The following is a 144,179-nucleotide window of genomic DNA, read 5'->3' as shown; positions in this document are numbered from 1 at the left end:
ATCATACACAAGACCATTATTCTTATAAAACTCTTTCACTGCTCCCAATAAAAAGATTGTTGTAAGCACAGAAATGTAAAGTGCTTTGACAAGAAAAAGCAACAGCAAGAAGTAGACATTGGCTGACTTCTGTAAACCTGAGAAGAATTAATCTTTTGAAAACAGGAGGCAGATTCTCAGCCGTGGTATAAAAGGGCTCAATTGCACTGTCTTCAACATAATTGTGCTGTCAGAGCCATCTACCACTGTGTCATAGTCACAAGACATTCTTGAGCTATTATCACAGATTCCTCCTTTTTCTAGCATGGGCAAGGAGACTGCAGGGCTGGATATGGTGGGAAGAGAAGTACAAAACAGAGTCGGAGGAGGAAAAAAAAAACTATGGGGAAAGAAAAATGCAATGAAAGAGCCCAGGCAACTGCAGTGTTAGCCACTGTCCAGATGCGATTGCTTTGAGTACACTGGGTTGTCATGAATTTTGGCAGAGCCACACTGCAAGGTCTACCCTCAGACCAGCTTTCTCCAGGGCATTGTGAGTGGGAAGCCAGTCTTCCCAGAATCTCATCTAACACCCTACTGTCAGAGTACACAGAAGGGAGCCAGATAAGCAGAAGACAAGTTCTCAGTCTAGAGGGGACCAGAGATTGCAAGGAAGAGAGAGATGGATGAAACACTGCTTGTTTCATGAGGACTAGCAGGGAAACCAGGCTCAGTTCATACAAGTAGTGGGATTTCAGGAATGAATTAGAGGAAAAGAGCTTGGTCCAGTGGGGTTCAAGGACTGTCTGCAGGAAGGGCCAAAGCAGGGACGTAGCACCAGGAAGAAGGGCACAAAAGGGGCCCAGCTGCAGCCTGGCCCCAGGCTCGGCTCTGAGACCCCAGCAGGGCCTTGCGTCTCCAGTGGGCTTGTGTGGCAGCAGAGGGCACCAGGAGTGGCTGCAGCCACTGTGGCAGGGGCCTTCCCAGTGCTCAGATGTCCCCTGTCCTGAACAGACTTTTTTACCCCTGTCCTTGCTGCCCTTCTCTCCAGCTGGTCCCCTCCCTATCACCAGCTGTCCATATTCAAAGCCTCGCCACAATGCCCACATTCCCCTCATCTCCCTAATTCTACAGCAGGCCTGCCTTTCCCTTTGCTGCCCCTTCTCCTACACTTCCCAGCCGCCCTCACCTAACCATGTGCATTAAGGGGGAGATGCCGGTGGGCTGGCGGTATCTGCAGTGCCTGGGGCACCCGCATTGACCATGCCATGGGCCTGCCCTGTCATTTTGACCACAGGTTTCTTAGGAGCAGGTACTATCATCAGCTGGAGTCCCAGGACATTAGTGTAATGACCCATGTTTTGTATAGCGAGTCAGCACCTGGAAACTGAGTGGTGGGTGCAAGGGGGAGAGGCTTTTTCATGTCTCCGTGGGAGGAGGAAGAGGAGAAGGCAGCCATGAGGCTTGCCACAAGCCTGAAATGGGCAGCAGAGAATTTGTTAGAGAGGGACTGCAACGTCCTGTTGTTGTCAGACCAAGGAAAGCACGGGAGCTGTGGTTCAGAGCAAACCGGTGCTCTCGCTGGCTGCTGAGGATCCATTAGGTGACCTGGCACGGTTGTTCAGCCAAGGAGGACCAGGGGCTGCAGCTTGTTGGCCATCTGTGCCTGCCAGGCTCCAGCCAAAACAGCTCTCCACAGGAACCCACACTGATGCTCGCTCTCATTTTGGCAGGCGAGGAGGGGGAGACAAGGGAGGAGTGGTAATAAGCTCTGTCTTAAGGAGGATTATTAGTGTCAACGAATTTCTGTTTTCCTGTAAGAGCTGTGACTGATTGCACCAAACTCCACTTGCAAACAAAATCTGAAGTGCTGAAGAGTACAGTATAAAAAATGCATGTGTTATGCAGAGCCATACTTGTCTTATCGCTCTCCTACCTGCGGCACATCCTGCGTGCCACTGACTTCATTTAAGCTATATTAGATTGAGGACTTATTTTAAAGAAACACTCACTATCTAACTGAGAAGCATCAATTCATATGGATACCTACACTCAGCATCAAATATTGAACCCCCCATCTACAGAATTCAATGCCTGAGTAAAGGCAAATTTGGATCTGAATAAAAGCCTCTTGCATATTTATCTGAGTCTAACAATTCTCCATGAAATATTAATGTGCCTGTCTAACTATCTACTAGTGCATTAAAACTTCACACTAGCTTTCCTAACACATATGGCTGGACTTTAGGAGCAGCAACTTGTGAGTAGCTCTCAGTGCAGCGAGGCATCAAGTGCCTGTGAGCAGTTTTACTCCCTCAGTGTAACATCCTACACTTCACCCAGCCTACGTATGGTTATTTACTTACTCCCTTCTCTCTGCCTTAAGCATCTGAGACAAAATAAAAGTGGAGAAAGGGGACTGGGTGAAGGGTATCCAGCATCCCTTTGGCTCTCTGCTATGAAACGCTGCATGTGCTGTGGGTTGTATTTTTGACAAGCCTTCAGTTACAGGGGATTTCTCCTGGCATATTCCCACGCTGTGAGCAGTGGACTCTGATCACAGGCACTTCACTTCCCTCATTCAAGGAAACCTTCTGGCCCCTTCAGTGGGAATTTGAGGAAACGCCTCAGGCTTCCCCAGCTGCAGGCTGCAGTGCCATAGCCATGTGGAGTTGCTTGTAGCCATATTTGCTATGTCTGAGTCAGACCAGATGATGTAGTCAGGAGATCATTTTGAATCTGTAGATAATTTTGAAATGAAATTGCATTGAACAAAGCATTAACTTCATCAAAAAGCCGAATTATGCTGGAGTTATCAAACATCACTCAGCTATGAACAAAACTCTGTTACTCCTTCTCTGTGCTTATTTGCTCTTTTCATGTCCTCTGCATTAATTTCCCTTGGGTTTCCTACCCCTAAGTACTGTCTGATGAGGAGAGTCTTGCATTTGGCCCCTGTTACACAATTCTCCAACTGCCTGGTGACAACAGACATAATTAGCCAGAACAGGAGGGAACAGCAAAAGATAATCCTGCGAAACAACAGCTGCAAACATCCTGTTTGAAAGTCTTCAGTGTGTGCTAATGACTGTTTTCAGCACATGCCAGTGAAACACAGTGCAAACATGACTGTGGGGTGGGCACGCACGAGAGCTGAAGAAAGTAATGCAAAATCTTCTACCAAATGATAAATGGGCAAAGAATCATTATAGATAATTCCTTGCTGACATATATGAGCAGACAGATCTTGGTCCATTTCTGCCCTCAATTACATGGTGCAGTGACCAGGCAATTTAAGGGAGATGGCACCTATGTTAGTGATGGCACCCTGGATCCTCCATATATTATAATTACAGGAGGCAGGGCAAGTTTTCAAATATGCCTAAGCACAGCTTACACTTAATTCTGTGAATGAAGCATATTAAGCATGCTGATATTTCTTTATTGTTCTAGTTTTATAGCTAACAGTTATATCTAATAAAATCAACCTAATGATTATGCTATTATTACTAATAAATCAAATACAAAGCACTTAGCGTTTTGTCAGAGAACCATATAATTTTTTTTGAGTTTCACATTCCTTGGAGCACTTACCTTAGTCTAGTGAATCACGTCTTTCATCTCCTCAGCCTTTCAGAGGGTGTATCAGATTAGAAGAAGCTGTAACTTATCTTTACTGTAAAACCATTGAAGTGACTTGGGCTTCCTTGGAGATCAGTTTGTTCAACTACCTGTACTAGCCTTAAGAAAAGAAACAGACTTCTGGAACCAAAAATGTTTTGCATCTTGGAATACATTTATACATAGGTATTTAAAAATGTATGTCTTCATTGTCAGGTAGGACAATGTAAGTAACTGTTAAGTTAAAGTCTGTTGATAATGTTTTCTGCTTACTATCATTAATAACAAAATGTCAAACTAATTCTAAAAGTCAAAACTACATGGAGGGGCAAGATGTGCTGGATTTAATGTGAACAACAAGCAAAAATCAAGTCAGACTATTTTGGGGGCAGCTCAAGTCAGAAGTCTTTCTATGGGATGAGGAAAAGGGAATTTGTTACTTGAGATGACGGTACTTTTATGTTTGTTATGTATATTGACCTACAAGACTTACTGTGAGGCTTGCACAGTCTTTAAGTATTAATTTCCTTGCTTTTAAGTCTTGTTTTGTAAATGCTGTGCTAGGTAATTATCTGTAGTCATTTCACAAGTATGGCTTTTGTAAAGGTGTCTATTTTCTACATTTTCTGGTCCTTCAGATGTATTTTCCAGATTTTACTTCTCTGATAGATAGCTAGACAAAATAATAAAATAAATGGAGTCACCAAGGTCACCAGATAATTAAAAAAGAGCGAAGGTAGCTGTGGCTGGAACTGGATATTGATGTCCCATTGTAATTATACCTGGAAAGCATCGGAGAGCAAAAGTGCACTGTCTGCAGACAATATGAGTTGTCAATGCACTTGCAAAGGCGTGGGGCACCGCAGCTGCTGGGTATCACGCTGGGTGCCAGCAGCACCCCAGCCAGGCTCTCCACTTTGCTCGCAGACAGAGTGGGCAGCACGGACACACAGTGCTGTGCAACTCACACTCTGCTTTGCCCTCAGCTCTGCTGTGGAGGTGTGCTCCCAGTTCTCAAATAAAGGCAATTCCCTTTCCATTGTACTATTTCTCACGTTGAATATTGTGCGATTTATTATCAAAAGCCTATCTATCTATTGGCGTCTCTAAGGCACGTATCTTCACGTTGTGATGCCCTGGCATTAGACATGGAGTAAAATCATTACAGCAAGAATGCTATGGGCAGCTTGTAATGACGGCAAATATTTTCATTTCTGCTACTATTTCTATAGGTAATTTTGAAACAAACGATGCATACTTACTCAGCTTGCTATGAAAAGGTTTGATAATTTTTTTCCATTTCCATTTATCTGTTTCTCCTGAGTTTCTTCCTTCTGCACTTGAATTTCCTTCCATCCTTCTTTCACATTGCCCTTAAAAGAGAGGAGAACAAAGAAGTCAGAACTTTTTAAAAGAACATTTCCAAAAGATTTTCTAAATAAACTACTGTGCTGGCTAAAAGAACGTGAATTGCACCTGCTGTTGCTTAACTCACAGAGAAAACTTATCTATAGGTATTTAAAAATGTATGTCTTCATTGTCAGGTAGGACAATGTAAGTAACTGTTAAGTTAAAGTCTGTTGATAATGTTTTCTGCTTACTATCATTAATAACAAAATGTCAAACTAATTCTAGTTTGACTGGAAGTCAAGTCAAGTCAAGTGCGGGTCCTGCACTTGGCTCACAACAACCCCATGCAGCGCTACAGGATTGGGGCAGAGTGGCTCGAAAGCAGCCCGGCAGAAAAGGACCTGGGGGTGTTGGTTGACAGACGGCTGAATATGAGCCAGCAGTGTGCCCAGGTGGCCAAGAAGGCCAACAGCATCCTAGCCTGTATCAGGAATAGTGTGGTGAGCCGGACTAGGGAAGTGATCATCCCCCTGTACTCGGCACTGGTGAGGCCCCACCTCGAGTACTGCGTTCAGTTTTGGGCCCCTCGCTACAAGAGGGACATTGAGGTGTTGGAGTGTGTCCAGAGAAGGGCTACAAAGCTGGTGAGGGGTCTGGAAGACAAACCTTATGAAGAACGACTGAGGGAGCTGGGGTTGTTTAGCTTGGAGAAGAGGAGGCTGAGGGGAGACCTTATCACCCTCTACAACTACCTGAAAGGAGGTTGTAGAGAGATGGGGGCTGACCTCTTCTCCCTGGTGACAAGTGATAGGACGAGGGGAAACGGGTTCAAGTTACGTCAGGGGAGGTTTAGATTAGATATTAGGAAACATTTTTTCACTGAAAGGGTTATTAAACATTGCAATAGGCTGCCCAGGGAGGTGGTGGATTCACCATCCCTGGAGGTGTTTAAAAAAAGGGTAGATGGGGCACTTAGGGACATGGTTTAGAAGTGACTTTTGTCAGGGTAGGCTAAAGGTTGGACTCGATGATCTTAAAGGTCCCTTCCAACCTCAACAATTCTATGATTCTATGATTCTATGATTCTATTTTAATTTGTAGAAAAGCATAGGACTGGATGAGGCTAAATAGATATGTGAGCTCTTTTGCTGTTTGAGCTTTTATTGTCTAAGGCTTAGTTCCCTCAGCCCATAAACAGACCTGTTTTTACTATGTTACTATTTCTGGTGACAAGATCAAATAAATACCCAAATGCAATTGGGTCTATTTAAAGCAATGATTAGCAGATAGACACTCATATACTTAAACTCTGATCTAAACCTGAGAAAACTATGGGTTTTCATCCTGAGGCAAGTGAGACACGAAACCCCCTGTTTGAGGGACAGCACTCAGATCAGAAAGGACACTCGGACACAGTGATGCAAAGAGGCAATTCCCTGAAATTATAGAAGTCTTATTAGAAAAAAGCTTAAATTATTTAAATTTTTTGAAATAAGTTCCTGTTCTCATGCAGATTACTTCTCAAAAATTTGAAGCATCATTCTATTTGTATACTTTCTACAGACCTTAACTGGAATCAGTTTGCCCCTTAGAGTCAGGTATAGATCCATCCTTTTACTGTATGATTTAATAATCCCCCCAAACCTGCTGGCGTTCTTAAAAGGCCTTTATTAACCTTCAGCAGATAAATAAGTACCATGTGAATAACAGCTTACATTGGTATTTACAATTGAATAACAACCAAAACTGCCAGCCATCTTCCTTCTCCAAGGAAAAAAAATATTCATCAGTGAGATCAACGGGTAAAAAGAGGAAACTTGTAATTTACCCTGAATTCAACAGGACCGAAAAGGGATTCTTAACAAATCATTGCACATCTTCATACATATTGGTAGAAAAGTTTGCTGGGGAGCTTCCTCAGCCTGGGGGCACCAGATGGGGCCACAGGGAGGACCCTGGGGGAGATCAGGGGGGCTGGCAGCAGGGAGCAGACCCAGAGCTGTGGGCACCCAGGGAACAGCAGGATTCCCCAGGAAACCGGGAGAGCTCCATGGGCTTGCTCAGCCTAAAAAGCCACTGAAAATCATGGGATGGGAAAGCCAGGGATGTACCCTGCAGGGAGATGGGGGAGGAGGGAGGTTGATTTCCAGACCTTGTGCTCTGTTTTGGGCCAGAAAGACGAGTTTATCTATTGAAAAAGGTTATCCTGGCTTAGTTTAATATTATAGCACGTGAATAAGACAAAGCTCTAAGGGCTGGACAGTGCTGGTGTCTTTTCACATGCTCACTTTGAAGAAAGAGGGGGATGTGCCTGGCTCAGGGTTGCATCACGGGTAAGCACTAGTTCCCAAAGTGCTGCTCTGCATGGAGAGGAGAGACTCAGGCTTCTGGTGGAGTAAGAACAAAAATGCAAAGCAGAGACAACTGCATAAAATTTACTTTTCTTTTTTTTTTTCTTTATCCTTCACGTCGTTACATTCTTAATGCATGCAGCATTCAGCAACAATTCCATTTTTAATAGAGGGAAATTTCAGATTCTCAGCCATTGATATAAACCAAGGACAGGTCTCTGTCTTTGAGCAAGCATTATTTTTTTTTTTATCATGACAGATGGTAAAGGATTTCCAGGGATCTTGAGATCAGCTCAGTCTATCAAAATTCTGCCCTGCAAATGAAATAACGCACCACGTTCCACTTCCCAGAGCCCAACAGCTAGATACGCTTGTAACTGGCAGCATCTTGGCAAATTCTGCTTTATGTCTTAAGCAGAAAGGGGGTAGAAGAAAGTTTCTGAATAGCAGGTGCCAAGCTCTGCTTTCAGAAAGTCAGGGGCGCCGGGGAGAGCAGTCTGTGGGTTTCCATCGGCTCAGCAGTGCAGCAAACAAGAGCATCATCGCATCCCCCTCACTTCCTTCCCATTCCAGGGAGCATTCGAGCGCTATCAAGGCAGTCAGACATCTATCTCCTTCACTAAGCACCTCACTTCAAACAGCAAAATTTTCAGAACGTTGAGCAGCCACAGCTCCCACTGAGATCATTGAGGGTTGTAGCAACTTAGCATGTGCGAAAGATTGGGGGATTTTAATTCCCACATTAAAATATCAACTTTGGTGTCTAACTTCAGGTGTCCAACACTTTCAATAGGAGCCAAAGCAAATAAGCATGTCTGCTCCTGACTAATACTTTTTGGAAAGCTGAGCACATCAGAAAATAATCCTGGGAATTAAGGCTTCTTTCAGTAAAATTGTTTTCACATGAAGATTATCAGAACCAAGCAATAATTTTTTTTTCTTATTTAAGTATTTCTTAACGTATTTACTCACACAAAATAACAGTCATTTCTAATATAGGACCATGTGTCCAGAGCAAATAATAGAGCAGACTGGAGTTTTCTCCAGCACGTCTTTTCATATCCTCACTTCTGCTTCTGATTAGGTTGGAAGCACAGTGCTGGGATGGAGTAATGAACATCTACCCAGTAATTTATGTGACAGGAAATTGAACAACCAGCTCCTCGGCCATTATTTCTGTGAATTTCCCAAGCTGTAAATGCATCAAACAGTAACAGAAAAACATAAATTCTGTTAAGCAAAGGTCTCCTTTTTCTAGATTTTCTAGGTTTGTCTACAGGCTTTATGGGAAAACCCCCTCAAAATTAACCTGTTGACAGAAAACCTGTAAGACCAATGTTTACTCATTTGATAATGCATTACCATCATGGCCTAAATTGTCTGAAAATGTTAATGATTTTAGATTCCCCATAATAAAAAGCCACACATCTGCCACCCAAACCTCAGACCTTTTATTACGTGTTTTAAATTGGGAGTCCAAACTGCTGGACACTCAAAACAGCTCCGTGTTTTTACCCAAATGTTATCCAGTGGACTTGGAAATGGAGAAGGGGGAGGTTGCCTGTGAGGAGCATTACTCTGACAAGTCCACAACCAGATGCTAAAGTACCATCTTCCAGATGTGCTACAAATATAGGACTTGATTTTACTTATCCAAAATTAATACCACTAAGAGTTTATAGAACTAGTTTTGAAAAACTGAAAGGACTAACTTTTTGAACCTGCCAGCCATAAATTTATAATCTGATAAAATATATTTGAACAAGGAAAACTCTGCTGTTCCTTTGTAACCAAACCTTCAGTGAAGTTTAGCGCTTAGGTGTGTTTCAGTTGTCTGAAATATACTACATCAAAACCCTCAGCAGCAGCAAAGAGCAAGGTGCCTGTGTCCATTGAGTAATACAAGGATAAAATTCAATTCTATTTTTTCACTTTGACTGCCAATTTTATGGCACTTCATTTAAGCCTGAATCTCCAAAGAATCAATTCAAATTAGCTTTATAATTTTCCCCAAAGAATCTGCTTTAAAATAAATTGAATTGGAACATAAGACTTAGTAAATGAGTATAAAATTCAACTGAACTTCTCCAAAGGAAAACCTCTTTTAATCAGAAGACAAATAAAGCTCAGGTGCAATAATATATGACAGCTCTAAAAATAGTTTGTCCTTGCTGGTGGTTTAACATCGGACAAACCATACTTCGCGTAGTTGCGATGTCTAAGAGTTTCGTGCCATGTTACTGGGAATATGAGTTGTTATATAAGATTGTGTTTTAAGGCAGACATATGAATCCTTTTTTTTTTTCTCAAGAACTGTCATTTCATCAAATCTTATTGATATTGTGGCAGAGCACCAGTGCTTTTTGACTTGTTTTCATACAGTTGTGGTTCACAGTAAGATTTATTCAGTTTTCTGTCACTGACAGTGGCATTATTTGTTACAACTTTGGATGTTTTCCAGCACAGCTGGTAAAGTTTATCCTCCCTAAGCAGCAACTAGGAAGTCGGGGGACTGCATACCTGTGATCAGCTATCTTGACCACTGACAACGGACACAGGCTCCCAGGGCCAGAGCAAGGAGGTGGGATAGTTGCAGCAGTCATCTGCCAATTCAGTTCAGCCTTATCCCCAAAGGGAAGGAAAAGGATATGTCTTGCACCGGGCTGGAAATGAAGGCACTAAAGCATAGCTAGCAGCCAGTGGTGTTGTCAGAGAAAAGCTAAGGACGCTCACCTAAGGTGATATTAACAGATTTTAACCAATGACGGGGTGTTCAGCAGAGCACTGAACCCAGATGTCAACAGCACTTCTGAGTCCCATCCCATCATTAATTTTCACTGTCTCCTTGGCAATTCATTTAGCTTCCCTTTACAGTTCTGAAGAGCAAATGCTGAGAAGGTGCTAAGTTTAATTATCATATCACATATACATAAAAATCACTTTGCATTCTACTTATACTCAGCTACGTTCAAGGTGGAAAGCTGAAATTGAGACAATATTAATTCCAGCCATAGCTTCCAGCTGCCCCATTATCAGGTTTCCCCAGTAATTCACCTAAAGAAGGACAGTCAGGAGTCGGGGATGCTCTCCTGTGGACTCCTGCGGCTCTTGCCCTGTTGTAGTCTTCGGAAAGTTCACTTGAAATTGGGCAAGGGAGGTGCCTCCTGTTTTCTCATCATGGTGGCAGAAATCTGGATCTCAGCTTGCACAGCTCTAACCACAAATATGTTAATAAAATGTTCAAAGGAAAAACATCATGCCTTCACTTTGTCTGATGCCACACATTTACAGAGGTAGTGAGTAGTCACTTATGTTGTCACCTTCCTTTTTCTATAACATTTCCTACCACCATCCATTGCAAAATCTGGCCACTCATTACATATGGAAGATGGCATCTACATCCAACATGCTGCCAAGTCTTGGTGTTTTGGGAGGAAGGAATGGTGGCATTACCTCAGGAGTACTGAAAACGTGAAGATGGGGACTTGAATTTTTCTGCCCCAGAGGAGCCTGGCGTTGTTTTGGGCGGCACAGAGGGACTGTGTGGCTGCTCAGGGCTGCACATGGTGACCTGGTGCGGGAGACCGTCTGCATCCAGGAGGTGAACAGACCCTTGGGGCTGTCCCCATGGCAATAAAACAAAAATACTCCAGCAATTTACACGACTCCGCTTTGTATCAGGACAAACCATACAACACCTCCAATGTAGCTCTTCTACATTTCTTCTGAACTTAAAAGAAACCACCTCACAAGCTGTTGAGGAAGCATGGACTGGTGGCTCCCTGAGGGCCATGGGGGCTCCCTGGGGCGGCAGGGCAGGGCCTGGCGGCCCAGGCCTAGCCCAGGGAGGCAGGGCAGGCTGGGGGGCAGCGGCAGCAGCCCCAGCCCCGGGCATCGGGCACTTCCCTGAGGACAAGGACAGGACAGGATGGGATGTGGGCCTGCAAGTGAGCCCAACTCGGTGGGGCCCATGGCCAGGCAGGGCTGTGTGGAGCTGGAGACCAGCCCCGCTGTGGCATTGCTGAGGCCCCGGGGGGCTGACATGGGGTCCTGGCCCGTGGGCAGGGTGGGGGAGGCCCTGGGGAGGCTGTCCGGGGCAGTCAGGCCTGCCAGTGCCCTCAGGGCCCCGGCACAAATTCTACAAACTCTTGTGTTGTACCCTCTATATACACAGACAGATACAGAGGGGCAAAAGCCTCTCTGCTGTATCTGTCAACCTTCAGTAATGTTCTTTCTGGCTTCTATTGGAAAAATATATTGCCAATATCCATATGGGCAATGAGACGCCCAAGATGCCCAACAGAGAACAAATGACAGGAGTACAAAAGCTCCATAGATACAGTCAGAGAAGTCTTCATTCAGGACACTTCATTATTCACTTAATTATTCATTTTGTTTATTTACAGAAGAGATATTACACATAATATGGTGTAAATCCCCAGCATCCTCAAACACCAGATGCTGGTTTTTCTCTCCAGTCCCAAAAGGAAAAACCAAAGCATCACTGTGAGAATTAACAAAAAAGCCCAATTAAATTCCTTGCCAGAATGTTAATTTCCCAAAGATAAAAGCAGCAAATTAATAATACGCTTCTAGTCACCTCCCTTATCACTTTTGTGCACATTTGAAATTACAATAATCTGTGTTTAAAAACGGCCATTACCAGGTAGAAAAGCAAATTTTAAAACTGACTTAAAAAAACAAATATATAATGCCTTACTCTTTTTTCATCTTAAATACAGGTGATAGGGAAGAATTGCTAAGGGCATTGCTGCATTGAATGACAAGTTATGCACAAATCTTGGTATGGAGGCATGGAAGATGGGAAGTCTTCACGCAGAATACAGAAGACCACAGCAGGGGCTGGAAGGATCTCAGAGATTGTTCTTTCATCTTCTTGCCCCATGGCGGAATGGACTATACCTAAGCTTTTCTTGGCAGGTGTACGTTCAGCCTGTTCTTAGAGCCTCCCTGTTAATGGGCATTTGACAACAGCTCCAGGCAATAGATCCCTGCCAGTCACTCCCTGATCATTGAAGAGTTTTTCTTGCTTTAAAGTAAATCTCACTTGCTACAGTTTAATCACATTACTTTTTGTACTATCAATGGACGTGAAGGAAAGGATTATTTTTTTTTTTCATATCTGCAAGTCTTTTGTGCATTTGAATAATGTTACCGTGTCCTTGCTCAGTTTTTACTTCTTCCTGGGATTTTTTCCCAGTTGCTGTGACACCACCCCCTGTTTTGGGGGGACAAGGGCGATGCCATACACACTTGTGTCAAAGGGAGTTTTTCCATTTACTGCAGCAGAAGCTGGCCTGAGCCCCAGCCATCTTTGAACCCTGCTCTTGCCTGCTGTTTCCCTGGTGCCAGGGAAGCCCTAGCAGTGTGTGATAAAATGGGCTGAAGGCTTCACGCTGCCACTCCATGCTCACAGTAAAAATGAAATTTTTCAAGCCCAAAACAATCAGGTATCTTTCAGACATATTTTCATTCCATTTAGAAAAATTACTATTAAATGCACATTTCTTAAAATGTTTTGACAAGGCACTGCTCTTTTTTTATATCAGGGTCCTACAAAATCATGCAGGCTCATATTAAACACACTTCTGTTTGATGTGTGGGACCAAATCAGCGCTTTCATTATCAATGAGCAACACATCTTAAGTTGCAACCAGACGGCACTTGAGCAATTATGCACATATATTATCTGACACAGGGAGGAGAAACATCAAACATAGCTTGCCAAACTACCGTTGCCCATGTGATTTTTATGATAATACCAGAGACTATTTCACAGAGGTGAAATATTTAGGTTTTCTGTTGATTGATTCAGGAAGGGGCATTAACAGGTTTTGCAAAACAGGCAAAAAATGCAGTATTCACATAGCTGGAGATAAGTAAAATTGGTTAGAAAACAGTGAGATCAGGACGTTATCTCAGCAGGAAGAAAGATGAACTGTGTATGTACCCTGTTCTTAGAGGCAGAGACCCTTCTAGACACGTTTGTGGAGTACTTTGTCTACTGGGATGCTGTGCAAGGACAGATGCTGCTACAGTAAATATTCCTGAAATAGCAATCAAGAATATTTAAAGGAAAGAAAAGATTTTATACAGGATTACATGCAGTTCCAGCATGGAGGATTTAAAAGTCATAAAAATACCAAGTTTAAGATAACCCTAGCCCTATAGTGCAGGTAAGTGAACATCACAGATATTTTGTAATATACAGTAACAGTGTAACTATAGAGTTAGATTAACTGCTATGCTGAGAAGTGACTACAATTATTGTTTCTTGTTTACTGGGCACCAATAATTATTGAATCAAATCTAAGTTGTAAGTAAAAAGATGCTTCATGTAGTTGCAAATCTTCCAATAAAACTTCTAATAGAACTGACCTGTTTTCTTGCTGTTTTCTTGCACTATCATCAGAATTCAAGGTTGTGCAGAAAACATAAAATCTTCACTGACACCTCTGATTCCACTGACTATGTATAGGATATTGAAAAATGTCCAAGGGTATTTCTCTGCTGTGGTGCACAAAACAGACACATCTACTGTTAGCAATAGATGAACTACCTCAGATATTGAAAGCAGCTTAGTCTCAGCTACTTTTCACTGACATAAATTAGCTCATGCTTTTCTTTATGTGTCAAGCCCTAAGGTATTCAGCAACGTGTTGTACGTAACTTCAGTGAGGCATGCCACTAATTTTCATAGATACTTCTGAAAATCTCATTTTTACCTTGACTGGTGCCACTGGTGCCACTTCACTGTAGTCCTGCCAGTGTTGGATTTGCATCAGGTGAAGTGGATTACAAATCAGCAGCTACAATGAATATTGCTATTACAGTGATGCCTATGGAACAAAAATATATCAAAGAAAAAAAGTTTTAAGTTAATATAACTGCTTTTGTATGAAAACCTCTTCTGCTTCATTTGTTTTTCACTTTTTTTTTTTTTTATCTTCCTCGGTACTTTAAGTGACTTTCTAGTGTCATTTTCCAAGGTTTTCTTAGTTCTCCTGATATGCTCTGCTCAGCCCGATGTGACACTGACAGGCTTCGTCTAGTTTTTTTCTGGACCCTTTTCACTTCTATTCTTGTAAAGAGTATCCTTAGTAAGTCTCTATCAGCATTTCTGCGATACAATCAGCAGGACTGTTTAAAGACAGTAACATATTTAAACCTTCTCTTCGTGTGTAACAACTTTACCAACACAAGTCTAAATTTTCTTTAAACTGGTGTAAACTAAATTCATGCTGTTGAAAAGTAAATAGAAAAGAAAACAGAAAGGAATTTTAAGTCATTCATGTTAAGAGTGTGAAGATTCAGACTACCTCTGGAAAACACCAAAATACAATCTGTTTAACATTTGTCTTGGCTTCAGATTCTCCTTCAGAAGAATTTTTTGGGTAGAATTCTGAGGTATATATGCTCAAAGGCTCCTTGTATTAATTGAGATTTTATCTCCTGGAAATCTCCACTTTTTCTTGTAATAACAGGATGTCACGTCCATAACCATTGTGTAACAGAAAGAGTGAAGAAAACCTCTAAAGTGAGAGATGAAAGATAGGTACTTCAATTATTGCCATCCACTTGAGAAGATGTAATATTTCCTGGAATCTGAGATGTTCTGTACAAGCTCCCAGGGAAACCCACAACTTTAAACATACGCAAAGTTACATAAAAAATATCCACGCCTATGATCTCCATTTGTTCATTTTATACAATTTTAGGATTATAAATGGATGTTTGAAAGAGTATTAACTACTCATTCTGACACCCCTTTGCGGTGTGAAAATGGCATAAAAAGACCTAAATATAAATAAGAATTGCAGATAGTGCATGATATAATACAATACCCAGTCAATAAGAAGACACAGAATGATACTATACTTACGTCAATCAACACATTTTTAAAAATCAGATCTTGTTAAATAAACTTGATATGGCTTCCCTATGAAATTACAAGCCTGGCATATTAACGTTTTGACATGACAGCCTCTGGGAGGCATTTGACTCAGTGCTATACAACATTTGGATTTTGAAATTACCGAAAAAAGGAATGCAGCATACACTAAAGGGATTCAAGTGTCAACCTCCCCCTTCCTCCATTTATGAGTTTATGAGGAATCTTTCCTGAATTATTTTCCAGAAGACTCGTTTTGTGATCTTTCTTTATTAATATGTTATTCTTTACTGTTTGCATTAGTTTGTAGATTAATGAAGACTTGTAAATAATGAAGTAGGCAGGTCATTTTTTACCACATTCAAACACTTGCTGCAATAAACAAACCACATTGGGCACATCTTCGTGAAATACGGGAATATGTCATCAAGAAAAAATATTTTTTTTTCTTTTCAGCCCAACTAGATAAAGGTTTTGAAGTAAAATATAACTGAAGGATTTTTTGGCCTCTTCTGTGTGCAAGTCCATCTTTGGATCTTTCTATCTTTGATACCAAGGTCCCCGTTAAGAGCTATAGCTTTGCCAAAAGCACTATACAAGTCATTTAAAAGAAAGTAGGCATAAGGGAGAGCAAAGCTGCCACCGAAGAATTCCCTCTGTTGTCAGAAGGCTGTGGAGCACTATTAATTAGCAGTTAAAATCTTATCTCATTTGTATACTTCCAAGAAAAAAGGAGCATGCTGTAAAAGAACAGTGAATGACATATCTATATAAAAGATCATAAATATACTTTGAAAGCCTTTGACTGTTTACATTTTCTTCTGACAGAGTCTAGGTTTTGTTTTTTCAACGATGATAGGAAGGGTCCAAGCAATTTCAAGTTTAGCTTAGCCTGTGTTTAGCAGTTCCTGTAAAAGTAAATGCATTTTTTTCCCCGTCAGTCTTTAAGACTTGCAGTGTGCCCTGCAACTTTCTTAATCCAGTGACTATGGATGCTGGGGCAGTATGGGGCGACTGAATCGCAGGTATCATCCAAGCTTGTGTGCTCTTTCTACATTGCGTTTCCTATGGGCACAGTTGGAGACTGGCTATTGAACTAGACAGACCACGAACCTGACCCCATAGTGCACTTCTTAAGTTCTTATGACTTCAGTAGGACAAAGGTGCCTGAACTTCTTTATGAACCTTGGCCTGTGTACACCATTTCTAAATTTTTTGTTCTGTACTATAGTTAGAGAACAGAGAACTGCAATGATGAATCACCGCAATGGAGAACTGATACACATTAGAGAGCTACAAATATTTTCTTTATGATCCTACTGTTCTTTTTGCCATGACTGGCTCTCAACTATAGATCCAACATGATTTCTTACCCTTGACTTACAGTCCTCAGTTCTATATGTCTAAGAATTGGTCTTTTCCTGATCTAAATTTCGATATATTGTACAAACTTGTAGATTGTTGCTCCTAATCACAATTAGGAGCAAAATATTATAATCATTACAACAACGTAAATGTAGTTTCTGACCAGTCTTTGTCAAAGGTACCTAATAAGTTTCAGTATTAAATGATCTTTTAATAAATCTGGATGACTCACTTTTCCTAAGCTCCAGTAAGTGTAGGTGATTTGCTAAGTTTAGAAATCCTCAGCCGTTCTCATGGATTGCTCTGAACAGAGAAAATCTCTCTAAGAAGTGGTCTCTGGCTGATCATAATTCATCCAGGTTGTGGCACTGCATAAAGATTTGAATGCTACTTGCCTCATAAGGCAGATGAAGCACAGGGGAGCATTGCAGGGGGTTCTCGGGAGATACCGAGGAGGACAGAGCAGAGCACACAACCCAAACCTTGCTTCTGGGCAGCATTTCACCCAATATTGCCCTGCAGCGTATAAATGCACCAGTGGTCAAGCGCCAGTCTGAGGATCTACCTCATGTTCTCAGTGAACTGCAGGAGTGAGGCTGTCTATTATGTGTTGCTGATTTTTAAAATTCTTCTTTTTCTATTTATTCATATGAAGTGTCTAATTTTAAAAATGCGGGCTGATTCCTGCAGGATTTTCAAGGCTATGTATGTCGTTAGTGCATCAACTATTAGATTCCAGCAGAAGCTAGCACATAGCTGCCTCAATTGTTTTGCAGATTGCTAGAGCCATCTTCCTATTCATTTAGGTGCTTAAATATTGTATTAATCTGACATCTAATTTATATTTCTTATTTATGATATATATATGTATTTTTATTTATGATAAAAAGTTATAAAATGTATGAAAGAAGACCATAGCAAAAATAAAGAGAAATCTAACTGCTTCCTAACATTGTTTCTGAATTAACTGTACTTCCATTTCACTACCGAATCTTCAAATTATTATTATTATGAAAGCTATAGAACTCAAAATGGGAAACATTATTATGCCGCAATATAAAGCCACAGTTATTTCCACAACTTCAGTAGTGAGTACAGTTCTGATGGTCTCAAAAAGACTGCAGCAGGACTGACAAAAAACCACAGGGAAAGGAGCAAGTGTGGTTCAAGAAAGAATCACTTCTTTAGTACAGGACACAATAGAAGGGAGTGGTAAACCTCTGGCTGCCGGACACACAGAACGTGCTAGGGAAGCATCACGCTTCTACAGCCCTACTGCTATATGGCTAATCGTCACCACCGCCAAATGTCAGACTGGATGTTGGAAGATGTGGATCTTACGTCTGTCCTGTACAACAGTTACAATTTTTTGGCATTTAGCTTACGTTTCAGGACTCTGCTTTTCATCTTTTATGTGGTGCAATTCTGTCTCTCTCCAGACAAGACTTTTGGGCTCCACCATCTGCACTATTCTGCGGTTGTCCCTATAGGTCTGACTTCAGGGCAGTATTAAAATCTCCAGTAAAATCTGTTCATTTCACAAAGCTAACTGAAAAAAAACCCGAAGCAATAAAACCCCCAATTTTCAGATACAGAGCCTATTAGAAAAAAGAAAGCTTAATACATGTTGCTAATATATTTACTAGTTTATCAGGCAGTGACCTATTTTCCAAATGGGGACTTGGAAAATCTGGGATATTTGGGGTCCTTCTTCAGGGCTATTCTCTCTGGGCACAGCATATCAGTTCTGATACAGGGCTTCCCTCTTCCAAAACAAGGCTCTCAAATTCAGGATTTCATGTTCTTCATCTTCTGAGGCCTTTTGAGACAGTTAGATGCATCTGTGTGCTGCTTCCCCAACAGAGCGGGTAAGTAGAACTTCAAATAACTTGTTATTTGTACTCTTTTATCACTAGAATTTCATATTACTAACTCTCAAGATTGCCCTTAGCCAGGAATAGGAATGCTAACAAATGTATGACACTTACAAAATTAGTACAATGTTTGACTATGACATGATTCCATAGCATCTGTTACATCTCAATATGTCACTGAATATTTCACAATTATTTAACATCTATCACAGCTTTCTTCTCCAAGAAAGATTAAGTATTTCAAAGTTCTTTCCATTCTAGCATAAATGTTCTGCAGCTACTAGGATTTTCCCAGTAGACCTATCTCAGGTCTTTTAGCGCAGCAACTCATCCTAAGATGTACTATTGTAGGCGTCTTATTTTTCATAGCTAGTTTGTAACCCATCCTTATCTACATTCTTCAACATTTTCTTGTATTTAGTAAAGTCAATGATAAAAGAAACAAAATTTTCAGCTTACGTGTTAAATTTATTTAAATTAGAATGAATCTAACAGAATTATATATCTAAATGCAAACTTGACTGGAGTGCACATAGAAGTACTTCTCCTTGGTGTCAGCGAGAGATTTCATCTGGCTAAGGCTGAGGTTTTCACCACAGCATAGGTATCAAAGCAATTTTAAACACCAGACTTCCTGGCTAACTCTGCATTAGCAAATACTTCAGTGCAAAAGCAGTAGTTCAGTATTATGTTGCCATTGGTGCTGATTCACTCCATGAAACATTCACAGCACGCATTTTGTTCAAAGTTGTCTGAAGAGAAGCTATGCCACAGAACTGTTGCCTTCTTGTCCACAGGATCCTCCACCTTAGGGAACTCCATGCCATCCTTTTGTCTGTCTCATGCAGAAGACCGTAGCATGTCACTGCCCTGTCTCCTTACAGTCTCAAATTAAAAAATAGCATTATTTCTGTTCCTGCTCATTCCTGGCTGACACCATGATGCTGGTTGCCAAACTCAGCCCCCAATCTAACTTTGATCAACATCCAAAGGTCCTATTGAAGGGCTAATGAAGGACTGGAGCTATGGAAACAAATCCAAGAGGACACTGTGACGGCAGTGACACTGGCTTTTCTTTCAAATGAAAAACCAGACATAGACAATGGGATATCTTGCTGCCGTGACTGTTTTGCTGATGGTCAGCCAGACCGCTTGATATATGCTGGAGGACTTGGAGAACTTCATGGTGGTGCAAGCTAGTCGTCATTGAGACTCATGTCTCCATTAGGTATCGAACCATGTTTCATGTGGGCCCAGAGTGATCTTCTAGTTTACTTTCCTCCAAAATGAATCTTGATGAACCATAATGACTCTGAAAACTGAATGAATACACAGAAAGTGGGGAAGATCAGCAGATTTACTTCATCACCACACTATGTTTTGAGACAAAACGGTAATGCATGTGCAGCCTCTCGGCTCTTTCAAAATTCATCACTCATTTTTTATTTATTGCAAATAAGAGGCTCAGATATGGATCTTGAAAGAACTATGATTAAAAACTCTACTTGTTATTCCTGTTTCTTATGGACAATGGTGCAATGTATTTTCCCAAATCACTATTGGCAATCACTACAGAAAAAGTTATACAAACAGGTCTAACTCTTTTTTACATTTGGGCAGCCTTCCCAAAGAACAGTGTTAAGGAATCAAAGCAGGGATGCAGCTGTAATTCCTACTAATTTTAAGACTGCATTTCATTGCCAGAGAAGTGTAAAGCTGATATGTTATAGTAAATGAGAGTCATGCCAAAGCTTTTCTTTGAACTGTGACATTTTGTGTGTCATCTAGTTACTGGGTTTGACTTGTCAGCCACCACCCACCCAGCTGATTAAAGATAGAAGACATGGTAACACTGCCACAAACCCAAGCTACTATCTTTACACTAAGTTATATTTTGGGAACCTTTATAGGGACATAATGTTATGACGTGCTGCACTTATTTATTTTTAAATTCTTCTGGTTATTGAATAAATGGATGAAATACTCATTATTTGTTACACCAGGGGGAAAAAGAAAGTAAACAAAATATTTCAATGAGGACAATCTTGATATTTGGCTTAATTGTCTGAATTCTTTTTCAGTCAAAGCTCTCCCAGATTTCAGTATACTATACTATGCAGGCCACCAGGAACGTCATGTTGCCCAAAGACCATAGTTTAAAAACTGCTCATTCAATTGATAAAATAATGGAATTTTCTTCTGATTCCATATATAAGAACCGGCAGGTCCCAACCCCCCTGCCATGGGAAGGGACATCTTTCACCAGGTTGCTCAAAGCCCTGTCCAATCTGACCCTGAACACTTCCAATGAACTTCTCTGAGCAACTTGTCCAGTCTAAATCTACCCTCTTTCAGTTTAGAACTATTGCCCCTTGTGCTGTCACTATAGACCTTCGTACAATGTCTAAATCACCCAAATCCTTCAAAAGCAAATTACAGATTACTAAAGTTCAACAGCTATATTGAGTTACAGAAGCCTCAGGGGAATAAATCAAATATATATGTGCAACAAATATATATCCAAACAATATCCATTTGCAAATAATTTAAACAAATGATTCCTCACTTGAAAATCTAAGAAAATAAAATATAATTTTTATGGATATTTTAAACAAGAAAATCCCACTTGTTAAGTAACTGAGGTGTCAGAAAACAACAAAAAGTCTACATAATAAGAAAGTCAATGTGCTCATAAACTTAGAAAAGATAGTATAATATTCAGGTAAGTAAATACTGAAGATCCACCTCTGTGTTGTTTCATAGGGTACATGAATAATTATTCGCTAAAGAGCTACAGCTCTTTAGCTACTGCAACTCTCTTTTTTCAGTGCTGGAGGTTCAGCCACATTTCCATTGCCAGGGTTCTGCCAAAGATGGTAGCTATCAAACAAAAGAAAACTTATCTGGGTTTATATCAATGATGTCCTTACGTGCTTGGAAATGTTTCAGATAAGAGTGTAACCTGCTAATGAGTGCATAGTTCCATTTTATGTCACTCTAGAGTTGACATGAATTGTCAGAGTTGCAGCTTGTAAGCTAAGGCTGATCATAGCTCTGAGTTCTGCTGGTCCTTTCATGTCGACCTTTCATGTTGAGCTGTTACATCAGCAACAGAAAACAAAGAAAAATGAAGAGCATGTGGACTCTTTCATCCAATAGCTGGGAAGCTACTGCTTTTACTGTTTCCCAAACCATTACTGAGAATAGGCCACCGCCTAACCCACCTAATAAATGTCATTCCTAATTTTATCAATTTGTAGTGATAGCTGAAGTGTTTCTGCAGTTTGCTAGCCAAACCCAGATAAGCACTAGCTAGTAATTAATTTTTATTCAACTATTCAGTAGGAAGAGTGTCACCAGGGCCTACTCAGTTCCACTCAGCTGTGGTCATCTGCAGTTTCTTTCTATCAGTCCCCACAGGAGGAGGAACAAGAATGCTTATGATCCTTTAATACAGTTCTAGTCTACTCTAAAAGAATTTTCCAACATGGTAAAACAATTTCATTGGCCTCTCCTGGAATTTATGTTCTCAGTAATTCAAGTTCACAGCAACTTATCAAGTCCTTGAGAAAATGAGGATTGAGAGCATATGGAAATAAAGGAGATAGATAGAGAACACTGCCCTCTCTAGAGTTCCTCGCCATATATACAAGACATGTATATTTCTTTAAATGAAAAGCGTACAAAGACCTTTCTGTATCTTATAATATTTAACAGAAGACTATAGTTATACAATATAGTAGATACTTTCTAGTTATTTAGACAACAAACCACAGCTGGGCTAGAAATACAAACAAGAGGCCATAGACTTTTTAACTGATAAATTAAAGCTAGTACTACAAATAAGAATTCCAGCAGTTGGAAACCTCTGAGATCAGCTACTCCTTATGAGCTAAATAATTATTTTTTAAATAATGAAAATAATAATTAATAATAAAATAATATATCATAATAAAATAACGCTGCATGGATTCAGTGTTTAGGAAGGGTACAGGGTCTGAGCAACATAAAAACTGAAGTCTACTGACCAAAAAAATACAATGCAAGTAATATCACAGCAAACCATCACACATTTTTTCATTAATGTGTCTAGGCCTGTAGCGACTATCCCTGTGGGATAATAATTCAATCTCCTGCATCTCAGAAGAGGCTGTGATGATATTGCTAATTAACATCCATGGTGATGATTCTCTTATGAAAATATTCATCTCTTGGGAAATGGCATTTCTAAGGCAAAACCTCCAATCTATTAGCATGTCTTGCCATCACCTTTCAAAGGTAACACCAGTTCGCTCCCACTGATTAGCACGTAAAGCACGCTATTTGAGATACGGCTCATTTCATCTAATGGATATCTTATATATATAAGTTCTTATATATAGAATCAGATATATCTGCTGATATATTCAGTATCTCAAACTTACTCCCATTATTTATATACTATCTGCCTTGGAATTAAAGAAAATAAAGATTTCACTTTACATGTAGTAGTGAGATACATACATGTAATGGGAACAGAAAACATAGATGTCATTTTATAAATTCTTCATCTGTAAATTGGAATGCCTCCCTAAAATGTAAAAGAAATTGGAGACTCTCTTGACTTAAGAGTAGAACTGATAATCTCTTCCATTTACTGATCATTATTATTTGCTATTTCTTTACAGCAATATTAAGTATGTGCTAGTCTGTAAGCTCACTTGAAGAGGAGATTGCTACTGGACAGTTTCCAAAGAAATCGCTAATCCAAGCAACGTGACAACTGGCAGGTAAACACAAATGAAGCAATAGAGTGGACCATATGATCAGAGACAGAGCCCATAACAAAATCTCTATTATCTATTACTATTAATATGAACACACAAAGACAGCAGGAAAGAAACGATAACAGATAAAATAAATTGAATAAGAAAGATTTATCTCACTATAGCACAGCTTGGATGGATGTATATAAAGTTACAGCAGGCAAGAACATCTCCCAGTTACTGAATAAGAGAGAAAGAGAAGGGATGACAGCTTTGTGGACAATGACAGATTCTACCTTATACTTCCCATCAACTCTTGGAAAATTCTCTGATCTAGCTAAAGTACATATATCCAAATTCTTCCTAAAAGTCAGCTGAGAGTTTGAATACACACTGTTTTCAGCCTGCCAGACTGAGGTCCATGATGTACACTTTAAAGCTTTGTTCTTATCTCCGTTTAAAAAAAAAAAAGCTTAGTATTTATGCTTACTTTACTTCCTTACATACACAGTTCTTGATAATTGTTCAGAATTAAATCATGTAACTAATTAACCAATACCTGCTAAATTAAAAATAATGCGTAATACATAAAAAAGAACAATATATGAAAGTGAAACAATAAAGGAAAATTATTGTTTCAAATATACTACCAATTTGAAAAAAAACAGGCATTATCTGCCATAAATTTAATCACTTTCTATACATGTGAGATATTTTGGTCTGTCAACAAAGGACTGTTGAAAAAGTGAACAAATAAATTTCACAGTAACTGGAAATAAGAATTGCTTCTTTTTCATCTATTAAGTCAAGAAGTACACAATTGCAGTTCCTAACTAGGGTGATTGGGAATCAATTGAGATTTCAAATATTTTAAGTATTCTACACACACATACACATGTAAATTAATACACCCAACTTGTCAACAGTAAAGCTTCAAAGGCTGTTCTTCAGAGCTACACTTACAGTCAAAGTTCTTAAAATGCTGGCTGAAACAAATGAAGTTTCATTGATGTTTAAGTATCTTGAGATCTGAAGTTTTCACTTTGTCTTTCCACCAGAGAATATTCTGTAGGCAAAGTACACTGGTGATACTTCATCTTGTCCATACTTCATTGCAGATTCAAACTCTTTGAAGCTGATGCGGCCATCAGAATCCTGATCGACTTCTCTGTAAAAGAAAAGAGAATTGGTATTTAAAACCCAAAAGACATTATGTAAAACAGACATTATACTTAGTTGTAGATATCCAACACCAATATTGTTTTTGAAGAGCTTCTGTCCTAAAATTCAAACTCCATACAAAGAATTAATGAACTAAAAAAGGCTTTTTTGTGTAGTACATCTCATACAAGGATCTCAAAGCTCTTTAAAAAGAAGGACAAGTACCAATATGTGTATTCAACGGGAGCTAAAATTTAATTGCAATATGACTTGTGCAAATACAGCACATTTAGCACAGATTTAGTTCTTACACCTCATCCCTAATTCTCCAAATTCAGTCACCTGTGACAGAGATCTTCAAAGTTCCATGACACAACATGCAACCCGAAACACTGCAAACTTATATTTAAAAGTTCCTGAATTGCCCATGCTGCAAGCAGATTATTTTGAAACAAAGATTATGTTAACAGAAGACCTATTCTTTGTGGTTGTAAGAAAAAAGTGCTAATTTGTATGTTAGTATATGCTGAAGTGGATATTCCAATACTCTTAATATTTGTTTCCACGATATAAGCTGATAGAAGATGGCAATTCAATTAATGCCATTAACACACAGGGCTAGGTTTTATCAAATACACTTTGCAAAATTATTTGATGCAATTATAAATTAGGCTGACAAAATAGTATTCTATAAAGTATTTGTCTTAGTTCTGCCTAGCTTTCTAACTAGAAATACAACACATACAAAAGTTAAAATTAAATAATTCAAAAATTGATTCATTGTTGGATCTCAACATTCACTCATCATCTAGGAAAACATTTGATTGGTTTATACCAATGTACAGTCCATAATTTTATTAATAATCTGGAATAAAATTTATGATTGTTACTGATAAAATTTACAGATGACACAAAGACTGGTATGATTGTAGTGCTTCAAACTTTGCCATCACCATCAGTGTTCAATGGTAGTCTCCCTACCATCTTGCAGCATGCAAAATGGGATGCATCCTCTACATAGATGAAACTGAAAATTTTAAAATAATCCATCCTACCATAATCCACCTCTTATCATCCTTTGAAATGCGTTGGAAATTTCAGAGAATCTATACCCTGAAGAACTAGTAAAGTAATTCAGTTCTAAAGAAAGCCTTACACAAAGGGATAGGATGTCCTGTTTGACACTTATTCTAAACGCACTCTTCAGAAAAGCCTGGTAAAGGTAAAAGAAAATAATTTATTTACAACAGCTTCAAATACAGAAACACATTACAAAGGTTACAAAGGCTGATAAAAGAAAAAAAATGCTTACATCTGCCTATTCCTACCTTAGTTGCAAGCAGCTTCTCTAGTTTATCCAGCTTTCAAGACATCAATGACTATGAAATCATGGGACCAAAGAAAGATTTCTTCTGAAAAAAATACTACATCTTTAAGTTTGCCTTCACAGAAGAGGATCTTGATTTGGAATATGCGCTTCCCCTTTCCCTGAAGAAGAACTATTTAGATTAAAATGTGATTATTCTCCCCTTCAATAAAAATTATTAATCTTCATCTTTTTCAAGAATCCCTTAGACTACCAACTTCCCACCTCTTCGGAACTTTTAGTGTCATTTGGTAGGATTCCTCTTATCTCTTGGCAATAAACAATCTGTACTAGTGCTTAACTGTGCTATAAATGAACTACTAACCTCTTGTGAAGTAGACTTGGTCAGACAAAGTTCAGTTCTCATCGTGCAATGATTGAACCTTACATGGCCATAAACATACAAAATGACAGCCTGTCCTTATGGAAATATTTAAATGAAATTAATTCCTTCAGCTCATTGTTGGCTCGAGATTAAGACTAGAACATGATGATATTCTATTGCTTCTCAGGTACGGACAAATTTAAGAGGATGGTCACCCTTAATCAAGTCTTTAGGGACAACATGATAGCTGGAGATGGACCAGTCACTCGGTTTCTGGGTGAGAGGGAGCCTTTCAAACAGTGCATGTTATAATACAAAGAAATGCAAACTTATTCACCAGTGAAGGATGAATGCAGGTCATAATTACAAAATGGAGATGCTGTCCTGGAAAGCAGTGACTGAAAAGGACTGAGAAGTCATAGAAAGTAATCAAATGAAGATTATCTCTTACTGTGGTACTTTACATAAGAAGGTGAATATGATCCTTGAATGTATAAGCAGGATAATATCTAAAACAAATACAAGACTGATTATATTTCTGAATACAGTGTTAGGAAAATTATGAAAGAAATAGTATGTCTACTTTCTGGTGCCCACACATCAAAAAGGATACTGAGGAACTTAAAAGAATTGAGAAAATAACTAATTATCAGTAATTATAAGAGTTCTGTAAAATATGCCTTGTAACTATACATTAAAATACTATGTTCAAGAAAAGACTGGAGAACTGATCCAAACAAATCAAGACCATAAGTATCTCTCTACAGAAAATATTGTGGATAGTAAATATCTCTGTAAGCTTACAAGGAAAGACATGATGATTGGCACAAGTTGAGGCCAAAGCTAGAAAAACATATAACTTAAATAAGGTGGTTTGTTTGTTTGTTTGTTTAAGTGAGGTTGATGAGCTACTGAGGTAACTTACCCAGGGACATCGGAAGTGAGACTTCCTTGGTTTCCCCTCCCTTGGTGTATTCTCTCTATGTTCAGGAGTTTCCTAAACTGCACATGTGTGTCTGCATGTAATTATTCGTGATGTATATTTCTTGCATGGATTTTTTAACAGCTTTTTGAACCAACGTGAAGCCCGTGGCTTGAACACCTGCTCTATGATTAAGTACTGCATCTTATTGGTTTTGAAACTGCAAGTCATTTGGTACTCCCTACAATGTAAGAACCCTTCTCAGTTACTGTATGTATCAAAAGGTGCATAAAAAGGATCTTTTTTTAAAGACCAACCATTGAAGTATTTTCTAACAAAAAGCTTATTTTAATGACAGTAATTATTATTATAACCTGTGCTACTTGCAAGTACATTAGTTCATTCAAAATAAATGTACAGATTTAAATACCTGAGAGAATGTATAATAATCAAATAACAAAATCTATTTTTTTAATATTCTGATGTATTCTCGGAAGTTAATTCTGGAAGATCACTTCATGAATGTTTTAGAAGTTAGTGCTGACAACGTGGCTAAACTGAAGTTAATGGAAGTTTTGCCATTAATTTGCAGGAGGCAAGGATTTCACCCAAAGTATCTGAGTTAGGGGCATAAATCACACCTTTAATGTTTATATTCACTACGTGTGCCTGTTTGGAAGCTGCTCTTGAAAAATGGCCCTCAACTTTACATGGTGTTTGTTCAACGCCCTGAAAGCCTCTAAATGACTCTTTGAATTAAGGATCATTTTCTGAACAACCTTTCAGCAGACACTAGCAAGATACATTGGGGGATAAATAAACGACAAATAAACTGGTAAGTAGTTAGCTGCTGTAATCTGAAGAAACACTACATTTATTTAAATGTTACAGATTTTTGGAACCTTGCCAAAAGTAATCTGAAAGCAAGAATGGCCTTGGAGTGTTAAATTTTCATTTTCATCTAGCTGAAGCAAATGATATATTCATCCTTGTGATTATGAAAATACTATGTCACAGCATATTGATCTTTATTTCACAGGTCAGTGTTCATTTAACGCTGTTAGTAAAATATATATAGGTATTTCAGGGTATGTAGTGCCTCAGGTAGATTGTCTGATCTTCCACTGAAAACTGAGTAATAATCAGCATCACAAGTTACTGACTGTGAGATATAAATTATTCTCTTATACAATTAGGTAATTGAAGACTCCCAAAATCACGTAAGTGTATTTTCATAGGAAACTGGATTAGATAAATGGCACTTTCCTTCTGACAGGAATATTTTAACCGTAAGTCTGAGTAGAGTAAATGAATAACCTAAAAGACTAATGTTTAATATAAGTTGCCTCTTGAAGTTTCATGTTTATTAATTCACTGAAATGAGTACCTACCAGAAAACTATCCACATGCAAATACAGCCTAGCCTTTTATTTTATAAATAGCTGTATATATTAATCAGTCACTTAAGCTTTTTCCCAACTAACCCCACAACAATTTACATATGATCGGATCTTGTAATTCCTGAGATAAAAACAAAGATGGAATTTGTCCATAATATTTCTTCTTTTTGTATGGAAAGATTCTCGCATAAGCACTACCTCTTGAAGTAGGCACACAATCTGAAATATACTGTATCTATCTGATTTATACTTTTTTTTTTATTAATCCATCATATCTGTCCAAAGCATGCAAAAATATAGATCAAAGATTTTAATTCTACCCAGTATGTCTCTACATAATTCGGTATCTGTCCTAAGCAGTAAATCAGAGAATTAAGCAATCATTTCTATTACTTAAAAAAAAAGGAGTAGTGAATGCACCGCAGAGCCAGCAGAGACTGCCATTGAGTTGGCTTTCAACCAGTTAGCTCAGTAGGACAAGCCCCCAGAGCTGAATAAGAGCCAGGATAAATTAAGCTCTGCTCAGATCTCTGATGCCAGGGCCATATATCAGATATATGCAAGTGAAGAAGGTGGCTTAAAACTAGCTTAAATTTCTCTACTATGTAAACATCCTTAGAGATCATTAATCATACTACTAAAGACGGATGGTCCTCACTTTGACTTTGAAAGAACTGAAGTTAATGCTTGGGAAGGAAGTTTTCATTTAATCTATTTTATACAGGCAGAAGTTTTCATAGAGATCAGTGAGGAGAAAACACCAGATGTAGCACATAAATGAAATGCAGGAAAAGAAATATAACATATGGGATATGCCACTGAGAATGAAAACTTCAAGGTTCCTTCTCACAGCATTCTACATGAACACGGATTCACTTTGGTTACTGCTCAAACCGCCCCCCCCCCCCCAACCAGTATTTCTTTATCTATACCTATACCTATATCTATATCACTTTTATGATAGAAATGGCTACTTGACTTTCCAAATAATTTATTGTCTAATGTATGACTTAAAAACACTAATGACACATTTAAGTTTGGGTAAAACAGCATTAACAGTTACCGTAACTAAATATAAAAAGACTACTTTCTGTTTACAAATAAACGTAAGTTAGAAATTTGAGTAATTTTAAGTACTTGTTTCCAAAGACTTGTATTTTCCAGTTAACTGAGTTATTATAAGAAACAACAAGTTACAGGGGTCTAGACTTTCCCTACACAGTTGCAATTTATCAAACGCCTACATGTGGAGGCATAATGCATGGCCTTTTATGCATTGCTTTATAGCAACCACTTTCTCAGAGCAGATGATGATGTAATGAGATATACCACATGTATAAGTAACTTATTTCTGTAATAGTCCATGAACTAGAGTGATTTTCTTAATTGTCCATATTTTTTTGTCCACAACAAAAGACTTAGCAATATTATATATATATAATATACTAGTCCTCCTGAATTAGAGACAAAAGCATGCCAGGCACACCAGGCTGGGTCTTCAATCACGATTTCTCTGCAATTTACATTTCCCAAATAGCAGTGGTTTTCCCCTATTTATTGTAGTGATACAAATGAGATTAAGCATTCATACATACTTCTATCTTAAGTCTCCAAAATCTATATATATCAAGTTCCCTGCTATCTCATTATTTAGGTGCATACTGTGAGTAAAGAGAAGTTGTGCATTTTCTTTAAATTATTTCAGAGTAGTGCTAAGGAGTGCAGTTTCCTGAATTACCATGCTAGATTGAATCCAAACTGCTGTTAAGTACTGCGAGCCATTCAGCAGTACTGCCTTGCAACTCTCACAATACATTTATTGTCACATTAAATATTTTCTTCATTTCAAATGCTGTATCTTAGACACCAGAGGCCAGCAGGATTGCTCGCTATGAATGATTTAGGCCCGGAGTCCTTTTTGCGAGTATTTCTGGGCACAGTTCTTTTATGCTTAAGTTCCTGGCAACATTCAGGTCTAAGAATATCTGCCTTACCTTCACTCTTCTGACAATCCACAGCCCATTTTCTATTAAAATAACTTTTCTCATTGTATTATTTATGGAAATCTAATACAAACATCATGGGGAGCCAGCCTATGCAGGAAACCCATGGTGATTTCTTAAGAAGGCACCTAAGAACCCCATTGCCTTTTTCACTAATATCAAATGATGTTAAATTTTGATCTGACTTGTATTTTCAAAGGAGCAAAAGTACTGAAAAAAAGCAACTTGCCTTGTGATCCAGGGATCTTCCTTTACTGCTCTTCTACTATTTCTGACACTATGTTTCCTCTGCCTCAGTCAGAAAATTTGGATTCAATTTCCAAGGGAACCACATTTCCCATTAGAACTTCATCATCCATTGCATGCACCCCAGTGACAAAATTTTCCAAATTATATTTGTCTACTATATGCAAATTCTATTTAACCCTATTACTGACATACTTTTCTTCCACATCCATTTGCTCTGTAGAGACACTTATTACAATGTTCTCCCAACCCTCCTTGATGCACTGAGCTTCAAAGTCATATGGGTAAATGATACTCGGCGCTCATCCTGTTGGCCCTTATTTTAACTTATTCCTTGCAACTTGAACAATGTCAAAAGATCTGTAGGGTAACATGTTGCCTGCCTGCCATAGTCGGGACTGACTGCTTTACTGTCCTTTTCCTCAGATTAAATGTTAAGAACACGGGGCTCAGAATTTTTTTTTTATGTTTTCACTATCCATCTGAGAACTTCAATCCTGACTTCTTTCTTTGGGAGTTACAATACAAATAATAATTAAAACCCCCTAAAAAGAAGACAGTTTACAAATACAGGTCTATTAAACATGTTTTCCTACTATTTGGTCACAGTTTTATAAATTAATATTGACTCCAGTAGGCAACTAGCATATGCTAGAAAAATAAGTCGTATTAACTGGAAAAAGCCTTTCTTTTTATCCCCCATCCAAACTGCTTATGGAAACAGCAATGAAAAGAACAGAACACTTTCTTAGACTTTCCAAAGTACCAGCCTATGAAACAAACAGATTCATATAAATATTCCGTATGATTACAGTGTAATTCCAGAGAGTAAGCAGAAATATCACTGAATATGCATTAAACTATACAATGACCATACAGACCTGTGCATCTACAACAGGTGAAATATTTCATTTCACAGTTTGAATCGCTCCGAGTAAGAAACTCACTACTTGACAATTATTCAGAAAAAAACTACAACCACCAAATAACCTCAAAACAATTGCTAGAAACTGCAGAAATTGATCACATGTATATAATCTCAATAGTTTAAGTTCTCACATCCAGAGTTTAAAATTGATAATATCTTTTATATCCAAATTTTATTGCTATTACATTTATTTCATATTTTTAAATAAACCATCAGGGAATAATTTAAATCAGAGCCAAGACTTTCACTGCATTTAAACAAAAGCTGTCATCTGATTGAGCAGTGAGAGTAAAAATTACACTTCATGGAAGGAGTACCTGCTGAGGACAAAATGACCCACCAATTGAAGATTGAAGGATGACAGCTTCTTCAACAAGCTGCCTTCTCTTCTGATTAACCAGCTGGTTCTTTCTATTCACCCTGCTTGCTTCCTTGTTGACGGGATTCCTGCAGAGCTCCACAGATGTTTTCTTACTAATGTGCATATTAATTTCACTTCTTTAAAAAACCAAGTGTTGAGAAAAGCCATTCTGATCTGTAGTAGATGCAGAAGAGTTATGAATATGCCCCTGGTTATTTTTCCTGAAACAGGACATGCTATTGGAGTACCAGCAGTCAGAAGTTTCAGTTAGGTAGGAGAGCTTAAGGAAGCATTTAAATTGTCATAGAATTATATTACTATGAAGGTAGAAGTGCACTTCACTTTACTTCAATGCTGTTCAGGTTTTTTAAAATTCTTTTTAAAAGTGGAGACCAAATGAATTACTGAGAGGAGAACTGCAACAACAATATACTACCTTCAGTTGTTTCTTCTCTCTCTGAGTGTGCTGCCTGGGTACTGCTGTCAATAACTGTAATATGCTTCCTTCTTGATGCCCCGTTTCCTACCTGCAATATAATGTATGCTTTCCCCAATTTTATTCTCTCTGAACAATGGAGATAGTCTTGGACACCCTAGTCCTGCCAAATTTTGTCCCTTCTTTCTTAACTGGTTCTGTTTTCTGAAGTCTTTATTATTCATGTTGATCCCATTGGGCTAGTAGTGGTACTTGGGTAGAGTAACTCTACAGTTCATTTCTCTGAATGCCTCTCAGCAAGCAAACTACCTCTGACCTTCTCTTCTCACATCTTCTCACTCTCTTTCACTTAGGAAAAATATTTTACTCTTTGAATATAAACAATCCTTGCTTATGTCAATCTTTTCTACTGCTTGTTCTTAAGCTTCTACCCCATAAAAGAAATCTACTGAAATCTACAAGGATCTCCAGGTTTTATAAGTGGATTAAGAAATCTCTTTCGGAGCTCAAGAAAGAACTGCCGTTAGGAATCACTACGAAACGTGTGTGATTCTGGTGGATTTATTTACTGAGCGGTTGTAGGAACAACATCATTAATAAAATTTTCATCCCTGATTTGGAATTAAGTAGAACTTATAATCTATGATATATATTGTAATAATATATAATAATATAATTATATATTATCCTGTTCCTCTACTCCGCTTTGGTGAGACCCCACCTGGAGTACTGCATCCAGCTCTGGAGTCCTCAGTATAGGAAAGACATGGACCTGTTGGAGCGAGTCCAGAGGAGGGCCATGAAGATCATCAGAAGGGTAGAGCACCTTTCCTATGAAGACAGGCTAAGAGAATTGGGGTTGCTCAGCCTGGAGAAGGCTCTGGGAAGACCTTATAGCAGCCTCTCAGTACTTAAAGGGGGCCTACAGGAAAGATGGGGAGGGACTCTTTATCAGGGAGTGTAGCAATAGGATGAGGGGTAACAGTTTTAAACTGAAAGAGCGGAGATTTAGGTTACATATAAGGAAGAAATTCTTTACTGTCAGGGTGGTGAGACACTGGAACAGGTTGCCCATCCCTGAAGTGTTCAAGGCCAGGTTGGATGGGACTTTGAGGAACCTGGTCTAATGGGAGGTGTCCCTGCCCATGGCAGGGGGTTGGAACTAGATGACCTTTAAGGTCCCTTCCAACCCAAACCATTCTATGATTCTATGATTCTATATACCACATAATATGTAATATATGATATAATACATAATAGGTAATATTTAATGTGTAATATAGCACATAATCATTAAATAATGATATAATGTTATGGAATATTATGTTTATAAATAATAATTTATGGGTGATTCAGAGAATGATGCAATAGTATGTAATGTGGAAGACATGGTAACTGAATACAACAGTCTGAATTATGCATTAAGCTTGCCTGTTCAAACAAAATCACTTTTTGCAGAGTCAAAACTGGAAGCCTAGGAAAAAGAAATGCAGATTATATCCCCAATGGGAGGTTTATCATAGAAAGATGATCATAAAGAGCTCTGAAATCTTAGTGGAAAAGCAACCCAGCTTGCACTTTTAAGGAGCAGTCAAGACATAAAGAGTGAACCCATTTTTAGTTACACAAATAAGGGAGAAGTGTTATTTATGCTGCAGATGCACAATGCCATGGATAACACCAATATTGGAATACTGCATTCAACCCTGGTGTCTGTTTTTTGAAAAGAAAACTTAAAACATTATACGATGCAGAAACCTAACCTGTCAAAAAATCCTTTGGAAACAGGAATTGCCCAAAGGAATTCAGATCCTTCACTTCCATCAGATGCTGTTGACATGACCATAGTGTACCTCCATAGAGATAATACTTAATATCAATGGGCTAGTGAACAAGAACAAGTGACAAAGGCTAAGAAGAGACAAACTGAAGAATAAAACAAAAATGTTTAGGCAAAAATGAGTTGAATTATACAGCCTGTAATGTACAAATATTCAAGCTAGCATCTTTAAAAAATCTTAATCACTATACATATGTCAAACATTCAGATAATCCCTCATCTCCTCCTGTTTTACTAAGTGTAACTGCTTTAAAACCATCATACTTGCTAAGGACTAGACACCTAACTTTAGAGCTACTAATTCTGCCTCTAATTACTCGGTAAAAGCACTGAGGCTGACTCAGAGATTGGCTATTGTCTCCATAGTAGTAACTCATCAAATGAGGAAAAAAGGGAGTTTAAAAATCAAGGCTTTAGATATATCTAATATATTCGATATTTTCATCCTTTTATCTCCTCTGAACGGATTTATTTGAAAACATGAAATACCTAACTTTGTGGCTAACATATTTAACTATTCTTTGTCATTAATATTCATTTTTCTGTTACCTAAAAGTCCCAATCAGGCTTGAGGTCTCATTTAACAAGGAAATATAAAATACAGAAGACAAAACCTGGAAAGAATGAGCTTATACCTAAAAAAGAAGACATGAAAAAACTAGTCACAGTAGGTGAGTACTAGCCCATCCAAGTGCTGTCTAAATTGGAACTTAGGTTAAAACTTCCTTAAACTCCAGGTGGCAAATGGTCACCCTGCTTTCCAGAGCTGCTGAATCTTTGAGATGGCTCATGAGACATCACTTTGCTTAGCCAAGGATGCCCTGTGTGACAATTCTTCACCCTTGTTCACCCAGGTTTAGTAGAAGCAGAGGGCAGCATTGTACCCACCTAAAGCTCCAGTTGGAGCAGACGGTCACCTGCAGTCTCCCTGCATTCCCTGGAGCAGTGCAAATAGTTAAACACTATCAAGCAACTCAATTCAATGTAACTAGATGGTGTCTAATTTTTGCCTCCTTCATATCTTAACATTTTTTATTCTAATACTGAAAAAGAATACTACTATTCTCCAGCTAACTTGCAGACTGCAGGGAAAAAAACACACACACACACATATATATATTTCCTGGTTTTCTTACCATTTAAAGCTGCACTCTCAGATCTTGCAAGCTAGGTAGGATCAGACCTGAAAAGTTTCAAATAAAATGCATACATTGGAAAAGTTGGAAAAAAACATTACAATACTCATTCCTCTAAGTCATTCTTGAAACTATGTTCTAGCATGGATAAAGTAGATACTCCGTGATACAGGATGCTATCTTTCCAAAAAGATTGAAAGTTTAGTATTGAAGGTCATGGGCACATGAATAGGCTGAGAAGTGGTAACTTGAGCTCTCCTATTTGTCCAAAACTGCAAACCCATGATGCAAACTTTGAAAGAAGTGGCAAATGTCTTCCTTGATGAACGATGCAATTTTCTAACACTCTTAAATGTTTATCTTTCATGAACAGCCTGCTTATTTCTCATGCTTTCAAATGCACATCTGCTCATCTGTGTGCAGCTGCCATGTTGCAGCAAAGTTTATGCTTTGAGCTTCACAAGCTAAGACAGCACCCTGACGTGGAAGCACTACACACATGTATCTGAATCCAATGTCACATTCAAAAGATGTTCTTGCTAGATCTTGATTATTATATTCTTGTTGCTTACACTTTCAACTGGATACTACCAATCACCTGTCATGATCTGGACTTACTGCAGGACCTGGGATAGAAAGAGCATTACCATCTCTGTCAGACAATCCACACTATGAGCACCGTAGTCATCCCTGCTCCTTTTTTTCAACCTCTCTACAGCATTTGACATAACTAATGAACTATGAACTGTGTGTAAAAGAGGCTGACTGTTTTGAAACAGTTTATTTCAAGAGAACCATAACCAGAGAGGAGCAGGAGAGAAATGTACCTCACTGTTCCCTTTTTTTTCAACCTTATTTAAAATACAGACACAGAGACTGAAAGAACTGGAAAGGTCTCATGAACTCCAGAGAAAACCCTATGTAGGCATTACAAAATTCCACCCTTTTATCATATTGTATTGCTTACTGTAACACAATGTCACCAAACTGCCTCAGTACTTGAGCTCAGGAATAAAAAGCAGAAGGTGGAAGCAGAAACTCAGAAAAAGGTAAGTTACACTTGGTGGCAGAAAGAAACACTTTAAGGAGCTTGTGGCACAGTGAAGTACCTCCTGGCTGATGTTACACGACCCCATTTAGGCAAGTCAGTCTATAATTTAGAACTGATCCTGGGCTTCTCGCTCTGACAATAACTCTAAAAGTGGTACAAGAATGCATCCTGTCTTTACTGTTGATGTTTTGGCCTCTGTAATACATTCCTTTGTCACCTTTCAGCTGGACTACGGCAATGCAATATCCTGGGCACGAAGCCATTAGCCCTTAGGAAACTCAAAATAGTACAGAACACAGCAGCACATTTCCGCTGCAACCCAGGGTACTATAAGCACATCCATCAAATCTGCTTTCATCTTACGCTAGCTTCTGTAAAATACTGAGCGAAGTTTTATGTCTTTGTCATTATCTTTAAGGTGTCCAATAGCGGAGGAACAGAATACCTAAAGTATCAACTGAGAACCTGCAGCGCTGTCCCATTAAGGACAAAGCTTATTTTGTGCTGTAGATAGAGCTTTGACAGAGAATAGTCTGAAGCAGTTGAACAAATGCTCATAACATCTAAAGCATCATCACTTGCTATTGAGTACAAGATGTGCTCTTTGGATCTAAATCTCAATAACTAGTTCTTTTGTAATAATAATACAGCAGTTTGAAACAAATTCACAAAAATCTAACAGGTTTTTGTTTGTTCTAATAGGAGACAATGAAGAAAAACAGAATCACGCTTAAGTGTTACCCCTATTTGTTCTGGAAATGACTCAGCTACAAAGATAATAAAGTATGTATAAATATCTGAGTAGAAGAGCATTTGCAGCTTCTTCCAAATGCAGTGGCAGTGCATATCTTACATGAACCAGGATATTCCATGTCAGTGGCGATTAATCTGATTTCTAAAAGAAATACATCTGAGCAACGTGTTTTAGAAACCTTTAGGAAAAAAGCAAAATATTAAGAGGTAATGTAAAACTTTCCAAAACACTTTAAAAGTTTGAGGACCAAAGTGTAATTTATTTTCAGTGAGACAAAATTGTAAATGCCTAACAGACCCAGAAAGTAATGTGTGTGTTAGGCACTTTTAGTAATTCCATTTAAATTTTATTAGAGAGTAATATTTTAAGGCGATATAAAAAATGAATTTCTTATGACATATCTCACATGCAAAGATTAAATTAAAAAAAGGACTGAAAATTCAGAAACACTCCATTCAGCAAAGGACAAATATAAATGAAAATTTATTCAGGGACATACTAATCTTAGTGTCTCTGTATAAATTATCAAAATGGATGGCATATAGTATTAACTCAAATATAAGTTTTATCAACAAAAACTGTTTTTAATCAATTAACTTTAGGAATACTAACAATTATATAATCATCATGTAATAAAAGCTTTTGAAAACTGATGATTATTCAAGTGAAACGTCCTGTATCCCATTAAGCCTTCCCTGGGGCATCAAGTTCCCATTCTCTACACCTAATTCAGGTACAGAAATATTTCTTAAATTCTTAATTGTATTTATTAGTATCAATGTAAATAAGAGTTTGAAATCTTACCTCTAGCATGTCAGTTCCTGTTAGACCGATTTATACTCTAAATGTCTCTCAAGGCTTCAAGTAAGGGAACAGTTACAAGGAACCATAAATATATTAACATTAATGGAAAAAAATCCATCTGTCTTAAACACTGTGATACCAAAAAGGAGATCAAATAATTTCTATTTCAAATATATAATCACTTCAACTGAGCTATCCAGTACCATCTTGAAGTTGATCATAAGATGAAAGAAATGGGACAGAGATGATAATCATTTAATCCCTTAAGAACAGCTATTCTGAAGAGCTTTTCACTTTGTGCTCAACAGTGTTCTAGTACGTTATGATCCAGCTAGAAAAGAAGTATAATGATGAGGAAAATTATGTTTCCAGTAACAGAGAAATTCACAGTAACAGGAAGTCCTACAAAAGACATAATACAGGAAAACTGACCACTTGAACAGATGGGTCACAGATGAGCGTGCCGATGCAGTCTTCGACAGTGACGAGTTCATATCATCTGATGTGGTGAGGATTTGTAACTTCAGAACTAATGCAGCAGAGATTAATACATATTTGCCAATTCTGGGTGCCGAGGATATATGCACACGGGGCTGGATGGGATGAGAGACAGCATGGTTCTGACTGTACACTCACAGATATATTCCAATGAAATCCTAGTCGTGATTCCCAAACTGAAGGTGCAGACAGATGACACCCAATGACCTGAAAGGTCCCTTCCAACCTAGGCAATTCTATGATTCTATGAATACCCAAACAGCTTCGAGGTGGACTGTGGGAAAAGGAAGCATGGTTGCTCAAGAGGGAGTTCAAGGACCCCTTGAGGACGTTTGACTAAGTACAACCTACCTGTCAACTCGCTGGAGTTCTTTGCTGTGAACACACTGAGATGGAGCCCAAGAGAAAGGCATGGAATGTCTGGGGTGTCCTGAGGAACGGGACATTCAGGAACTGTTAGTGTTGTTCCCATAGGAACATGAACACCACCTTCCCCCAGGGTGAGCAGCAGAACACCACTTCAGAAACAACCCGCTAGTTTCACGGAATCACGGAATCTTCAGAGTTGGAAGGGACCTCTAGAGATCATCTAGTCCAACTCCCCTGCTAAAGCAGGATTGCCTGGAGCACATCTCTCAGGGCTGCATCCAGGCGGGTCTTGAAAATCTCCAGAGAAGGGGACTCCACAACCTCTCTGGTCAGCCTGTTCCAGTGCTCTGTCACCCTCACTGTAAAGAAGTTTTTCCGTGTATTTGAACGGAACTTCCTATGTTCTAGTTTGTGCCCATTGCCCCTTGTCCTGTCGCTGGGAACCATTGAAAAGAGCCTGGCTCCGTCCTCCTTAAACCCACCCTTTAGATACTTGTAAACATTAATCCCGTCCCCCCTCAACCTTCTCTTCTCCAGGCTAAAGAGTCCCAGCTCTTTCAGCCTTTCCTCATAAGGGAGGTGCTCCAGTCCCATAATCATCTTGGTTGCCCTTCGCTGGACTCGCTCCAGTAGTTCCCTGTCCCTCTTGAACTGGGGAGCCCAAAACTGGACACAGTGTTCCAGTTGTGGCCTCACCAGTGCAGAGTAGAGGGGGAGAATGACCTCCCTCGACCTACTGGCCACAGTCTTCCCTATGCAGCCCAGGATGCCATTGGCCTTCTTGGCGACAAGGGCACACTGCTGGCTCATGGATAATTTGCTGTCTACCAGGACCCCCAGGTCCTTCTCCTCAGAGCTGCTTCCCAGCATGTCCGCCCCTAACATATACTGGTGTTTGGCATTCTTCCTTCCCAGGTGCAGGACCCTACACTTGCTTTTGTTGAACCTCATTAGGTTCTTCTCTGCCCAGCTCTCCAGCCTGTCCAGGTCACGCTGGATGGCAGCACGGCCCTCTGGAGTGTCGGCCACCCCTCCCAGCTTGGTATCATCAGCAAACTTGCTGAGGATACACTCTGTCCCCTCATCTAGGTCATTAATGAATATATTGAACAAAATTGGTCCAAGTATTGACCCCTGAGGGACACCACTCGTTACAGGCCTCCAACTGGACTCTGTGCCGCTGATCACAACCCTCTGGGTTCTGTCACTCAGCCAGCTCTCGATCCACCTCACCGTCACCTCGTCTAGCCCATACTTCCTCAGCTTCCTAATGAGGATGTTATGGGAGACAGTGTCAAAAGCCTTGCTAAGGTCAAGGTAGATGACATCTACGGCTCTCCCCTCATCCAGCCAACCCGTTATAACATCATAGAAAGCTATCAGATTGGTCAGGCATGATTTGCCCTTGGTAAATCCATGCTGACCACTTCCAATAACTTCCTGTTCCTCTATGTGTTTGGAGACGACATCCAGAATGAGTCGCTCCATTACCTTCCCAGGGACAGAGGTGAGACTAACCGGCCTGTAGTTCCCTGGGTCCTCCTTCTTGCCTTTTTTGAAGATTGGAGTGATGTCAGCCTTCCTCCAGTCCTCAGGCACCTCTCCTGTTCCCCATGACCTTGCAAAGACAATGGAGAGTGGTCTAGCGATAACATCTGCCAGCTCTCTCAGCACTCGCGGGTGCATCCCGTCAGGGCCCATGGATTTATGAATGTCCAGCTTGGCCAAGTGGTCTCTGACCCGGTCCTCCTCAACTAAGGGAAAATCTTCCTCTCTCCAGACCTTCCCCCTTGCCTCCAGGGTATGGGATGTGTGAGGGACGGCTTTATCAGTGAAGACCGAAGAAAAGAAGGCATTCAGTAACTCTGCCTTCTCTGTGTCTTCCACCACTAGGGCACCCGTCTCATTCATCAGTGGACCTATATTTTCCCTAGTTTTCCTTTTTCTGTTGATATACTGAAAAAATCTCTTCTTGTTGTCTTTAACTGCAGTGGCCAAGCTGAGTTCTGATTGAGCTTTGGCCCTTCTAATCTTCCCCCTGCATAGCTTTGTTATATCTTGATAATCCTCATAAGTTGCTAAGCCCCTTTTCCAGAGAATGTAAGCCTTCCTTTTTTTCCTGAGGTCCAGCCAAAGCTCTCTATTTAGCCAGGCTGGCCTTCTTCCCCGTCGGCTCGTCTTTCGGGACATGGGGATGGCCTTCTCCTGTGCTTTCCTTTCTATGATATATTTAAAAGAGCATGAAAACGACTGTATAACCTTCCTATCAGGTAATTTTTGCTGAGGCCACTTTTACACTTTTACACTTGACTTGTAACACCTGTTTTGCATGCAGGTTACCAAATATTTATGGCTAATTTAATTTCTTTTTATAATGTTGTATGTGGTCTAGGGAGGACAGTATTCAGTATATGTTATCCTTTTCAAACCACAACACAATTTCCTTAAAGAACAAAATAAACCAAAGCCAATGGAAAATAGGAACGAATATCAGTTATTTTGCTACATAAAGGGAACGGTACACATCATAGAGCTCTGGTTCTTAATATTGCCATGTGTTAACAGCAGCTGGAATTAGTATATACCTCAACTTACTGAAGCACAGAGATAGAGTTATAATAGATTTCTATTAATACTTCACTTGGTAGACCTATCACACTGCATCTTCTGCCTTCAGATTTACATAACTGATTTCTTAAACTATGCATGAACTTTAACATTATTTTAAAGATTCCGTTTTTGAGGTCAACTTCAGGTACACAACTTTTCCATAATATTTTATGAAAAAATGTGACCATTTTGCTACATGCACTACTGGAATAAGTAGAATGTCAACAAGACCCCTTTTAAAAACATTGTCATTCATATGAATTTTTCTAATTTGCATGTATTTGGCTTTTAATAACAGTATTTTCTAAAACATTTCTACACTTAGTGAAAAATTAATATCTCTCCATTTTATTTGCATCAGAAAATCTCCTTGTAATCACCTATTCATGCTACTAATTAACCAGAACAGACTTGGTCTTCTGTGTACTTTAAGAAATAGAGGCACTATGGTTTCTGTGACTAGCGTTACATGAAACATAAATCCCTCATGAGACGAATAAGAATTACTGAAGCAGGCAGTCAACCTTATACCTTTGATTATTACATTCTGCCTACCTAAACAACTCTCTGTAATTGCATACGGTAGGCCTTATGTATTGATTCTAACTTGATTCTTGCATTACCATACATTTCTGCCACATTTCTCCTCAGAAGTGCTTTTATTCCAGTGATGGATTAATGAGTTTGCATATGTGATTGTGAAACGTGAAGTGATGCAAAGATGCAAGTTTCTAAGAGTATTTGTATTCTACTCTGTAAATCATAAATTTTCTTCCAGTACTAACGGGACAGATTATATTATTTGTTTTGAGGCATAAATCTCAAGGAACATCAACTGGGAGGTAAGACTAAATCCTGAAAATGGTATCAGGAATTTATACGTTTCACTGATGCTATCTGCACACTTACTAGAATGCATCACGTGACAGACACCTTAAAATATTTATTTTTTTCATTCAAAGATTTGGTATTTTAGTGTTCTGGTTTTTTCCCATATTTTTCCTATGCACATTCATCTCAATTTGAGAACACAGCAAATACATTTTTCTAAATATTAAGAGAGGACTAGCAAACTATTTTAAAAACAAATGAACCTGAAAAAAGTGTTAGTTACAATGAATCTGAAATCCATTTTGTGCTTTGTTGTTTCTATTTCCTAAATATTATTGGGGAAAAAAACATTGTATACGAGGTAAAAATAGCATTAACTGTGTCTCAAATGTTTTTCACTTTGAGGTTTTCAGATATTTATGACTTCTGATTAATTCTTCTCATTTTTCTCCCTATTTAGCAACTGGATTCACCATCTGTTTCAGTATAAAGCATCACATAAGGGCAGCACAGAGCTGGATAACATAAACTGCCTCAAAAGCTGCCTTGATAAAAACAGATGGAATCGTACAAACATAATCTTCAAATGTGCAGTTGCTGAAGTTATAGTTTTTCTTTATAAAAGGGAAATTTTAGTATTTATTTAAAGAAAACCAGGCCAGCTATCTAGACTATTTCAGTAAAAGATATGTTACTACATGCTTTAAACATTGAACTAAACTATCATTCAAACTGCATGCTTCATTAGGTGTGCTCCTATGTAGCAGTATTGTATTCAACAAGAAGTAAAGATATGCATCAAAGCATAAACATATAAATACATGCTAAAAGCAGGTTTAAGAAGATAACAGTAGAGGTAAATAAATCTCTTTTCAGATTTACAAAAATCATAAATTCAGAAGAAATCCTAGGTACTTACTAAACTTAGTAAGTAAATATGTTTTCTAGAATCTATTATTCTACACTGGCCAAACCATATTTTCTTTAAACTGTCTTTTTTACGTTAACAGAAAAAAGACTTTATACAGATATTAAAAAGAATAACCTGGTTTTACCAATATCATATTAAAGTTATTTCAAGATGCACAATACCAGCATATTCTATGCCTCAGAAAGAGAAAAAACACATTTCTATTCAAAATCCTTAAAGGAAATGAAAGCTATTTACCAGTCTATGGAGCTAGGGTATTCTGTTTCTGCAAATTCCCACTACTGGGAAGTACATGCTTTCACTGTTGAAAGCAGAGGAGTGTGAACCAGGTGTATGCTATATCATGAATACAATACTCTATACTGAGTTTCATGAAAAGCTACGTCCCATGCTGTTGTAGGGGATGTCCACAGCTGAATTAACTTAAAAACAGCCCTAAAGAAGTGAGAAACTCAGAGAATTTACACTTAAATTCTTCCGCCGACTGATAAAATTCCTTTTTCTTTCAGGAACCTGTTCTATAGTTTTCTCTCTGCCATTGAGATATGACTGCAATAGATAACAAAGGTAAGTAGTGGGAAAAAGTAAAAACAAGAAGATGATGTTTTCAAAACAAGAATCTGATTACACTCAGACAGTATAATTTTTCACTGGAACTTCACATTTTTTCAAAATTTATACATTCCTTCAGCAATCTATAGAAAGCTACTTCACATTTTATGGGTAAATGTTCTGGTACAACTGCACCCTCTAACACCGTAAGAGGATATAATGCAAAACCTAGTCCATTTGAATAGCATATGAAATGAACTAGCTTTTCCTTTAACCTGATGTTTTCACATTAGAAATAAAGAATATAAACACAAAAATTGCCACACTAGATCAAATCATCAGTTTTATCTTGTAGCCAGCCTTTGTCAGCTATCAATAGGAGATACTTCAGGAAAAAATACAAGTGCTTGCCAATAATCCTAAATTTTAAAACAGGCTTTCACAGAGGAATGTTCTTCCCAGTGCTCATTGATATGTGGCTGCCTTATACTCTAAGTGATCCTATTTTCTCAACCAAATAAAAATCTACTTCATATAGCTTTCTGTATTTTTACTCCTCATAGGAGTAAAAGGCATAAGCTTTTTCTGAATACTATTGAATATTGAGATTTATATAGCGTATTCTGTGTTCATGTAAGCCTCATTGCATTTTTTTCACAGGGTATTTGTACTTTTATTACAATAGAAGATAAGTACTAGTTTGGCGTTCCTTGTCTTTTTTAGCATCCTCTTTTTTGTTTCTTTCAATCATGCACGTTCTTATTCATCTGTTATTCAAGCTAGCTGACCCCAGTCTTTCCAATTTCCTCTCACGCGCAAGTTTGCCCTTATCTATAATACTTTTTGCCCATTTCTGGAGTTTTTCCATCAAAAACAAAGCCCTTCTGAGTCAGAAGGTAGAATTTACGTGTCCTAACTTGCAAACTGTTCTTTTGGCTATATATAATATTAATTCTTTAGGTAATGGTGTTCATCTTCTATTGGGCTACCAATTAACTTTGAATGAAGGTTCCATTAGATATCTTGATAAACTCACACAGTCTCAACCAATAATCTCACATTCTTTATTAACCAGTAACTTCGTTATTCACCCCCTTCTAGTTAAAAAATGTGAAATAAAAATGTAGGATTTAATCAGATGCCATCCCACTATTCAAGTCTCGTTTTTGCAGTTTGCTCTTTACTTAATGCATGTACTTTTCTGTTTTTCAGACACAGACATAGTCCTAATCCTTAAAGAGGCCAAAGCTCTGATCAGCATGGAAGCTTGCATGGAACAAAAGTAAAATGTCCACAGGGGACCTGTAACATCTTTGTGGAAACATATTTTTCCCCACCCTAAACTCTCTTTCTGAAAGTATGCATGCTTTTTCTTCTACTTCCACACCACCAGCCTAGGTAAGAAACAATTTAAATTAAATACATAAAAGCATTTAGGTACACTGGGTCCGCTATACCCATAAGTCACAAGGAAAGCAATGACATCACATTATTTCGCAGTATAGACCATGTAAAAAGATCATGTGGAAAAGGAGACAGCCAACCTGCAATGGTCAATGTTTTAGAAAATTTAGTAAATCTTCTACCACATGATACTATTAATTTTCACATAAATTTACTTATAATTATCTTTACTTATTAGAATTAGGTTTTCTCAATGACAAAAAAATCTCTGTGATCAAATGCAACTGTATTTTATGCTCAGATACTGCAAACAAACTGTAAAGAGCTCTGTAAGCAAAACAAAACCAAATGAAAGCAGAGTAGTAAGTAATGCCTACTTTACTATTTAGATTTAAATACTATATTCTTTCTCATGAAGGCTTGTAGTTGCTCTGTAAATAAGTTACGTTTCTGTTTCTCAAAGGATATCATATATAATTGGAAAGGCACTGCATAAACAGTGGAATATGTCATTCCACTTAAAAAACTGATATATGAATTTAATAACCAATCATAGACAGAATCATAAAGAAGAAATATGGCTGGGAGACAGAGAGTCTAGTCTAGAACTGGAAGCCTGTGTTCAGTTAATGGTGCTTCTATTTGTTCCATGCGTGACACCAGCCAAGCCATTTCATCTACTCTATACTTCAACTTACCTGTTTACAACACAAGAGAGATGCAACCCTTTGCTCCCCACAAACCTCTCATTATACACTTTAAACATGGCTGTAAGATACTCAGATCCTAGTCTGAGGACATAAAAGTTCCTAAGAAACTTACTGCACTCATCACTAAGGTAATTAGTAATTTTATTATGATATCCAACACAAGACGACCTTTTTTCCCCATTTTGTCCAACACATAGATAAAATCACAGCTGCTTAGTAGTTTAACCATGAGCCAACTACAGCTCGTTTCATTCCTACCTGTGCTTCTTTTTCTCTGTTTTCATTCTTTTTTGCTGTTTTTTCATTGCAGATATTGAAAAAGAGTTGAAGTAAGGAATTTGGATTTTGGTCCTGAAGACAAGATCAACTTTCTCTCTTTTGATAAGAGTTTTAAAGCTTCTTCCCTTGCATTGAGGAAACTCAGCTTTGTAGTTTACGATGGATTTAAGAGTTGAAAAGTCATTACTGGAATTTGGGATGCACTATCTATCTCCAGTACCTTTTACCAATACTGTTAAAAGTCTTTAATATGAACACTAAACCACCAAATTCAGCTAAGAATAACAAAAAAAACCATTATTGCTGGGTAGGAAACATCAGACCAATGGTCTTAAACATCTTATCTGAGCACATGGATTGCTACAGCAAAGACTAACAGATTGGAATTGCAGTGAATATCTTCATTAGTTCATGAAGGCAAGCATCACTAGCACAGCTCATGTGTTGTAAGACAGAATGCAATCTTCTGTTTATTTGAATATGCAAAAAAAGAGTATGTTTTTGTAGATTTCTGTCTCACCCAGTAATTCTGTGGATTCTAAAAAGATGTCATTTGCAGTCTGAATGGTGACTTGTCAGCTTGAAGAAAAAGTTCTTCTGATCCACCCTTGAAGTGGAACAAATATAACTGTTAAAGAACTTCTTCCTACTAATACTATTTGCGTACTCCCTTTCTTTTCAGAGGTGTTTTAACCAGGTTAAGTCTCATCCAGGCTATTGTCATTTGGTCTGGGCTGGCCACTGTACAAACGACAGACGGTCTCCTTAACCTTTCTCCCTTCAGAGAAGGGAGAGCAGCTCCCTTCAGAGGACGGGAGAGAAAATGAGAGAGAGAGAACTTATGGGTTGAAAAAGAAACTAAAATAATTTAATGAAATACTAATGAAAAAATAATAAAAAGAAAAGATAATTATATTAATAAGCAAATAAATAATGAAATATATACAATATACATAAAACTAGAATTGAGATCCCAGGATGACAATCACGCATTGGGAAAGTCCCAGACTGGACTCAATGATGAATGGGAAGTGGATTCCAGATCTGGATTCAGGAACACACAGATCGGGATCAAAGGTGGATGAACAGAGTCCTCCTTGGAGGCCAGCCATTGACTGACTGCCTAGGGAAACTAGTCGTAAAGGTATGTCATGTAGATGCCCATGTACCCATGAGTCGGGCCACTGAGGAGCATCAAAACAATCAGCAAGAGGGATCAGGCTGCTAAAATTTTCCAGACAGATTTGGACTGGGAACATAATGGCGAGCTGTTCTTAGCTCGGTGGGCCTATGACACTTCAGGTCATGAAGGAAGGGATGCAACATATAAACGGGCTCATGACCAAAGGGTAGATTTAACTATAGACGCTATTGTGGAGGTTATCCACAACTGTGAAACATGCACCAAAATGAAGCAAGCTAAACGGTTAAAACCTTTGTGGTATGGGGGATGATGGCTGAAAGGTCAGTATGGGGAGGCCTGGCAAAATGTCTGCATCACAGTCCTTCAAACCCGCCAGGATAAGTGCTATGTGCGTACAATGGTAGAAGGAAGCACTGGATGGTAGGAAACCTGTGCCGTGCCCCACGCCACCACCTGGAATACCATTGTGGGCCTTGAAAAGCAACTCTTGTGGCAACATGGCACTCCAGAAAGAATTGAGCTGGACAATGGGACTCATTTTAAAAACAATCTTCTAAGTAACTGGGACAAAGAACAGGCCTCAGTGATCCTTATGGGCTCCTTCAACTTGAGATATGCTACGATTCTATGATATTCATAATATCCTGAGGCTAGGAAGTTTTGTGGTAACCCAAGCCCCAAGGAGGCAGAAAGCTTCCCAAAAAGGCACGTCTGGTTGGCAGAGTAGGGGGATAGTGAATCAATTCTCCGAGACAAACAGCTCCGGTGTTGGCACGTCGGAAGCAGAGCCAGGCGACCGCGGCAAAAAAGGGCTTTTCCCAAGTTTTCCTGAGGCCGGGACAAGCCCGGGCAGCGGCAGCGACCCGCAGCGAGCCCGCAGCTCGCGCGAGGACGACTGACAGGGGTGGGGGGGGGAGCGGGCAGCGGCAGATTTAAACGAGGCGTAACTGCCACCAACGGTCACTCGCCGAGACAAACAGCTCCGGTGCTGGCACATCGGCAGCGGAGCCAGGCGACCGCGGCAAAAAGGGCTTTCTCCCAGGTTTTCCTGAGGCCGGCACAAGCCCGGGCAGCGGCAGCGACCTGTAGCGAGCCCGCACCTCGCGCGAGAGCGGCTGACGAGGGGGGCGCGGAGCGGGCAGCGGCAGATTTAAACGAGGCGTAACCGCCACCAGCGGTCACTCGCCGGGACAAACAGCTCCGGTGCTGGCACGTCGGAAGCGGAGCCAGGCGACCGCGGCAAAAAGGAGCTTTCCCGGGTTTTCCTGAGGCCGGGACAAGCCCAGGCAGCCGCAGGGACCACAGGGAGCTGGCAGCTCGCGCGAGGACGACTGACGAGCGGGGGTCGGAGCGGGCAGCGGCAGATTTAAACGAGGTGTAACTACTACCAACGGTCGCTCGCCGAAACAAACTGCTCCGGTGCTGGCACATCGGCAGTGGAGCCGAGCGACCGCGGCGAAAAGAGGCTTTTCCCGAGTTTTCCTGAGGCAGGACGCTCAGCTCGCGCGAGAGCGGCTGACGAGACGAGGTCGGAGCCTGCAGCAGCCGCGGCAGATTTAAACGAGGCGTAACCGCCACCAACGGTCACTTAAAAGGCGGCCCTAGGGAGCGCGACCCACCAGGGCGTGGTGTGGCAGTTCGGGTGGGAAGGGCGCGAAAAGCTGAGGAGGGGAGCTCAGCCATGGTCTCTACCCGAAAGACGCTGCTTCCAGCATCTTCTACACTTGTCAGAGCAGATGTAGCCATGCAAACAGAGCTCCCGTGGAAGCACCCAGCCACCCAGGTCTCTGGCTGCAGGGAGCGCCTTCACCCCTCGCGGCTAGTGGGTGGTAGAAGGGGTGACAGCTGTGCGAGGTGCGACCACGTGGGTGATCTACTCAGCCTGGTGGCGGAGCTAAAAGAGGAAGTAGAAAGGCCGCGGAGCATCAGGAAGAGTGAGAAAGAAATTGGTTGCTGCAATCAGGCTCTGACCTCCCTAGTATTATTTTTGTAATGTATTCCTTCTCAGCTTGTTTACTGTGTTTTATGTGAGTGTCCTTGTCCCCTTATTATGAACTTCTAGTTCTGGTAATCTCTTTTGGAATCAAATATTTTTAGGGAATGAATGAATTAATAACCCTGGATTTCTTGACAGGTGAAACTTTGATTCATCTTGTCTACTATAACTGACAGTGTCTTTTCCTTTGTCTAATAAATACTAAGCTGTTTGTCTTACATGTCTAAATCACAAACTTGGCAGCAAATTATCTTCTTCCTTCTATTGGTCTTTATCTGCTGGGCTTTTCTCCCATGAGTAACATTAATATGGTATATGTACTACAATGCCGAATGCAATGTTAGTTCTTTACCTAATTTAGTGAATATAAATACATCATGGCATTGTCTTCTGCTTATGCATAAATATACATAATATGCTGTGACTAGAATTATTGAGCATGAGTGTTTATTCCAATTTAAAGATGTAATAATTTTATCCTTATATTAATTCTATAGTGAAAAATAATAATTCTGAAAAAAAGTTAAACATTTTAGTGTAACTTTAAAGGGCATGTCAAGATTTATTTGAAAGAATTATATCAACTATTTACTCTTTTCCTCCTGGCTTATGTTGGAAGGTTAATAAATTCTTCAGCCTAACTTTCATGCTGACAAACTGTGCTTCATAAACAGTTCAAATGGAGTCTTGTCTGGAGTCATCTAGTTAAAACAAGGTCAGGAAGGAGTCACTGATGCATTTAATTAACAAGATTGTAATTAATTTGTTCTCTGGTCCTCACCTTAGTGTTTTTCTTTTTTCTGAAGATTGATTTTAGTAAATGCGCCTTATGCTTATTTTCATATTTTCAAACAGCCATTCTGTTTTACGGACTCATTCTCTGTTTTTCATACTTTTAAAATCCTGACTGTTTGCGACTGGAAGCTTTTCATAGTCAGCCCCTTCTGGTAGTGAATTTCCTTTAGCATTTGTTAATGTCCTTCATTTATAAGGAAGTAAACAATGGTCATATCTCACATATATGCCTAGAAATAACTGAGGAGGGTATGAATTTTAGTGACTATAGCTTCTGAAGTCAAGTGACTAATATTGGTGTTCAGAAATCATTGATTTCCCTCAAGCAATGTCAGTAGTTAGAATCTAATGGGTTTGGAAAATACTGTTCTTACACGTTAACTGTTGTCCATAGTAATGGCTTGTAATAGTTTAGACATTTTTGTCTTTTATGTTGTTTTATACTTTCACTTTTAGGGGTGGAAAACCTAAGTACCTACACAGAAATCAGAAATAACTTCTTTCTATTCTTCAGTTAAAACAGTTTTAGGTAGCAATAAGTGCTAATTTAAGTCCAGAGCTCAATTAATACTGTCAAGAAATCTGGTGACAGTCCCATAAAAATTTATAAAAAGTTTTTAATCTGTTTATTTAACGTGATTACAATTTTTTTCACTGGCGTGAATTGAAATGTTATCTTGCCAAACTGAATGTATAATGTAGCCTACAGAGGCTCATATATACATTTGCTGCTTATTTAGTGCGTATAATGTTATTCCACTTCAAAATCTGTATGACCTTGCAATGGAATAAGATACCATATACAGCCTCCTAGATTCATGTGAACTCTTTCATAGTCTTGTGTCTTGATTGTAGGAGGCCTTTTAGATGTTAAAGTAGCTATTATCTACTACTGCAGCTTTAATGGGGAATGATGAAGCATTCTTTAGGGTCATTCAGGTTACATTGGTTTAACCTTCTAAAACTTCAGGAAAACCCAGCATGGTGGCAGATGTCCAGCCACAATCAGGAACAACTGTGATTTACCTAGACCTGTGATAGTCTGGGAAGTGTTTGTCGGCCAGTATATGCAGGGCCTGCTTTGCAGGGAATAACAATGAAGAAAACTACACGTTTACTTTGGTTTGAGATGTCATCCTCAAATACAGCAGAAGAGAGAAGCTGGCAAAACCCGAAGTGAAACAATGAAAAATTGTATGAACAAGGAGATTCCTGTTTAAACAGATTGCAGAGAAAAAAGTAAAAAAAACCCCTCTTACCTCTGTGCTTTTTTAGTAAGGCCTAACACGTAAGATGGGGAACATAAAATACTTTATTTAAAGTTTGTTGACATAAATTCATTGAAAACTTGTGGAAAGGAAGGCAATCAGTAGAACATGGTCATGGACTAAATCATGCTTGTGTATGAATGAAATCATATATTAAAGAAAATCTTAGGAGAAATTGTTATGTTGGTGGAACTGTTGATTTCTCCTCCCTTCCTCCTCAACCCTTTTAATGTTTCTTAATCCTATAGAAGACATGTCTAAAACGAAACAAGATTTTTGGAGTAAATGGGAAAATTATGTGAAGATAAAGTTCCATGGCAAAGAATAAAGCTTTCTGCTTTGTGTCAAAAGAGTGATTCAACACTGGCATACATAACTGCTGTTTAGGAAACACACATCTTGTGCTGATGGTGCCATTGGCATACTTTCACAGAGGGATACAGAATACTTTTGTCAGTGCGTGAGTATAGTTTTGATTTAAGAGGTAAGTATTGCATAGTTCAGTGCAAAGTTATAGGCCTTCTGAAGGGATCACGTATGTGCTGACATGTAGAAGAAAGGCTTCACAATGGGTAGCTGAAGCAAATTACAACATACTGCCCTACTCTGGAGTAGAAACACACCTTGACTTTTCATTCTGTACAGTGATTTTTGATCAATACTACCTGTATTTTTTTATTTCATCATATACTCTTCTTGTTTTCTAGAGAAGTAAGTCACACTAGAAGTAAGTCACACTTTCTGTCTATCCTGCCTTAATTATTTTTAATACATTGGCCAATTTCAACCAAACTGGAGACAAATAGAAATCTAAACCATCCTAAGTCTCTAGAACTTAGCATTTTAGCAACACGTGTTGTTTTCCAGCAGAGGCAGAAAACATGCTATTTATTCATTCTGAGAAATAGAAGCAGGTTATTTGTTAAGCCTGTATTTACTCTTTTCTTATATACATGTAGTTTATAAACATACGTAAAGCTTCATTCAGTTGTGGCATATACTGCCTCTTACTCAGCCAAACAACAAGGAAAAGGATGAGAAACATGAATTGGAAGTATTCTAAAGTGAGAAGTCACTGAGGAATCAGGTTATTGTGGTAGGTAGATGAAGCAATCTATAGAAGGCTAGATTCATTATTTCTCTACTCATTAAACATCTTGTTTCTGCTCCTCTAAGTAATTTTTTTTCTAAAAGAGAAAATTGATTTGATGCTGACAGCATCTGTTGTTTGGCAAGGCTAATTCCTTAGGACATTATTAACCCCTTTCTACCCTGCCATAACCCTGTCTGGCTTTTTGAAGAGAATTTATTAAAATATTCCATGACTCTGAAAGAATGTAAGAGAACAAAAATTAATAGAGTTAGAGGAGGCTGAAGGATGGCAGGTGGTTGAATTTCTTTTATATTCTATAACAGTTTATAACCAAGCTGTTTTTCAATTTTTAATGTTAATATGAACCCTTAAAAGTAGACACCTGTGATGTCTATATAGTAAGTCTTAAAAGTCTTCCAGAGAAAACTTTACTAAAGTTTACCTGTTTGCTATTCTGCGTAGCTTTCAACAAGCATACAGGAACAAAGCCTGCTTGGGTTTATCCAAGGCATTCTGTGTGTTAAGTCCTACATTTGCTTCTGTGTCCTAACTACATCAAATTTACACTTTTCTCTACCTCCAGGACCCCACCATATTTATGAAGCAAGGTCAATCTTAGATGCTAACTTGTCTTTTGCCCTTCCTGCAGGTCCATTTTTGGTAACCTTTATCTCTCTTTTATTCTTTACTTTGTACCTCTGCCCAAGTTAGCAGATACATTTCTCCATGCAGATTATTTTCTGTATCTTTTTTTTTAATTGAATAGAGATAAAAATGAAAAAAAAGAGCATCAACATTGAGTATTAAAACTATAATGTCTGTTTAGGAATTACTTTTAAAACTGTATAGATATTCTTAGGACAAGTTACTCTGAACAGGGCGTGAAAAAATGTGGAAATGAACAGCAACATTGAATGGGATAAAGTATTGGAAAAGAATGATACAAATGGGAAGTAGAACGTGTTCAAAGATAGATGTATGTATGTTCTAATGTTATGCATGTTGCTTAGTAACAGGCAGTAAAAGTGTGGATGAACAAGTAAGTACCAAATGTAATTAAAGGAAAGAGGCACGTGCGTGGCATGGCACAGTATAATAATCAAGAACCCAAAAAAGATGAGAAAAGCAAAGATGGAGAAAAAACAGATCTAAAGAATGTTAGGAGAAATATTGAAACATTTTTTATTCTTTGTAGACTGATTTTTTTCCCTGTAACATTAGCTGGAAAAAAATAGCCAGCAACTTCCTCTGTAATAATGCCTTAAAATAATATAGCTTACCTGAAGGGAATATAAATTTTAAGACGTGAATTGACTATAAAGAAAATGTAAAAAAAACCAAACCCCACAAAATAATAAATCTAAAATATAATAAAAGTTTATTTTGCAATGTAGAATTAACACAGACTTTTAATTATTTCGGCTACTTAGAAAATAAGCATTTGAAATAATACCGTTCTCTTTTAGTGAGAATCCAATTTGCCCACATTTTCTGTCTCTGAATCACTTCTTGAAAGACTGTGCTCTTGTGGTTGCTTTTAAAGCTTCATTTTCTAATGCTTAGACAGATTTCCTTATAGTACAGGTTTTCACTGAACTGTCTTCAAATACGATTTGGAATTTATGAATATATTTTTATAAAAATCTATCAAAATAAATATTAGGCTTTTTTTCTCTGCATCATTGGATTAGAAAGTTACGCTAAGGGTGCCTAATATACACAGATCAATGAACACGTTTAGAATGATTGTCTTTTAAGAGGAGTGAGAGGATCTGTGGTTTATATACCTGCCAAAGGTTATTGCATACTGTTCTGTAAATTGCTGTACCATTTGTGCCTCAGTTTCCTTGTCGCAAAATGGCATTTCTCACCAGCCACACCGAGCATATTAACATCAGAATCATAGAATCACAGAATCATAGAATGGTTTGGTTTGGAAGAGACCTTTAACGGTCATGTAGTCCATCATCTCTGCAATCAGCAGGGACATCTTCAGCTACATCAGGTTGCTCAGAGCCCCATCCAACCTGGCCTTGAATGTTTCTAGGGATGGGGCAACTACCACCTCTCTGGGCAACCTGTGCCAGTGTTTCACCACCCTCATTGTAAAAAAACTTTCTTCCTTAAATCACCTGTTCTGAAGTCTGTCAGGAACAGGAACAGTTCAGCAACAGCAAGGTTGCTGTTCCTCTTTTCAGCCGTGAAAGCAAGAGTAAAGAATGGAAAACCAAGCTGAAGAAGATCTAAGACTCTCTGATCATGCTTCACAGAAAGTTTACAGAGAGAAGAGAAACACATTTAAATGAATATTTAAAACTTACTGAAGTTCTCCAATGTGTATCAGTGTTCTAACAAAACCATTATGAAAATGTATATGATTAGTAATTTCTGCAAGGAGCCAAAACTAAGTAATAAGTATCTTTCCTCTGTCACTGTTTCTGCTCGCCTTTTTAAAGGTGCAATATCAGTGAATAAATGTCATTTTCTTTCATATTTTATAATTGGTCCCTATGAGGAAAACCAACTACTTTAGGTGGAACGTGCTTTAAAAGTAGAAGTGTAAACCACTTATGTTCTTACAAGATGTAGGTCTGCCTTGATTCAGAGCAGCAAAATAAACAAAATGCTTTAATTAATCTGACTTGCAGAGCACTTGAAACAATGAACTCTGTATACAAACATTGCAACATTAAGTCTCCCAGAGGAGGCAGCTCAGGCTTGTAGAGTAACTGGATGAGAATGCTTAGAAAACAAAAAAATTATATCTAGTATTTTTCAAAATACTTTCAATCCAAAAATTGTTGAATTCTGTACCAATATAATGCTGAGATTAATTTTAGCGTTTGTTTAATTAGAAAATTATTTTCAATATGCAACTTTCCTTTGATGAAAATGCTATTTAAATGTTGGTGGAAAGACAAGAAAACTTTTTTTTTACTGTAAGGGTGATCAAACACCGGAACGGGTTGCCCAGAGAGTTTGTGGAGTCTCCATCTGTGGAGATATTTGAAAACCAACTTGAGATGATCCTGGGCAACCTAGCTGGCAACAGAGTTGGACTAGATGATCTCAAGAGTTTCCAACCTTAATGATTCTTTGGTGACATTGAATTAAAACATAGGTGTATCTATTCTCAGGAAAAGTTATGGTTCCAAAGTACTCCATAAATATTGAAGTCAAGCTTTAGAAGGCTTTTTAGAATATCCTTTTGGAGAAACTTCAATGATGCTAACAATCAGTTAAAATGTATTTCTGTACAATGGTGAATGAGAATAAAAGAGTAAGAAAAATTTGGCCATTTTTAATTTTCAAAAGACTTATAAGGAAATGCCCAGGGTTTTTAAAATCCAATATAGGATATGAACAATCCAGTAGCAATACTTAAAAATGACATAATGTTATTTACCTTAGTTGTACGTAGAGAAAGTTTTGAGGAGTCAGAGGCTCCCAGCAAAGCTAGGAGGAATGATTGATAATTGCCCAACGATTGATAACAGATGTGTTCAACAATAAAGCTATATAAAATAGAATGAATAATTATTTGGTTTCAGATTATCTTTTATCAAATTAAGAGAAGTGCTAATTTGAGTTTTCACTGGAAATGTGAAATTAATTTCAAAAAGCACTGAAATATTCAATAAGACTGGAGCAGAAAAAATACTATGAACAAGTATAGAAATGTGTGAATCAAAAGGATGTTCTGCCTTTGAATATTAGCTTTCTCCAGCTTAAAATGAACTTGAGGAAACAGGAGCAAACCTCGTTAGACTTCCACATGAGAGGAGACTGCAGAGTTGGGGACTCTTCAGTTTAGGAAGTGGATAACTATTAGAGTATATACTACCAGTTCCCGTTATGGATGTAAGGTGTCACAAGTGCATTTTTCATCTGATGAGGGCAGTAAAGCAAAAGGGTAGTAATAGAACTGAATGAAAAAATTTTGTTTTGCTGAAAGGATATATTTTTTGATATTTATTTTGGCCCAGACCAGAGAATAGTTGTCTAAAGAATGCATTCCATGAAAGATAACCCAAAGTCTAAAGCTATAGTCAAGAAGTTGAGACAGTTATATGAATAATAAGGATATTTGCAGTTACACTGACAGTACATTACAGTTACGTTGAGTTTTTTAATTAAATTACATTGAGAGTTACATTACAGCTGGTCACCAGCTGATGGGTTAGGTTAAGAAGGAAACTTATCTGTGAACAATCTATTTAATGGTTTACCACACTAGAGTTTCAGGTACCCTGCTCTGAAGGGTCTAGGAATAGCTGTTGCGAGGGAACAGAAACTGAATTAAACAGGTCTTTGGTTGATTCTCATGTTTCAAGAACACCACCACACCAGATCTCTTGGAAACAGTTGACTCTTATAACCACCACGTTACAAACAGGAAGCTGATGGAAACAGAAAGGCATACTGTCAGTCTGAAAATCCTGTTTCATTCTGAATATGATCCTTACATGTAATTATAAAGAATCCTCTTTTAAAATTTAGAAGCTTTTTTCAACCTGCTTTTACCAATTCTTACTTGGTGGCTGTGCAGCTACTTCTGTCATGTATTATTTTCCCCAGACTTCGAAGAGGATGTTTTCTGAGAAAACCATCAGCAAAACTGAAATTAAAGGATAGAGATGCATGTAGAAAAAATAGCATGGACAGAAAGTCAGATATTTGTCATAGCTGCACTTGTACTGGCCAGAAGGCCTTTAAACATTGGTTGAAGATAGAGCATTTTTCAATCAAACAAGGTAGAATAAGGTATAGTTCCTCTGGAGAACACGAGCAGTGGAAACTTCATGAATACCTAACTAGTGTATAGTACTTCTCATCAGCACATCACAAAGCTCTTTGCATAAGAGAGAGTGTCATTCTTCCATTTCACAGAAAGCCAAATGTGGTGATCTCATCAGAACTGACCAGAAAATCAGAGTAGCAGGCATATTCAAGGCATATTAGGCAAATGTCAAATTTTTGTTGTTGAATGTCTATTAATGTTTTTTTCTCTGAATTAAACATGGTAAAGTATCTGTCATTTGTTAGGTGTTCTTCAGGTGGAAAACATATCTTCTTTTGGTTTGGTTTGTTTTTTTCTCTTGGTTGCTTGTTTGCAGTTTATGGAATGTATGGGAATGTCACATTTTGCATGTTGAAACAGTTTCTGTTAGATTAGTATCTGAAAGAAAGGCAAAGTAACTGTCCTGTCAGTTACCAGATAATTTTCTGTTTTGTGAATCATTATGCAGCAACATTATTTAAGGACCATGAAAGGTCTTTAAGTTAGGAGCTCTCTTTCAGCTTTCATGGATATAGTAACAGAATGGACAAATGACGACATTGACATAGAGGAGACAGGGTTGTAAAGGAATATTTTGTATAGACCAATTGGTGCAGTTGGAAAAACTGGAGAAGTTTTCAGACGTACCAGCTTTTATTGAGGTTAGAAAGCCAAGCATTTTTTTATCAGTCTTGAGAATAAATTCAGTCTCTGTCTGGACTTGTGCCAGAATTCATCCGTCATAAATGGGTATCTAGTTGTTTGGGCTGAGGAATCAAACCTTGGCCATCTCACTCTCACATGGCTGGCTAGAGAAAATAGCAAGCAGAAAACTGTTCTACCATACTGAATACGTAGGTTGGATTTGGCATTTAATCTTGACTCTTCAATCTTTCTTTAAATCTTCTACAAATATATATATTCCAATTATAGGCCTTCATATAGATAAAACTGAACACAGAGCTTACGAGTGTAGGCAGGTATAGTGACTCCCAAGTCATTCTCCTTCCCTTGGACAGGTCTCTTTTCCCCCAGTCATTCCTGTTGCAACTATTTTATCAACAATTTCAACTTCTATTTTCTAATATTGTGAAGAAAACGTTCAGTATCATAGTTCTGCTATTGAATGTGCATGGATCTATGTACTTTAGAAAAGAAAACAAATTCAGAGCTACTGCATGGCTACTGCCATCTTTTTGAAATAATTGCATGATTTTTATATTTTGCCTCAGGTTCTGTGTGTGTCTCACCTTTAGTAACTCTGCTCAGAAAGCAAAGTGCAAACTGAAGTTATTGCACCATAGCTGCTAAAGTTAGGCAAAGTTTGCAGTTTTGTCATTGGAGACTTGATACTAGCCTGCAGTTTGTCTTGCTACCCAGTTACATATAGGTGAGCACTGAATAAACAGAGAAACACCAAAGACCAGCATAAAAAGGAATAATTACCTGCTTGCTATGCTAACATTGAAGAAGTAGTTAAAGCTAGCCTCCTTCTCCTTCCATCTTCTCAACACCAATTAGTAATAAAACACAGTTCTCTCCAGGGAGTCCTGAGTCTTAAAACATGCTTTGGCAGGGTTATAGGTGATATGGTAATTATTTTAAGATTAATCAATTATGGACACTGGGGCTGTAGGCAACACATCACTTTTTGACTCATACTTCAGTATTTGCCCAATTTTCATTAAAACAATTGGTCATATAATGCCCATGATATGAATAGATTCTGGAGTTTTTTAACAAGATGTAAAACGGTGATAACTTGACCTTTGAGCTCCAGAGGTCAAAAAAGTAACCTTTTTGTAGAGCTCATTAAAATGAAAATGATAGATATGCGCAACTATATAAGAAATTTGGAAGACTCCGTCAGTAAGGAGACTTTAAACAGAACCCCTACCTGCCCTATATGTGTATTTTTCTACGAATACCAGCCAATACTAATTATCTTACCCACCTCTTCTCTTTAATAAAGATATATAAGCACTAGTACCTTGTAAATTAAATATTCCAAAATAATTCCATAATCTCAAATTATCCAAACCAAGGCATCTCCATATTCAAGATTTTGCATGAACATACAGAGAGACCATACTTATATGAACATCTAGAGAGATTGTATTTAAAATTAGATGAAATCATCTTTGATTTAACTGAATGATGTACTATAGGTACAGTTCCACTCTATGCTGTTCCACACTGCCCATTTCTTGTGCTTCAAGCCTAGGCTGGAGGAGCCCGCTGTAACAGTAAGAAAATCATTGTGTCTCATGCCAATTTTACCACTTGATTCCTGTGTTTTCATAGATTTCAACCCCTAGTTTCTTTGCTGAGACTGCCAACGAATTTGTTGCAGGTGTTTTTTGGCAGAGGCACTGTCTTGTAGGGAACTAGACTAATACCATCATGCCTAATCCTTGGTTTGAACAGTTTTGAGACTTTTAAAGAACTTATATCAGATACGATCTGGTAAATTGAAGGTAGAGTCCTCAGTCCAATTATGAATCTCTTCCAAGTCAGCGCAGTTCCCCAAAATTATTTAAAGTACTTACTAGTATGAAGAGTGGAAAAAAAGACAGAAATTCCACATCTCTTTGCATTTTTTAAGTTTTTTTAATAAAATGGCATTATTGTACACAAGAATTTCAGAATTTTTTGCTTCTGGAATAGATTCTATTTTAGTATGATGACCTAATAGTTGTTACGTGTGAAGAAACATGTGTGCATGTTCTTTTTCAGCTTGTATTATATTTCCTGAAGTGATGGCACTGAAGTGTTTTGTATTTCATGCTGTTTAGTACAAATAAATGTAAAATTAAAACAATAAAGAAAATGACTGAAGTTGCACAATGTTCACATTTTGAATTAATCATATATATACTTCAGGAGATTTGAAATATATTTTTTTAAGAATATATATGATACTCTTCTTGAAACATTATTATTATTATTATATTAAAAATATTTTAGTATTTTTAATCCGCTCCCCACCCCAAGTGGCATCTACAGAAATTGAGATCAATGTAGTAGATGGGTTATTCTACAAATCAGTTCATTTCTTCAGCTTCAATAAACCACAGTTGTGTTCAGATTAACGCTTTCCTCATGTAATCTGTTATATTAATACAAAATCTTGAATTTTATGTAAATAGTAAATCTCATTACTGGCCAAAGTTAGTAGCAATCTGAGGCTTACTCATTTTTTCTTAAGATACCAAGTTTTTTCATGTTTTTGTTAGGATTTCTATTCCTGGCTAACATTAAGTAATAGTAACAATAAATAATAGAAGCTCTTCAGCATTGCTTTTCTTGGTTCACCAAAAATGTCAGCTCCAAGCATAAATATACCAGGTAGATGCCTGCCTATAGCATTTCTGCCCAGCAGACTGAATCATCACCATCTACATACACTCTCAGTTAAACGGTTAATTCCATCACAATTATGAATTCCTATTGGCTTTGTGGGACAGGATTTCATCCAAAGAGATCAAATGGAGTTCTAATTCGGTCACTTGTGTTCTCGGTAACATCTCTTTAGATTAACTTGGAAAGATGTCTCCAATTTATTTTTGTTTAACTTTTGTGGCAGTTTCTAGTGCTTCAGAGGTCAGCTGACAAGAGGGTTTTTCATGCAGGAAATGCTTTCTCCAGTTGTTAAATCAGGATTAGTAGAGGCAAAAATTAGCGTGTTCTCAATAAAATCTCTCAGGTGGTTTTTGGACTTCCTTTTCCAAAAATGAAAATGACATTTTGTAAGCTACTTCCTTTTGTGCAAGTTCCAGTTAGACATTTCATTATGTAAGTCTAGATTAATAAGTGAATCCTACGTATTTCTACTATCTAGTTCCAATCACTTCATCTGGTTTCTGCCACCTTTTACTCCCTTCCTGTTCTATTATTTACTTTTATTTACTTACTCCCATAGATTGCTTGAGACCTAACAGGTTTCTTCCTTGAAATTAATCCTGTTACTGTATCTTTTTACTTAGCGTTCTTCTGTTGATGTACCTAGCTCCAAAGAGATAAGAATATATGCCTACAAAATTAGATTTGCCTATCCTCCTCTTCCAAGGCAAGAGACTCCTCAACACACTTACCACATTTTTAAAGAGATACCCACAAAACAGGCCCGTTCAGCTATTGCTGAATTCTGTTTCTTCCTTGATTTGACATTTCCCTAAGTCCCCGAATTTGTAAAAGGTAAGCAATGGATTTATTCATCATAATGACTAGGGTAGTCTATTTAAATGCTTTTCCTAAAAAGCTGTCTCATCAATGTTTAAAACCAGGAAACCTTTCAGTGCACGTGCACTTCAGCAGCATTCCCAAAATCCTTATTAAATGTATTGCATTGCTAAAATTGTTGTTTACTATAAAATCAGTGAACTCATGTTTCTGGTGAAGCACAGCTATCTAAATAGAGATAGACTGGTACGTGGTTTATATAGATGTGCTACAATTTCATTCTGTTCCTGAAGAAGCTGTCAATACCCTCAGAATTTCCATAAAGAGATACAAGAGTTCTAGATCTAATCCCTGCATATGTAGTCTTGATTATCTTTTCTGTTATTTCAAATGAGTATAAGAAAGTAATATTGAAGGGTTCATTTTATTTGTACAGATGTAACTCTTAAAAGCTAAGCTGGAGTTTGGTTTTTGATGTTAGTCACTTGAAATCATTTACATTAAAAAAATCTTACGAAGATTTGAACATGCAATTCTTTGCCAGTAGCCCACTGCTTTTCTTCTTCTTGAAACTGTTTTTTGTACATATTCTGTTACACATGTGAAATATGTTTTTCAGATGTGTGGTTATTGCAGCACGCTGCTTTCCATGCACTCCTCATATTTACATCAAAAGTTTCCCCTTACTTAGGTGTATCAGCCATTTATGATTAGATTTTGGGTTTTTTTACTAAGTTGAAAACACAAGCAACATGTTTCTCCTAGAAAACATATTTAGTGAAATTACAGTCTTGTTTGCCATATGGTACTTCATACAGACGGATGATTATTATGCAAATCTTTTGATTAGTGAGTTTCTGCTAATCTAGGAATCTTTTCTTTATATGTGTTGGCTTTGTACACATTTAGTTCCATTCTTAGGATGATCTGGGACTGTGCCAAATCCTTGATAACCTTGATGATACAGTTTTTCACAACTTTAAACTTTTTCTTGTATTTCTGGCTTATTCCATTTTCTTTGTTCATCAGGCAAAAGAATTAACTTTTACTTCAGTTTACCATATGAGAAATATAATGCAAGAAAGCATCACTCCATGCTGAATGAAATAAATAGCAAAATCTGCATCTTTCCATCATAGACTTTCCCTCCATAGTTATAGGCATGTAACATTGGTGAGTAACACTGATGATTCCTACAAACTTTTCCCCAAATAGCAGGTTTTGTGGTTGAGGACTGGTCAGAGTGATATATAATGCTAGGGGTTTTTTTTATTTCTACATGGTTCATAAAGATTTTGGATAGGAATTATATCTTCATCTCTTTATGAACATGGAATGTGAAAATTGTACGTGAAAAGAAAATGTTACTTTTTGTAGCTAGCCCTTCTGTTAAATTTAGATTCCTTAGATACAAGGGACTAAGGTCTGTGAGTGATGGAAAGCATTCAGTATATGTTTAAGTATAATATGCTCTGTATTATGATTTGTTCAGGCCCATATGAAAATCAGAGTTTTTCCACTGCCTCCAGCTGGCCTAATATTAATAAAAATTAAGCATTCCTATATTACATAGTTGAGGTGCACGGACAGGAGCATCAGACTTCTTATTTCTTCAGAGAGGTAAAAATTAGACCTTAGTACAGATGAGATCCAAGGAGGTATGACAGATGTCATTTAGGCTCTCCCACAGAATGGTAACACTGCACATCACAGTATGTGTTCCAGGAGTCAATTTTTGTAAATTAAGCTAATCTTTTATCTTTGTCACAAAACATTCTAACGAATGAGTCTACTAAACTGAAATTTAGGTTTTTAAATGTTTTGTTTCATGCAATATTTTGATGTTATGCAAATATTTCAGACATAAACAATATAAAATGATACAATTATAACTTAACAGTATAAAATGTTATAAAGTGATATTCCTTAACTATATAATTCAAGGTTATAGTGAGGGAGATGGTTTCCAAGAGTGAAATAGTATTTTATGATCAAAGCTGTTGCCTTTCATCCATTTATCTAAATCAGCTCATTAAAACACTTAATGAATATACAGATACCTATCCCATAGAAAGCAGCTCTTATTTCTTCAAAGGTGGCTGAAAATAAAGCAGTTTTATCTATATCTAAGGTAAAAACCTAAATTGACTAGCTGTAAAGCCGAACTGAATAATTTACTTCATCAGAGGTGTTATTGGTTGGAAATTTTGGGGCCTATTATGCCTCAAGGAAGACTAGATAGTTATAGCAAGTCATTTTAGTTTTAATCCTATGACTCTATTAATCATCTGTCTGTAATCAGTAGAATTTTAGATTTTTTTAGGCCACTACAAGGTAAAAGAACAATTTCACTCATCACACTATGTTTCTGTATTTTGAAAAAATACTATTTTTTCTTTTCACTAGTTAAAACTTTGATATACTAAGAAGTGTTTTTTGCTACCTTGTAAACCATTATACCTATATGAAATAATGTTCTTAATTAACTTTTGAGAATGTGTTTAAATACTTGGTAATCTAAATAGTGGAATTGTAGCAGAAGTCGGTCCTACTTTAAGAGACAATAGAGCCATCTTTGGACCTTCTTTTTCAGTTTGATTTTGCATATGATGAAGTTTATTGTTTATTAATAAATATGTTTATTACTAAATATTTATCACTTTGCTCTCTCTCTCTCTTGACTATTTACTGTATCAAAATGAGATGGTTGTTTTAATAAGGACCTTATAAATGGCATGTCCACAACAGTAAGCAGATAGAGCAACAGCTGAGAAGTAAAGAAACCAAATGACTTTCTGAAAGGTTCAATATCAAATCAGTTAGAATTTAGAGAATTTCTTTGGTAGGAAGTACAGAGGCTGGATGACTTAGTTTCTCAGTTTCCTATCTGAACCTTTTAAGTACACGACTCCTTATCCTTCCTAGTTGCCAGTCTCAGTTCTGCTGTCAGTTTCTCTTTAATCTGCTTGACAATCCTGTCTGTGAGTGTTAACGACCCTCAGTTCTGGCATAGCACGTGTCCTGCACTGAAATATTATAGCACCATTCTCTAGTTCTTGCCAAGACTTACATATAATACTGTGTAGTGAGTGTTCGGTGTGTATTAATGATCACTACGAATTGCAATAGTAACTGCTAATTTTTCCAGTATTTAAATCCTTATAAAAATTTCCTTCATCAGAAGCTTCTGATATGGAAATATCCAGTTTGGATTCCTCCTATAGCACTTTGCTTGCAATAGTATTCTTATCAATCCATCTAAACTTTGGCAATTTCTCACCCCCACTGAAGACAGTGATGAGACTATTGCTGTACATCCAAAATGTTCATCATTTGACTTAGACTGTTTAGCTATAATTATTTACCAACCAGTACATTGCTAATTTAACATCATCATCATTCTCTAATATGTTTTCAACTAGAATAACAAGGAAAAGTGCAGATAGGTGCTACTGTTCCTGAATACAACTCTTAAGTTTTATTAGGAATTTAGGAAGGAGCTGGTAAGAAAGACAAACTAATAAAGGGGAATATATTTTCTTTAACAGCATTGAAGAGTTAAGCAATAAGGTAGTCTGGAAAGATGAATACGAATTTAGAAATATGAATTTAGAGAAAGAAAAAAATTCAAGGGGAATTAGGCTGTAAATGCCACTGTGTGGAGGAAAAGCAGGTAGCATATAGATTCTATGTTGAGACATTAAACTGATTTCTTCTTTTTTTTTATTAGTTTGCATATCTGCTTTCTGACCCATTTGCACATGAGAAAAATTTTTTTCTTTTTCTAAAACAGTTTATACAAAAAATCATTATTAAAACAATTTTGTCTACATAGAAGTATTTAATAAGCAATCTATTGAAAAATATGACAATTTATGACCTGTGAACAATCTACTAATCGGTAAAGTCAGAGTAAAGGATTAACAGTATTTTGTACCTTTCAAAACTGTGTTTTCTTTGTGGATATGTTAGAGTGTATATAAATTTGGTTTTACTGTTCTCTTTCATAGTTATGAGGTTACCTCTGTATTGTGATGCCACTATCATTAAAATTTCAATAGGCAGAAATATTCCTTCATTACAAGCAAATTTATTGCTTCATTGGCTTGCATAGTAAAAATGTTAGGAGCTGCAAATTAAAAGCATGAGTTTCCTCTATAGCAGAAAAAAAGATTGGATGGAAGAAGGTAAATGCTATTTACTACAAATGTATAATGTTTGTCTTGCATAATTACTCAGCAGAATTCATAGACAGCTACACACTTTTCAGCACATAACTTTAATATTTTGTTCTATTGGACTGATGATTATTGAAAGTGTAATTTCTAGAACACTAAATGCACTATGTTCTGCACAAATGGATAAAGCTGGTCAGATGCAATGAAGAAAATTACTTCTGGAGAATGATGGTCAGCAGACATTTTTCCTTCCAAAACCCCACCACTATTGTCAGATATTGACAAAATAAAAATTCGAATGTAACTTCTTCACAGAAATTGTGAATTAATATCTTCACTAGCTGTAGTAAGACTTCAGTAAGTCAGATATAGTCAATCTCTTAAAATTTAAATCATTATTTCTCATTTCACTGTAGCTAAGAGTTTTATGTACCTGAGCTGTTTAGATGTCATACATAAAAGAACTTTCGGTAGTGGCCTCCAAATGTGCTAAAATCCGGCATGTGCTATTTTTGTTTCTAACAATTCTTGGTTTTGTTAAAACTCCCATTATCTTGCTTCCATTTAAATTATAATATTGCATTTGATGTATTGTTTCTATTAAAACAATAAATTCATTTAAAAGAAAGAAGATTTGAAAAACTTGTATGCTTGAAATCCTGCCTGATATTTCCCGCTGTCTAATGAAAGGTATTACCTCTTCCCACAAATTTTTCACTACTTGGACTATCTCAGCTGTGATGACATTACATTGATTTTATCATAACTGATATTCTCAAACTAAAAAGTTCTTTGTCTTACAGAAACCGGATGTTGGAGTACCAAATTAAAGAACCGTCTACTCATTTGGAAACGCATAACGAACTGTTCTTATTAAGAGACATGAAATTCCCTTCATAACTTGTCTCTTACTAAGTGCCCCATCTACCCTTTTTTTAAACACCTCCAGGGATGGTGAATCCACCACCTCCCTGGGCAGCCTATTCCAATGTTTAATAACCCTTTCAGTGAAAAAATGTTTCCTAATATCCAATCTAAACCTCCCCTGACGTAACTTGAACCCGTTTCCTCTCGTCCTATCACTTGTCACCAGGGAGAAGAGGTCAGCCCCCATCTCTCTACAACCTCCTTTCAGGTAGTTGTAGAGGGTGATAAGGTCTCCCCTCAGCCTCCTCTTCTCCAGGCTAAACAACCCCAGCTCCCTCAGTCGTTCTTCATAAGGTTTGTCTTCCAGACCCCTCACCAGCTTTGTAGCCCTTCTCTGGACACGCTCCAACACCTCAATGTCCCTCTTGTAGTGAGGGGCCCAAAACTGAACGCAGTACTCGAGGTGGGGCCTCACCAGTGCCGAGTACAGGGGGATGATCACTTCCCTAGTCCGGCTCACCACACTGTTCCTGATACAGGCTAGGATGCTGTTGGCCTTCTTGGCCACCTGGGCACACTGCTGGCTCATATTCAGCCGGCTGTCAACCAACACCCCCAGGTCCTTTTCTGCTGGGCTGCTTTCGAGCCACTCTGCCCCAATCCTGTAGCGCTGCATGGGGTTGTTGTGACCCAAGTGCAGGACCCAGCACTTGGCCTTGTTGAACCTCATACCACTGGTCTCAGCCTATCGGTCCAGCCTGTCCAGATTCCTCTGCAGAGCCAACCTACCCTCAAGCAGATCAACATGCCCGCCCGGTTTAGTGTCATCTGCGAACTTACTGAGGGTGCATTCGATCCCTTCATCCAGATCATTGATAAAGATATTAAAGAGAACCGGCCCCAGCACCGAGCCCTGGGGGACACCACTTGTGACCGGACACCAACTGGATTTAACTCCATTTACCACCACTCTCTGGGCACGGCCATCCAGCCAGTTTTTTACCCAGCGAAGAGTACACCTGTCCAGGCCATGAGCAGCCAGTTTCTCCAGGAGAATGCTGTGGGAAACAGTGTCAAAAGCTTTGCAAAAATCTAAGTAGATAACATCCACAGCTTTTCCCTCATCCACTAAGTGGGTCACCTTATCATAGAAGGATATTAGGTTTGATAGGCATGACCTGCCCTTCACAAACCCATGCTGACTGGGCCTGATCACCCTGTTCTCCTGCATGTGCCGTGTAATGGCACTGAGGAGGATCTGTTCCGTGACCTTCCCAGGCACCGAGGTCAGACTGACTGGCCTGTAGTTCCCCGGATCCTCCTTCCGGCCCTTCTTGTGGATGGGTGTCACGTTTGCTAACCTCCAGTCAGCTGGGACCTCCCCGGTTGTCCAGGACTGCTCACAAATGATGCAAAGTGGCCTGGCCAGCACTTCCGCCAGCTCTTTCAATACCCTTGGGTGGATCCCATCCGGCCCCATAGATTTGTGCACCTCCAGGTGCTGAAGCAGGTCCCTCACCGTTTCCCTTTGGATTACAGGGGCTTCTTTCTGCTCCCCATCCCTGTCTTCTAGCTCAGGGGTCTGGGTACTCAGGGAACAACTGGTCCTACTGCTGAAGACTGAGGCAAAGACTGCATTAAGTACCTCAGCCTTTCCTCATCCTTGGTCACTATGTTGCCGGCCCCATCTACTAGAGGACAGAGATAATCCTTAGTCCTCTTCTTATTGCTAATATATTTATAGAAACTTTTTTTGTTATCCTTGACAACAGAAGCCAGGTTTAGTTCCAGCTGGGCTTTGGCCCTCCTGATTTTTTCCCTACATAGCTTCACTACCTCTTTGTAGTCCTCTTGAGTGGCCTGCCCTTCCTTCCAGAGGCCATAGAGCCTCTTTTTTCCCCTAAGTTGCAACACTAGCTCCCTGTTTAGCCAGGCCGGTCTTTTTCCCCGACGGCTTGTCTTCTGGCACATGGGGACAGCCTGCTCCTGCACCTTTAAGACTTCCTTCTTGAAAATCATCCAGCCTTCCTGGGCTCCTTTGCCCTGGAGGACTGCCTCCCAGGGGGCTTTGTCAACCAGGCTCCTGAAAAGCCCAAAGTCCGCCCTCCGGAAGTCCAAGGTAGCAGTCCTGCTGACCCCTCTCCTTGCTTCTCGCAGAATCGAAAACTCTATCATTTCATGGTCACTGTTCCCAAGACAGCCTCCAACCTTCACATCCCCCACAAGACCTTCCCTGTTTACAAACAACAGATCCAGCAGGGCACCTTCCCTAGTTGGCTCACTCACTAGCTGTGTCAGGAAGTTATCCCCAGTACGTTCCAGGAACCTTCTAGACTGTTCCCTCCCTGCTGTATTGTATTCCCAGCAGATGTCCAGCAAATTGAAGTCCCCCACGAGGACAAGAGCTCGCGATCTTGAGACTTCTCCCAGCCGTTTATAGAATATTTCATCTGCCTCCTCATCCTGATTGGGCGGTCTATAACAGACTCCTACTACGATATCCGCCTTGTTAGCCCTGCCCCTGATTCTTACCCATAAACATTCAGTCTCATTATCACCATCATTTAGTTCAAAGCATTCATAACACTCCTTAACATACAGGGCCACCCCCCTGCCTCTCCTTGCTTGCCTATCCTTCCTGAAGAGCCTATAGGCATCCTATCCTTCCTGAAGAGCCTATAGGCATCCATGGCAGCACTATAGCTATGTGAGTCATCCCACCACGTTTCTGTGATGGCAACTACATCATAATTATCCTGCTGCACAATGGCTTCCAGCTCCTCCTGTTTGTTGCCCATGCTATGTGCATTAGTGTATAAGCACTTCAGCTGGGCTACCAGCTGAAACCAGCCTGTAAGTTCCAAAAATATCAGCAAGAGGACACCCGTTATCCTACAAGCGTTATAAGAAGTCAGTTAAAAAACTCAAACAAATTCTTGTAAAGCTGAAACACGAACGCTTATAAACTTTGTCAAATTCAGGAATATAAGGATTGCTAACAGCACATACATCATTTAAATGCTATTAATAATATTTTATCTTTAATTTAAACAAAATACTAAAGGTGAAGTAAAGGGACACAGTGCAGCTATGTCACAAACAGTATATGCTACCAATTAATTTGAGAGCATTTATCAAATCAAGTAATAACTTAGTCTGTCATGTTAAAAAGAAGCTCTATCATCAGGTGTTTCTTTAAACTAGCTATTAATTTTTGTTATATAGATGTAATATTACAATATCCCCTTTTCAATTGTGTTACAATTCTAATGCTGAATAGCTTTCTCAAAATGCAGCAGAGATTGTAAGAAAAAAGAACAAAATCTAAAACTGGCTAACAATTTGACAGAAGGCTGTTCTTTTGTTATGTCATAGACTGGTTCATTTTTAGTTTTGTCACAGTTTTTTTCTACTATAAGGGGAACTTAGACTTTGCAAACACTTCTTTGCTACTGCGAAGAGTTATTGCTATTTATATTATCTACAATTCTTACTGTATGTTATTATATTATATTCAATGGTGTTTTTTGCCACAGTCTTTAATAATACTGATAGACCTTGGGCTGCCCGGTCCCCCGGAGCTGGAGGACCACAAGTGTGTGACTTTCCATTTGTGGACACTGAAATTGTAAGGGACCAATTTATCAGCTGAATATTCACAAGTCCATGGGGCCTGATGGGATTCATCCCAGAGTTCTGAAGGAGCTACCTGTCAGTTCCCCAGGGAACTACAGACCTGTTAGTTTAACCTCAGTTCCTGGAAAAATTATGGAGATGATGATACTGGGTACCATTGAAAGGCATTTCAATATGCATTCAATAATGTAATCATCAGGCACAGTTAACGTGGGTTCACAAAGGGAAAGTCCTGTTTAACTAATTTGATATCCTTCTATGATAAGGTCACCCACCTAGTGGATGAAGGGAAGGCAGTGGCTGTAGTTTTTCTGTATTTTAGTAAGGCTTTTGACACTGTCCCTCACAGCATTCTTCTGGACAAGTTGTCCAGCTGTGGGATGCGCAGGCCTATGGTGAAGAACTGGCTGTAAGGCAGAGCTCAAAGTGTTGTAGTGAATGGGGCTACACCTGGCTGGTGACCAGTCACCAGCAGTGTTCCTCAGGGTTCAATTCTAAGGCCAGTTCTGTTCAATATATTTATCAACGATCTGGATGCAGGAGTTGAATGCACCATTAGCAAGTTTGATGATGATACCAAATTGGGAGGTACTGTTGCCTCTCTTGAGGGACAGGAGGTGTTGCAGAGGGATCGAGACAGATTGGAACATTTGGCTATGATTAATGGGATTAAGTTTAACAAGTCCAAATGCTGGATTCTGCACACAGGACGGAGTAATGTTGGGAATAAGCATAAGCTGGGAGACAAGTGGCTGGAGAGCAGCCCTGCAGAAAGGGAACTGGGGGTGCTGATTGAAAGTAGGCTCAATACAAGTCATCAGTGTGCCCTGGCAGCCAAGAGGGCAAACTGCATCCTGGGGTGCATCAAACACAGTATGACCAGCTGGTCAAAAGAGGTGATTATCCTGCTGTATTCAGCATTGGTGCAGCCTCACCTCAAATACTCTGTGCAGTTCTGGGCTCCACAATTTAAGAAGGATGTGAAGGTCCTTGAATGTGTCCAGAGGAGGGCAACAAAGCTCGTGAAAGGGCTGGAAGGAATGCCCTATGAGGAGTGGCTAAGGACTATGGGCTTGTCTAGTTTGGAGAAAAGTAGGCTTTGGGGTGACATCATTGCTCTCCAACTTCCTGAGGAGGGGAACTGGAGAGGGAGGTGCTGAGCTCTTCTTCATGATATCCCATGAAAGGACACGTGGGAATGGTTCAAAGCTGTTCCAGGGGAAGTTTAGACTGCACATGAGGAAGCATTTCTTTACCAAGAGTGTGGCCAAACACTGGAAGAGGCTTCCTAGAGAGGTGGTTGAGACCCCAAGCCTGTTTGTGTTTAAGAGGCATTTGGACAATGCCCTTAACAACATGCTTTAACTTTTGATCAGCCTTGAACTGGTCAGGCAGTTGGACTAGATGATTGTTGTAGGCCCCTTCTAACTGAAATATTCTATTCTATTCTACTCTATTGATTAAAGTAAAAAAAAATCCAAACATATCTGAATATATTTTCAGTCTATCAGTACACATCACAGATTACACTTCAAATAAAAGATGCAGTTCATTTTGCTAAAAATCTTCCATTCTTAACACTGGAGAAAAATCTACTTTTAATAAAAAGTATCCTCTGAAAGAGCTCAAGGAACATTTTCCCCTTCAGGGTAGATGTTCAGCTTTGGATGAAAACGAACAAGAATTAACGTCATCTAATGGCTGTTTAATAGTTTATTTGAAATTAGTTTGGTGGGGCCAGTCTTTTTCACAGTTTCTATCATCCAATGCAATTAAAAAAATAATCAGCATCTGTGTAGGTAGTCTTTGTAAAGAGATCACCAAACTGAATAAATATAAGCTACTGCTAAAAGAACTGATTCACACTTGAGGCATGTTGGCAGGTGAGAAAAAAGGTATCTGTGCTGCTATTACCCCAGATGTTATTCATAATAAAAAAAAATAATCTTTGATGTTGTGAATTTGGTCTATTTTACAGCTGCCACATTCAAATATTTTTAGTTATATGTCAAAGTTTTATCCCATCTGAAAGAAACTCTTTAAAAGAGAGTCCCACGGATATGACCAGCTAAGCACTTATTGCGGCATTAACACGTTTTAATATTACCATGGATATATTATAGTGACTGACCACGTGCATATTCCTACTCCATGGCAATGCAAAATAAAATGGATTCATATGAACTAAGAGCGGTTTATGTTAAAACAACTTACTCTGCACTTCAAGGACCAATGAGAGAAGGCCAGTGCGAATGGCAGGAGTGATAACTAAGAGGCATGAACCAGTGACTTATTTCAGTTTGCTAACATAACTGCAAATTCTTGTTTGGAACCCTCAAAAATAGAAAAAGCATAAATTTTTAATTTAAACATGAACTTAATTTAAATTACTAACTTGAAGAAATTTTTTAAGATTTATTTCAAGTAGCATTTTTTTTCCAAATTAGAAAAAAGTATGTTGAACTATTTAGAAGGAATAAGCACGTAAATGTGTGGCATATTGTGTAACACTCATGTGCTAGGTTTTGCTCTGAAACCTGCAAAAATTCATGTGTGTGCTTATGGCAATTGTTTTAGCAGTCCCTCTCTCATCAGATAAAGTGATACACAAAAAAAGTTCAATATTTTAAATTAATTTTCTGTAGGATTGGGAAAATATCTAGACCTGGGTCATATCTGCTATAAATTCTACTTAAAATTTTTGTTAGGATGATTTGGTGTCAGATTTATTTGTAGTGAAAGCTCCATGCTTCCACTAGATGTGAAATAGATGTATAACGGCCTACTGCTCCATAGGAGCAGCACAGTGTGCCCAGTTTCTGCAGGATTTCCTAGTGATGTTTTTTATTAGACAAGTGTTAGAATGAAGGAATAATTTGAATTTACAGTAGTGTACTAGTTCTGGCTGGGACGGAGTTAATTTTCTTCACAGTAGCACAAATATTGCTGTGTTTTGGATCTGTGACTAGAACAACAACAGTGTTGATAACACACCAGCATTTTGGCTGCTGCTGAGCAGTCCTTGCACAGCCCCCAGGCTTTCTTTTTCCCACTGTGCTCCCCTAGTGAGTAAGCTGGAGGTAGCCAAGAAGTTAGGAGGGGACACAGCTGGGACAGCTTACCCAAATTGACCAAAGGGATGTTCCATACCGTATGAAATTTGTTGCTCGTGCTGTAAAGAGACTTATGATATTACATATCGTTGCAATAAAAGAAAGATTGAGATAGTTGAGGCCATTCGGCCTGGAGAAGAAGAGAAGGCTCCAGGGAGACCTTTTGCAGCCTTGCAATATATAAAGGGGGCTTACAAGAAAGACGGAGAGAGACTTTTCACCAAGTGACAGAACAGGGGCAATAGTTTTAAAATGAAAGGGGGTAGATTTAGATTAGATATTAGGAAGAAATTTTTTTACAGTGAAGGTGGCGAGACACTGGAACAGGTTGCCCAGAGAAGCTGTGGATGCCCCATCCCTGGAAGTGTTCAAGGTCAGGTTGGATGGGGCTTTCTACAACCTGATCTAGTGAAAATCACCTGATCTAGGGGAGCTGGACTAGATGATCTTTAAAGGTCCCTTCCAACCCAAACCATTCTATGATTCTATGATACCATGCTCAGCCATCAAAGCTTGGGAAAAGGACGAGGAAGAAGGGGATGTTTGTGATTATGGTCTTTATCTTCCCAAGTAACCATTAGGCGTGCTGCTTTCCAGGAAGCAGCTAAACATTTGCCTGCTGATGAGAAGTAGTGAATAAATTCCATATTTTGCTTTGCTTGCATGTGCAGCTTTGCTTCACTCATTAAAGTGTCCTTACCTCAACCCACGAGTTTTCTTGCTCCTCTTCTTCTGATTCTCTCCCCATCCCGCTGTGGGGGAAGTTAGTGAGTGACTGGGTGAGTGCTTAATTGCTCTCCGGGCTCAACCCACCACAAGTAGCAATGATGTGTGTTGTTAAGTAATTGGATTACAAAATTGGTAACAGATAGGGAAAGCAAACCAAAAATCACTAATATGACCCAAAAAATACATCTATCTTTAGGTGTTAATTTAGGATTCTCTACAAAATGTTTTCAAACATACTTGCATCCTGGTTTGAGGTAAAACAGAAGCAATTTCCTGTTCAGTAGTTTTACTTTTTAGCTAAGCCTCTTCTAACTCTCTGAAACTCTCTGAAATTAACAGCATATTGTAGAGAAACTGTTCATTCTCAGAGTGATAAGACCAAGGAATGGTACACAGAGAGGTCCTTGCTTATACTTATTGCTATAACAACTAAGGTCATCTCATTGGAGGGTTGGATGCAGAGGAGCATAAAGGGGTTGCACCTGTGGGGAGCAGCAGATACTTTCTCACAAAGTATCACTCCACTTAGGCAGAACCTGAAACGCATACAGCTTTAATTGTGTATCAGTTCCCTTTGCAATGAATCATGAAATAGGTACAGCCTTAAAAAGAAGAACTTGTGTTAGGGTACAGCTTTGCAATATAAAGATCATTCAATTTGACTCTTGTCCCCCTGAACATCCTTAGTACTTCTTTAGATTAATTATGAGGATCTCTTTTTTTTTTTTTTTTTCCCCAGCTCCTCTAATTTCTTATCTCACAAGGGTGAAACAGTGTGGATATTATAAGACAGCTGTTGGATTTTTGTCCATCTCACAAACGCCAGCTAAGGACAGATAGGAGAATCTTTCTGTTTTCCTGGAGTGAGATACTTGTTACAGAATAATAATCCTAACTCCAGTCCCTGTTGAGAGATAGTAAATAAAGATACTGAGGCAGGTCCTTTACACTTTGATGTTCAGTTTACCATCTTCTTTTACCAATTTTAGGGCAATGGCATATTATTTGTGGGCATGGGATAAGCTTTTAACCCATGATTTGAAAAAAAAGTACATACATGGATATGCATGGGTAGACAAAAAATTGATCTTTTCTATTAGAGATGGTTCTCAAGAGATAAGGGAAAAGACTTGTATAGGTGATGAAGTGTGATAATATGAAAGGCTGCAAGACAGTTGCTTAAGAAACAAGAACAACAAAGGAATAAACTACTGCAGGCACCACCAGAGCTGGAATGACATTGTACTGTGTACTATGTTTCCATGGCAACTAGCCATAGGAAGATGAATGTCTCATATTCACTGTGCTCTGCAGTACATGTCTATAAATCAAACTTGCATAAAAGAGCATAAGATTTCTTCCATGGGGTGGCTCTGAAAACCAGGTTATTTTCTCATTACTAGATAATTACATGAAAGAAATACGAGACAATTAGGTCATTTTTTGTATGGAAAGTACCAATACATACAAAAGTACTAATATACCTCTAGTGTGTGATCCTATCAATCTAAAGGCAGAGCAGCATAAAATGCGGATCATGAATGCCTTCTTTTCTTCCTTAAGATCTGATTTATGCTTGCTAGCTTTAAAAACTGTATGAGACTTTTCTGTCCACTTTTGGTTTGTAAGACATTTTTCATCATTTATAGGTTCACTCACATTCACATGTGATTGGTTTTCAGCTTGCTTCTGTTACTATTTCCATTATCATGGTCTAAGGTTTTGGCATACAAATAACCTATGTTTCTTAAACAAATGGCACAGCTAAGACAAATGTTTTCTCAGCAGCAGTAATTAATAATATTGTATAATTTGAATATGACATATTCACAACAAAAAAGGAAAACAGTACTTGAAATATTTTTTAAGAATTTGAATCCCACTTTAGAAGACAACATGTTCACTTACAGACAGTCATTTATCACAAATTATTATTGCAAAGGACTTGTCACATTTCATATCCATGTAGCTACCTGCAGAACAGCAGCATTATTATAAAGAAATTCTTGTGTGTGCTACCCATTAAAAAGAGCCCCATCATGAAAGAACATATCATCACACCATTTACCTTAGCAGGCACTGCTGCAACACCTGTGTCTAGAATGCTGAGATTTTATGGTACAAAGGCATTTTAATCAGGCACACACCAGGTGCATGATAAGCACTTCAGCATTTTGTTCAATATAACTGCAATATTAGCTCAGAAACAATAAATGTTACACTACTGTTCAGGCAAGATTACGGTCAGTTAATACAATCAAATATAAACTGAAAACTCACATGCATTTTGCAAACTTTAGCAACAGCTAAGTGCAGTATATTACTGACATTCGTAAGAAAATAATCCCTTAGGAGAAAGAATGTCTCCATTAAATATTATTTTATCAGTATGAGATGAAAATATATTTGTTTGGTCCTATTCCCATGGAATTAAGAAATAAATAAAAAAACCCCAAACTACCCACTTACTGTACTTAGAAACACTGTTGAATGAGGTGTCTTTTTTCTTTCATAAAATAGAGCGTTTAACACCACCCCATCCTGAAGCTCTTCTACCAATTCAAATTCATTCACTACATCTTTACACATTAATAAAAGAATATACAACGTTAAAGTAAAGCAGGGATATTAACTGTATGTTTCATAACCCTGTATTCCAGTAAATACAGTGCAACCATTGCTAGTAACAGGCTGCAAACTCTGTACCGAGTTTGCAAGGTCTGAAGACTGAGGTTTGTCAGACTTTGTCTGAATTTGCTTGACCTGCCTGGAGCTTTTACTTGCTTTACCTGTAACAGCAGTTCTTTTAAGGACCAGGCGGTTATGCCTAGTTTGTTCTTCTTATCTTTACACAGTATAAATATAGCTTTATATAGACAGAAGTAACAAGAATTTCTTCTATGTAAAATGAAACGTTTATGAGTTTAAGATAATGATGTAGAGAAGTACAGACATGGCATGACAGCAGAGGCCTTTATATGTAAAGACACAGCACATAGAATAGAGGAGGACAGGCATGGGATGTTAAGATACAGGCCACAGGCTAACACTGGAGGACCAGGACAAGAAACAACTTACCAATGATCAGTTAAAGAACCGCGGACACAGGAGCTGGACAAAAGTGGTTGCATGGATGACAAAGAGAGCAGTGAACAAATATCTAAAATATGTAATACGTGCTATATAAAGTAAATTTGGATGCAACACGGGCTTGCAAATCAATGAAGAAAGAGGAAGATGTAAACTGTGCTGGAAAAGATGTAAAAATGACCCAAAGTGGGTGCTGGAGTCAGAGAGAAGAAAACATCAATACGAATATCATACTCCTCTTGGTAAAGAAGTCAGGATAATGGCAATTCACCCTACTGTGCCTGCCTTGAACCTGTCAACCTCAGAACCAAGAGGGACAGTGGAAGACTGAGAATAACAACAGAAAAATAGGTAGATGTTCGGAGGTGTATAACATATTTAACTGCATTGCGACTTTTTGTAGCATAGTATTCTTTATTTTAGTTTTCTTTCTTTTTTTTTGGTAATTATTAAATCTGTACTAGTAATAACTCTTTGACTAGACTGCTAAGATTTCCATATAGTAACAGTAAATTTTGGCTTTTTGTATCGGGTGTGCCTCCTTTGTAGACATAACAAGATTTTGAGATTTTGAGCATAACAGCTGTTGTAGAGGTAGGTTAGAAAAATAATTTGTTATTCTTTAGCTTCTTATTCTATTTTAAGACTATTTTAATATTAATAAAATACATGAATGATAAATACAATAATTCCATTTTCAAGCTTCAAGTTTGTTAATTCAACATGTATGGATGCCTCATGATGAGCATTTTGTACTACTACAAATCAAGTCTACTTGATCTGAAAGCTAAATTACTTCAGTGGGGTCCTTCATTCTTAATGCAAAACAATTACTGATATTCTCCCTTCCTTGTTCTACAGACCTGATCCCTATGTGCTGTATTAATTGCTAACATAGACCTACTTTTAGAACTCACACTTGATCAGAGTCATTAAATCTGAAGATGCTAAAAATATTTCCTCTGTCTTTCTTTTCATACAGTCTTAATCCAACTGTACAGCTCAAATTAGGACAAAATTCCTAGCTCTGTTTCCCTATGTAAAGTTCAACATACCCATCAAGAAATATCCAAAAAGGATGTGTTCCTAAAAGAGGATTTAGGACAACTCTAATTTCAAACTAAAATTCTGAAGAGTTCTCTGCAGATTTGTCCTGGTCAATGCAAAAGAAATCCGTATTACACAATACTATTGTGTAATTTCTTTCAAGAGTAGACAAAGAAACATGCAAACTTCTTGAAAATTTCATTTTCAAGAACCTATGTTTCTCTTCAGGTTCCATACCTCATTCATAAATATGCAATCACAAGTTTCATTTGCTGGACTGTGATAATGCTAGCATTAGAGCTACTGTTGATGTTGTTAATGACATGTCTTCCTTACTAGATACAGCGTATACCATAACATTTGCTTGAACTTTCCTTCATTTATAAATTCACCAAGATTATAATTTAAATTCAAAATTGGGTAGTTTCACTGACAGAAAGATGGGTCAAAAGTTTTCAGAACTATTTTACGTTATGAAGCTAAGTCTTCATTTATTTGACAGTTTTTCAAATGAGAAAGATAATGTAACAACATATGTAAAAATGCAAAATAAACCAGTATGAACAACAACTACATATGCTTTTCTGACCTAAAAAGGATTAATATTCAAGACAAAGATTTTAATCACTGGACAGAAAAATTGGACATTAGGCCCTTCATAGAAGTCCTTAAAATATTTAAAAAAAGGATAACACCTCAAGCTATTCTGCTTACATTTTCCTATTCATTTCTTTACAATATACCAAAAAGTTATAGTAAAATCACTTGGACATCAAGAAAAACATACCACATAACTTTTCAATCCTTCTTAAAATAATTAGTTTCCTCAAAATACATTACATCTTTAGTGCAAAAACACAAGAGTATCATCTAAGACCTTTGACACTCTACGCTTTTATTTTGTTATTGAATGCCAGTGGCTTGAAAGATGTACAGACCAATTCCTGTTCTGCGATAATGCTTTGTACCATGATTCCAGATAACTACAAAAAAGAATAACGACCCAAAATCCACCCCCACCTTTTAAAGATGGTGCTCAGCAAGCTATCTGATGCCATGTCTTCAAAAGTGAAGGACTTCTCTCAATGACTGAGTTACTTCCAAACAAATCATTCACATCACAAAAAGAAAGTTTTACATTTTGCAATGCAATGTTTTCCAAAACAGTTTTTAAATAATGTTTACTGACAATTGCAGAGGTAAGATCATTTTTTTATGATCTGCAAATTACTCTCAAAATTTTATTCTTCCACTTCTGAGCCAATCTTACCTTGCAGGAAATCTCACCACTACTGCCTCTCAATATGCGCTACAGTTTAAGTGAATTTTTCAAGATATAGCTCTTAAATACAGATTTCCCCAATTACAGGAGGAAAATGTAAAAGTAAATAATTTTAGGCTTCTTAAAAAACAGTACAGGCAACAAGTTACTTTCTGCATCTGATAATAATTATTTTAATTATAATTATTTTATTACTTATATTTATACAATTTATATTAATTATTATATTATACATTATTTATCTTCATAACATACTGAATATAATATACTGAATATAAGGCACTGAAACAGTAATGTGCTGAAGCTTATATCTTCAGTTGCATGATAGAATCTAATCATTTCAATTAACTGAAATATATACAACACAAAGCCTGCTATCCAGGAATACGGATGTCATTGTTAATCTTACCTGAAGGCTTCAGCTATGATTCTTTCAAATAACTTAGCAGAAACAGAGTTGAAGGCTTTCTTGAAGTCTTCAAAAGTTAAAAATCCTCTATCTTTTAAATCAAGATTAGGCAAGAGAAAAATAATGTAAATTAAGGTTTTTTTTAAACTGCTTAATACAATTATGTTTGCATGTGAGCTAATCAATTCACATTTCTGAAAGGATTATACACCCTTTAAGTTACTGTATTTGTAAAATATTTTAGGATGGCTACATTATATAGAAGAACAGTCTGAGAAAGATTTTATACTGACAATTCCTTTTTGCCACTGTGAACCCTGTTCAAAAGTACTGTGCCTACAACATCTACAACTCTCTTATTTAAGTTTTAATTTTAAAAGTAGACATTTTGAATTGTAAATTTCAGATTTGTAAAACTTTGAAAACATATACTCTAAAATATCAAAATTACATTTCAAATCTATCATTTTCATTGACATCTTAGTTATTCTAAACATTGTGTTTCAAAAATTTTCTTGCATAAAAAAATTTCTCCTTCAGTTTAATCGTGCTGCAGACATAAGATCCTGAATACTTTATATCAGAGTAATATCAACCGATCAGTCACTTAGATTATGAATTCACTTCCAGATCCAACTGGAAAATAAAGCATCTCAAACAGGGCTACAGCAGATTGTGTGCAGCAGATCACAAGACAAACAAAAGCACAGTGCTTGAAACAGTTAAGTCCTTTGAAATAACTCACTAAAAATAACACTTCAAAAGCTACTTTTAGTTCATGGCAAAAAGCTGAGTGGATGCCTATCTGATCATCCCAACATCTGATTTGCCATACGTTTCACTTTCCCTCTTTTCAAGGACCATAGTCCTATCTCAGGTCAGGAAGAAAAAAGCAAAGGATCATTTGAATGTCTATCAGCTCAGAGGCTCCTGGTGAAGTTTTCGGTTTTTTAAGTTTGATGATGGGAGATCCCCTGTTGTCTAGCAGGAACAAAAAAGAATCACCACATCTGCTTCTCAACAAGAACAAGAAAAAAATCCTTGTTACTTTCATTTCCCTTCCTTGGTCTATCACGAGAAGTCAAAACGATCTATATCCATCACCAGGGACAGAAATATGTAAACTATGTGGCATAAATGAGTGGAAATATATCAGTATGAGTAACAGAGAAATAATGAAAGGTAGCAACAGCAACTAGGTAGGGTGAATGGCTAGAGACTTCTCTTAACAGCTGGAGGAGCTCATAGTACAACAGACAATCCAGAGCTACCATCTAGAATGCCACAGCCTACTGACCTTGACTTCATTTATATTAACACCATCATGATCTTTGTTACTCTGCTACTGTTCTACTTAACTTTGCAGCATCCAGAACATCATCTTAACTTCTTTTTATTTCCTGCAGGTGTTCTGTTTTGCTCAATTATTTTAGAGTTAAATTAATACTCCAAATATTTAGGAGAAAAAAAATTACCTTGCACATCAAAATCTGTAAATATTTGCCTTGCTTCGTTACTGTATAACTGTGCAGCCTTTTTTGCACTCATGAGATTTAAAACTTTTCAAATAATAGACCTAGGAAGATGCAAAATATAAATAAGTACCCCTGCAAAAAAGTCAGTTTTATTTTTCTCCTTAAAAATATGTACAACTGTGGTCTAAAAATTACGAATAATTTTAATTATATAAATAAACACAAAAATAAAACTGAAATAGTAGTCTTCAAAGTTAGATCATGATCATGCAAACATTTCAATATCGTTTTAATTTTCTCACTTATTTTCTATACTTGAGTATAATAGATGACCTCTAAAGGTCCCTTCCAACCCAACCCATTCTATGATTCTATGATAATGCTTCTGTTTACTTCTACGTTTTCCTTCTTGTTACTTGCCATCTCATGTTTCTTTGCTTTGGAGAGAAACATGGACTTTTCTAAGTCAATAGCACTTGCATGCCATGGATAAAGATCCATGCTGCATAAACAATCTATCTGGCATCATTCCCAGGAATGAGAGAACTCTGAAATAATCTATAGCCTCAGATACAGATTCCTATGACATTTCTAATAAAATTGAATGTAAAACTGGATTGGTTATTCCTCCTGCACACTATATGAAAGTCTTTACTTGTACATTTATCTTGTTCTTTTAATGAACTGAAAATGAAAGAAATTGAAATGCAAGCATGGCTTGGAAGTACTTAATTGACCGTTTCTTCTAAAATCAAAGTAAAACATAAAAATTAAGAAACAAAAATCTGCCCCTCAAAACTTCAGGCCTCCCCATGAAACGTGCAAAAATCTTGATATAAAAATTCTGCAGATACATATGTTTTGGGCAAAAAAAATCCCATTTCAGCTCAATATTTAAACAGACAAATATTCCTTTCTTATAACTTTCTAATATATGCTTTATGCTCATTTAAAAAAAATAATTTTCCTTAGAAGGCAACATCACTGTATCCTGCAGGAATTTTTCTTTATCAAATAATATAACAAAAGCTCTGCACTTCTTTCTTTTGATTCATTCATATCCTATTCTTTCTGCAGTGGTTCAAAAGCACAACTCCTTCAGCTCCACCTGCTGTCTCAATTCAAATATTAAACTACAAGCTTATGGATTTCCGGTGTTTCTTTCCTTATTTCTTCTTGAAAAAAATCATACATTAAGAACTGTTACAGTCTCAGTTTCCAGGATTACAAAGACTTGCTGCTTTCAACTGCTAGGTTCTGTACATGCACAATTTCTTTAATAGCAGAGGTTGCCTAAAACATACTGAACTTGCCTGCATGAACAGCTTTCCATTCAATTGGGTAACTATGGAAGTGAAACGATAAAAAGCAATATAAGCTTTCCACCCATTTATTTTTTTCTCTTTCAGAGTAACATACGAGCCCAGAAAATTGTAGTATACAATTTTCCTTTTATAGAATGACTCCTCTAATAGAGTGCCGCCTATTCATTGATCTTGAAGCTTGGCAATTTATGTGCTACTAGAACAGGTTGTAAAGCTATCTCAACACACAAAAAGGTCATCTTAAAAAATATTCAAGCCAATTAGGTATTAACAAATCCATAATCTTTATATATTAGTTCACTATTTTTCGTTCAGGCATTCATATGTGGTTGTCCTCTTGAAAAAAAATCTGAGTAAAATCTTCATTCTGTATTTATTGCCTAAATGAAAGATTTACAAGTAAGGGTGTGGTTTTATGAACATGGGTTTTGGCATCAATGCTAGAATAAACAAAACCAGCCTCTGCACTGCCTTTGTATCCATACATATACTTGTGGGGCCATATGGCAAAAGGGATGGGGGAACTTACTGATAAAAGCAGCCACAGTTTTTTGCCACTTCATTTTTTATAGGAATAATTTCTCCAATAAGACTTGCCACGTGACCCCACAAAGAGATGTATGGGCATAATTGATAAGGTCAAGGACAATAAAAAAAAAAAAAAAAAGAACTATATAAATGGGAGGGTGTTACAGAAAGAGACATTTATTGAACTTTGATGTAAGATTCCAGTATTTGACCAAATAAACAGTGGAAAAACATCAAAAAATGGATAGAACCTTTTTCATCATTTACCAACTTGAACACTAAAAATTCCTAACTACTCTATCACTAATCTATACCATGTTGCTAGTAAGAAATGCCACTTAGAGAAGCAAGAATAAGTTCAAGATAAATGTAACATAGAAGCACTAAAAATATTACAAAACTAAATGAAATCATATGATCCTCTTTAATAGCCATGGTAAGCTCATTTATAGAATCATAGAATAGAATCATACAATCATTTAGTTTGGAAAAGACCCTTAAGATCATCGAGTCCAACTGTTAACATAATACTGCCAAGTTATGACTAAACCATGTCCCTCAGTGCCATGTCTACACGTCTCTTAAATACCTCCAGGGATGGTGACTCTACCACTTCCCTGGGCAGCCTGTTCCAATGCTTGATAACCCTTTCAGTGAAGAAATTTTTCCTAATATTCAATCTAAACCTCCCCTCGCGCAACTTGAGGCCATTTTCTCTTGTCCTACCACTCGTTACTTGGGAGAAGAGACTGATCCCCACCTCGCCACACTCCTTTCAGGTAGTTGTGGAGAGCAGTAAGGTCTCCCCTCAGCCTCCTCTTCTCCAGGCTAAACAACCCCAGTTCCCTCAGCTGCTCCTCATAGGACTTGTGCTTGAGACCCTTCACCAGCTTCATTGCTCTTCTTTGGATACGCTCCAGCACCTCAATGTCTTTCTTGCAGCGAGGGGCCCAAAAGTGAACACAGTATCAAGGTGCAGCCTCACCAGTTGTCTTGGTTTCAGCTGGGTTATAGTTAATTTTCTTGCTAGTAGCTGCTGTGTTTTGGATTTAGTGTGAGAATAACGTTGATAACACGTATTGTTTTAGTTGTTGCTAGGTAATGCTTATATAAAGTCAAGGACTTTTTCAGCTTCCCATAGAAGCTGAGTGGGAGCGTAGAAAAGACAAACTGGCCAAAGGAATATTCCATACCATAGACATCATGCTCAGTATATAAATGGGGTCTGGCCAGGGGACAGGAATCTGGGATTGCTGCTCGGGATGAGCTGGGCAATCAATCATTGGGTGGTGAGCAATTGTATTGCATCACTTATTTTGTATTTTCTTTTATCATTATTGTTATTGATATCTTCTCTTCCATTACTGTTCTATTAAACTGTCTTTACCTCAACCCATGAGGTTTTCTTTTTTTTCCAATTCTCCTCTCCTATCCCACTGGGGCATGGGTGTGGAGTGAGTGAACAGCTGCGTGGTCCTGGTGGCCACTTGGGGTTAAGCCACGACACCAGTGCTGAGTACAGGGGGATGATCACTTCCCTAGTCCTGCTGGCCACACTATTCCTGATACAGGCCAGGATGCTATTGGCCTCCTTGGCCACCTGGGCACACTGCTGGCTCCCATTCAGCCAGCCATCAACCAACACCCCCAGGTCCTTTTCCAACAGGCAGCTTTACAGCCACTCTGCCCCAAGCCTGTAGTGCTGCATGGGGTTGTTTTGACCCAAGTGCAGGACCTGGCACTTGACCTTGTTGAACATCATACAATTATATACATTATCATTAATCTGCATCAGGTTCTTCAAAACTCCGAAGAGTCTAAGCTTCATAATTTTTTTAAATTTGTGAATGAAAAAGGAGTAGAAATCATTGACAGGTAAATGTTTGCATATTACCTGAATTTTGTGGTCTCACAGAAGACATTACTGAATCCACCTTCACCTGGAACACAGAAGATATGCCACAGTGGGTAAGTGATAAATCTGAACTACCGTATGATTTCCATTTTATATCAATAGTATGTGATTTCATTAAACAATGATATCATAATAATACATATTACACAACTGTATCATCTATGGCATTTAAGAAAATATTTTATTCTAATTAAAATAAACCCATCTCTCTTTCATCCAGTAATCTGAGCATATATGTAGCCCTAATAGAATCCTAATCAATATCCAAACCTTAAACTAAGTATGCTTAAACAAACATGCTTAACTTTATACAGATTGGAGTTCAACTACACAAAAAGGAACTGTAATATTAAAAAATAACTTTTGGAGCATCAGCCCCCAAATTCATTATTTCCTTTGAACAATGAAAGAAATTCCAGTGTCAATATTTAGATTGGAGACGAGCTATTTTGTGAAACCTAGTTTGATCAAAATTCATTTGGTAAATCTGTTTAAAATAAAAACTTTAATAAAAAGGTATAGAATAAAAGAATGAAAAGGAAATTTAAAAAAAAAAATGTTTGCATCATCCAGCTTCCACAACTATCCTCAAACCAATCCACTATTGTCTCATTTTATGTATTACGTGTCTCCTTTACTGTCTTTTGATAGGATCGTACCTCACAATTTTATCTGTTAGGAACAGACTGACATATGTTGATTAGCGTGTTACCAAGATCACTAACACTCACTAAGATTAAAGTGTTACCAAGATTCATTATAATACAAAAGCAAAAAGCTAGATGACATGATGAAAATGAAAAAACTGACTTTGCAGAACTGAATTAGGAGGGGACCAAGAGATCACTGGAAAAGATCTTTGAACAATGTAAGGAACAGAAAGGGAGCATATACCCAAGAAAGCACAGGTCTGCTTTGTATATTTATATAATATTTATATTGCTTTTTAGCATGACTGAGTGCTTATGAGTCCAAACTCTCGCATCCGTGTTATCAGAATACAAGACTGCACATAGTTGCAGCACTGAGACAACTACATGGGAGGAGAGGACGTGTTAGCAGCTTCTGGTGCAACCTAAGCACGCTCCATTCTGGAGAACGGACAAGCCAAACATGCCGTGGCCAGTTAACCTAAGACTATATGTTCCATTTGTCCTGCAACACTTTTCACAGTGACTGTGTCAAGCATGGAAATAGACTAGGGAGTCCTTTTTAGAAAGCTTTGATAAGATGTGCCAAAAGAGCACCTGGAAGTTCTAAGCAGCCCTGAGCTCAGGCTGCCTTTCTGTACTCTGGATGTCAGGGTGCCCTGCTCTTGGCATCTTATCCAGCGGCAGACGCCAACCTACTGGTGTCCTGATAGGAAGGCAGGGAGTTGGGTCAGGGAAAACACTGGACATTTCTGGGGGCCTGGCCTCCTAGGCATAGCGTAGGGAGTGCTTTCAGTTAGGTCGAAATATAACAGTACCAGGAATGAAACGCCAGCTGGGGAAATGACATCTTGTCATGACTACTATTTCTGCAGTACACTTTTCATTTGAAACACTGAACACCTGAATGTGCAGTTAGCTAGCTGAATGGTTGTTAAAATCTGAGAGCATTTTAGATCAGTTCAAATAATTTTAGGGAAAAGAGGATCAGTGAAACGAACTTCCACAGGAAAAAGTGTAAGTCCTACAAAAATGACTCCCACAATGCTGCTAGTTCCCCAAAATGATGATTTTTATATGCTAATAAATATATCAAATATACATGCAGTATCAGTCCAACAATCAGGTTAATCTCTATTTTCATGTTTTCCCAATCACTTGTCTCCGAAGGCTTAATTTTAAACTGCAGTAAGTACAGAACCTCCATGAATAACCATGTAAAAACAATATTTTACGAAAAATAATATAGAATTGTTATAACAAATTATTTTGAAAAAGCAAGTGGAGCAGGAATGCAATTCAGTCTTAGGTCACGCCTTCTCTAGTAAAGAGTTCTTTCACGACATCTAGTGGGTAAAGTCAGAATTACTTTCTATTTATACAATAAATGAAAACATGATTAAAAAAAAGATGCAGCAAAAACTTAGTAAAAATGCAGTTGCTTGATTGCAATTAATGATGCTAAATAACTGCCATTTCCACCGAAAAATTTCTGTTAGTATGTCGTGTAGTTGAGGAAACAGTTTCACCTTAATTTAATAAGAAACGTGTGCACACCATTCCCTACTCTTGAAAGTACTCTCCTTGCCAGGGCTGTTCTCAGTGACTTCCAAAGAAATACAAGGACTGTTACTATAGCCTCTGATTTTAATCATTTTGATAACAAAGCGAAATGCACAATAACATGATCAAGAACTGGATTCTAATAATTAACTTTTAGGATTGTAACTTCTGTGTTTGATTTCTATCCGGTGCACGTAAAAAGTTGCGTTTCTCAGAACTAGACAAAAAAGTACCAAAACGTCGTAAGGAACACTTACAAGGCCTAGCCATCAGCAAACGCAAAAGCTGTGGCTGTGCCATAAACCATAGTTAATACATGTTAGCAAAAGCCACAAATGAAAGTATCAGTCTACCCAGGGATCTTTTAGTACTTCACAATGAGCAGTCATTGGGTAAAGACCAACAGTTGCTGGAGCTTGGCCCACTTAAGGAGCTAGCAAAACCACTAGACAGCAGAATCACTCCTGGAACAAACACTGTTTAATTAATTTTTGTGCAGCTGCACACGCAAAATGGTCTACAGCCAGGTGGTCACAGCACTGCCTAGAGACACAGCAGGTGTGACTTGGCACCTTTTCAGGAAGAAATAACAAAACCTGCACCTCCTTTCTTCCCGAGAGTCCTCCACTTCTATTCTCTTTTCAAGCAGGAGCCATCAGTGACTTATGCACAAAACCTGCACTTGTTTGAATGCCTTAAGCACGTTTTAAGTACTCCTACTGGAAGAAACATTCCGGGAATTTAACGGAACAGCTAATTTTTACACCACAGTAAAAACAGATAGGTGAAGATGGATAAGAGTCAGCTGAGCGTTTTCAGATTCATAATTCAGCAGTTAAGACTCATTTTAGAAGTCAAAATTATTTTTAGATCTGGACGTACCTCATTGAGAAAATGTCTACCCACAGCTGAAATGTATCAGAGATGACTACTTTCAGTTTAATAAAACATTTCTGTGGTTTTTACTGTAAATTATCATAGAGAAAATTTTGTTTATGCCCTTGTTAAGACTATTTGCCTAAAATACGTATTTAAGTAAAAAAAAATAATTAGTTCACAAGTGGTCCTTGGGGAAGACTTCTCAAACTGGAGAAGAAAGACGTATCATAATTTCTATGCTAAATAGACTTTATGGTATATTGGTCAAGCTTGTATCGACCTGCCATGAGAAAGACAAACTCACAGGCATACATGCATTTATTTTGAAATCTTGCATGTGTGTCCTTCTTTTGAGATCACCTACTAGAGTAGAAACATAACTTAGAGAACTACACTGAGCCATATAATTTATCCTGTGTCTTCCTGTGAGTATGCAACACATGATTTCTCTCAGTATACCTTTCTTTTGTTAAGATTTTCGTACAGCTATAGATTTATACTAGTCAAAATTAAAATGCCCAACTGTTACTTGAAACCAAAAATAGGTATATTTTTGAGAACACATTTATTATTAGGACATGCAGTAGTTTCACATCTACTGAAACCACTGAGTAAAGAAATGGAGTGTACCACTAATAAAAACCAATAAATGATCAGTAACAAGCTCAGCAAGTCACTTATTTCATATATCTTGTACATGAGTGAAATACAATGCAACCTTTTGCTCATCACAGTCTGCAGCAGGAGAGGTAGGGGGTTGATTATTTTCTTTTGAAATAAATACCCCCAGATAAGAAAATTTTAAGAATCTGTAGGCATTTCTGTTTACCAAACCTAGCGTAATCCACTCCAATTAGTGTGGACCAGTCAGTACACAGAGTTCTCAATACTGAGACATCAATATAAGCTAGATCTTCAGAATATAATTGAAAAAATAAATACCTTTGAGTTTATAACTGTTGTTTTGGTTTATAACCAAACAACATTACTACAGCAACTTTAAAGCCCTCTCTGCTTAAATTGACTTTGTTATCTTCATCATACACTTCAAAAACCTAGAGAAAGAAAGCAATTTGCATTAAAAAACAATAAACCTGACCTAATATTTTTTACTTTGAATAATTGTTATGGGAAGAATAAAATAGGCATTTGCCAAATAATCTATGCTATTTAAAAAAAAATAAAATTGAAGATTAGTCGCATCTCTGTCAGAACTCTTCATTAACTCTGTTACAGTAGCTGAAAACGTGTCCATTTAATTTTAAATTCTTGTTAAGTTTTCCTATTTCTAAGTTTTATGTGCTTATTATGAAAAGGCTTTTTGCAAACTTAGAATATATGGTAAAGACTTTGTATATTAAATTTGTTTCTGCAAAATCTTGATTTTTTTTATTGAAAAATGCATCTTTAATTCTCTCAGTAAAGTCATTATATAGACAGGAACTATGAGAGACTGGAATGCAAGCATAGTCAGAAACCACCAAATTTTCTGAAGTACTTTTAGAAAATAAATACTGTTTCCATAGTCTATATTTAGACAAGATATTATGCACATAACATAAGAAACCCATGCAAGTTTCCTAAGAGCTTTTCCCACAGCTTCAGCTGTGGGACCTTCAGCAAGGGTTGGTAATAAAACATTTAATCTCACGGTACTGAAGAGTATATCCACAGATTGTTTCAAGAAGAAGCATTACATGCAACACTCCAGAAAAGTGACAATAAATTACATAAACAAGCTGAAATTTCATTAATGGTTTTCTCGGTGTAGCTTGCCGATTTTAGTGCATGCTGACAGAAGACACATTATTTGTTAACTGCAGTTAACAAGCTTGTAATAAATTAATGAGAACCGAATACTAAGGCAGTTCATTTTGGTAGACAGAGCAAGCTTTGATGTGGTCTATGCTCTTACTTTGATTAATTTTACACCTGTTTTCCTCCCACTCCATTTTTGAAGTTGTCACGCAGTTATCTCATTAGCGGGGCGCTTCAGACACAGTAATTAACAACGGGCTGAATGAACGATTATGCAAATACCGCACCTGCCCTCAACAAATACTAAGGCCAGATAATGGCTTATTAGATTAATTCCGGTCACTAAGACGTGACTCCGTCGCCGGTTTAGCAACATTTGAGAGAGGCGCCAGAGCTGCCTCACTGCCCCTCGACGCCCGTGATGGCCCTGGGAGGCCGGAGAAGCCCTTCAGGGACCACGAGGCACCGATGGGAGGTACCCGCCGCCCCTCGGGCCCCCACCGGCGGGGACGGCTGCCCTCAGGCCGCGGCGCCATGGGGGCCCAGAGGCCCCCGCCGCCGCCAGCTCCCGCGGGCCAAGGGCAGCGCCGGCGCCGATTGGCTAAAATCAGGAGCGCGCCATTGGCTCGGGAGGCGGGGAGGGGGCGGGGCTGCGCTGCGCTGAGGGCAGGCGGGCGCTCGGCCTTCTCCGCTGTGCTCCTGGCTGCGGGCGCTCTTGCTCGGGCGGCGGGGCTTGGAGGTAAGCCGCTGTCCCGCCCCGGAGTGCGACGGGGCAGGCGCTGGCGTCTGGGGTGAGCGGTGGAGCCCGCGAGGTCCCGGTGCGGGCGGCAGCGGCCGGTGGGGCCTTAGCGCGGCCGTGGCTGAGGGGATGGTGGCGGCTGCCGCGCGCTGCTGCTCGCCCCGCCCCGGCCGCAGGCCCCGCCCTCCCGGCGGGGAAGGCGGCGGGAGCAGCGGTCCCGTCCGCACGGACCCGGGGCGGCGGGCAGGTAGGCAGGCCTGCCTCTTGCCGCTTTCGGCTGCGGGCCTCGCCGGGAGGTGGTGGGAGGGGGGTTGTGGTCCCGCAGAGGCAGCCGGGAAGAGCGGCGCTGGCTCGGCTCCGTGCTCCCGTGTCTCCTCTAGGCGTTAGGGTCGGTATGAGAAACAGCTGTGTGATGCAAAGTGCTCTCTTTACGTTTGAAATGCTGTCTTGTACGTGTCCTTTTCGTAGCCGCTTTTCCATGCGCAGTTAGCTGCTTCTTGCTTGATGGTTGCTTCCATTGCACGTGGTCCTTTGTTTCCTGGGCACAGAAAAAGCCTTTGTGCGCTAGGAAATTTTCCCGAGTCAGAAGTCGTGTGGAGGTTCTGCCAAATACAAAAAGCAAAGCTCTGTAGTAATGAGCAAATGGAAATACGAAGGAAAACAGGCTTGAGCATAGTGAAAATGCACAATTTTTGTTTGGTTTGTTTTTTAATCCCTAGGAACATGCTTCAGGAAGGTGCGCATGGAAAATGGACAGTATCTAGCAGTGATGAAAGTACCGAGGAAAATTCTGACAGTGAAAAACCGTCTACATCTTCACTACTGGATGCTACACGTGGCAGAACGAGTGGACCACAATATCCATGCTCTGACGCTAGGAAAGCTGCTCACAAGAGAAAAGCTTCTCCCCTGAAGCTCAGTGATAAAAAAATTTCTACAGAAATACCTCCAGCAGAAAAACAGAGAGCTAGCCAAGAAGGCTTAGGCTGGTGTCTTTCTAGTAGTGATGAAGAGCCTGAAGATCAGGAAAAGAATGCCCACAAAGAAACACTGAAAGAAGAAAAGTGTGATTCGCCCAAAGAACATCCTCTGAATCTTAGCAAAGATGATGAACTCCCAGAGAATCAGAAAGCAGAGGAGTATGATGAAACACCCAGTGAAGCCCAAGATACCTGGGATTTGTTGAATGGAGGAAACCCTTTCAGGTTTTTTCTCACTAAAGTCAAAGGAATTGAACAGAGCTATAATTCTGGAGCCCTGCACATAAAAGGTGAACAAGTGGCTTCTATGGAAGTGGGCTTTTGGGAGAGTTGTTTCCAACAGAATGCTTATTTTTAGTTTGTGGGTATTTTTAAATGCATATATCCCTTGGTGTGGCTGAGGCTTCATATTCTAAATGTGCAAGTTGTAGGAATTGGTTCTGTTATCTTTGCCGTTTTCTTTCAGAATTACAGTGTATAAAGCATTAATTTGCTGATACTGATTCTGTTGTAACTTCTGAGTTATGCTGCACAAATCTAATGTTTGTTTAGCAAAGACACATCATAAGGTGCTGACTTCTGTGTGAAAACCGCTTGCCTTCGTGGCTCTTAAAGGGATACTTAAGTGCCTAATCATGCTCCCTGAGTAGTTGTTAGCGCTTGTTTTCATGCTGCCGAGTAGTTTGGACCTAGTAGTTCTCTATTACTTGATGCAGTACAAGGTGGTATATCTGAAATTCCATGGCTGGGATTCATGGGCCCATTTCAATTCAATTAGAAGTGAGCATAAGCCAAGATGCAGTGAAGTCTTCGGTGTACAATACTGATGCTTCAGGAACGCTGTGTAGCTGTGGTTTGATTTAATGGGAAGCAGCTCTGTCCACCTGTAAACATTATCTCATTCAGAAATGAAATCTTACACATCACAAGAAAGAATCAGAAACAAGCATTAATAGGAGATTTATGCACAAAAATACAGTAAAATGAGGTAGTCCTTTGAAGGAGAACAAATGACTGAAGACCTATTCAATTAGATTCTAACTTTTCCTGAACTTCATGTGCTCGCTATGAGCACTGATTATTGGTGGGAGCCTGGTGTTAAAGAACTCAATTGCTTAACTGCTGTATGTCTTTTATTTGCTTTGTGAATTCATTGTGGCTTTTGGCTTGCCCTCTCAGGAGTAATTGTCATGCTAGGTGACTAGTTGAGCTGGTGGAGGGGCTGAGCATTTTTTTGTTTGTTTAATCTGCGAAACCAGATTTCTGTAGAGATAGGCATGAAATATTTTGTCTATCCTAAAACATATTTGTAGGATATGTTCTCAAGTTGCTGCTGTGCTTCAGTTATTGAGGTTATAAATATTCAGTTGGATTTACCATAAATGAATTAAGGATGCCCACATCCTATAATCACTCTGCAACAGCTAAATCTTTAAGCATGCCCTTACTACTTCTACCCTGCCACAGTTCTTCAAGCCTGCTCTAGAGGGGAGAGAGTAGTTTGATGTCCGTTTCTCCATATGATCTTGGTCTTTCTCCTAATGAGTTCTTAAAATTTGTTTTCTACTTTGGGAGGATTAATGCTTTCTATAAACATAAGACTATAAGTCACTCGAATAGTCAAAACAGTAAACTTAATTGTGAATGCCTCAGTTACACCGAGTCTGTGAACAATCTGGCACTTGTGGTAGTTACCAAACTGTTCAAGATGTGAAATGTTTACTTGAACCTTTTTTTACTCAATTATGCTTTAATGTTTTTAATAGATATTTTATCTCCTCTTTTTGGGACTCTCATATCTTCTGCTCAGGTGAGTTTCTTGTTTGCCAAATTGATTTCACTTGCTAATTTCACTTTATTAAACTTAAACTTGATAATCCACATTTGTGTCAGGTAGTTGATACTAGCAGGGAACTCTGTTAAAATACAGAGGGAACTCGAAATGTTTTCAACTGTACAACAGTTTATTGAAATATAAAAGTCATTCCGTGTTCTGCTTAGAATTCAGACTGCTTTCTCCTGTTTTGGGGAAATGGGTAACTGAAAAATGCGTATTTGTGTGCATGTACATGATTTTTTTTTTTTAAAGAAAAAAGCCTTGCAATTTAGGAATGACATATTTCGTTTATCGCGTAGAAGCTTTTGCTATCATTCATGGTAAAAGCACATGTCAGAGAGATGATTCTTGACCAAAGTTTTTACATTATGTGTACGTGATTCTTTTTTTCTGCATGTTAAATTTTATTGACGCTAATACGCGCTTTTGAGTAACTTAAATTAATTCCTGAATTGCTAAGAGACATGAAAGAAAGCATGTGAAATTCAAAAATACACCTGTTTTTAGAACACGCTGTGTATGATGGAAGCCGTATTGAGTGATGACTTAATGTAGAAAGCTTTTTTATAGTTCATTGTTCTGACAAACTCTGCTTTTTCGTATTAACAAGTCTGTTTTCTTTTCCTTATGTACAAGTTTAACTACTGTATAGATGTGGGATGGCTTGTAAGACAGTATCCGCAGGAATTCAGGTATGTTTATTTTATGAAGATGAAATGATGCAGTTTCCAAATCATTCTGTTCTGAATAACTGAATGATAAACGCTTGCTTACAGTTGTAAATCATTGTTACCAATTGTGTATGTGTAGAGTCTTGTATGCTTACTCCAGTTGTAGTTCTCTATTGATTTCTTGCCTCTTTTCTAGACTGTTAAATGGTCATAGCTTCAGTATGGCTGGTTTCTGATTTTTATTAATTAATGCTTAGGAGGTCCCATTGTGGGCCATGGTGACAATGCAGTAGATGACCTGTAAAGATGGAACAAGAAGCTTTTTACTGTACAGTTTACTGAGCCAAGAGCAAGGTAATGCAAGAGATAGGAGAAAATGTAGGAAGGGCACAAGAAAACTATGCAAAAATGATCAGGATGATATGTCATGGATGTGATATGGTTGGAGTTTCTGGATATTATTATGAAAGCAGTTTTTAGGTTTGCTTGAAATTCCATTCTGATAATTGCAACCTACTGCAGATGAAGTGCTTGCATTTTACTGGAAATGGGGTAGAACAGAGTATTAGGAAGTGAATGGGAATCTACTGCCAGAGCAGACCTAGCCCTCTCCTCTTCCCTCTCATTCTTCCCATCTTCTCAATGACTAAATTGTCTTTGATCTATACTGTGTATATCAGTACTTTTGAGAGCTTTTATCTGTCTTGTTGCTTACAGATCTCTCTATCTTGTTCCTTACAAAATCTTGTAGTATTAGTTTCTATTTTGGTGTCTGATTTACTCCACGCTTTCTGTTTTGTTTTTGCCTTTTTTTTTCCCCCCCATTAAAGTTTTCTGGTGTCTTTCTCTTAGAGGTTCTGTTGTGGTTACAGCTTGTTTGAGTTAGTTAATAAGGCATGTAGATTTTAGTGCCATCTTCCTGCTGGGCTATTGAATTTAGGGGCCAGAAGTCATAGCTACGTGAAGGAGTACCTTAGACTGACTAATTCACTTGATGTTTTAATAGTAATCTCTTTTTATTTAAGGAAGAAGCCATTGTTGATAGTTCATGGCGAAAAGAGAGAATCCAAAGCTGAACTGCTTGCACAAGCACGCCCTTATGAGAACATTAGCTTTTGTCAGGTAATCAACATTTGTATCATCCTCTGGTTGAAATTAAACAATCTGTTGCACTCAAAAATCTTGATACGGATGGAGAGGGGCACACCTTCTATGGGAAGTCAAAAATTTAATGTTACGGTTTAAGGAATATACTTACCAGAACCGTAGGAACATGGTAATTACATTCCTGGTCTTCTGTGATTATGGTAGACTGTCACCTACAAAAAGTTTGCTCAGAACAGCTGCCTGCAAAAATGTCATGGGGCTCACAGAAGAGCTGTACACCTTCTCCGCTAATAGGTTGTGCTCAAATTCTTGTAATGTCTGAAAAGGAAGCACCTTTTGTGTAAAGTGTGGAACTTAGTCCTAGCGTCACTGTAATCTTTATTCTCATCAAAGAATTATTATTTGTCCAAATATGTTTTACACAAGAAAATGCTGTTAGAAATATCCTCCATAATACTGTTTAAATCACTATCAGCATGCTTTCTGGCATATGCCACTTTCTCTCTGGATGTTATGCTTACTCTTTTACTGTCTCTGAGTCATAAAGTTATTGGCTTCAACCTCAGGGAGGGATGTGGCTATGGCAACTTGACAGCGTTTTGGAATTTCGCTGTGTGGAGTATGTTACTGATCATGGGGATATTTTAGGAAGAGGATGATCCTGGAATTTTATTCCTTCTCAGGCAGTCTGGTAATCCTGAGCTTCCTAGAGATTGCTGTACTGATGCCAAACAGTGAGTTCTCAAGGCCAAGATATCTGGGCTGCTGTGTGCTATACTAATTGGGTGTTTGCACTAAGTTGGGGAGTAGCAACGATTTTAGATGAAGATTTCAAATATACTAGCAATAAATTCATGCTTTTGCATGAATTCACACACAACAAGAATTTGAATGTAATATGTCCCATATGATAGATTTGTCAGTGTACTTAATAATAAGTAGTGGGGCAAAATGGCATTTCTGATGATTTTCCTGTTTGGGTATACTTCTTTAGATTGTTGTGCTAGTCTACATGCATTCCATTATGTAAGTACCCCAAAATGAAATGCAAGTATTTTGATCTTCTCTTCCATGCCCATGTTAAGTAAGCAGAATGTTGGAGCCATCACTGGCCAAAAGTGTTTTCTTAACATCTGTAAGTCATGTTTCATTCTCTCCCTAGAAATTTTGCTGTAAGTACTCTTTACCAGTGCTCTGCTCTTATTAAAAAGCATTTCTGTCTGACTTCTGTCCCTTTCTTTGCAATTTTAGCCATTAAGCTACTTGTAACAGCAATCATATGCTTCAGAATCACAGGATGGTTGAGATTGGAAGGGGCCTCTGGGGGGTCATGTGGTCCAACTCTCCTGCTCAAGCAGGGTCACTTAGAGCCGGTTGTCCAGGACATTGTCCACACATATCTTGAATATCTCCAAGGAAGGAGACCCCACAACTTCTCTGGGCAACTCACGCCAGTGCTCAGTCACTCTCACAGTAAAAAAAGGTTTCCTGATGTTCAGACGGAACCTGTCTCTGGTCCTGTCACTGGGCACCACTGAAGAGAGCCTGGCTCCCTTATTGCCCCCTCCCTTCAGGTGTTTGTACATAGTGGTCAGATACCCTCTGAGCCTTCGCTTCTCCAGGCTGAATAGTCCCGTCTCTCAGCCTTTGCTTATAGGAGAGATGCTCCTGTCCCTAAATCATCTTAGTGGACCTTTGTTAGACTCTAGCTAGTATGTCTGTAGCTCTCCTGTACTATGAAGCCCAGAAATGGACCCAGTACTGCAGGCATGGCCTCGCCAATGCTGAATAGAGGGGAAGGATCACCTCCTTCAACCTGCTGGCAACGCTCCTCCTAATGCAGCCCAGGGCACTGCTAGTCATCTTTGCTGCAAGGGCATGTTGCTGGCTCCTGTTCAACTTTGTGTCCAGCAGGACCCTCAGGTCCTTTTCTGCAAGGCTGACTGTTTCTCAAAATATTGCTGGTAAGAGACCAGCAATTCTGCTGGAGCAGTTTCAGCAAAGAGTTGTATTGCCATTTAAAGTCTTAACTTCTAGAGAGTACATTTAAAGTGTTGAAGGGAAAAATAACGTTTTTTGTGATCTGTCCACTAGAGAGCAGTGAAGTGAAACAAAAAGGATGAGAGGTGCTGCTTCATTAATATTCTTGCATATAGGAATGCACAATGTGACTTTTTAATGATCAACTTTTTAATTTTATAGGCTAAACTGGATATTGCATTTGGAACTCACCATACGTAAGTAACACTACGAAGCAGAAAGTTCTACTTCTAAAGATGACCACAGAGTTAGTATATGCACTTACCATAATTGGACTAGTAATTAGTGTCTCATGTCTGAAAGTATTTATGGGATAGGAATAAGTTTATCTGAAGAAAGTAGCAAATACAGAAAGTGTTCTGAGGGTATTCATTTGTGATTTGGGAAATCAGTTGAATGAGATATTGAGCTGTACTCTGGAACATATTGTATGATGCTGCTGACAAAATATATGCGAATAGTCTAATGACTGCCATGCAAGTTTGGAATGCACGTGGTTTGAAGTCTGTTTGCCCTATGCAGAGCAAATATTTTGAAAATAATTATGTTGGAGCATTTTAATGAATTCTTAATTTATATCCTACTCAGTGTATGTGAAACAGATGAAGTGTTATATATCTTTATATTTATTTTTTTTTTTTAGGAAAATGATGTTGTTGTCATATGAAGAAGGTCTTCGAGTTGTGATACATACATCCAATCTTATTGCTGAAGATTGGCACCAGAAAACTCAGGGGTAAGCAGCAATCTCTAGCAGGTATATGTTTACTTTAGGTATCTACTACTGCTGGAGACAGGATACTAGTCAGATGATCCAGTGCTACAAGTCTTAACACTCCTAAGATAGAGCTATCCTGAAAAAAAAAAATTAAACCTAGAATGGTGGTATGTGTCTAAGCCTGAGCTCTACTTGCTTTCTACTGTAAACAAAATTATGCCCTGAGCTGGCTGTTACCTTAAAGTCAGTCTGACTGATTTAAGATCATTTATTATGCCATGCTGTCTCTTTATGGAAAAGAAAACTACCTAGCTATAAAGTACTCTTTATACAAATCCGAAGCAGCTATTTGAAAATTATCTTAAAACTGCAAGAATAATGTGAATGTGCAAATGTTCTGTTTCTGCTGTGACTGTATCTAGAATGCTACTGTCACCCTGACGTCCATTTTGCTGCCATTAAACAGGGCAAGGTTTTGAGGCTTTTCACTTGTCTGAGGCAAGCTCTTTTTTTTGAGTGGCAAAAATATAACCACTGATTTTCTGCCTTTAAATCTTTTACTTGGTGATGGCTTCAGTATCTCTTGGCAGTTAGCTTTTCAGAAAGCCAGGAAGGCATGAAAATATGTATTTGGGATGCTTAACAAGCTGCCCTACTTGTCAAACATGAAAAACGTTTTTCTTTTTAGCTTTTGCACGCTGCAGTAATATGCCGTATCACCAATATGATGGTTCACTGGCTTCTCTGTTTTATAGGCTTCTGAATTGCAAAGGATAGTATCAACACATTGTAAAGTTGATAATGCAGAACCTTTGGTTTCCATCGCTACAACAATGTGTGACTGGAAAGAAACTCTAGATGTTTTCCCTGCATAGTGCCCACCCTATTTTATTCTGATGGAAGTTCTGGAGAGGCAAGTTATCATTGTGGGCTACTCTTCAAACTATGCAGAACTTTCAGACATCCTAATTGGTGTTTTTGTATATCATTAAACAAGTCAGTAGCTTAGCAGAACACGTTGCAGTGTTCTATTCGTACAGAAAATCTTGATGAACGGACTACTTACTGGTAAGTCTGAGCCTGGTCTGTTTAACAGTGGTGAAAGCTGTAAACGTATGCGTGGATAAATGTGTTGAGATTGTTGTTTTCACTTGAAAGTATTAGTTTTATGGTATTGAGTATAAGACTTGACTATTCCGTAATTGTAAAGTAAAGGCAAGTCACTTTATAGTTAGTATCACAATAAATCTGTCTGGTATTCATTCGGGACCTTCAGATGTGCTTCAATCACTTATGAAAACCATGTGTTTATGTGTGGTGTCCTTGTTTTTGTGGCTTTGTTTTTAGAATATGGATAAGCCCTTTATATCCAAGGCTACCTCAGGGAACAACTGGTTCTGCTGGTGAATCTGAAACTAATTTTAAATCTGACCTAATAAGTTACTTGATGGCTTACAATTCTCCTGTGCTCAAGGAATGGATAGATCTGATTCAAGAACATGATTTATCAGAGACAAGGTATATGTTATCTTGTGTTTATAGTAACTTGCATGCTTTTTATCCAAAAAAATTAAACATATCTGTTAGACCATGGGTTTGTTTTTGAAACTTACCTTGTTTCAGGCTTAAGTGTTCAAACATGAGTCTAACTTCTGGCAGTTTTTTAAATCTATCTTGTGCCAGATTATGTTGAAGTGACCAACTTCTACTTTTATGAACATGCATTTTAAAGGAATGAAAAAACGGTATCAGCAGTAACTTGACAGAAGGTAGCTATAAGTAATAGGGATTCAGAGTTTCACTTAAGTCAGTCTGGCTTAAATATTTGCTCCAGTAAAATTACCAGTGGAAAAACCGAGTTGTGTTTGGCTTTTCACGTAAAAGGGATCGTATAAGCAAAGGGTATTGTAATGGGGTTTTTATTAAGAATAGGCTTCTATACTTTTAAGGCAAAGTTCAATCTGTATATGTATGTATGGAATTTTTCCCACTGCAGGCATAGATTGTGTCTGGTAGGCAATGTTATGTTAAGCAATAATATACTTTGTCTTGAAACAGTCTTCTCTAAGCTGATATTACTTAAAATAATTCAGGATGCTTCTACTATACGCGTCCCAATCTTTGCTGAAATATGGTATTTAGTTCAGAAAGTGTAGATCTCCTCAACTGATTAGTAGCAGTTTTATAAGCTGGCAAAAATTTGTTGGAGAAAAAAAAAAAAAGCTGAAAGAGGTCATGAACTGTGGTGGAAATAGCCTGAAACTTTGTCTAGTTTAATGTATAAAAGAAAAAAAAAAGTGGATTTTTTTCTTTACGTGGAGTCTTACAAGATTGGAGGGGGTGGAAAATTATGTATCTTATAGTCAGGTTGGCTGAGCCCTAGCTGATGCAAGTTTATGCATGGGTTAGGGAAGAGCCGCTTGTTAGGATAAGGATCAGTTCCTTGCCATATAAAATATGTAGGGGACATTAATTCATGGATAAAGCTGGGCATGAGATGCAGTAGGGAACAGCTTCTTAAACCATCTGTTTGTTGTGATTCTGGACAGGTCTCTTCTCTGCTTTCAGGGCAAAGTCAAACAGGTTTAGTACGACAGTAGTAAGTATTAGGAAGACAGGTGAAAAAACTGTACTTTGCATCTGAGCTATTAAGTGCCCAAATGAAGTCTTGTACCTCAGTCTGCTTATTTGGATGTGGCAATAGATTGGTTTTACTCAAAATTACATGCCCAATTCTGTGCCAAGCAAAAGCCATTTGCATTTATTGCTGATGTCATCTATGTTCTGCATTATTGTACACAGAAATAGATGCAGTTCCTGTCTGTGCTATAGAACAGCCTGGTGATGCATGACAGCCATATAGGATGCTAATAATAAACTCTACACCTGAAAATCCACTTTAAGTTGTTAATCTTAAATGTGAGAGATTACGTATTTCTGGTTGCACTTCTATGTTAAACCTTGCTCATGGGTTTTACTTAAATGCCTTAATATTTTGCAAACCCAAACACTCCAGAGCTGCAAATAATTTGGTGGTGTTTTTTCTTCCTGTAGAGTGTATCTGCTTGGTTCTACCCCTGGACGATACCAAGGTAGTGATAAAGAAAAGTGGGGTCATCTTAGGCTCAGAAAGGTACTAAAACTGTAACCTTTTTTTTTTTTGTTAATATCCTTTTAACTGTAAATATCATTTTGGAGAGCGTTCTTTAGTTTCTTTCAATTCTTCCAGCTATGATCAGCAGTCTTTTTTAATACATTGTTACAGTTTAAGTTAGCAATAACATAAGCTTGCAACTTATGACAGTGTAGACTTTGCACATAATATTCCTGGGCATTATTACCATGGTCAGCTTGTGGTCTGAGTTGTCATGTGCTTACAGATACCTGAGCAGTCAGCATCACTCAAAGGACTTCCTGTCTGCTGTTGGTGTTTCTGACAAGCGTGAGACTATCAAAATCCAGTCTGCTGTGACTGGGAACAAAATATTGCCTTTTTCAAAGGCACTCACTGAGACAAGATGTGTTGACACAGACTTGCCTGCACATAGGGAACAGGCTTATTCTATTTACTTACATGTTAAGGGTTATTACAGTTCCTCTTTTCCTATGATGTGAGAAAAACCCATCAAATTAAAAACCAGTTTGCACATAGTTGTTGTCATCAATTCAGTCAGGCTTTTAGTTTTGTTCTACTGTGTTTCCAAGACCTTGATTAGATTTTTTTATTAATTTTTTAATTAACTGAATAATTAGAAACATAGATTATTATTTTTTTACCACAACCCTCTCCAGCATTATTTACCCTCGAGCATTATTCAGATAGGCCATAACGGTAAATCTTCATTCACTTGCGTATCTCAAGATCATAGGGCCCCTTCTTCTTCAGTATTTATTTAAAATCAGGTAAGGTATGTCATCTCTTAAATGCCTTTCATAACTGGGGAATCTTCAACCTGCATCTCCTGCTGAAGTGGCATTATTTCAAATTTCATTGTGCATTTTACATGGAATTCTAATGCTGTCCATGACAAACTTCAGTGACATACAAAATGTCTATTAATCACATTGCTTTTCAAGACAAGGTTCCTCTTTTAGACCTCCCTTCACTTATAAAGAGCTTGGCCTTTCTGATGTGTATGCATCTGCATGATTTTTGCCTAGTAAGACACTGAATAAAAACAAATAAAATAGAAAAAGCCTGTAAAGGATAAAGATGGTCTTGTGGCAAATGTTCATGTGATTAAAAAGATTTTTTTTTTGATGACAATGCAGGTAGACCTGGTGATGCTACACTGATGACTGAAGCCATTTAGTTATGTGTTCTCTTTAGGCGGGGGGGAAAGGTAGCTGCTACATACAATTCAATATATGCCTATATCCGTCTGGTTTTAATATGACTTTAAATTCCATTCACAGCTAAAGAACTCCACTGAAAGGATTATTTTAATTTTCTTTCATTGTTCTTTTTCCCCCTCTTATTCTGGGCTTCTGTTGTAGCTGGGGCTTTAAGACATGAGAGGAATTTTATGGCCAACAACCACCAAATTTAGTTGTTTACTCTATTGTGACTTCTGAAGCTAACGTTTGATATTTTTTAGGAAGAGCTGCTAGCATTCTTTTTACCCATTATTTAATGTTTGGCTTCAGTGCTTTTGGATAAAATTTGCAATGTTTGATCTTCTCTTGAAGGAACAGTGGGTTATTTGGAAAGCCTGATGATGTTTTTTATTGCAAAGTTAAATAGATAGTATGAGTGTTATTTGTCAGAAGTGAATTATAGAGGATTTATTATATCAGAAGCAATATCAACCCCCTAGTTAAGGTTTTCTTTGCCTGTTGAAGTCTAACAATGTTTTAATTGCTCTCACTAGCTTTTGAAAGAGCATGCTTCATCGATACCAGCACAGGAGTCCTGGCCTGTTGTTGGACAGTTCTCAAGCATTGGCTCAATGGGAGCTGATGGGTCCAAATGGCTTTGCTCAGAGTTCCAGGAGAGCCTGGTGGCTGCAGGCAGCAGTGTGACAACTCTCCTTAAATGCGATGTTCCAGTTCATCTGGTATGTCTTTCTAGATGCTAGTGACCTTTATTTAACATTTATTTATTTGTTGTTTAAATCGTAGTCATTGGTTTGTTTTTAACTTTCAGAAAACAGTAATGTAGTTTTCATCCTGAAATCATTAGGATGCCACTTAGTGACACTTACTTGTGGATGGTATACTATAAAAACGTACTCTAATTTCCATCTGCATGACACTAGAGTATATATAATCTTATCAAAATTATATTCTCATTCTATAGCTTGTCTTCAGTTGAGTTTTGTAGATGCAGCTGTTTCTGCTACTGAGATGTAACTGAACCCTGAGTGATTAATACCTAAAACAAATTATTTTCTAACCTGGTTATTTTGGTCACAATGAGGGGGGCGAGCAGAAACAAGTTTGTAACAGAAGCTTGTTAGATCAAGGACAAAATATTTTCATGCTACACCCTTACCATGTGCTAATTGCCCATGCATACTCATGTTTGAGATATGAGTCTAAAATAACATAAGATAATGTTAAGAGCTTACTTTGACCTCCATGTAAAGTGATTAAAGCAGGATTGTTTTGAGTCTTGCTAGCTAATTTTGGTAAGCTCTGCAAGAGAGGTAGAAGTATTAAAGACCGTTACTGGCACACAACCATTTTTAAGCTGGAGTGTAATTTCATTCATTCTGAAAAATGAAGCTTTTAATGCTTTGGGTTTATTTTCTCAAGTTTTCTTGAAGGTGATTTTTGTTTGAAAATTGATGGCTTGTGTATTTAGAGTTGTGTTATTAAAGTTATGTTTCTTTTTTTTTTTTCCTAACCTCCATGAAGGTTTATCCTACTGTGAACAATGTGAGGCAAAGTCTGGAAGGCTATCCTGGTAAGCAAATGAACCCCCATTTATTAGCTTTTTGTGGTCGTGGTGTCCTGCAAAATCACTTCAGTGTTGAATGAACCTGAAGCTGTCATCTTGCTGAGAACTTGGTAGAATAGGTGGCAGTAGAATCCTTTTATTACTGTTACTGGAGCTCTGACTCCAGCTCTCCTATTGTGATTGAACAGAAAAGCTTTGTGGCTATTGGTACGTAATGTTTAAGTCTGTATAGCCATGTTCATACATCACAGTATAGGAAAAAACAGCTCTTGCTCACTGTTCTAACTCCAGTCATACTTTCATTTTGGCAGAAAACTCAGGCTTGCGTGTGCCAAGTTCTCCTTGTGTTTTCTTTGCAGTGTCACCCTGCACATCAGATACAATGGAGAATAAGATGTTTTACTACTCATTAGTCATTTTTTTAATATTGCAATATGCAATTTTTCTGTTCATTCTTCCCATGTTTGTGTTAATGAAGTCAATATATTTGTATAGAAAGCGTAGCCCCAGCCAACTTGAAAGAGGAAGAGGTACTGTAGTATTCTGATGCGGTGAAGTTTCTGTATCTCAAAAGCAAGCACTTATGCAGGTTATATCCGTGCATGCTAAGGGAGCTGGCTGATGTCAATGTGTGGCCATTGTTGATAAATCTTCAAAAGGTCAAGGCAATTGGAAGAGATTAATGAGTTCTGAAAGAAAGGAAATCTTTCCTGCCTTCAGGAAGGGTAAGGAGGAGGATCTGGGTAACTATAGGCCTGGCAGCCTCACCTTGATCCTAGGGAAGGTGATGGAGCCAAGAATGCTGGAAATCATTTTCCAAACATAAGATGGACAAGAAGGTGATCGGGAGTAGTCTGCATGGATTTATAAAGAAGAGATTATGCATACGTAACCTGATGTCCTTCTGCGACAAGATGACTGGCTTGATGAATGAGATGTTGTTTATCTCAACTTTAATAAGGCTTTCGACACCATCTCCTATGATATCATTGCAGACAACCTGCTGAAGTACAGGCTGGACGAGTGGACAGTGAGGGAGATTGGAAACTGTTTGAACTGCTAGGATGGTTGTGATCAATGGCTGTGATCAATGGCATGAAGGCCAGCTGGAGGTCAGCCACTAGTGGTCCTGTGTGTCAAGCAGTGATACTGGGGCCATGCATTTAATATCTTTATTAATCCATTAACTTGGATGGTGGGGCAAAGTACTCTCTCAGTCAGTTTGCAAACGATACAAACTCAGAAGGAGTGGTTGATGCATCAGACGATTTTGCTGCCATTCAGAGAGACTATGGAGTCTGGAGAAATGAGCTGAAAGGAACCTCTTGCAGTTCAGCAGAGGGCACTGCTAAGTACTGTGCTAGGGCAAGAATAACTAACGCCAGGCACCAGTACACACTGGGCATTGACAGGGGAAAGCAGCTTTGCAGAAAAAGACCTGGGAACACTGGTGGTCACTAAGCTGAAGATGAGCCAGCCATTCTTGTGACAAAAAGGCCAACAGCATCCTGGGCTGCATTAGGAAGCATGTTGCCAGCAGGCTGAGGGAGGTGACCCATCTCTTCCATTTAGCACTGGTGAGACCACATCTTATGTTATTGGCTTTCCAGCAGAAGACAGACATGGACATACTGAACCAAGACCAGCAAAATGCCACAAAGACAAATAACGGGTTGGAGCATCGGTCACACAAGGAGAGGCTGAGAGCTGGATAATTCTTCAGCATAGAGAAGAGAACATTCCTGTGAGATCTTATCAATGTGTATAAATACCTGGTAGGAGGATGCAAAGCAGAGGCAGATTCTTTGCATGGTGACCAGTGAAAGAAGAAGAGGCAACAGACATAAATTGAGATACAGGAGGTTCCAGTGTACCCTTATAGCAAAAAAGTTTTCTGATGTTTAAATGGAACAAGTTGCTCAGAGATATTGTAGAGTCTCCGTTCTTGGAGATACTCAAAACCTGTCAGGACACTGTACTGAGCAAGGTGCTCTCTTCAACCCCGCTTTGAGCAGGAGTTTATTCTAGATGATCTCCGGAGTGTGCTTCCAACTTCAGCGTTTCAGTGATTCTTTGGCATTGCTGAATCCATAAATTTTGGATTCTGTTCTGTTTCTGTTCTAAGCCTACGCTCCTATGTAGTATGAAGTAGGGTAGCTCTTGAGCTCTTAATAACAGTTGGTGGAATTTGAACACAGGGGCAAGTGGGAATGCTTTCACCTCTCTTTATCTTTCCTCTGAACTGAGCAGTGTTTGGACATACCTGTGAACTCACTGGCTGCAGTTTCTATGTATCTGTGTTTCTACAAGTAAGGCAGGGTCTTCTGAAATACATCTAGTTGTCTACAGCATCTGTTTAGCAAAGCTGATACTCTTGAAAGTCAGAGATGCAATCAGCGCAATGACTCCTTACTAAATTTCTTTTATATTGTGAAATAACAGTGAATTACATACCTCTATATTTGTTCAAATGAACATCTCTGTGGACTCCTGCAGTCAGTGCATCCCTGAGAGTAGCAAAGCTTTTGTGACAGGGTCTTACGGTGTCTTCTAGGACAGGCTGAATGCAGTAGGTTTTGCATCATGTTTTTAATACACAACACTAATACAACTCAGTATGCCATGGCTGATTCTTCTTTGTTAAATTCATTTCAAGAAATCATAACATGCATTAGCCAAAGACAAAATCAATACAAATACAATTTCATCAGAGAAGTTCTTGCTCTTTAAAATAATGTTGTTTGATGGTTTTGTGGTGGTTTTCTTTTTCCTTAGGTTTGGTTGTGTTTTTTTCTAAAAGCTGCTTATTTTATTCCCTCTACCTTGTATGGGTAATGATTCCAATCTGTTGATATCAAGTGGTATCATAACAAAAAATTACCCATAAACATCTATCTTCTAAGAGGACTTAATTTCGTACCCTACATACTGTTTCTCTTTTTCCTCTTGTAAATCTCTTACATGGTGTTTAAGAACTTGCCAAATTATAAGAATAAAAAAAACCCCCAAAACTGCAAACACCCCTGTATACCATTTTATACTAACCATTTTCTGAAAGTAACTCATGAGGATAGTACAGATAATGTATTCCCCAAGATGCTTTGTCTTTCAAAAAAACAAATGTACATCTTCTATTTTTTTTTCCTTAAGCTGGTGGCTCACTTCCGTACAGTATACAGACAGCACAGAAACAGCTGTGGTTGCATTCCTATTTTCAGTAAGTAGAACTCAATTGTTTATGTTTTGGTTTTTGCTTTTTTTTTCTTGGACTGTACATTTAAACTTACGGTGCTGGAATGTTTGAGTGCTAAAAGCAAATTAAGGGGAAGTAGTCCTTAAAATAAAAGCCTTTAGTTTCTTATCTGCTGATCTGATCTCCAAAACATAGCCAAAATGTGCTATTTACCTGTAAAAATGATATGGAATACTGTTGTTAAGGGAGGACACTACCAGATTTTGGATTCTGTAAACTTTTATTTAAGCTTTCCTTCCCTGAACTAGAATAATGTTACTCCTCTTTTTTTTTTTTTTGACAGTTGTATTTCACTTTTCTATTTGTGCCTCGGTTTTAACAGGATTTCAACTGAGCCACAACAGGGTTAGGAAAGCTATTTTTGTTTGGGTTTTGAGTTCAGCAGTCCTGCTGCAAAAATTCGTGTCCCTTATGGTAATACAATCTTTTGTTAAAGGTGCCTGATGTTTTCCATTAAGAACTTCTATTTTCACTTGCTACTACTTTTGCCAAAGTCTAACGCATTCCATGCCAGATGTCTCCCTCAGGCTGAATCTTTAAAAACTTAAATGTGTTCTGAGAACAATAGGGAAAAGTTGTTTTGCACAGATGAAAAAAAAAAACAAAACAACAAATTTAGATTGGTAACCTCTTAGAAGACCACAGCTCCCTATTCCTTTCATCAGAAACTTAACTCTTTCAGGTGGAAGTTTTGCTGGTAAAATACTTTACCCTTAGAGTTTGCCCCCGAGTTTGTAAAGTCGTGTATATATTCAGAGGCTTGAAAATACAATTGCTAGTTGCACAGAGCATCCTCCATTCTGGAGCGAACATGATTGCTGCTGTGAGCCTTGCTGGTCAATGTCCAAGGCATGGAACTGGAACAGAAAGTATGTGAGATTTTGTCTCTCCTGCCTTTGAAGTGTGCCCCTGAGCACATTCAGCAAAGGAAGAAAGCTACAAACACCTTCAAGACTTCAAGATTGTTCAGTCGTGATTTACAAATTGAGGAGATCATAAAAGTAGGGGTGTTTGTGCAGCCTTAATTCAGCTCCTATAAGCATATACCTCATGAGAATCTTATTGTAAGAAAAACGTAACCTTTTTTTCGGTTAGTTTCTTATTTAGCGCACAGAACATTATGTGGTGAGACCGTTCGTTGCTCCTGTTCAGTGAGAAAACACCCACATACCTGTCTCATTGGGCATATTAGGATCCTGCTCTGGAAACAAAAGGGCTGTTTTAAATTCATCTGTCGAATTGGTTGCAGATGACAAGTGGCCCTGCATAATTGCTCTGTAGTGACTACCCAGATGCAGATTCGTACCCTGAAGTAATACAGGATACTAGCCCTCGAGAAGAGCCTGCATATAAGCTGTTACCATAGAGCAGATGACATACAGCAGCTTCTTATCTATGGTAATCTGAGAGACACAGAAAATGGTAGGTCCTGTTTCAATAGAGTTAAATATAAGATGAGGTATTTTGAAGACTTGCCATAATAAAAAGCTTTGGGTAGTAGAGAGATTAGAGGAATTTGTCTTTACCTCACTGGAAAATAATACAAAACCAGCAAGAAACTAGGGATCCTACCGGATATGAAAGAAGATAAATACTTTATACTTACAATAAAGGAGAAGAATAGCTCCTTTTTACAAGTAGGGAGGGATTAATGGAGTTGGAAAATAGTGTCCTATAGTCTCATCCCAAGAGGTGGAACCTCTAACCCAGGCATATAATTTTTATAATGTTTGTGGGCTGTTTCTCTATCTCTTCTGCCAGTTGAGGGTATTTAAATAACCTGTAGTGCAGCTCTTAATTGTAATTTCTCAAATTTCTTGAAGTAATTTCACAAAAGAATAAAATGAGTAAACTTAATATTGATTTCACTTTTCTGATCATAGCAAATGATTACTAGACTGCTTTGTTAGATTAGCTTCTGTGTAAATGCTGCAATTGGCTCAGTTTTCTCTCTGGTAGAGTTGCTGGTTTTTCCTTTTAGTATCACTCATTGATAAGGAGATATTTGCAATGCTTAGTGATTTCTGTTAATTGCTGCTTTTGAAACAGTTGATCATCTTTAACAGTACGTAAAACATTGTATTTTGATGCTTTTTTTAATTCATTGACTTTTAATACCACATGCATTATGTTTGTGCAGTTACCTTGTCAAATTTTTGTTTTCAAAGAATGTAAGAAGTCGATTTGACAAGAGCTTTTTTGACTTGCTGTTGAAAATTCCTAATTATAGTTGTATTAGAGCTTTATGTGTTCTTTAGGCCTGTAGAGTTTTGAAGAATAATCCCCTTCTCAGTTAGAGGAACAACACTGTAGTTCTTCAAACATCAAAAAAGATGAGAGATACGTAGCATTTACACAGAGGACCTACTGTTCTCTTATGGTTGAGACTAATGTTGTGAGTTGTTTTAACTATGTTCAAGCCTTGTTGCCAGTATTTTGAGGTGGAAAGCCCGTTCAGTATTTGAAGTAAGAACTAAATGATGAAAGAGATGATGGTGTAGAAAATGAGTTATTCCTGGCGCTGCTTATGGGTTGAGTGTGTTTGGAGAGATTAATTTTCAGGATGTTGGGATTATCTGGTTTCCCTGTCTCAGTGGCTCCACTTGTGAAGGGGCCTGTGTCTGCTTCTTTACCTCATTTGTGCCAGAAATATCAGGCACTGGTGGCAATTGATACTTGCTCTGTGTCTTCCAGCTAAATGCACTGTGATTACAGTGTAGTCTGCTTTTCAAACACAAAAACTCATTGCAGAGTAAAACAAATATTTATCAAATGTTTTAAAAAAGCATACTTCTGAAATTCTGCAAGTGGTTAAGTACATATAAAAGCAACAACTCATAAGCATTCACATTTGTAGTGCAGTGCAAGTGAGTGCAAAGTATTTTCTATATTGCAAAAGATACCTTATTCATGGTAGAGAACATTTTTTCCTCTCTTCCTTTCCCCCAAAAAACAAGTTATGTGAAACTCAAAAATAGCTATTGGACAAATGGAGGGATGGGAGAGGCAAAAACTGTCACGTTTTGAGTTGGAAAGTAGATTACCTCTTTATATCAGTGCACCTAATCATCACATTAGAGGCTGTGTAATTAAAAAGAAAAGCTGCTGACTGAAATGCCACAGAAGACTCTGAGGGAGGGAGGAAGTAGCAACATGTTACTGGTAAAAAAAATTTCACGATTAGTGGTCTAAAGTCAGAGTTAAGCTGTATTAGTGATAAGGAGTTCTAGAGGTGTAAAAGAGTTAAAAAACCTAGCAGAAAGGCTTTCAAGTTTTACTCTTCAAGTTCTGATAATACCTCCTCACGTAACTCCTTTTCCTCACCCCACACTTGAGCTTTTAGTTTACATGGTACCATGACCTCTAACTGTCAAAAAAATAACTACTTCAAGCTGTGGTTTTGCTCCATAAAATTTCTCAAAGCTGTTTTCATTTAACTTACCATAATTATCGCTGATGAGACTGAATATGCCTGAAGTTTACTGCAACATGGTGAGATCAGGCCTGCATATGTCCTCTGCCAGCTGCATTCTCATGAAGTTTACAGCTTAGAATGTGTTAAGCCAATTTGACTAGAAGTAGCTTGAAATTGTTACGCTGTCATATGCTCTTATCCTTGCTGTGTAAAGCAACCGCTCTTGTATTTTACTTTAGGCATTTTGTAATCTGTTTTGGCTTTTTTTTTTTATTCTAAAATATGCCAGGAAAGTTCCATGGTGAAGTTGAAATTTAGCTGTATTAAGGATCGATTAAATGAGATAATGTACCCATCTGAAACCCCTTCCAGTTCTTTTGGTGTATCATTGCATTTATTATTTTAGGCTGAATGGAAGACATTTCTTAAATACTTCTTTGATAATACTGCTTTTTCTAAAAGCATCAGAGTTTTTTAATGAGGTAATTACTTTAAAAAAAAAACAACAAAAACCAAAACAAACAACCAACACGAACCACACACACCCCCAAACCAACCAAACCTGATCAAAGAACATAATCACTTTCTTTCCCTTTTTGTCCTTATATATTTCTCTCCCATTAAAAAATATGGCCAAAATGTATGCTTCCCTTTCTGAAATACCAGTGTCAATCATTTGTAATTGAAACCAACTGCAATTAGATTACTGTAGAATGCAAGAGAAGTGGTAGTACTCTTGATAAAACAGGACTTAATTGTATCTGTCAAAGATAAGGAGGCAAAAAAGCAGTAGACAGGTTGTATCTCAAAATTATTGCAGTTAATAGTGGGGAGATGTTTGTCCTCAAAAAAGGCAGTGAGATAGATCTAAATAGAATCTGTGTTCAATTCCCAGTTCTACTGGTTTTCCTGTTTTGGTTTGTTTTTTTTTTATTTCTGCAATGTTACTGGAGTTACCTAATTATTTCTGTGCCTTAAACTTAAAGATGTTTACCTAAACTGTTAGTTGTGAGAGAAAAGCTATTAACAAGAATTGTTGACTTATGGTATAACCTTACAATCTGTATGTATGTAATGTGTGGAGATCTGTAGGAGAACACAAATTTAGTTAGCTGTTTCTGTATCATATGTATCTTAGTCTGTTCTTCAAAAACAGACTTCCGTGTGGCTAGCATCAAAATACAAAGATGTCTAGTTTGCTCCAAATATGCATATAGTGTTTTAGCTCTTGCCCTTCAGGAATACACGACCAGTTCTCAGAAACAGTTCTTTCCCTCATCAGAGGATAGGGTTGTTAAAGTAAGTAGGTCTTAACCCTGAACTACAAAGTCTCTTGACTTAATTCACATAAAAGTTAGTCCTGAAAGTCAACTTAGGTAAATAATTACAGCCCTTCCACTTCAATCTTTATATGTTTTTAAATGGACACCGTTCACTTCAGAGGTATTCTGGAGCTGATCAATTCTTGTTGATTTGTCTTTTAGAAGACAATGCTAAATTAGGGAAACAAAATTGTGACAAACAAAACCAGAGCCTATTATATTACAAACTGAGGAAATAAAAGTCTCTGGGTGGAGGAAGGTGTATTTGGAAGCCTTCTTCCTGATTTTGAGTGAGGACTGACAGCTGTGAGTGGAATGTGCTTCTAAATACCAGGATTTCATACCTTCGGTTATGTACATGCATTTACTGCTTGCGTACAGGTTAGTTTGGGAACATTGGTGCTGAATTGCTCCAGCAATGGCTTGTTGTTTTAAACTAGTTTATATATATATACACACATACATACACATAGATATGACTGCTAGACTGCTACTCTCTTAAGCCCTCAAACTTCTCAGTGGCTTAGGGGCACAGAAAAGGGAAGAGGAAGGGTAGTGTCAACAGTCTATCAGTTGCTCCTTGCTTCTACTTCATGCGTAATAAATTGTAATGAGCTGAGGAAATCTTGCTAGGTTTAATCTGGTGCCAGCTCCTTTGCTTAAAGGCATAGCTGGAGTGGAGAAATGGAAAAACTTGTTAGGAGAGCCTGATACACTGAGGAGAGAATATCTGTCTGGTTTGTTTGTAAAGAAAATAAAATAATCCTGCCCTTCTGGCTTCTAGTAAGATTGGATTTCAGGATTAAAAAATCAGTTAAATAAAGCATTTTCAGCCTTTCTATAGGGGCAACAAGTATTAAATGGGACAAGTATAGGATAGTATTACTGAAAACATGGCACTGTAGTATGGTATTTTTTTAGACTTCAAAATGAAACTTTTTATGAAAATAATTCCTTTCCTTTTGCTAGCAAATGGTCAGCAGAAGTCTCGGGTCGAAGTCATGCTATACCTCACATTAAGACATACATGAGACCCTCTCCTGATTTCCAGAAGATTGCGTGGTTCTTAGTTACAAGGTAAACAACTAACCATTCACCTCTCACTTAACGTTTCTTCATTGCCTGTCCCTTTTGGGGCTGCAAGTTGAAATGATTATGTCGGAAACTGTTGGCAGTCGCACCAACATCTTGTCTGAGCTGTAACTGCCAATTTTGGGGTTCGGCATCAATTTAAGTGATAAGTATTTTTAAACCTTGGGTTGAGTTTTAACGTATGCTGTACACGAACGTGCTGGTTTGTACAAAATAGATATGAGTTAAGCCTAAATTTATCCTTGCGCTGCCTTACTGTTATGAAACATGTAGATACCTAATAATTGGAATCTGACCTTTTGTCAGATTGAGTTGTTCAATAGTCTAGCTTTGTATTTCTATTCTTTGGTTTTTTTAAGGAAGACAAAAGAGGGAGCGATAAATTTTGATGTGAGGGGAGAATGTTTTATTGTGAATGAAAAATACAGATATCTCTCAGTTTTGCCAAAACTGATTTTTGTGCAACCCTATGTACTAGAGATCGTGATCTTCGTATCCTTACTTTTAAATGCTCAGTTACTTTAATCTTTCTTTCCCTCTTTATATTCTGGCTTTTTAAATTTCATCACTCATTGATACTGTTGCCTGCAATGGTAGTGATTAAGGTGTTTTTTAAAGGATTTAAGTCATTCAAAAGTGATGGTGAGTCCACCTAATACAGAAATTCATGGTTGCTTCTATTTTTTTTCTTATGTTTCTTCTATTCCACCATTTGCTACTATCAAAAAGCATCCACTATGTCTGTCAGTTAAAACGTAATGTTTAAGTTTTGTATTTTGCTATAGAAGTTGGTTTTGACATGCATTTACTTTTTGACTTCTGACTTTATGTATCAGATACTGATGAAGGATTAACTGTAACATGGTGCCATTAAACCAAAAATACCTCTTCAGTAAACACTTGTTTTCATAAATATGTCAAAAGAACAAAATGCCAGGAGCAAAAAAACTTACACTTGCAAAAATACTCTGTACTAAATGTATTATAGTGTAACTAGTCATAATTGAGCTAGCCTTTAATCTTCCGAAGTCATCAAATTGAAGCTATTTATCAGTACCAAGTTCATAGAATAGTTTGGGTTGGAAGGGAACTTTGAAAGGTCTAGTCCAACCCCCCTGCAATGAGCAGGGACATCTTCAACTTCAACAGGATGCTCAGAGCCCCGTCAAACCTGACCTTCAGTGTTTCCAGGCATGAGGCATCTACTGCCTCTCTGGGTAACCCATTCTAGTGTTTCACCATCCTCATTGTTTTTAAAAAAAAAAAAAATTCTTCCTTGTATCTAGTCTAAATCTACCCTCTTTTAGTTTAAAACCATTACCTTATGTCCTATCTCAGTAGGCTTTGCTAAAAAGTCTGTCTCCATCTTTCTTGTAAGCCCCCTTTAAGTATTCAAAGGCTGCAGTAAGGTCTCCCCAGAGCCTTCTCTTCTCCAGGCTGAACAACCCCAGCTCTCTCAGCCTGTCCTCATAGGAGAGATGTTCCATCCCTCTGATCATTTTTGTGGCCCTCCTTGGGACCCACTCCAACAAGTCCACATCTTTCCTGTGCTGAGTGCTCCAGAGCTGGATGCTGTACTCCAGGTGCAGAGTAGAAGGGCAAAATCACCTCCCTTGACCTTCTGGCCATGCTTCTTTTGATGCAGCCCAGATACGTTTGGCCTTCTAGGCTGTGAGTGCACATTGCTGGCTCATGTCCAGCTTTTCATTCACTAACACCTGCAAGTCCTTCTCAGCACGGCTGCTCTCAATCCCTTCATCTCCCAGCCTGTATTGATAACCAGTGTTGCCCCAACCCAGGTGCAGGTCCTTGCATTTGGCCTTGTTGAACCTCATGAGGTTCACATAGGACCACTTCTCAAGTCTGTCCAGGTCCCTTGGGATGGCATCCCATCTTTTGGATGTGTCAATCACACCACTCAGCGTGGTGTTATCTGCAAACTCACTGAAGGTGCACTCAATCACACTATGTCGCTGATGAAGATATTGAACAGTACTGGTACCAGTATGGACCCCTAAGGCACACCACTTGTCACTGATCTCCATCTGGACATTGAACCATTGACCACTGCCCTCTAGATGCGACCATCTATTGGATTCCTCATCTACCAAATATGTGTCTCTTCAATTTAGAGAGAAGGATGTTGTGGGGGACTGTGTCAAAGGCCTTACAGAAGTCCAGAGAGACGACATCCGTAGCTCTACCCCTGTCCACTGATGTAGTCATTCCATCATAGAAGGCCACAAGGTTGGTCAGGCAGGACTTGCCCTTGATGAAGCCATGCTGGCTGTCTCGAGTGACTGCTTCAAATGACCTTGAATGTCCTCCATGTGCCTTAGCATAGCTTCAAGAAAGATCTGTTCCATGATCATCCCTTGCACAGAGGTGAGACTGAGAGGTTGGAAGTTCCTTTCTGGAATGTGCAGAGAAGATTCAAAAGGCTAAATTTGTCTTGTAGTTCTGTATGACACAAGTAGGCTTGTGTAATTACCTACATGGGTTGTATGAATACCCTTCTATATATTGTCTCTGCTGCTCCCACTATGCTGTAAAAATAGCAATAAGGAATAACACCCAAATCACTTTTTATGAAAAAACTGTTCTGATTGAACTGAAGTTCTCCTGCTAAAAGTGCGTTGCCACAGCTGTGGTACTCTAAGCATCTTCTGCTGTAAAGATTATGCCTCACTGAAATGATTTGTTTCTCTTCGCAGTGCCAATCTATCTAAAGCAGCTTGGGGAGCTCTGGAGAAAAATGGCACCCAACTGATGATCCGTTCTTATGAACTTGGAGTCCTTTTCTTGCCTTCAGCATTTGTAAGTTTGTAATTCAAGTACAAATCTTGGGATATGCTGAGAATCTGCAAATATTGACGAATACGAATGTGACTGAATAATCTACTCTCTAGGTTCTGTGTTTCCAGGTTAGAAAGCTCATAGCAAGTGGAGTTTACACAAGGTATTCTTTAAAATAGAAACAGTCTGTTTTCCTACACGATGAGTATGGATTTGGTATTGTTGTGACTTTTGTCATGTTACTGAAAAGCAATAACATTCTAAAATTGTAATACATGCTACATGTTGCTGGAAAGGATGATCAAATCTCTTTTGTGCTTCTTAAAACTAGGCTGTGAGTGCATTCTCATTGAAGTGATGCATATGGGTTGTAACTTGCAAAACAATTCCTAATGTTGCATTGATTGCTGTTCTTGCTCCCTGAAATTCATTTGCAAAGCCATATGACCACGTCTTTTAAAATTTTCTGCTTTAACAAGTTCTCAAATGCATCTTCTAAAATCTCCAGTACAAATCTGGAAACATAAAAGGCTGTTTAAAAGCTGAAGGATTGTATCTTCCTAACCTATGTGATAGCACTCTCAGTATGTAGATGACACAAGTTTGACCCCAAATAAGTATTATTCTAGTGTGTGGAGCAGAGGATTGGGAGACATGAAACGTTTTCATGGTAACTAAGGTCCATCTAGCTTGTAGTCTAGTCTTAGTGCAGTTGTAGCAGATGCCATGGGGATTAGCACAATAAACAGTATGTATGTTATACCTCCTCAGTATATGTTCCCTATTATTCATTTTAAAGTCTGTCCATGATAGTTAGGAGTCACAACTTGGCTTATTCTCTTAGCACATCAAGTTCCTTATTAAACTACTCTTGCTGGTTTTTAGCCCCCGACAGAATCCTGTGGTATTGAGTCCTGTGATTTAGTTGTGCATTGTATTGAAGAAAAAAGCTTCCCTTTTTTGTTTAGATCTGGTTTTTTGTCTTATTTAGATCTACTGCCTGATAGTGGGGAAATGTGAGTTTCTTGTTCCTATTGTTGATTCCTCCTTCTGTCTGATGAACCTCTTCGTACCAAAATGTTATCAACAGCAGTTAGTCTATGACCAGAAACCATTCAAACTCCTTCCTCTCTGAAACTTCTTCTTTTCCGGAGGAGAAATTGTAAGTTTCTCTGAAAAAGCATTTGTATGCTAAAAGTCCTTAGAAGTATTTTTCTGATGAAGAATACATCTTTCCTAGATAACATTCACAGATGTTCACGTAATGTTTCTTCATTTCTGTTGATTAGTGATGTACTGTCAAATGAATATTCACTAATATTATGACATCGTAAAAATGTTTACCTACCATAACTGTATAATTGCAGTCTCCTAAGATTGCAGTATTAAGATTGATGGTTTCTGGCTGTAGCTACCGAACTCCTGTATCTCATTCTTGACATTTATTAAGGAGTTTATGTAGTAGTGTGGTCTCTGATATTGTGAACCTTAGAGGCAATCTCAAACATCATTCTCCAGCATGGTTTATATGGAAGAAAATTTTCAGAGAAAATGCATTGATCAGATTCTGAAAGAAGAAAAATCCTACAACTTCCTATAGTAGGAAGCATTCGTTTTGATATCACTGCACTCATAAAAAAAAAAGTCACTTGTGTAAACAGCTACTAATAACAGAATAATGAATCGCTGGGCAAAAAAAATTGTGCAAAAATATTTGACTTTTAACAGCAACTGACCTCAAAGGATAAAATAGTGTTCTAAAAAGTTGTCCATTGTGATTTCCAAATGCTGCCAAACAGAATTTTTGTACAGTACTGGCATGATTGTACTTAGTTGATGAAGTTTTTTGTATGAACACAAGTGGTCACCAAATTGTGCAGTCGTTTTACATAATTTGAATATTCCTGTTCTGACTCTGGCTTTTCCATGCATTGCTAGTTTTGGAAAACATACTTCAAATTGGTAGAAAATCAGGAATAATTGAGTTAGTCTTTTTGCCGAGAGTTGACTATACTTCTTTCAGATCTGAGCGATCTGCAAAATTTTCACCTTAAAAAAAAAAAAAAAAACCAAAACAAAAAAAAAACCAAAACCATGAAGCTACACTACCACCACCCAAAAAAAAAAAACCTCTGTGAGAACGTTTGGCTTGCATTCCATCCTGAATCTTGCATTCTATGCAGGATTTCTTGCATGTGGAGCAGGGGAGGGGGGAGATCACCAGAACGTTTTGTAGAGAGCCAAAACGTATGTAAAAATAACTTGAATTTTCTTCCCCAAGCCTAAAACTGTAAGTCTCTGTTTTTGATCTTATTCTTACAAGGTTTTCTATAACTACCTCAGTTTCATTCTAAATTCAGACTTCATTTTGATGAACAGAATTATTTGTTCAGGAGCATCTAATTTGTCTTGGCAGAAATAGAAAATACTCTGAAGCACTTGACCCTTAGAAAGTTTCAGCAATCTGAAGTTAAAACTTTACCTTCTTTGCAAACTAGTTAGACCTTTCTGCTATTAATGACTCTGTCATCATTCTGAGCGTTTATTTAGACCAAAATTACTAATGTTTTTGTTTCTGCTCGCAATCCAATCTTAGCAGTTGGGGTAAAATGCACTTAGCCATTTAAGGGGTTGAGAATTATTAAAAATGGAAGTGTATCTTTATTCTTGCATTGCATCAAAATAACTGGAATTTAAATGTAATGTCTAAGCTAAGTTTACTGATGATTAAAAACACATTGGATACTTAAGCATCTGCTCCAGCCTTTAGCAGAAGCCTGCAGACCTGGTTACACAAGAAAACTTAGAGACAGATGCTGCTATAAATCCAATGAGTACTTACTCTACTAGTAATGACAACAGTAAAGAGCAGTTTTGGTGAATACTCTTGGGTAAACAGTTCCTAATGAAGCTCAAGCCTTGCAGTCATCAGGGTGAGAAGCAAAGAAGACATTGGTTGGGTCTGCTCTCATGAGAGGGAAGGATTCACTGAAATACTGCACAAGTACGACCTCTTCTCTCCCTTCTTTGCCAAACCTCTGTTTAGGGACTAGAGATAATTTTGCTTGGTGTGAGACGGCTGCATTGCTTTGAATCTTAAAGGCTTTCCAGCAATTCTTGCTGCATTCTACATTCTTATGCACACTCTAAATTTGTGAATGAAATGAACCCCGGAGGACACTTAGTTTTTTATGTCCTGGACTTCAGGCATTCAGTTTTTTTCCTTTTGATCAGCCTTTTGGAAAAGGCAGTAAGGATGTTCCTATTCTAATCCCCTCTATGTTCAGGAAAAGATCAAATTCTCCTATTGCTATATTGCTTGCACTCTGTTATTTTGACAATAGTTGAAGTAGCAAGCAATGTGGAAACCTACTGCAGTGTAAAAGAGTCACTGCTGAAAATTTGACTATTACGTAAGGGGATGAAAAATGTTTATTTTGGTTTTAATGTTTGTAGTAGCAAAAAGGAGGGAGAATCAATATATTTCATACACTGGAAGCAGGAACTGTAATCTTATATAGTATGCCTGCAGGGTAATACCAGATTAATTGGAGAAGTAGGATTTGTCCGCTGCCAATCTACTCCACTGCTCCCTACGATCTGATTGTTGTGACTGTCCCTTAGAAAAAGATTTCAGGCTTTAAGACTGTAATAGTGTTACTGTGCTGTCTTATCTAACACCTGTAGGACTTGTCAACCTTAAAGCAGTAATGAAGTTCTAGTTTTCACCTTGGAAGTGTCTACCTTCTCTAATGGGGAAAAAAATTGTCATAACAAAATACGGTATCTGTGCTGCTTTGTCGTTTCTTATTAAAGTTGAAAATAAACATAACTTATGTTAACATAGTCAAATGCAAAAGCTAGGGGCCAGTATTTTCAAAACTGAATTTTCACTTGTACCCCTAATGTGGTTATAGAAGTGTAAGCAAGCTGCATGGGTGGGGGGTGGAGTGTAGTGTGGTTGTTTGGGAACCCATTGGCTTTTTGGAGAGTGCGGAAACATATTGGGAAGGTGAGTCACTGCCAGCAAGTGAATGAAAACTGCTGACAACAAACTTAACTGTAGTCATCAAGGATTTGAATGGCTGATGTTTTCTATTGCAGCGTAAATTTATCGTTATGATGCATGCATAACACGATCTTATATCTGCAAACCAAACAATAGCTTAATGCACACAAGATGTATGTTTCTTGAGAATTGCCAGTTGATGGTTATAGCAGTAGAGTTCAGTACAAATTGGCAAAACTGTCCAAGAACTGGAGCTAAAACAGAGCCATGGTAAGTAGCATGTTATGATCACTCTGCTAGTGTCCACTGCCTCGGGCATATCTGTACAAGCTGCTGTCATTACAGTGACAGGCCTTCATTAATTAAATACATCTGTAATGTTTTAGTAGACGCTTTGCTTTTGACAAAATTTTTCCTTTATGCAGCTTTAGGAGTCAGCATTTCAAGAAGATGGTTCCAGGTATCTTTAAACGAGATTTAATTTGGTGTCGATAACTTGAGATAACTTGCTCTAAGGCTGTTTCAGTCTAATGATACTCTGCAGTAGACTTTCTAGTGATAGGATCTGACCCTTGGGATCTCAATCTGTCAAAAATCATTCATTTTAAAAGTGTCATTAGCCTTTAGAGATGAGAATTTTGACTATTGGGCCATCCTTTCTCATAAAAGTCTATGGAAATTTATAGCTATATTCAGTAAAAAAGGAGCCTTCAGCAGGAATTGAAGTAATTAGTTACTCAATAGAGTAAATTAATCCGATTTCAGTACATCAGATCAAAACAACAACAGTTACTTATACAAACCTGGCCAAGATCTCGATCTTACCGAGTAGTTGTAGGACAAATTTGTATTTGCAGAAAGGACGCTGAAACTCTTAGAATTGTGGCAGTCGTTTCTGTTTGATGTTCAAGGCCTCTATTCCTTAAACCTACAGCTGCTGCAGGCTTAGGCTTTCCATCTAGGAAGAAGTGAAGCTTTGTTGCAGCTCAAGGTCACATTTTGGTGACAAGTAGGTTGCTGTACCTGTCTGACTCAGCAGATCAATCTATTAGAGAATTAAACACCTGATAAGGTAGGTTGGAATCTGGCTTATCTCAAGCATGTCAAAGCAATAGAGCTTTTAACTTAACATGTGGAACTGCATCATCAGGTGGCTCTACCATGATTGTAGCCTCTCCATGACTCTCTCTTGCTTCCTTAGTTGTAGTGGCACTGGTGCTCAGGGGATGATTCCTTGGGCTTTAAACCAGCTCAGACTGGCCAAAACCAAATTGCACAAGTTTTCGAAGTGTTTTTGCATGAACCAGCTCAATATGATCAGGTGAGTGCTAATGCAAGGAAGAAGTAGGAAGGACAAGTTCAAGGGGGCAGAGAGCAGGGAGGTGTGTAGGATCGTATTGAGATAACCTTCTTTTGGCTTGGCTTTAGAACCAGAGCCTATGGAGAAGGCTGATCAGTGAAGTTTTGGATGAAAATACGCATAAACGGCTAGGACCTGGCTGAGGAAAATGCATTGTGCACTGGTAGAGCCAAGCCCCCAGATCTTTCCCTTTTTGTCACACTGGTTAGTTTAAAGTAGCCACTGTTGCGGGAGTAGAAGGCTTTACTCTGTCCTATCAAAGGCATAATTCAAAACTCTCAGTGGCCAAACACAGATGCTTACAGAAAAGTATAATGGGCAGGCATGTATGTAGCAGTTTATTTGTGAAGATTTCTTGACTTAGAGGCTATAGCCTTTTCTGTGAATGTCTCTTGTCTTCTCTTAAATGCCTGTAAGTTTCTAGAATTCACAACCTGCTCTGGCTGAGTTCCACAACTTCACAATGTCACATGAAGCACACTGTTCTGAAAATTAGTTTCATTTGATGGCTTTCCCTTCTTCTTGCATTAAAAAATGCAATAAGCATGTGATCCCTGTTCACCTTTTCGGTACCACTCTTTCTGTTTCTAGGCTGAAGATCCTTAGCCTGCTCAGTTGCTCCTGGGGTGGAGATTGCTTGATCATTCTTACTGCTTTTCTCTATTTTTTTTTTTCTTTATTATTTGGGTTGGAAGGGTAGTGAGTGGAGGGACAATGGTGTGTGTGAGGTGCGGGTATAAAGCTGGAAAAATAGATCCAGATATAAATCTGACACTGATGTTCTCAAGGTTCTCCTTGCTCACTGAGTCTGTTTGGCCTGCTGTATTTTTTACAAAGTGGTATGTAAAAGGTTAGCCTCTGATTGTTTTTCAACAAGTGAATGAGAAAATTTTGTCCAGAATTGACAGAAATGTGTAACATGAGAAACATAATATCACACTTCATGATAAAGTTTAGTTTGATTTTGTCAAATAGTATGCAGTATAAAGATGCTTTGTGTGAGTACGAGGCTTTCTTTACAGCCCTCAACTCTCCTGTTACATAAATTATAGAAAACTCACAAATATATGCTCCTGTACAGGTGGCTGTACTAAAATCTGCCAGTCTGCATGAGACAGAGGTCTGAAACTCAAACATGAGACACAGAACACAACTTAATTGAAGCTCGTCTAAAACTTGCAAGAATATGTAACATTTAACACATATTTTGGAAGAGAATACTTAGTCCTTTTCTTCATATTGATACTTAATTGTGAAGACTAGCAACCAGAAAAAAAAAATCACCTGTCAGTTGCCACGTGATACAGTGCATACGGGAGCAAAGTGGGGAGACTGCAGCTGTCTTTCTTCACTGGGAAGTGCCTGCAGACACATGATAAAAAGGAGGTAGTCAGAGAGACAAATACTAATGTTTGCCTTATGTACATGCAGTCATCTGATATTCAAGTTGCAGTGCTCAGTTTGTGGATCCGTCTTATGTATATGCCCTGCACTTAACTCTTTATAAGAAGTGCTTCTTTGATAACTTAGTTTGGTTGTCAAGACTTTTGTTGGTTCAGTGTGGCTTTAACATATAATGTGGCAGTGTAGTCTTACGTGAAAATAAGGGAGAACTAGGAATAGACTAACATTTTTAGAAACAGAATTTTTAAAGTTAGTTTGCAATTAGAAATATACAGAATCACAGAATGGTTGGGGTTGGAAGGGACCTCTCAGGATTATCTAGTTCAACTCCTCCGCTAAAGCAGCGTCACCTAGAGCAGGTTGCACAGTATCGCACCGAGGTGGGTTTTGAATCTCTCCAGAGAAGGAGACTCCACAGCCTTTCTGGGCAGCCTGTTCCAGTGCTAGATGAACTAGATGAAGTACGTTAAAACATAACTGGGCATTCCTAGGCCTCAAGAGACTCAGTATGCTCTAGCTATTGGAATACCAATTTAATACAATTTCTGATAGTTCTGTTTCTTCAGGTTGTTTCATGCACTTTGATCACAAAGTTAATGACACTTATCTGGTAGAAGATTTAAGATTTGCATAGCACACAGTTAATATTCCTAATCTTAAAAACTCCACTAGCTCTGTGTTTTGTGCCTTCTATTTTCTGCTAAATACAAATTTGGAAGTGGATCATTCCTCGCTTGCCATCTGTTGACTGCCAGTTTTTGTCTGGTCTTTAAAATGTTTCTAGAACTTATGCTTTGAGGTTGGGTCTTGGCCTGGTGTGCTAATGTAGACTCTCAGAAATATGCTGAATGGTTCTTCTCAACATAGAAGCAGCTGTTCATCATTTACGATTTTAGTTGAGGGAAAAATCAGCTGATGCTGACATTGGATCACAAGTTTCTTTTGATTAAAAAATAACGTTTATAAAAATGATCATGTCCTGTGTTTGAACTGTATTTCCCTTTCTATCTCCGTTTCTATTTCTCACCTCCTGCATCTTCACTCTCACTCAAGTTCAGCTTGCTCTTTCAGCTGCTGGGGGTTCCTTTCCAGAGGCTGAAATAAATTGCATCTTTAACATGTAAAACATGTTGAGAGAACCCCTAACAGTATGGAGTCCTGGGAAGCACATTGTAGTAATTATTTTGTTTGAAAAATCCTGGAAGTGTCTAATGGAAAGATTTTTAAAAAAGATTTTAAAGATTTTAAATAGTTCGTTGTTACAGCTTCCATGTCTGATAAGGTTGTCAGATAAACTGAGCTTGACCTGTAAAATGGTATAAAAAGTTTGTGAATACTTAAATCTTCTAAAAGGTCTGTTTAAGAATATGGTACTAGCCAGTCAGCTTTTGGAAATACAAACTCAGAGAAATATACTAGTTGCTATTAAACTGAGAACTTACCCATTACTGCCTACCTAGTGCTATCAGATGCTACAGTTATGTCTAGATAATCAATCACAATTAACAATAGCATTTCAGTTTCTGAAATGCTGTATTTGATGGTGAATACTCACTGGTAATGAGTGAAATACTCTTTAATAGTTGCCTGTGCTGCATGGGTGTAATGAGGTGAATCTGAATTAGAGAGCAGCCAGCCATTGTGTGTGTATTATCATCAGAACTGAACTGTTAAATTTTTGCTGAGTCAAAACAACTGAACGTAGCACCTTCAACCATAGCTCAACGTAGACCAGAGGCAAAATAAAGTAGCTTAAGCTCTTTGACTGTAACATTAACTTCCAAAGTAATGTAGAACCACTTACTGCTTTGATTTCTCTAGTTTCAGATGAAGTCATCTTCCTGTATGAAATAGAGTAGGGCTGGGGAAATAAATACAATGTAGGTAAACCAAGATTTTACATGTGGACTTTAGGATGTTAAACCTTTCTTTTAGCATTCACAGAACTGCTACAAGGTTTTCAAACTCCACTGGTAAAGAGACCCAGAGACATGCTTTCCAAGCCAAGGAAATTTGGGGTTAGATACCTGAATTTGTCACTGTGGGCTTCTTACAAAAAAGGTTCTGATATAGTTGAGTAGAGCTCTGTTTTGAATAAATGCACCTCAATGTTGAGGAAGAACTTCGTTGTGTATTTTCCTGGCCGGAGGAGCATGGTCACTGTAAAAGTTTTGTGTGCATCCTTAATTCTTTAGTGCCCAAACTAGTGATGTTTTTAAATAGTTTTGTCGAAGAGTGGGTGGGCTTTTTTTCTGTTTGCTGGCATGGGAAAGGATTGACCCGTAATCATCCAGTGGAATAATCTGCTGTCTCCTGTAGGAGTTACTTCAGCAATATCAAAATACTGTAGTGATATCAGTGTTAATTCCCACTCAAGTAGGGATAGCAATTCTTACCTCTGTCGTGTATGATGTTTTTTTTATAGGCCGCAATCTGCCTTGTGTTTGGGGAAAAAAAAGGCTGGGAAGCAGAATTTTAAAAGCCATTCTACTTCCTTTTCCCATTCTTCCTCCCAGTGCCTGCTTTGACAATGTGTGATGCTAAGACAATAATAGAACCCACAACAGCATCTAAACTTTCATAAGTACAAAAAAAAAAAGCCTTCCCAACTGAGAAATGTATCTCTTTAACATTTCAAAATGTATTCCTGTGAGCAGCGGTCAAAGAACAAAACATAGCTGCAGAGGGAAAAATTCTGAAAGAATAGAATATGGCTAAGGAAAATTTACAAGGCAGGCAGATTTTTTTTTTTTTTGGCAAGATCCTGCTGTTTTGTTTTTTGGAAATGGTGATGAGAGCTATCAACAGCCAGGAAATGCTCAAAACAGACAAAATTTGTGACTTCTTTCAATTTCTGTGTGAAGATAGACACATGAGAGTTATTTTTAAAAGCATGTGAATCTCCTCAGAGAGCCTTGTTAAAGAATGCATTCCATAACCTAGATTCTTACTCTAGGATGTTTTGAGGAAACGTAAGTATCTTTTAGAGTAGCATTTCCTGAATGGAAGATCTCTGCAGGTTAAATTCTGACAGACAGGGACCAACTGATAGAGTCCAGCAGGGTTGGAGGACAGCATCAGAGAAGAAAGAAGACTCTCAGAGGAGAGGAAAATATAACTGGTGACTATTGAGGCAGAACAAGGGAAGAGGAAAGCAAAAAGTGTAGAACAAGAGAAGGAAACAAAATGTCTGAAAAGAAACACACTGAGGTAATAACAGGGCCCAGAGGTAGAAGAAATGAAGCAGAAATGAAAACATTACCGGGTTGAAAAAAAAGATGGGTAACAGGAAAGAAAATGAGATGTAAAATGTCTTACAAGGGGTGATTTTTTTTTTTCTTTCATGTTGTATGAAAACTGCACACTGCTATGGAATTCAGAGTGGAATACATGTGGCATAGTTCTTGATTTAAATTGAGATTACTATGTATGTACGTAGAGGCCTACGTAGGTGGTGTTCCACATGATGTGCTTTGATAGCAATGGTTATACAAACTTCAAACTCAGGTGGTGCCAGGCAACAGCCGTGCAGCTTTGGTGCTCTTGATGGGGTGTGCATAAGTTCATTGTAGAACAAGAGCCAACTCACGATACAGCAGAGAAGCCGCCTCTGCCTTTCCACATTTCTCTCATAGCTGCATGTAGAAGACAAGAGAAAAAAGCTCACAGGCGCTCAGGGCAATCAAGCCTCATACAAACCTCGTTTTAGTTTGCAATTTAAATGTCACCTTATGAGCAGTATCTAGGGCTGCACACCACCCAGACTCCCCACCAACTGAACTGATATTTATGAGCTTTAAAAAAATAATCTTCTATTTTTGCACTGGTTTCTTTTAAACATACTTTACTTAAAGGCTAAGCTCTACAAAAGCCTGTTGCCTGGTTTTAATGAGGTTTTATTAAAATTCTACTGACTTTAATGGTATAAGAAGGGGAAGTTTAAAATGGATTTTTATTTGCACAGTCCTTCAGCATGGACCTTGTTTGTTTCCTCTCTTCTTTTGTTTAAAAGGTAGTGGCTTTTACCTAGTCCTTGAAATAATACCCAGTATTTTTTATATCATAACTGGTTGTTCCCTGTTACTTTGGGTTATGAGACAAGAGAGCTTCTTGAACTGACTTGCTAGAACCACTGTAATACAGATGGACCTTGTCAGCTCTCCCTTTTTTCTGTTACTGTGCTTCTCGAATATTCAAGAAAAAAGTGTAAGGCTCCTTTATGTGGTCATATGAATGTTGCTTTCTCCAACTTACAATGCTAATATTTGAAGTAAAACTTCAGTAAAGAAGAACTTAAAGTATTGTAAAAGTATTGTATATAGATGGGACTATCAATTCAAGCAGCATGTATGTTTGGGTAAAATGGAATTTTAATTAAGAAGTGTAATTAAGAAGTGTGTTTGTACTGTCACAAAACAGTAATCTAGTAAAACTTGGAGTGACGGATCCTACAGCTTGGATGGTGTATGTTAATATTCAGACATGAGCCAGCAATGTATGCTTGCAGCTCGGAAAGCCAACTGTATCCTATCCTGGGCTGCGTAAAAAAAGCAGCGTGGGCAGCAGGTCAAGGGGAGGTGATTCTGCCCCTCTGCTCCGCTCTGGTGAGACCCCACCTGGAGTACTGTGTCCCACTCTGGGGCCATCAGCACAGGAAAGATATGGACCTGTTGGGGCGGGTCCAGAGGAGGGCCACAAAAACGATCTGAGGGCTGGAGCACCTCTCCTGTGAGGACAGGCTGAGAGAGCTGGGGTTGTTCACCCTGGAGAAGAGAAGGCTCTGGGGAGACCTTATTGCGGCCTTTCAATACTTAAGGGGGGCTTATAAGAAAGATGGGAACAGATTATTTTTTTTTTAGTAGGGCCTGTAGCAATAGGATAAGGAGTAATAGTTTTAAACTAGTGAGGCTAGATATAGGGAAGAAGCTTTTTTACAGTGAGGGTGGTGAAACACTGGAATAAGTTGCCCAGAGATGTGGTAGATGCCCCAGGTTTGATGGGGCTTTGAGCAACCTGATGTAGTTGAAGATATCCCTGCCCATTGTGGAGGGTCTGAACTAGATGACCTTTAAAGGTCCCTTCCAACCCAAACTATTCTATGATTTTTAGAAAGAAAAATACAGTTGTTCAGTAATGTCTTAGAAATAAATAATAAAAGTTTTATGGCCTTTAAACTCTTAGTGTATTCTGATTGAATTGTACTTGATTGACAATAGGCTATTGGAAATCTCAGTATTGGAGATTTGCTTTTGTATCACTCATTACGATTCATGAATGGGATCCAATTTCTTGGGAGAAGTGCCTAAACAGTATTATCTGCCAAAGTTACTTGAATCACTTTAAATCTATCTGTCCTTGTATTGTATTGCATTATAGGTTTTTTTTTTGCAGTCCTTAACCTTGTTTGAAATCCACTGTCATTCTAATATGAGTGTAGTCTTTGGAACTTTTATGCAAGCTGTTTTAAATCTTCGTTATTTTTTTTTAGTGTACATGGACGGTGTTACCCAAGATATCTGACAAGCATACATTTGAATATTTGTGTATCACAAGTTTAATTTTAATTCAGTTAATGAAGCACACAGAACATCTCACTAATATGGTCAGGATGAAACAGCAAAGAAAAAATTTTTAAACCTTTCCCTTTAGTTAAATATTAAACACCAAAGGTGTTAATATTTTGTTTAATAATTAAAATTTGATTTCAATGTCTGTCTGCTTTTATGCAAAAACCATTATGTTGTATTGGGATATGCTGCCCATATGGTCCTAGCAAAGACCGCAGGCAATTTGGATAAATTGCTCACACAAGCAAGGCCTCAAGGATGTTTACCTAGTGAACTACATGTAAGGGATTGAGAAGGTAGAGTATATACAACGTGGGGCCAAGCCAATGAATGAAAAAGAAAGAGAAAAGCCTGAAGTAGCAGTAATAAGAGAAGCTGAGCTCCTAAGACAGGAAGGTGCTTTAGGAAGTATCTAATCTCAGTAACAGAGGCAAAACATTTTGTTTATTAAAATAACTCGTATTGCGAAAGAATCTATTGTGGATTAGGTTTGTCTCTTTCCCCAAAAACTAATAAGTCTGTCTTCTTTATGCTTCTCTTCCTTCATAGGGATTGGAAAAAGGTTACTTCCGTGTGAGAGGGAAAATGCTTTCAGAAAGTAAAGATTCAGCAACATATTTTCCTGTACCTTATGACCTGCCCCCAGAACAATACGGAAGCAAAGGTAAGGTGTGACTTCAGAAGAAAAGTAGGTGTATTATATATGGAGCAAACTAATTTGAGTAACTGAGTCATTTGAACACTGCTATGTTCCAAAGCATTATTTTAACATTCTTGTGGTATGACTGCATTTGAGATTATATCAGTCCCACGCTCTGCTTACGACCTCAAAGAAAGCTACTGCATAGTCTTTTGGTTCTATTTTTTTCTGTATTGTTGTTTAAGTTTTGAATCAACAACCTAAATATTATTTTTGCATTCTGGGATTCTTGTATGTATTAGGAAAATAGATACTCTTTATGGAATCAAAATGTTTTTCTGCAGAACTAATGGGGAAAGGGGTGTTGAAAGAGGAATGTTTGGAAGAGAGCAGATGTGAGGAAAAAAAAAACCAATCCTTGGGAAGTGGGGTGTGAAAGAAATAGCATAGAGCAAATGTGAAAGAATTGCTGCAAATCAGAAGAAAGAAGAGTAGCTTTTGAACCATTCTGTATTTTGTAGTTTCAGACTTAATTTTCTTTAAGATTTGTGTTGGAATCCTCCTTGGAGGGGTGGAGGGGATGTATTTCATAACACTTGAAGAGATTTACCAAATCTCAACCTTTTCAGCTTCTGAGACTATCTCTAGAACATGCAAATCAGAAAAGTGATAAGTTAAGTGCTGCTATGGGGTGATGATGGCTTGAAAACCTAAAAACACATTGAGGATAATGATGTTGGTGTGCAACCTGCAATATTTGGGAAGAGTACATTTTTATATTTTTGTCCTTAAAACTAGTACAAAAAGATTGTAACTAACTACTTTTTTTGAGAAGCCGTGATCTAAAAAAGACATCTGTAGCAGAGCTTGAAATGATAGAGACTAACAAAGAGTTCAGGAAAGATAGCGTTCATAGTAACTCAAATCTTCCTCTAGATTTTTGAACTAACAAATGGTGTGGGGAGAACGAATGTTTAAAAGCTAAGAAGTAAATAGACTTACAGAGTCTTATATAGTAAATAAAAGCAAAGACACATCACTTCAGGGTGACTGAAGAAGTCCCCCAGCAGGATCAGAGCCTGCTAGAATGATACTTCCTGTAGTGAAAGTAAGTATGCTTTGGCAGCATCCTCTTGATTGGGTGGCCTGTAGTCAACGCTTACCATGAGGTTTCCTTTGTTGGCTTGACCTCTGATTTTTTTTCACCCGTAAGCTCTCAACCTGTTCATCGCTGTTTTTCAAACACAGCTCTGTGCAGTCAATCCACTGATTGACTAGAGGGCAACCCCCCTGCCTGTCTTCCTTGCCTGTCACTTCTGAACAGTTTATACTCATTGATTGCAGTGCTCCAGTCGTGTGACTCATCCCACCAGGTTTCAGTGATATCAGTTAGATCACAGCTTCCTAGCTGTCGAGGGCTTCCAACTCCTGTTTGTTATCCATACTGTGTGCATTGGTATAGAGGCACTTCAGCTGGGCTGTTAACCCTGTCGCTTTTTTAGAGGAACAAGCACTAATTCCTTTGCAGCATTTCACAGGTGTTTCCCTGTCAGTTCCTAATGCATCAGCTGCCCCTGGCTCGTCTGTGTTGCTCAAAATTCCATCCCTTTCTGCCACTGAGTCCAGATTACAAATCTGGCCAGCTTGTTGGCGGAGGGGCACTTGCCTCACTTAATCAGGTGAATCCCATCAGCTCCCAAAAAAACTGGCTTCTCACAGGTAGATCCTTGAGTATGGCACCACTACACAGCCAGGCATTCACCTGTTCAATACGATGCATGTTACTTTTGTAACTTGCAAAGATGATTTTTCTGCTTTAAGAGCTTACTGTTTACCTAAAAGAATTCTTAAATGTTATCTCTGTTTTCCTAGAGAAAAAATACTGGTTCAATGTAGAAATGATAATGCAATCTATTATACTGGGGTTTTTTTAGTATAAAACACTTTGTTCATTGAAGTACTGTTAATGTTGTTTCAGGGAGGAGGGATGGCAGGTTGTGCCTGGGTTACTAGCTAACTAAAGGGGGAGAATATATTACATACTATCGTTGTTATTATTATTGACTTGGCTTTCAATTCTTCTTAAGAATGTAAATGGTCAGGTATCAGCTGATGTTCCAGTAAGTGCTGTGAACATCTACACTTGTGGATGAATTCTTACGTACAGCCAGTGTTAACTGTGGTCCTCTGGGATGTGTATGCCCTGTCTGCTTGGTAACTAATGCTCAAACTGTTGTTTTTTGGAAGGTTTTCCTGAAAGGCCATACTTAAATTTTTGGAAATTTTAAAACCAAAATTAAAAATTAGAATCCATGTGTATTCTCAAGTGTGTTACATATACTAGCTTCCTTGTACAAAAAAAGTAGTTACATAATTATAGTTCTTGTTTTAATTCCTGCATTTAACCTACTGTCAGCGAGTTTTATGCATATTTCAACTAAATGTAAAGACTTTTTTCCAAATAACTTTTTTCAATTTTTGCATGGAAAGCTTATTCAAACCTTATTCAAAACTTATCAAAAGTTATCAAACCTTATTCAAAACTTATCAAAAGCTTATACAAATGAGTAGAGAACTCGTTTGTCTGTAGTTCAGCTTCTGGGTCTCAGCTTTCTCCCGTGATATGAACAGATGTCAGAATTCAAGTTGTCTAGGCTTTAGCAATGCAAGCAAAATCAGCTGCCTGTGCCTTTTCGCGTCTCTTTCCTGAATATTCTGTTTCAGTTCCTCAGCCTCCTGATTGAAAAGATGTTTAAAGAATTCCCATGTTACGAGATGGACTCATGAAATAATCTGTCCTTAACAATACAGTTAATCAACTCCCAAAGTCTCTGGAGAGTGATATAAATAGACCTATTTTTAATAAAGTCTTGAGAAGCAGAAATGCAGTAATTACCCTTTCCCTAAAGAAACCATATTGACTGATCCCTATAATTGAAGGGGAAAAGACTCGGGGGCATTTTCCACGAACTCATATTCTCTAACCATGGGAAAGCAAAGTACACATCACTTTCATATAATCAGAAAAATCCTATCAGGAGCAGGAAGGAAGAGGAACAGGCAAAATATTGCACAGATGATCAGGAGCAGGGCCATACATTTGCCTTGTAAAGTTCTAAGTAGAAGATAAGTATACCAAAATATACTGTTTTTTCTTGTAGTTGTGCAAATTCAAATCTCGGATCAGACATACTTAATGTTAGAGAATTGTATTATTATATAATGTAACAAAGTGAAAGAAAAACATTTCCTTAGTTTGTGGAGACAATTTAATTGCAGAGATTTTTTTGGCATTCTGTCACAATGGCTTTCTGTCATATTAATTGGTTTTAGACCTGCCTGGATGCAGCCCTGAGTAATGTGCTCCAGGCAATCCTGCTTTAGCAGGGGAGTTGGACTAGGTGATCTCTAGAGGTCCCTTCCAATTCTGAAAAATTCCATGATTCTAGCGTGAAAACTGTTAGAGCGGAGTAAATGCATCTTGAAAAGCAATAAAATACATCTAAGGGCATACAATGATAAACTCATCAGTAAACAATGTAAATAATCTGTCTGGTTTCAGCCATAAGAATTCATGAGGTTGATCTGCAGTCTCTTGAAGTCCATTAAGATCAATACTAATGAAATAATTTGGTCCCTGTCCTACTTTTCTCTCATCCCATGTAACAGGAGGAAAAAAAAGCACAGAAGACTTGCCCACCTCTCCCTCATTAGTTAGTGGGTTTCATTCTAAAACTCAAGTTTAGGCAAAACAGAAAAATAGGATCTCTTGGAGAAACAATCATGAAGGTTTTCTTCCTCTTCTTCCAAAGATTTCTAAAGAACATAAATTGAGATCATTGTGAGACAGATAACTTCTTGGTTTTGCACTGTGTTTCTCTCCCAGAGAGCGATGGATTATCTTTCACTAGTACATAATCATAGGCTAAGCTGTAGTCACTGAAGAATGTATTGATGTGCTTTAATATGTCACTGCTAGTGTAATTATGACACATCAGCTCTGTGACACATATGTAAAATTTTCCTGTTGGTTTCATTTAGTTTTTAGCTGTATTTCAAACTTGCACAGAGCTACATTTTACTATATATGGACAGATAAACTCCATCTGCTTGTGCCAACCAGAGTCATTTCATCTTCCTGAAGAGAACAAAGAATAAAATTTAACTGGATCTCAAACCATAGTTGGTAGCAGCATAGTCACCTCAAGTTGAGGTGAGAAGTTTGTAAGATTTCTTCTGTGAGAGAAATCATACCAGAAATGTTTTCATGTGAAGTAGCTCATTTTAACTACAGAGGGTGATATTAAAAAATAAAAATAAATTAAAAAACCCACCAACACAAACCACAGCGTAATGCTCAAAAAAATTCTTTTTGGACCTAAAAAGATTGTCAGATATGTATTGTAAACCATATTGTTGTCATATTACAGTAAGCTTCAGTATTTTGGACTACTTCATCTGCTTTTTTTCCTAGTGAGTTGCACTTAACTTTCCAGTTACATTTAAGTGTGACTAGGTGTCTGCTTAATTGGCTCTGTTTCCTGCTTTTTTAGGAAGACCTCAAGAAGTGAAACATTTCTGAAATGTTTCTCTGCGTTATTATTATGACAGATTTCAGATTTATTTATTTCATGCACTTGTTACGGAACTCTCTTACAGCGCTACTGAAAAGGGGATGAGCTAAAAATACATTTATGAACAGTTCTTTGAGTTACTACTGGGTTACAAGGCAGGAATTTATATAAGCTTTTTCTGAGCTCTTAGTTAAAAATGCTCTGGAACTGCTTAAACCCTCTGGAAGAGAACCCTGTAAATTAGGGAGGGTAAGTAATTTCTGATAAGTAAGTTATTTCTCATTCAGTTTTCTCTATGGTGTATTTATTTAAATCAAGGAAAGAAACTGTCTATTCAGTTGACTGATAGTATACAGAAAATAATGTATATACAAGAAAATAAGATACGTTCCAGCTCAGTTCAGATTAATCTAAACTTGGAGTGAAACTACATATTGTTCTCTATTATGCCAATTATATGACTTACATTAGTCTTTGGATATTTTGCTCTTTGTTGAAGATTTCTTCCCTCAAGTTATTCTAACTATTTGTTAAAAGGCATTAAAAATGTATTTCATTATTTTCCAGTGGGAAAATCTATTTTACCCTTGGTAACTGGGTGCTAAAGCTGTCAAATCTCATGCTATGAGAGGCTGGAAGAATGGTGGACAAATGAGATGAAAATTTGCTTTAACTCAAGTTGAAGCATTGTGGAGAAATGAACAATCCACTTAACAATTCATTAGTTCTCTAGCTGAAGTTTTCAGCCTCTGACAACTGTGACTTCATTTTCTTAAGGATGCACAAAAGGATCTGTAACATGTCTTACAGGAACAGCTCTCTCCCTTGTGAAGGGCCCTGCTCACTGTTCAATATTCCATTGCTACACCTACATAGAAGAGCAATCTGTCCTTCGCCTTGTAACTTCAGATATTGAGTGCTTGTACATTTTGTCTAGTTTTCAGTGACTGTAAGAGTGACTTGAGAGTATGGTGAAATTACACTTGGTAAATATTTATAGTGATTTCAGGAAACTAGTAACACGCCATTTTGTGCATTACACGTAAACTGCTGTTGTGTTGGATAAAAACAAGAAAAATATCAGGGCATATTTGCCTCCAGTTCTGGTAGGTTTAGATATTTGTGTTTATCCTGTTATTTAAAGAGTGGGGATAATTTCCATTTACCCTGCCTTCTACTAGTGACAGAGTGCATAAAAGAAGAGATCAGTGTTTTGTCCAGCTAAACTAGAGGAATCCTTTATTACTCTGAGCGCCCTTACAGGGACCTGCTGTATCCTCAGGAGGTCAGATAAGTTCTGGGAAAATGTCACTATATGTGGTCTCTACCTTTCTCCCACCTTTGTTTTTTGTCCAAAGTTCTAGAATTCTCCACTTTCTCTGTCAAGTAATTCAAATATTTTTGAAGAAATTAAGAAAGAAGACTTCTGGGAAAGTCATTCACACTTTTCAATAACCTCCTTTTTTTCTGATTAATATTGCATAGCTACGTGGAACCTACTTTCTAGAGTTTGAAAAAATTCTACTGGCAGCCTCTTATATGAATTTTCAGAGAACTTCAAGTCCTCTCAGTATGCTTAATATGGCACAAACTCTAATACCCTTTCTACTGAGAAGATAACAGCTAGAACCTAGTCTTGTTTCTAGTGATAGTAGTACATTGCATAGAAAATATTTCACTTATTTAACACTCAGAGCAATGGTAAATGTAAATCTGAGTATGTTTAGAAGTTTAGCTTTCCATTTTTTCAAGCAGCAAGTATACATTGTCATTGTAGTTCATGTACCGGGGCAGGGTGCAGGGGTTGGAACCAATCTCAGTCTGTGTTGGCATCTGTTTCCTTCCTAGGTGGAACCAAAAGCATTGTTACTGACTGGTAAACTTGCCATTTCAGATAGATGCTCTCTTAAGACAACTTGATGTGATTCTGTGACACCAGGTGGCCTCCCCGAGTTCAAGTGTAACATTTGAGTACACAGCAAAGCTTTTTTTCCTTCAAACAACATGAAGAAACTAACACTTTGTATGAGAAGAAACTCGAGTTACAGAGTCACCGTTTAGTTTGCCTGCTTCTATGTATTGTTTTGATAGTGTTACAGACTTGAACACCAGAAGAAGCCACTAGGTTTTCTGATCTGATTTGCCACGTGTTGCTAGCCAGTTTCTTTGAGCTCAGAGCTTGTGTTTGGCTAAGAGGAATCTTCCAAAATACACTTCGGATCCTTAGTTGAGAGCATCGTCATGAGACGGCAAATTTGCCAGATAGTCAGTATTTTGCTTTAATAGTTGGTCAACCCAAGAATTTTAAAAAGCATTTAATTTTGGTTATTCTTTTTCAGGATAGATGTATGATGCCCAGTCTAGTTGTTAAACTTACCTGTGGCTTGATCAGTCTTCTGCAGAGTGCAAAATTTGTAGTTGAAGTCTGCGGAAATGTAACAATAAGTCTTCCTAACAGATTAGAGTTAAGGTTGCACAGAGAACTTTTACGTGGGCATTTTTCCTTTAGTCTGTCTCTTCCCAGCTGTTTTAAATTACCAGCACAAAAGAGTTTTACTACACAAGATATACATAGCTTGCATCTTTCTCTTGCTGCAGGGAATAACATGCATGTTTTATATCTGGCAGTTTTAAAATAAAGATTAAGATTGTTCTTACTCTGAAGTGACAAAGGACCTCATTAATTTTGAGCAGATACCATTTGTTGTGTGAAAGGGAAAACTTCCCAGCCTCATGCAGCAGGGAGTAAGTTTGCCATGTTAGAATGTATATGTAGAATGACTTGAAGAACTCCAGTTATTTGTGACTAACCTTTCTACGTATATGAGCACTCACTACTTCAAAGCTATATTTTTCAGTTGGTAGACTCATGAAATACTGTGAAAGATGAAGTAAGAATCCAGTCTCTGCATTTAGAAATCAATCAGGAATAGCTCTCTTCCAGATCTCCACTCACAGTGCAAAAGACACTTGTATTTTAAACTGTAGAAAGAGGATCACAAAGATGCTTTAATTATATTTTATACCATACTATTCAATTGCATGTTACTGTAATTCACAAACTTTTCTGGTTTTGGCTGTACATACTGTACTGCCATCTGTCATACTTAATGAGAACATGAAGCTTTGAGATGTCTTGCCAGCAAGTTTTTGACCTACACAATATACTGCATTTGTAAAATACTATTGTTAAAATTTGCAAAACAACCTTGTACCACTGTCAGCTCACGTTTTCATATTCTGTAACATCATCTAAAAATGTGGGGGATTCTTTGAGTGATTAATCAGGTGTACTTGAAAAAACTTGTTTTGTTCTCCAGGGCCTGCCTATCTTTAAATGAAATGTGGTAGTCTGTTCAGTCATCAGAGAATCTTCGAAAGTCTGCCTGAGTATAACTGAAGTAGTGCTTTGTCTGAGATTTCAGATAATCTTAAAGTAGCGGTGGGGTAGGAATGGCCCTGGTCCTTTTACTGTGTGATAACTCTAGTGCTAGAGTTCTGCTTATAAGTGAGGCAAGGAGGAAACGGTGGTACTGGGTCACTACATACCCTAATTTTGTCTCAACTGCACCTTCTTAGAATTAGTGTTATCAGAAATGAAGAACTCAACTTGGAAGGTAGGTAATTTGAACACACTTCAAAAATATATATAGTGGGACTATAAATAGGGAGCAGTTAACCTTTTTCTTTTCCCAATCAAAGGATTTAACTTTCAAACGTTTGGCAGTCATTTTAGTGTGCAACAGTAAGCAGGTGTGGTCATACAGCATTTATAGACAGTCATTGTCTTTCTCTTACTGCTATAGCTTCTATTAAGTTATAAATAATTTTTAAATGGATACGACATTTTAAAAGTAACTGTATAATTTTTTTTTAGTAGTAGTTTTACACGTGGATTAGTAAAATATTATCAGGTGTTTTAGTAAACCAACAGCATCCCATTAATAGAACAAAGTTTCAAGTATGTTGATAGCTACCTTAAGAAAATTTTATTAAGATAACCACAATAAAAAAGAACTAAATTAGGGGTGACTGAAGCTATTTCTGTACATCTAAGTCTTCCTCTGCCTGTATGTTTTTGCTGGATGAAACAGGTGGATGGTAGCAAAGATAGATAGGTCCAAGCTGCATAATGTTCTCCAAGTGACACATTCCAGTGCTTGAGTGGGACTGGATTTATTCTGATGGCATAGATACACGTCAACAGTCAAATGTGAATGTATGCTTGAACTCCTCAATGCTTTTTTTGACATTTGCTTTATTCTGTACCCATCCTTACAACTATTAATGTTTACTATGTGGTAAGGTATTTACCTAAAATACAAAAGGTACACATGGCTTTCAGGCAGGAGACTGATAAAGAAGCTTAGGGAAATAACGGTGCTACTGTTTGGTTTTGTGGGGTTCTTTAAGAGATCACTCAAAGTCTAGATGTCCTGCAGTTGACCCAGAAACCTAGAGACATTTTTTGGCATTGCACTGTGAGTTAAGCACTATAGCTTCTTCCCGTTTCCGATGCCGTTTATTTTTTTGTGCACCTATCCACTGTAACCAAAACCTAGCCAACTACTTCTTCAACCTAGAAGTTCTATCATGATTTTAAATCAGGGGAAGATACGGATGTTTGCTTCTATTGTCTTGTAATAACATTATGTGAAAGATGGCATTGTTGCACAAGCTGTTCTTTCTCTGATCACGTTCCTGTGACTTGTAACATCCCTATCAGTCTTCATAAACTACACGTAAAGTCTTTTTTCAAGTCAAGCAGATCCAATTTGTTGTAATTTAAAACATTTTCCTATTACCCTCTTAGTATTGTAAAAAGACGCTTTTGTAAAACATTTGCATAGCTGGGATATGTTTCACTGCAACATATGGAACTACAGCACTAGAATTAAATGCAGTCTAGTAGCAAGTAATAATGAGTCCTTGGTACGAATGCTCTCCCTGCCCCGTGTTTAGTTGATGTGGTACTTGTCACAAGTGTGCTGTTGCGTAATTTATACATCACTTCATTACTGCTTCTGTTAATTTCTTATTCTCCTTTTCTTGCTGTGGTAATCCTCACTTCATATATTGTGAGAGCTGTCACTGGATACTGTAAACTTAAAATTGGACCACAGTAATCATAATCAATAGTTTATCTAAAACTTCAATTGACAAGCATGTAGCAAATCTTCTTTAGCAAGTATACATGGTATATCATGTAGATGAGTAGCTTGGTTTTGATAAAAGAAATATTCCCATCATCCTTGGTACAATTCCGTTTAATCTATGTGTTGTACAGATTAATGTCACTGTCTTCCTTCAGGGCTCATTTTGTAGATGGAGAAAAAAAGTGGGCTAGATTTATGTAAACTTCTTATATGAGAAAAATCACGGAAAAGATTGAAGGAGTTTTCTGTGTATTTCAGTAGGAGTAACCTGAGAGAAGTAGAACAATAGCTTGGCTTTGCAGACCAGCTGCTTTTCTGCAACATGTATGTGGCAGGAGGAAGAGCCTAGAGTAAGTTGCAGAGCAGTTGGCTCCTGCTGCGTTGCCTTTTATCCTTCCCAAGAGTAGGAACTTCTTCTGTAGTCTGGGAAGTGGAGGGAGGGAACTGTCTGTTGCAAACCTCTTGCTCATCGAAAAATACAATGTTTGAAGAAGCAAGGTGTGAATTTGAACATCACAGAGTTCATGCAGGGTCATTCTTAGATACTGGATTCTCCCTATCCCTGTGAAAAAAATACATTACAGCACTTATTTTAATTCCATTGAGTTAAGAGATATGCAGCACAAATCTTGCCGCCTATGGGCCAAACCAAATTCGGCTGCATAATTGTTCTTGTATACTTGTCTGAAATACAGTTCTTTTATGGCTGGTGGGGAATTATGTTGGGTTACGATAATTATACTTAAAATAATATTTGGGGGAAAAGAAAAGCCTTTTGAAAACTCTAAATCTCACTGTTTTTACAAAATAGCTGAATAAAAATTTCCAGTAAACTGAAATTGCACATGAGGTTGTGTGGAAACCAGTAGGAATTTCGACCTTCCTCTTCCTCCAAAGGGAGGGGAGGAAGAGGATCAAAATTTTACATTTAATAACTGATTTTGTCATAAATATGTTTTGGTTTTGGTTTACAGATCAGCCGTGGATTTGGAACATTCCTTACACTGACGCCCCTGATACACATGGAAATATGTGGGTTCCATCATGAATGTTTCCAGTGTTCTGTGATGTTTCACCTACTGACACTGAGCCTGCCACGTTACATGCAAGAGTGCTTATTTCTGGTTTTTAAGCTGTAATGTCTGCGATAATGGCTAATTTGTTGTTGAAAGAAACATTAACGTGTCGATAACAGGAAGATTCTTGGAGAATCTGTAACCATATTGTTATAAACGGACTCGTAACACTGCATTTTTAAATACCTTTCTATATGCTGTTTCCTTACTGTGGTCCCTAATATGCTCTTCAAGATTAAAACAAGTGTAGACTGTTCTCAGAGATTCTCTCTGCATTTTTAGCTGTAACAAATTTAAAATCTACTGTTCTGTGAGACTGTCAGTTGGCCTCAGTGGCTGTAGTAAAAGTTACTGTATGTAAAATTTAAATAAAAATAAAGTCAATCTTGTTTATATATAGTTTGTTCTGTCTTCTACTAAGTGTGTGCATTTCAAGTTGGATTGAACTTCTGTTTTGCAATTATCACCTCTAATGCAAGCTCTAATATTTGCTGGTTTAGCTTTTTGCAGTATTTGGCTTCTCATCAGTTATTTCCTAATCCTCTTTTTTTTTTTTTTCCACCCCCTAGCAGACATCCAGGTACTATCCAAAACACTACATTGAAGTGGATGGCCTTGAATGCAGAAGAATAGTCTTAAATAGTGCTTTGGGATGTGTGAACAACTGGTCCTGGAAATCTTGTAGTGTAGTGTGGTACTTCATTCCACACTATACTGCACAGGGAGGTGATTCAAGACAGCCAGCATGGCTTCACCAAAGGCAAGTCCTGCCTGACCAACCTTGTGGCCTTCTATGATGGAGTGACTACATCAGTGGACAGGGGTAGGGCTACGGATGTCATCTGTCTGGACTACTGTAAGCCCTTTGACACAGTGCCCCACAACATCCTTCTCTCTAAATTGGAGAGATAGGGATTTGATGGATGAGGAATCGGTTGGATGGTTGCATCCAGAGGGTAGTGGTCAATGGCTCTATGTTCAGATGGAGATCGGTGACAAGTAGTGTCCCTCAGGGCTCCATACTGGGACAAGTACTGTTTAATATATTCATCAATGACATAGTGTGATCGAGTGCACCCTCAGCAAGTTTGCAGATGACACCAAGTTGAGTGGTGTGGTTGACATGCCTGAGGGGCAGGATGCCATCCCAAGGGACCTGAACGGGCTTGAGAAGTGGTCCTATGTGAACCTCATGAGGTTCAACAAGGTCAAGTGCAAGGTCCTGTACTTGGGTCAGGGCAACCTTGGTTATCAGTACAGGCCTGTGGGATGAAGGGATTGAGAGCAGCCGTGCCGAGAAGGACTTGGGGATGTTGGTGGATGAAAAGCTGGACATGAGCCAGCAATGTGTGCTCACAGCACAGAAAGCCAACTGTATCCTGGGCTGCATCAAAAGAAGTGTGGCCAGCAGGTGATTCTCCCCCTTTACTCCACCCTGGTGAGACCCCACATGGAGTACTGTGTCCTGCTCTGGAGTCCTCAGCACGGGAAAGACATGGAGCTGTTGGATCAGGTCCAGAGGAGGGCCACAAAAATGATCTGAGGGCTGGAGCACCTCTCCTGTGAGGACAGGCTGAGAGAGTTAGGGTTGTTCAGCCTGGAGAAGAGCAGGCTCTGGGGAGACCTTATTGCGGCCTTTCAATACTTAAGGGGGGCTTATAAGAAAGAGGGGAACAAACTTTTTAGCAGGGCTGTTGAAATAGGACATGGGGTATTGGTTTTAAACTAGAAGAATGTAGATTTAGACTAGATACACGGAAGAAATTTTTTACAGTGTGGGTGATGAGACACTGGAACAGGTTGCCCAGAGAGGTGAAAGATGTCCCATCCCTGGAAACATTCAAGGTCGGGTTGGACAAGGCTCTGGGCAACCTGATGTAATTGAAGATATCCCTGCTCATTGCAGAGATGTGGACTAGATGGCCTTTAAATGTCCCTTCCCACCCTACCATTCCATGATTCTGTGATACTATGATTCATAATTCCTTCTGGATCCCAAATAACCTGACTGCGTAGCTGTTCCAGGGCTGCTTCATGCATTTTGCAGTGTCGTTCCCTGAGATGCTCTGGAGTACTTCCTAATGTGTTTCTAATGTCTGTCATTGTTTCATTCAAAAGTCACCATAGAAAAGGTGGGCATTTAGGAAATCATCACGGCATGTGGTTAGTGAGTTTTCCTTTGTTTTCCTACACTGTCCAATCCACAGAGAAACACTATGAAGTACTGCTTCTTTTCCACTTTCATACCAATTCCCTGTTGTTTTACCCTCTCTAGTTCTATTCAAGTTCTGTGGTGCAGTTATGAAATGGTCTTTCAAGTTAAAAAGGTTATGACTTTCAATTACTGTTGGGGAAATTCTTGTACGGTCTCTTATTCAAAGGGTAAATGGAGCTACATAGTGGAATATTTTCCCTATAACACAGAGGAATTTTACTCTCACCCTTCACAGCAAGTACCAGGAACTTAGCTATTTAGGGTGCTTGTTTCTTAGCAATTTAGAGGCCTGGTAATCGTTTTTATTGCTTTATCTGGTTTTGAGAACTTTGCAAATAATGTACGGGTCAGAGTGCTGCCGGGACAGCCACAGAAGAGAGAGGAAGACTGCTTTCTGCTTTCCACCTTCCCTCGATTCTGTACACAGAAGCTTTATACTGCATGCAGAAACTGTTCAGCTCTATCCCTGAGGAGCCTGAAAAGACTGGGATCAGGGAAAGTAACATGAAAACAGAGCAGCGTGCTCTGAAAACAGAGGTAATTTCACAGCCATTGTTATGCTTTTTAAGAGAGGATGATCTCGTTTTAATTATTTTCATTCTGTGAGGATTAGAGAAGCTCTAAGTAGAAAGATGTCTGAGGAAAGCTTTACGGCTTCTAAAAGGCTGAATAACAATTAATAGACAGTTATAATGAATTTGTGAAGAATGTTACAATTTATTAATGCTAGATATGTATTTCTATTTTTGGCATAGAGTGGTTTGACCGGCTCTAAGGGATTCCTGGTTAAATTCCAGCTGGAATTTTTTGGTTTCCAGGAACTTGGTAGGATTTAACTTAAGTTCTGCAAGGCTGAGATAAATGCACTGTCAGAAGACCATTCCGAAGTCCGTTGGTGGGAGCAAATACACCCAAGTGATCGGTTCTGCTAGGAAAACCCAGGGAATGTTTCCAACACAGCGCTGTGACCCGAAGCAACCTGGGCTGTGGTGTAAGCGTGGAGCTGAGACACGGCTGGTGGCAGAGGTGAGGAGAGAGCCAAAGCTGGGGCTTGGGTTGCTGGGCGTATGAGATGCGAAGCCAACTCAGGGTTCAAATAAAGGTTGAGGCTGGTTTAAACAGAGACGCGCGTAGTTCTAACTTCTGCTCTTCCGAAATGCTGTTTAATCACAATTTTCTAGATATGCAGCCTCTCATCTGCCAAGACAGATGTAAGAACACTTCTTATCAGAATAAAATTTTTAAATTCCTCATGTGCAGTATATTTTGAAATTCCATTTTATTGATCATTTTTTGCTTCATGTCGTTTTTTCACAATTTTCCTGTTTTCACTCCCATTTCACTTAATTCTGGTAAGCAGTTCACGTGTGTATAATCATTTTTTTTCTACAAGATCAGCGGATTCCAGAATTCTGTCTGAGGAAAAGTAGGAGCCCTAACATTTGGAATATGAAGCTGTGAATAAAGAGAAGGAGAAAGCGACTTAGCCCAACCCACAGCAGAATACCTGACATATGAAACTGGACCTGGCTCTGGGATCTTTGGTTAAAGTGATATTTAGGTCTGAAATTCATGTGCTTCTCCCTTATTTTTAAAAGGTAGTCCAAATTTAAAAAAAAAAAAAAGCAACAGCCTTGTCTGCAGAAGTAATTGTTATTCAGCAGAATGCCTTTTTTACTCAATAAACTTATGGTTAATTTCTCTCGCTACTGCTGAGAATGGATCTGTTCTGGTGCCACTTCAAAACTAAGTGCTTTCCATTGTAACAACAGTGTAAGAGTTTATCGTTAACGCATGTCAGTACGTGCTGGTGCAAATGCTGCACACACCTTTCTGCGGTGCTGCTAATTAGGTTGCGAAGAAGGAAGTAGGGCATTTTTCTGTGCCTAAGTGGCTACAACAATTTGATGAAGCCTTAGCCGCTTGTAGTGGCCAGTGCAATTGGTTGTGTCTTGTGAAAGCTCAACTGACTCCCACCGCCCAGCCGCACGAGGTCCCATGCTGGTGTTAGAAACCATCCATCAGTGGGGTGGCAGCGTGGAAGGGAAGCAAGCTCTGCAGAGCTGCCACACGCCCTGCCGAAGGAGGGATCAAGGTGGACAACTGGAAATTTGGGTTCACAATGGCACTTCAGGATTGGGCTGCGTTGCTGTAGCCACTAACATAACAGGATGATACCAGTTTACTCCTTTCTGAGACAAGGAAGGAAAATAAGCGGTTGCTTGTGATTCTGAAAAGGTTCAATCTTCTGTCTAGGGCAGCGTAATGTTGTGCAGTTTCCTACTGGAGTCACACCGTAAAGCAATGATCAAATTCGGGTTTGTTCAAGACCATGATACAGTGATGTATTTGTAGTCATTTCACTGCACTTGAGACTAAATCCAGTTATCACAGAAGGTAAAAAGGCATAAAGGTACCATGCATTTGTGCCATACTAGGCGTGCAAAGAAGCAACAAGCTGTCTTGTCTGGTGGCTTTCCTAAATGCCTC

The 144,179-nt window shown here is 38.3% G+C and overlaps 2 protein-coding genes across 3 annotated transcripts; one reads left to right on the top strand and one right to left on the bottom strand.

Annotated features, from left to right (window-relative positions):
* Positions 1-24,235: 24,235 nt before the first annotated feature.
* EFCAB11 (EF-hand calcium binding domain 11) lies at positions 24,236-89,107 on the bottom strand. Its single transcript, XM_054197909.1, is given in 6 exon segments — positions 24,236-24,365; positions 79,724-79,814; positions 81,199-81,279; positions 81,282-81,299; positions 84,946-84,999; positions 89,026-89,107. Coding segments are annotated over 6 exon segments (393 nt in total). The 5' UTR covers positions 89,045-89,107.
* A 1,355-nt stretch (positions 89,108-90,462) lies between these two features.
* TDP1 (tyrosyl-DNA phosphodiesterase 1) lies at positions 90,463-139,845 on the top strand. Of its 2 annotated transcripts, none has more exons than XM_054200016.1 (16): positions 90,463-90,555; positions 91,275-91,825; positions 93,302-93,345; positions 94,009-94,064; positions 95,069-95,165; positions 97,353-97,387; positions 97,834-97,926; positions 99,256-99,426; positions 100,963-101,041; positions 102,780-102,965; positions 103,768-103,816; positions 106,961-107,027; positions 112,770-112,877; positions 115,607-115,709; positions 128,578-128,692; positions 139,373-139,844. In XM_054200016.1, the coding sequence occupies exons 2-16, from the start codon at positions 91,279-91,281 to the stop codon at positions 139,444-139,446; spliced, it is 1,824 nt and encodes a 607-aa protein (XP_054055991.1). In that variant the 5' UTR covers positions 90,463-90,555; positions 91,275-91,278; the 3' UTR covers positions 139,447-139,844. The 2 variants fall into 2 exon arrangements, with proteins under 2 accessions (XP_054055991.1, XP_054055992.1); XM_054200017.1 differs by lacking the exon at positions 90,463-90,555 and adding an exon at positions 90,679-90,802 and having other exon boundaries at positions 139,373-139,845.
* Positions 139,846-144,179: the final 4,334 nt, after the last annotated feature.

The sequence above is a fragment of the Rissa tridactyla genome, chromosome 4, assembly GCF_028500815.1.
Source record: "Rissa tridactyla isolate bRisTri1 chromosome 4, bRisTri1.patW.cur.20221130, whole genome shotgun sequence".
Taxonomy (NCBI): Eukaryota; Metazoa; Chordata; class Aves; order Charadriiformes; family Laridae; genus Rissa; species Rissa tridactyla.
The sequence above is the reverse complement of the archived record's forward strand: the minus strand, read 5'-3'. Positions and strand labels throughout refer to the sequence as shown.

Bases quoted from the DNA above. Each gene is read 5' to 3' on its own strand.
- TDP1 (XM_054200017.1), top strand. From the start codon at position 91,279: ATGCTTCAGGAAGGTGCGCATGGAAAATGGACAGTATCTAGCAGTGAT. The intron at 91,826-93,301 runs GTGAACAAGTGG...TGTTTTTAATAG, and splicing joins TGGAGCCCTGCACATAAAAG to ATATTTTATCTCCTCTTTTT. The intron at 99,427-100,962 runs GTATATGTTATC...TTCTTCCTGTAG, and splicing joins CATGATTTATCAGAGACAAG to AGTGTATCTGCTTGGTTCTA.